This window comes from Carassius auratus, unplaced genomic scaffold, assembly GCF_003368295.1.
Source record: "Carassius auratus strain Wakin unplaced genomic scaffold, ASM336829v1 scaf_tig00013767, whole genome shotgun sequence".
In the NCBI taxonomy this organism is placed as follows: domain Eukaryota; kingdom Metazoa; phylum Chordata; class Actinopteri; order Cypriniformes; family Cyprinidae; genus Carassius; species Carassius auratus.
The window spans coordinates 444,760-588,938 of record NW_020524440.1 but is presented as its reverse complement, the minus strand read 5'-3'; the positions used below and the strand labels follow the sequence as shown (position 1 = coordinate 588,938).

The following is a 144,179-nucleotide window of genomic DNA, read 5'->3' as shown; positions in this document are numbered from 1 at the left end:
TTTGAGGCCTTGGCGTGTTTCCTTAATGCAGTTAAAGTCCTCAAATTCATGATAATTTTTCAGTTCAACTTTTCATGCATTGAAAAATGACACATAGGCCTACTACTGTTCAAAAGTTTGACAGCAATTGATTTTTTGATGTTTTGGAAGATGTTTTGTCTCTTCTGCTCACCAAAACTGCATTTATTTGCTCAATAATACAATACAAACTTTAATATTGTGAAATATTATTACAATTTAAAATAACTGTTTTCTATGTTTTTTTAAATATATATATATTTGAATATTTAATGTATACCTGTGATGTCAAAGCTGAGACCATTACTTGTTTTCACTGTCACATGATTCTTCAGAAATTCTTCTGATGCTGATTTGCTGTTCAAGAAACATTTCTTATTATCAATGTTGAAAACAGATATTATTGCTTTTTTGTGGAAAGCATTTATTTGAAATTGAAATTGAAAACATAAAACATGAAATTATTGTTGTTACTTTTTATGTGTTGTTTGTTTTGCTTTGATACTTAACAACTATTAAAAAAATGATGTTCATGAAGATTTCATGCATGCCACTTTAAATCATATTACAGAAGTATTGACTGGTGACTTGTAAAAATTGCTAACTCATGTGACACTCTTGAGTTACTGATGTTTATTCTACAGACACAGTAAAGTTTATTGACTTATTAACCGTATCAGTATCATGTGTTGTTCTTTTATCTGTTCCTACAACGTCATTTATGCTTTTCATCCTTCCTTTTTAGTCCCAACCATAAAAATGCCAACCTTTCACACAAAATGTTAAGAAGTAATCAGGATTTTAGATAACATAACTAGGTCACATTAGAACATGTGTATTGCTTTTAATACATAAGCTATGCGATATGAATGGATATTTTGTCACAATTGATTGTCTGTGCTGATAAAAGAGCATAAAATAATTCCTGCAGTCTCAATCCCCATATCTAAGGATACATTCACACTGCGATCTTTGGTGCTTAGATCGGATTTTTTTTAATTTTTTTTTTTTTTTTTATAGCTGTTCACACTGTTGTTTTAAATGTGGCCAAAATCAGATTCAGGGGCGCCCCCAAGGTGTTCTTTCACTGTACATTTTGAATTATCAATTTTTTCAAGATGTATGGATCTAGATAATTTCATATAGTGACTATCACACAAAGAGTGACGTTTTTCTCCAAAGCTCACCATAATTACAAATGTAATATTGACTTTATACAACAGTTCAATAAACAAGAAGTTAAGAGGCTTACGTTTAAGACAACATATTCCCTTTTTTTGCTACATTCCTTAAACAAAAATCATTCCAAACACAGCCACTGTTTTGCGTCTCTGAGCAACATGAAAAGAGTTTCGTTCCTGAATGAATCAACCGTTTAATTGATTCTGTTCAATCGCAGTGACTCGCTTATTAACAGTGACTCGCTGACACCTACTGGCAGTTTTAATTTCACATTTAAGGTACCCTTTCATTTTTTTTTTTTTATTAAAAACATCAGTTTTAAATTTTTTATTTTTAAAATATCAAAACATTATTTATTCATGTGTAACTGCATGGTTAATGTATTCCATGTCCCACAGAGCTGCATTAAACATATATATATATTGCAAACCCCCCTTTTTCATAATTTTTTTGTGCCACCCCAAGATTTGTGCCACACACAAGACTATAGCCTCATCTGGCCACCTCATTTCAATTTTCTGGGGGCACCGCACCACTGATTTAGATTTCCAGTGTGAACAGATCGCCATAGTGAATGCTCGATCTATAGCTTTAACTCGTTTTTGACCAATAAACATAGGGGCCCACAGGTGTCGTCTAGGTAGTCAGCTCACTAGTCAGGTTTACAGACGCCATTGGGTTTTTGAGCCACAGCCCTTGTTATCTTTTACTGTCTATGGTTATCAGTCACTACCTAGTGAATACATTGTGTTAGTGCGCCATCTACAGGACAGGTGCAGACGTCACTCACGGTGGGGGTTCTGTCAGCAAGCCAAAGAAAGCGTTTAGATGGGCTACATCGGAAAGCTGCATCTTTAGCCTTTATCTAATCAGAATGACAGTTAATTTGCTAAAACAAGGCTGACAGCAAACACAGTAATAGCAGCTAGAGAGAGTTTGTACTCTGTTAGCAGTGTTTTGCTGTAGTGAAGATGGCGCAGGCACTGTCAGAAGAGGAGTTCCACCGTATGCAGGTACAAATCTCTCTATTTGCGTTTAAGTTACATCTGATACAGGATGTGATGCACATACGAGATCGTTAACATGAATAGACATTATTTCGGTTGAGAATATGTGTAAAGGAGTTTGTTTTATTGGTGAAGATGAAGCGGATTGGGACTCTGTTAGCTGTAGCCTGCAAGCTAACTGTTATGAGGCCGAAAATTTATTTTAATGGACGATTACGATATTTTATTTAGTGTATGCTATCGTTAAGTTAACAAAATTACTATTCGTCGATATGAAATTGAATATAGTCCCTGTTCGACGCGTTTGTGACCTAATAAATATTTGTTTAGCCTGTTAGCACGCTAACCTGTATTTACCGTTAGTTTCTACACAATTAAAGGGTTTGCAACTTAGGTTATATGTGTACTTCATACATATTTTGCGTGAAAGTTAGTCTATTAAATATCAAATCGCTCTTGTTTTGCTAGACCAAACTCTAGAAGCATTTAATATTCAGTTTCATAGCAACCAGACTATTTAATTAAACGTTTCCATTACGTAAACAAACTCTTTAATACATTGTAAACCACGGTTTTAAAATGATTCATAGCATAAAAAGAGACTGTATGATGCTTTTATGATGATTTGTTGTCTAGGTGGTCGTTATTCCTGATTTACATTAATCAATAATGTATGAAATAATTCCTTACCACAAATATTACTCATATAATATGTTTTTGCTTTATGAGTTTCTCTTTTAATGTGTTTGTCGACAGGCTCAGCTTTTGGAGCTGAGAACACAGAACTACCAACTATCTGATGATCTGCGGAAAAATACAGCAGGTGAGTGGAGAATGTAAACCTAAACCTTTACTTATTCAAAACACTGACCAACGTGTTTTGTGATATTAATGCAGCAGATTGTAATTTGTTGTTGTTAAAAGTCAGATGTCTTGTTGAACCTGTTTCAACATTTGTCACATTTTTTTAATTTTATTTTCAGATATAGTATCGGTTGATTTTTAAAGATTTAATTCTGTCAAAAAGTTGTGGGAGTAACTCTTATTGGTAGCTGAGAGCATGATCACATTTATTCAATGATTTATTTAAGATCTATAAAGATAGATGTTCTTATTCTGGTTTCTGAGGGCCTGGGGCCGGTTGCACCAGTTGTGTGTAATCAGAACTTAGTCTAGTTCAAACATCAATTTATGAACTTATAAATATTGATCTTGGTGTGCAAATGTGACCTAATTTATTAAAGTAAATATTTGCAGAAGCTTAAAATACATCAAGGAGTTCATGTTTTGCTCATACACCTCAATCCTATAGAGTTAAACATTTAAAGAATACAATTTGTTTAAAACAAAACTCTACATTGTATAATTTGAAATTATAAAATATTTAAAGGCATGTCATGTGATCAGTGGACTGTGAACATGATAATGGGTTGTTCTATTATTGACATATTAACTTAAAAATAAATATTTTAGTTTAAAGGGTTTGGGAATCCTTACTTTATTTTATCTTCAGAAATAATCATTGAAATGTGATTATTTATTTATTAATATTTTGTCCCTAAATAATTTTATCTGGTTCTCATGGAAACATACTAAGTGGAATTATGGAATAAAAATATTGCAGAATTCCATAATTATGGAATAAACGAAACAGTTATAAAATGCAAAAACAAAACAGCAACTTTAAAGTGTATGGAAACTACTCATTTACAGTTTTGAAATCTCCTTATTGGTAAGTAAAGGTAGATGTTATTTTAACAGCACAGCATCTTATGAAATTATGAATGACTTGGCAGTCCTTCACATTTTTTTTTGAGAAAACTCTGATTTCAAGTATGCAGGCTATTATGTTGACTTTTATTAGTTTATATAGGCCTGCTAATTATTAACAAAATGCATTAGCAGTTTCTGCTTGTGCAGCTGTCTGTCAAAAGTGATAAATGCACATATTTGTGTTTCATTGCATGAAGTGAGTTTAGTACCTAGTTATGTTGTAACTTTATTATTCTGTGTTACAGAGCTCAACAGTGTCCGTCAGAAGACCTCGAACCTGGAGAAAGACTATGTCAAAGCACAGAAGGTAGTCATTGCCATGAGATAGAGGTCTAGCTTTATTGCAGGCCTTGTGAATTTGCTTTGTGTGCTATTTTCTTGCCTTCTCTTTTAATGGGCTGGGAGTAAATTACTTTTCTGGCCTGTTCCCGGTTGTTTTTTTCCCCCATCTTTTTTTTTTCTTACTTTCCTACAGTGAACTAGACAGTTTGCATGCATTGCAACACAACTCACTTGTCTCATCATGTTGTTAGTGTTGTAAATGTAAGGATCAAAATGTAAGACAATACATTGTGTCCATGACTCAGCATTGCCAAATCACTCATAAGTCTGTATGAATAGGCACAATGAAGCAGTTTGCTAAAAGTAGTGTTTAAATGTTTTTGTTTGGTTGTGCTAGTTTTGCACAGTTCATCTTTAAAGGAATAGTTAAAACTATTCACCCTCAGGGCGTCTAAGGTGTAGATGAGTTTTTTCATCTTAACAGATTTGGAGAGATTTATCTTTATATCACTTGCTCACTAATGGATCCTCTGCAGTGAATGGGTGCCGTCAGAATGAGAGTCCAAACAGCTGATAAAAACATCACAGTAATACACACGACTCCAGTCAATCAATTAATATCTTGAGAAGTGACAAGCTGTGTGTTTGTAAGAAACAAATCCATCATAAAGATGTTTTAAGTTTAAACTGTTGCTAATATAGATGTCCTCATCCATAATACTGCTTTCTCCACTAAAAATGTTATCTTGTCTGAATCAGGAGAGAAATATTCGCAGACCAAGCACAGTTTACAAGCAAAATAAATCCAAAACCGTACTAACCATTATCTCAATTGATTTTGATGTGAGATGGGATTGGAGCGGTATGGATTACATATGAATTATTGTGATGTTTTTATCAGCTGTTTGGATTCTTATTCTGATGGCACCCATTCGGTCCATTGGCGAGCAAGTGATGCAATGCTAAATTATTTAAAATCCATTCTTTTGAAGAAACAAAATATCTTGGTCGCATTCTAGGATTAATTCTATTTTAGTTATTAATTTTGTTTAGATAATGTTTTCTTTTTCACCCTCAGGCTTTAAATAAGAGCAAGAAAGCACAGGTGAGATTTCTTCTTATATCAGTATTTGATTTTTGACATTATTTGAATAGGAATAAAATAAAATGATACCCTGAGTTCTTTGGGAAAGCTTTTTGTCTTCTAACCATGCTGTTTTATTGTCTTATTTTCAGGAGGTAGATGCCTTACTCAATGAGAATCAAATGCTTCAGGGCAAGTTACACAGTCAGGAAGATGACTTCAGACTGCAGAACAGCACACTCATGCAAGAGCTGTCCAAGGTGCTGAGCCCACACACAGTATTTAACCCCTGTCATGACCATGAGCATTTATGCACAACTATACTAAAAAACCAATTGTTCACAGTCACAGGAACTACATCAGTAATTTATAACTAGAACAAAAATTGTCTTACACAGTAGTCACATTGCTACAATTTAGACAAAATTACATCCAAAATGGCAGACAGTATCTATGGAAGAATCAATATACATTGCTCCAGTAATCAGTGGCACATGTTCCTTCAGAAATCATTTTATTATTCTGATTTGGTGCTTAAGGAACATTTAATATCAATGCTGAAAACAGTTGTTACTTAATATTTTTGAGGTTTTTAAATAGATGAATAGAAAGTTCATAAGAACAGCTTTTGATTGAAATAGAAATCTTTTGTAACTTTACAAATGTCTTTACTGTCGCTTCTGATCAAGTTAATGCATCCTTGCTGGATAAAAATGTTTTAATTTCAAACAAAAATGATAAAATCTTACTGATCTCACACTTTTGAGCAGTAGTGTTTATATTTGATAAAAAGTGGCACATCACAGAGATGATAGTCTTCACCTTTGTACCCATTATGTGTTGAGGTTTTACATAAATTTTCTGATGGGTTGCTGTGTGTTGGTGCAGTTATGTTCTCAGATCGAGCAGTTAGAATTAGAGAATCGGAGACTGAGGGAGGGTCAAGGGCTGGAAGGACCCGCCTCTAGCCCCGCCTCCGGTCCGGTGGATGCTGAGCTCCTGCGTCTACAGGCTGAAAACTCCGCCCTGCAGAAGAAATTAAAAGGTGAAATAAACTCATGCATAAAGCCCTCATCTGCTTTTCCTCACAAAAAAATTAGGATAAGATTTAAGAAGTGGGCTTAATTATAGTATTCATAATGCATCTGTGCAGCACTTCAAGAGCATGCAGATGTTAATGATGGAAAAGCAGCACTCACAGATGGATCGGCTGGGACTAATGGGGTCCAATCAGATGCTAGCGGTCACAGTGACGACCCTTCAGCCCCAGGAAATGATCAGATTGATCAGGTAACAGATCATGGGTTTTAGTCTCACAAGGGTTGGGATGCTGTACCATGCAGAGGAGGTTTGGAGTGAAAGAACCAATAAAATGAAATGTCTACTAGGATAAGAATTAAGCCATGTGCAGAAATACCAGAACTCTCAAGATGACAATCGATGAAGCTATCTTTACCACAAATGAATTTGAGGTTCATGCATCTTCTGGTGTACTGTATATGAATAGTTTGGAACAGCTAGGTATTCTTATGCGACTCTCTAAAAATACAAGTTTCAGTCAAAGTAAACAAGTTAGTTTACTCCGAGTATCCTAACAGTAGAGTTTCAGATTAAATCAATTATTCAGCTACGCAGTGCTGCACTCTTTATCTGGAGGAGTTTGCTGGAGTTCTCAGAGATCATATTTAATGCAGGGGCTACAGATGCTGGTTGAACTGTGGCCAGACACAGCAGAGTCACCACCATCAGCTTTTTCTGTGAGATCTGCCCACTAAAGGGAATGCAAGGACAGTGAACTGGTGTTAAGTAATTGACTAGCACACACCATTCATTAGCATTACCAGATTTGATCAAATGAGGGCCGTAGCTAATCAGTTGTTCTTTATATAGTTTAATCCAGGAACATTTATTAAAGACTTGGGTCGATTTGTTTCCATATGCATAAAGTCAGCTTTCATAAAGTGCTTTCCTTTCAGCATCCACTGATTTCTATGTTTAATGGGGTTTTATTTGTGGAGCTGCTTTGTAGAAACTAAACCCTGTGATAAAGAGTTAATTTCTATATATTTATGGCCTACTTCTGTGCTCTCTAGGCCGAAGTGCAAAGCATCAAACTAGAACTGCGAGATAATGAGCTGAGCGGTGAGTACATCTTTTTGACAACTTCTTTTTAAAGTTGTGACCTTCTCAAACATACCGAGGAGTTAACGGAGTAGAACAAGGGAATGTTGTGTTCTGGATGTTCATATAGCAGCACAATGGTCTGACTTTGCATCAGTTCTTCACACTTCTCAAACTCAAGATATTTTAGGGGTCGTGTGCATTAATATCTGTTAACGTTGCGTTTCAGAAGTGGCATTAAAGCTTCAAACGGAAATGGAGGAGAAATGCTTACTGAGGGAACAACTCCAGACACTAGAGGTAATAACATCAGTTTTGCCCTCTAAATACACAGAACAGCAGGAAAAAGACAGAAAGACAAAATTTCATGAGGATTCATGGGTGTGTATTTTTACCCTCACCATGGGTGCTAATTTTGGATGCCTTCACTCTCACTTTGCTCCAGAGAATGCTTTCATTTCTATGATAAAACTTGCATTTTGTAAGTTTAAATATTGGAAATGTTTTCTAGAATGAATAGATAATTTTACAATGGAAAATTTGAGAAAGTCTCTTATTTAAAATAACTTTTACATTTTATGATCAATTTTTTGTAATCAGATGCTACTTTTAAAATAGTATTTTCAGTTAATTTATTTCATTTTGGATTCTGATTGATTCACTTTTTCAACTATCAGATTAAATATTCTGTTTCTATTATTCTGTTTATCCATATTTTAGTCCCCATACAAAATACCTTTTTTGTTGAAATGTATTTCTTGTCATTTGAAGATGTCCAAGCAGGCAGAAATCACAAAACTACAAGAAGAAAATGCTAAAGTAAGTCTAATTTGTCTATTGTATTTAGCATTTGTGCTCCATGATAAAAATGTCAGTGATTGCCTTTTTTATTTATTTATTTTTTTTTTTAGTTCTCCGATAAGTTGAAGAAAAAACAAGAAAGGTAAGTTGCTTTTTTTCAGATTATATGTTCAGCACTTTCGTATTACAGTGATGGTTAGCTTAAAAATGAAAGTTAAATAATTATTTACCTGGTGGTCAGTGTTCCATTTGAACACATTATCTTCTCAAGCACAAGATGAATGACTTTCAATCCTCCATTTAACTCGAGTCCTCCTTCTCAGAACTCTCTGTGTGATTACATCACCTTTTAGTGTTCCATTCTGGATGCCATGATAACTTGGCTGTGGCCTAGCGACAGTCTCTGTGTCAGTGTAATGAGTCTGAATGTGAACTTGTTGTGCTGGCACTGACTGTACAGTAGACTGCTGTATCAGCATGACTGCCTCTGATCCGCATCCCTCTGGTCAACACAGGGCCTGTTTTTCCTGATCAGGAGATGTTGCCTGTTATTTATCACTGCTGTGTGGTTTTTTTTTAAGGGCCAATGAGGATTCAAGTCTCTTTATGCTTCTTTTACAGCTTCCAGCGGCTACAAGTTGAGAAAGAAGCACTTTACAATGACAGCAGGTAAGAAAGACAAACTCAGCAGAGCAGTTGCTTTGCGATAAAGCTCAAAAGGGACTTTTTAGGAGCCTGGGTTATTTATTTTCTCAATGAAGTGTTACAGAATAAGGCTTGAACCTAATGATAAATTGCAGTGATTGAATCTTTCATTTGAAATGGAAAAACAAAGCAAAGTAAACACACTATGTTGGTTATGCAAGAACAAAATTAATTTAAATGTATGCATTTAGCAGACGCTTTTATCCAAAGCGACTTACAGTGCATTCAGGCTATCAATTTTTTACCTATCATGTGGTCCCAGGGATTCGAACCCCCAACAAGCGCAATGCGCTACCAATTGAGCTACAGGAACACAAAGATAAACACCCATGAATCTGATGGGTGAATTTTGAATTCGGACTGTTGATGGTATACTTATGAATTTAGTTTATGATACCTATGAATGTTGTACATTTTAAACTGATCTGCTTTGAATAAAAGCATTCGCAAAATAAATTTTATCCTGACCCTAGTTCTCTGTTATTCTGGATCATACATATTTGTATCCGTTAAAGGGGTAGTCCACCCAAAAATACCTCAGCTCACCCTCACCTTCACCCTTTGGTCATCCAAAATGTAGATGAGTTTGGTTCTTCATTGGTGAGATTTGAATAAATGTAGCATTACATCACTTGCTCACCAGTGGATCCTTTGCAGTGAATGGGTGCCGTCAGAATGAGAGTCCAAACAGCTGATAAAAACACCACATTAATCCATAAGTAATCCACACCGCTCCATCCATCACTAAATGTCTTGTGAAATGAAAATCTGAGTGTTTATAAGTAACATCTAGAGCATTTTTACTTCTGGAACCCAACTCTTTATTAAATCTTCTGTAATGGTTACCCCGCTGAATTTGCTGTTTTATTTTGGTATTCATTTTGTGATGCCTGGGTATAGACCCTAGCACACATTAGTCACACCAAACCCCTCATAGCACATGATGCATTTGTTTTCACAGGACTAAAATTGATGAGATCCAACAGAGGAAGGAGGAGGAGCTCAAATCCATAAATCTTCGTGTGCAGAAATTGCAGACAGATTTAATGTCTGCCAACCAGGTGAGATCCGCTCAGCCCCAACGTGCCAAACTCCCTAATATTAAAGCCCATTTGTTGCACATTTCAGAGGGCGATCGATGGATGGCCACAAAGGGAGTATGATGATAAACATTTGCAAACCCTTGAAAGTGCAGTCAGTGCTTCAGGATCAGACTCTGGCACTGAGGCACATCTGCAGAGATTAATGGAGCAAAGACACACTGCTGCATCCATCACTGTCATACTAAAAATGCATTGAATCTTCCTGCCTGTTGGTTTGTGTGTGTGATTTCAGAACGTCTCTGAACTGAAGGAGCAGCTGCAGAGTAAACAGAAAGAGCATGAGATGGCCATCCTAGCGCTCAAAGATCAGGTAGTGCACAAGATTGGCTAAAAATGTGAAATATTCATTTCTTAGATGACTGCTGGATGCCAGTCGCTAAATTAAACAAATTAGTGCCGTGTGGTCATGCAGCCACATTTTAAATGTTTTAATCTTGCATATTGCGTAGTATACAGTACATGCTGCAGATTATGCTAGTGTTCCATTGCAAACATCATCAGAGGCACTAATAGGAAGAGTACAGAAGATAAATAGTTGGTTAAAATGTTCATTTAGCATTTATTTTTAATGTTTATTCCGCCACAGATGGCCGTTAGTGCATCTCCAGAGAATTAATCTGCAATCTCCACATCTGCTGTTTACTAACAGGTTTATAAATGAAAGAAAGCAGGCAATTAATCTGTGTAAATTGAGTGTGATTTTAATGATAATAGGTCCTACAGATTCAATTAAATAAACCATAAAAGGCTCATGTGGGTGTTGTTGTTAGCGTGGAACACAATTAAGTTTTTATTGTTCCACTTAAAAAAATCTAATAATGGAAATTAGACTTTTTTTTTTTTTTAAAAGCAAGATGCAGTTTTACGAAGTTTTGCTTGGAAAGCCTTTTACAGTCGTATAGGTACTTATTCAGTTCAGCCAGATTCTCATTTACTCACCATCATTTTATTCCAAACATGACTTTGTCTCGACGCAGTGAAAGTGAGTGTGGACCGATGTTATTGAGCTCAAAAAAATGTAGTTCATAGGACTTTTGCACTGTATTCTAAAACTTTTTGAGAAAAACCAACTCAATTTCATGTGGTCAAATTGTTATTCATTGATAATCTTCCCCTAAGGTGTAGCTTTCAAACGTCACACATGGATTTTTGTTTTGAACTACTTTGATCTTGTAGTGCACTGCATTTTAATATTCATGAACGGCAATAAATTTGTTTTGCTGCCTTGTTTTTAACAAAACATGACTTAGTGATCAATTATGATTATATATATGCGTTTTCTTTGGAGCGTCACTTTCATTGTACTGGAGCATAAACATTCTTCAAAGTGTTTTTTGGTTCTAAGCAACATTAGGGTGAGCAAATAGTGACCGAATATTCATTTTTGGCTTAACTACCCCTTTAATATGAACCGGAAGACACAGCAGTCTTTCTGCTGATAGTAAACTCTTTGTGCTTAAGGAGAAGTTGGTGAAGTTTAGAATTACCCAGAGAGCATGCTGTTTAATTGAGCGTTTATGGATGATGGTGCTCAGGATCAGCTGAGTAATTAAGGATTAGTGGGGCTCACTGCAGGTGGCTCAGGGGCACACGCCGGGACCCCTGGGGAAGGGCTGCTCTTGTACTGCCGTTGGCCCTACTGCAGGTCCTGCCACCACAAATGTCTTCCACTTCCACCGTGAGGTGATAAATCTTAATTAAGCAGCTGTCTCTAATGAGCAGCAAGCAGATAAGGATGAAGAACTTCCCTGTTCTGTTTTTCTATTCAGAATTGCTTGACTGGGTCTCTTCTGTTTGATGTGGTTTTTCTAACTTGGCCTGTTTTCTCTCTCTTCTTTTCACTTGTTTTGGGCGTTCTTTCTTTATGATCTCTTGCTCTTGATCATCCCTTGGGCTTTTATCTGTATTCTTTTCATATTAAATTATTATTTTATTCAAAATGTTAATATTTTTAATTAATAATTTAAAAAAATCATAAAATTTTCCCCACTTTTTCTTTAATTTAATTTTTTATTTTTCTTAAATTAATTTTTTGCTTTTCTTCCTCATTTGTTCTTTATTTTCATGCTTTTGTTCCCTTTATTATTTTCTGTTTTGTATTTTTTCCTTTCATATTGTTTTTATATATTTTTTCCCTTAAATGTTTATTTTTCATGTTTTTTGGTTTTTGTCTAATTTCTATACAAACACATTCAAAAATTTCCTATTTTTTATATTTTATTTTTAATTTCATTAATTAATAATTTATTTTTTATTTTTGGTAAATTTCTTCCATTTATTTATTGCTCTTTATTCATTTCGTTCCTTCATTTGGCATTGCTTTTTTTGTTTTTGTCCTCCTTTCTCTCTCTGTCTCCTGGTCTTGTGGGGTGGTTTTTTTGGGGGCGGAGCTGCAGGTAGCGTGTCAGAGCGCGTTCAGTCAGGAGCAGGTGGAGGGCATGCTGAGTGAAAACGATGCTCTCAGGACAAACCTAGCAGCCCTAGAACAGGTACTTGACCATGATACAGCATCATGACCTTTATCAACCTCAGTTCCGGCATCATCTTCACTCGAGTAAGCGTCTGGTCTAACACACATGATCTTTGTACCATTAACTGTTAATACACGCATGCTAATGTCAATTTTTTCTCTCAGTTCACATCAATTTGTTTGATGCCATACACTTTCTTCTTTTAAAAAATTTCAATATCTAAAAGGAATTGTATGGAGGTTCCTAACACAAGAAACCTCCTGGTTTTAAAATCTATCTGTGATTTTCTAATCGCATAGTGATTGTTGTCTTCAATGCAAGTATGGCTGTGTGATATGTATGTGTTTGTATTAAATAAGAGACCAAACCTATTTTAATAACACTCTAAGGCTGTGTAGTTCATTTGCTACTGCACATTAACCCTGACTTAAGTAAAAAAAAAAAAAAAAAAAAATCAGTTTTTAAATATATTTATGAAATATTTTTTTGTATGTTCACGCATACATTTCTACATAAAAATGTGTTGCGTCATGCTTGACAGTTTATATTAAGCTTAAAAGCACTCATGTATACATATATGTTGATATTTTATTGAGCACTGTGCTGAATTGCTTTTCTCAGCTTCTTTTGTCTTCTGTTGGCATTTTCATGCATGTGCAGTACACCGAATTCAGGCTGAATAAGACTTAATTCAGTTGTCTGGGCTTCTTTGGGGTTTATCTGAAACTCAAATGTTCGTTTTTTGCAGATCCAAACAGTGAAGACTCAGGAACTGAATTTGCTGAGAGAGCAAAATCTGACGCTAAACGCAGAGCTTCAGCAGAAACGTACTGAACAGGAGAGCTTTCTGGCTCAGAGAGATGATCTCAACTCACAGCTACAGGTATTTTCGCACCTGTTAACAAAACTGAAAAGCATATGGAACATATTAAACCTTTTTTTTCTAAATAAAATGGGCATAGGAATCATATTATACTATACTATTATTTGTCTATATTATTTTTTTTATGCCAAGAGCAGAAAAATCTGATTGTTTTTGAGAAAATCCTTTGTTTTTAGTTTTAAAGCCTTCTTTTTTTAATCAAAAACATAATTCAATACTTTTATTACTTCAGCAGTTACAAATATTTGTAATGTTTTAATGTAGCTAAGTAATACATATTTTAGAATTAGTATTCAGATCAATTCTAAAAATGATTTGACGGACTTCTTGCTGATCAGGAGTCAAACCGAGCGAATGGTCGACTACTGGAGCAGCTCACTGAGCTGGGTCTGGAGAAGGACAAGCTACAGCAGGAGTTAGAGGAGGCCAGAAAGGTGACGACACACACAAACCCTCTTTTTACCTTCTGATCCTTTCACAATTCGGTCAGTTCCCACTGCAGCAGGTGAAAGTAGTTTCAAGTTTGGTGCACTCACTATCTCTGTCTTGATTTAAGCTGTTTTAGTGAGTCAGTTCACGCTGCTCATTCCTCCATCAGTTAATGCTCTGATCTTTAGACCATCATAAGGTCTTTATTAATGTAAAAGCCGCAATCGGATTCAGACAAAAATGAGTGCCGTAAGATTCACCTTTGGAGTTCTTTTGTACAAGTTTTATTATTTTAGTGATGCTAGTCAATGCTTCTTGCACCAAAACCAATTTTTACAGTTTTAAAGTGCCCCATTATGGATTTTTGAAAGTTACCTTTCATGCAGTGTGTAAGGGAATTCAATCTGAAAGTGCACCGTGTATAAAGTTATTGTCTCGTAAAAGAAAGAAGTGACTCTGAATCATTGAAACAAGTCATTTTAAAAATGAATTGTAAGCCGTTTCTCGTTGATGTCAGCATGAAACATTAGCATATTGCCTGTCCACTTGTTGGTCTTCGCATTGGTCTGAATGAAAATGCTGATTCATTCTTTGCAACTAGGTTTAGGTGCTGCTTTTGGAGCGGTAAAAATAGCAGTTTCCCTGGTAATGCTGTACACAAAGCAGCACTGCGTTTACAAACGCTGCTTTATCAGGTATGATGAAATGAAAATCAGATCAGCGCCATGTAAAGGAGGGGTTTGGAAAAGTGAATCGTTGAGGGAGATGGTGAGCAAGTAAGGTAAAAATAAATTCATATTAGACAATGAAATTGTTTTTTGCCCTTGCATGCGTGTCGACCCATTGTTGGGGACTCCCAAAACCAAAATATGAACCTTTCATAACCCATAATAGGGGCACTTTAAATGATCATTTTCCACCATTGTTGTGAACCTTTAAATTTTTGCTACAACAATGTAGATCATCCTGATATAACACACTTTTTATACATTTGAAATCTGCATTATATTCAGCACAAAATAATATAAATGAATATTTTACAGTTTAAAAAAAGTTTTTCTCCAAATTACGATGACACTTAAAATGAGCTTAATCTTGAAAATAATATCACAATAAATAAAAAGTTTGTCTATGGCATTCTTTGCTATATAAATTCAATTATGGAGAATTCTATTCATCTAAATACCTGTAATTTAAATAATTCCTTAAAAGAAGAAAAAAATGTGTGTGTGGTACAGTCTTGACAATGACTGGAGCTTTGATATTGCCACATTTTATTTAAAACTAAATTCAACACTGATAAGAATGAAGAAAGTGAACACTATCTTTAATTCTTTATTTTATATCTCAGACTGCAGATAAGCGTAAGGTCATGCTGGATGAACTGGCCATTGAGACGGCACAGGAAAAGTCTCGGCACAAAGAGGAACTCGGGGATGTGCGATTGCAGCATGAGAAGGAAGTGCTGAGCATCAGGGCCCGCTATGAAAAGGAGCTCCGCGGCCTCCATGAGGAGAAGAACCGCACGGAAGAGGAGATCCGCTCACAGCTACGAGATGAGAGAGTAAGGAGCCACGAACATTCAACTAAGCACTTAACCTCAGGTTTCTCCAGGTGGAATGTGTCTGTACAAAGTGTAATCTGGGCAAAAGCGATCTGCTAAATTTCTGTTTTTTCAGGCTCGTACCAAAGAGCTGGAGGGTCTCCAGCCGTATGTGGAGGAGTTGAAAGCTCAGGTTCAGTCTATGGAGGGGACAAAGGGCTGGTTTGAGCGCAGGCTCAAGGAAGCAGAGGTGCCGTGTGTTCACAATCATCTCTCACTGCAAAGCACTTGCAGAGATGGAAACTGTCTTTTGTTGTTTGCATCTGGCTACATCAGTATCATTCTGACCACATGATGTCAGTGTTGTTTTTGTCATTACTGTGTTGCAGACTTTAAAATGCCAAACGGTGAAGAGCCTTTATAGTGGATTTATTGTTATATTTCAATTTCTTATCAAAGTAAAATATAAAAAAGAAATTGAACCATTAACGTAAATCCACTAAAATACTTTTCTTTTCACCATTTTACAGTTTTATAGTCTGTAGCTTTAAAGTTTGAAATATAAATGTAAAATACTAATTTCAAACTTTTTTTTTTGTTAATTGTCAAATGGTAAAAATAATTTTAGTGGATTCTCTTTTATATTTCAAGCTAAAAAATATTGCATTCATCTTAATGTCACTCTTGGATATCTGGGTGATTTATACTTGATGTTGGTGTCATTTGTTTGTGTTGTGAGCAGGAGACCATGGAAAAGAACAAACTGGAGCACACAGAAGAGATCCGGCGGGTACAGAAAGATCACACACTTCAGCTGGAGGTAAACCTCTGGATGTGATCAGTGAAACACATTTGTTGTAATGAGCGGTAAAGCTATATTTAGCAGATCTTGTCTTTATGATATTTGTCTTCATAGTCTTTTGTCTTGTCTTCATAAATATTCAAGTCTCAGAAACGCATCAGAATTGGATGGATGATGGATGATGGCTTGACATAGAATTTAACTTAATGAGCTTAAAAGACAGTTTGAAATGCATGAAACATGTCTGTAGGTGCTCAAAAGTTAAGAATTTCTCATTTAATTACTTGTGTTTTCAATAATGTGGCTGGAATCCATTAGATTGCATTTAATTTGAGATTCTACTGACCTGAAACACCAATGAAGTCCTATGGCCAGTTTATTTCTGACACTGATTTGATTAGATCATACCTTTTTAATATAAGTTTTGCTCAATTTTGGGTGCAAATTTGTTCCCAAATTTGGTTGAGTGGTTATACACGCACACACACGCACAAACACACACACACAATGAAAATATTTATAAAAATAAATATCATATCCTACTTTTTAAATCTGACAAATCTGTATATTAAACAAATTAATAAATAATTAGTTCTGTCCAGAACTTCTTCATCTTGAGTGTATGAACACCCATTCCTGCTGTGTCTTAGGCTAAAGCTGCAGAGGTGGAGGCAGTCAAACAGCAAGTGGTGGAGATGCAGAAGGAGAGAGAAGAGCTCAACAACACAATCAGCAAACTCAGACAGGTGTGTGAACAGAATGTGTTCATTTGTAGTGCTCTGCTGGAGCCTTTGTCCTGCTGCGTGATGAGAACTAGGTGTTTTTAAGATGCTAAATAAGGCACGATTCAGATGGAGGATATTATGGGGGTGTGCTCACTGGAGCTCACCAGTAATTTCAAATGTGACTCAAGAACGATGCATGACTCAACAGTAGGATGACATTGTTCTTTGTGTGAGCATCTGCTGCCAGCAGCTCTTGGGGGATGTTCAGTTTTCAGAGCTTTCCTGGTATGATCTTAGAATGCTTTATTAGGACTTAACTTTGTTCTGATGTTTCTTGAGTCATGGTTCTTATTATATACTAATACTAAGATTTAAAGCATCATACACTACTCCTTTTTGTGGGTCAGTAGGGTTTATTTATTTTTTTAGATATTACTACTTTTGTTCAGCAAGTTTGCATTCAGTTGATTTATGTTACAGAATAAATGTCTATTTCAAATAAATGCTTTTCTTTTTAACTTTCAATTCATCAAATAATCTTGGAAATTTTTTTTTTCATGGTTTCCACAGAAATATTAAGCAGCACGACTATTTTCAATAATAGGAAATGTTTCTTGACTAACAAATCAGCATATTTGTATGATTTCTGAAGGATCACGGGACACTGAAGACTGGAGTGGTGATGCTGAAAATTTAGCTTTGCATCACTGGAATTAAATACATATCAATATATATTAAAATGGGAAATAGATATATAAAGTTTTAAAAGGTTTTACTGAACCTAAACTTTTGAGTGGTAGTTTATATTCATAAATAAAAAATATGAGCTAAAATAGTTAAAATAAATATGAAATATTGAAAACATGAATTGCATAATGTTATTTCTGCCATAGAAATTCCACTGTAAATGTATTTAAATGCCCTTTTTTGTTTTATATGCTGCTTCAGTTGTGTCTTTTTATTGTCTAAAATACATAAAAATGAAAGCGACTTAACTGTAGCTTAGTGAAACATTTCACACTAAACTGAAAAGTTATTTGAAAACGATAATTTGACAGTAGTTTTAAAATAAAGCTGGATTTGATCAACTCTTATGATCATCGTGTGTGTATTTCAGGAGATTAAAGATACAGTGGATGGACAGAAAATCTTGGAGAAAAAAGGTAGTTCAGCGGTAAGTAGGCAATCCAGCCAGGAGAAAGGGATGAGTCAGGGCTTTCCCTCTCTCCATTTCCCAGAAAGTGAATTAAAATAGTCCCAGGCGATGGGCAGGACACCTCTCTGCCCTACAGACCTGAAACCGGACCTCCCATTGACGAGGGTCGATCAGCTTTCATTAGCGCTGCAGCCGTTTCATCAATAGAATCTGGTTTGACAGGTCATTGATTGTCTCTGTGTGTGTTTCCAGCTCCAGAAGCTGTCCATACTTTTAGCTCAGTAAAGTTTTGGTTATAGTTTTTCTTTGGCATTGTTAATTATGCATACTGTTTATTAGGTTACAAATGCAGTCCCTCTGGGAAGTTCCTTCCTACTTGAAGCGATTTTGGTCACAAAATGGATGAAATTTCATATATCATTATCTTCCCCTTTTTCTCCTTCCAACAAAAACAAAAGGATTTTGTAGTGCTACTGCGGCAAAATTGGAGAACGGGATTTTTAGTTGATAGTGTGTGTGTGTATTTATTAATTTTGGGTTTGTGATTTTATGTAATGATATTTAGACATTTATTTTTTAAAGGGATAGTTCACCCAAAAATAAACTTCTGCCATTTATATACTCACCCTCCAGGTGTTTTTGTTGAACATGAAAGAAAATATTTAGTTATGCATTTTCTTCAAAATATTTTGTGTTTAGCAGAAAAAAGAAATGCATACAGGTTCCAAACAACTTGAGGGGAGTAAATGATGACTTTTCATTTTTGGGTGAACTGTCCCTTTAAGTGTGTTTACGTGTCCAAATACCTTTGGGGCCACTGTATATACTGGTTTATATCCTGCTAAATGTCCTTCAAACTAAATGTCCATCAGATTTCCAAATAACGGCTGTCATGTTATATCTGCAGCTGAAAGATTTGAAGAGGCAGCTCCATCTGGAGAGAAAAAGAGCCGATAAACTCCAGGAGCGGCTGCAGGAAATCCTAACCAACACTAAGACCCGCTCAGGTGAACACTCTCTCCCTTACATGTTATACTTAAGATTTTAAGACACACCCCTCCATCATTATATAAAGCATTTGTCAGTACATGGAATAGGGCTTTTTAGAGCTGTCAGTGCCCTCTCAGGTGATTTAAATTGCAATTGGCTATGCGTTCGCTATTTCATCATACTTGTGCGGCATGAATGAAAAATTTAAAGCATGTAAGTAAATATGTGGCACTGCTCATAAATAAGGCAGCAGATGAAGACTGCTCCGCCCCCACTGCAAACTGCTACAAATGAGACCAATCCCGAAGCGTGTTCTAGCCACCTGAAGAGAATTCCTTACAGCTTTGTTCTTGCATCAGTTTCCTGTGGGATGTTAAGCAGTTCACTTTCCAGCATCGGCTCATTGGATATAAATAGTTTTTCCAATAAGGCAAATTACATTAATGTAGTTGTGCTTTCATATTACTGTGGTGTTATTTCATATTGTCAAGGTTTTTGGCTCACTTTTCACAATCCGATAAATTACTTTCTCTCGCCCCATTTCTTTTCTTCAATAAACATGTTATTTTAAATACAGTAAATAACGGTTTTGAACACATTTTTTGATTATTTTAGCTGCCCTTTGACTGTTTATATGATGTCAAATCAATTTTATTTGTATAGTGATTTACACAATACACATTGAAATCACAGAAAACGTCTTTTTCTAAAATGGATTTGAAAAAAAAAAAAAATAATTAAACAAACTTCTTTGAAACTTGTAATTTTCACAGGTCAAGAATGCAAGATGATGGTGTTTATAATCACATTTTAACATTTGGACCACATAGGTGAAATCAATAAATTGTGTCCCAACTTAATAGAAACTTTTTGGGTGCATTCATGTGTTTGTTCCTTAAAAACTACTTTTTGGACAGACCCCACACACAACAAGGAGGGAGTGTGGCGGGTTCTGTAAATATTTGATGGAGCCCCTCTAAAAATGTGCTACATATCCATGCATATGTGCATTTGTGCTCTGTAAATTGTTGGCAGTGCCAGGGCACTCCTCTTTTGAGCCATTTATTATTTAAAGTATACTAAATATTTAATGGTTGCTCTACAGAAAGTTTAGAATCAGATATTTGTAAAGTAGGGAGATTTATCTTTGCAAAAGTCCAGGAGGGTCCAGAAGTCCACACACACAGATTTTGGCATCTTTTGGTTCTCTGGCCTGACATGTAGGGGGGGGGGGAGGGGGGAAGGCAACAGCTTTGCAGTATACATTGAGAGTTCATTGTTGTGTTCTATTTATAATTTTTCTTTTTTAAAAAAAGCTCTGTTCCAATGCCTAGTGAGTTTGCTACTACCTAAATAAACAATCTTCTAAGGTGGAATCATCTCAGTGGAAATGGAAAAGAGACTCGGCTTTCAGTTGATTCCATTGGAGGGTGATTTAACATGCTGCTAACAATTTCATGCTCTGAAAACATATAGCACACAAATAATGGGTAAAATAGCCAGCTTTATGCATACTTTTTGGTATTGAATAGTATAACAGTATATTTATTTATTACATATTATATTTTTTTTTCCAGTATAACCCAAGGTATCTCAGAATTTTCCATTTGAAACAGCCTTTATGTTAATACAACATTGACATCTTAAAATGCTGTCAATGTTGGCAGCTTAGTAGTTTTTGGAACAGAGCTTATATATATGCTCAACTGTTTAAATGTTTGGGGTCAGTAAGATTTTAAAAAATGTTTTGAAAAGAAGTCTCTTCTGCTCACCAAGTCTGCATAAAATACAGTTAAAACAGGAATAATGTGAAATGTTATTTCAATTTAAATAACTATTTTCTCTTGTAATATATTTAAAAAATGTGTTTTATTCCTGTGATGGTAAAGCTTTTTATTTATTTATTTTTACATAAGCATCATTATTCCAGTCACATGATCCTTTGGAAATCATTATAATATGCTGATTTGTTACTCAAGAAAAATATTATTATTATTTTTAAAGAACAGCATTTATTTGAAATAAAAATCTTTAAATTTGTAACATTATGAATGAAAGAAGTTATTCTAATATACTGATTTTCGGCTTAACAAACATTTATTTCTATTATCAGTGTTGAAAGTATTGCTGCTTAATATTTTTGTGGAAACTTAATTTATTTTTTAATAATAAAGTCAAAATCAGCATTTATTTTAAATAATGTTTTATAATTATGTCTTTGCTGTCACTTTTGATCCGTCTAATTTGTTCTTGCGGAATAAAATTATTAATCTTACTCAACCCAAACTTTTGAATAATATAGTGTATTCCGTATAATTAAATGTTCATTAAAATGGGTGGTGTCTAACTTTTGTGAATTGTTTACTTTGTAGATTCTCTGTCTGTGAGTGCAGGTATTAATGGATGATGTTTTGTTAAGTAGCCTGTATGTTAGCATGCTTAGTTCTAGTATAGATTACTCCGTAGTGATTCCTTGTTTGTTGACCCATGTACTCTCTGTGGATTGCAAATGCAGTTGTATTGTTATTTCTGCCTACTAATAGTTGCCTTGCAATAACTAGTTGTTGATCATAAAAGCGGTTACCTGTTTCTGGAAACTGCTGTATATTGGACTAGACAGCATTTCAGGAGTTGCCTAAAACATGAGACGCACTTAATATTAAGTGCTTCAAAATAACTCATTAACACATACTGTAGTTTAAAGCGGCTTGCCAAACTTTCATATACATGTGCTTTTTAGTGAATTTGTGACCAGTTTTTTTCAATGCATAACTTATTTCTTATGGTTTTATACTTGCTGGCATATGTTAGAAATTGGTGCATGTAATTCCTTTTTGCGTAAAGGCCCATCTTTACAGCTAGCTAGTATGCTTTAACATACTGAGTTGAGTTGTGCTAACCCATTGCCATTTTCTAGCTCACCTACAGCGCTTGGTGATTTATGCTTTTAAAACCTTCCTCTTTTTGCGTCATGTATATATTTGCAGGTCTTGAGGAGCTGGTGTTGTCTGATATCAGTTCGCCGAGCCGTACGCAGCAGACGGGTGACAGCAGTAGCATCTCCTCCTTCAGCTACAGAGAGATCATGAAAGAAGGGGCTTCGGCTCCCAGCACCAATAAGGTAGAGCCGCCCACTGGGGGCCAACGACCCTTGCAAATACTGTCGCCACAGTTGATGCTTCCTTTTCTCTGGCTCCCAGGAGCATTTACGAACCTCCGGATGCTTTTAATAAATTCCCAAACAGTGTAAATTCCATAAATATACTGGGCCTGTGAAGAAATGGGGGAGAAAATAATGGTTGTTGTGACATGGTGGACTATCTTGAGGGAAATGAGTGTGGTTTGGTGAAGAAAAACACAAACCTTGAGGTACATTTGACTAATAATTGCAGTTTCCTAAGGCTAAGAAGTTTTAAACTTCACCATGCAACTACCGTATTTTCCAGACTATGTCACACTTTTTTTTCATAGTTTGGCTGGTCCTGCGACTTTTAGTCAGGTGCGACTTATTTATCAAAATTAACTTGACATGAACCGAGAGAAATGAACCAAGAGAAAACATTACCGTCTCCAGCCACGAGAGGGCTGTATTTGAGTCTTAATATTTTATTTAATTTCAGCTTTATTTCAATTATTCAAATGTATTTGTATAGTTTTAGCTTACAATAACAACCCTCGTGACTTTCTGTCTATTTAACCCCATTGCTAAAACATTCATACTGGTCTAAGCCGGTCTTGTCAGCATATCTTTAAGTAAAAAAGATGTTTCAGTGAAGTTTTGTTTCTCTCCGTACAGTCCAACACCAGCAGCCCTCAGTCCCAGCGTCCTGCTGACCTCTCGGACGACGAGGTCAGTGAGCTCTTCCAGAGGCTCGCCGAGGTTCAGCAGGAGAAGTGGATGTTGGAGGAGAAGGTATGACGTTTTAACCTTCATTATAGTCTCATGTTACTAGAAGAAGTTGAACTCCCGTGGAACAGCCCAGGTTTGCAGTACTGCACCAAACCTTCACCCGGGCTGTTATGCTGTGTGCTCCATAGGGGGCTGGAAGTGCTGAACTGTGTCTTTGGATCATGAAATATGCATGCAGATATTGATGTTTCCACATTTTAATCGATTGGTCTTGGTTAGGAACTATTGAAAGATGGAAATAATAGTTAGGGCTTTGACAAGTTATATCACTCTTTCTGCTTAATAGAGACGTAATACTGTAAACGCAAACACGTCAGTACCACTCAAATGCTGTTTCATAAATCATCTAGATTTCACATAATGTCTTTTAGGAAGTTTTTTTTTCTTCAGTTTTTCAGAGAATTTAAGATAGTTTAAATTGATGTTTGATGCATTTTTAAATGAAATTAATTTAAATTATAAATGTTTTATATATATATATATGTGTATATATATATATCGTCTACCATCGAAGTTTGGGGATAGTCAGAATTTAATACTTTCTTTGACAAGGATAAATTAAATTGAGTAAAAGTTACAGTAAAAAAAAAAAAAACCAAAATTCTGTTCTTTAGAAATTTCTATTATTAATAATAATAATAAAAAATGGTTTTCACCATTGATATTTATTTATTTTTTTTTACAATTTTTTTTTTTTACATTTTCTAAAGATAAAACCCATCACATTGGCAGTGATCACAGTATCCACACCTGTGTGCTTCCGTATCAGTTTATCACACTTTTGTGTGCTTGTTGCGTGTGGCAGTTTATTGCAGATCTTATCTTTGTGCTCTCTGTTCAGGTGAAACACTTGGAGGTCAGCTGCTCCTCAATGGCCGATGACATCTGTAAAAAGAGTGCTATTATTGAGACGTACGTCATGGACAGCCGAAGAGGTGAGTGGCTTTCTCTCTCTCTCCCTCATTGTCATTCTTCACAGCCACAGACGTGCTTGTTTTCTGAAAGCACCTGATGTGGAGGTTTACAGATGAGGTCAGGTGATAGGTGATACTGATTGTGCTTTTATTCGAAGGAGTATCAAACATGTGGTTGTCTGTGCGGAAAAAGACCCTAAGCTACTTAATAGTACAGGTTTATTTAAAATAAAGGACTGCTTAGACTGATGCAGAACAATTTCATCAATTTCTTCTTTTATTGTACAGTGTGTATTTATTTATTTTTTGTTCTATTTTTACGAATGCACTCATACTTGCATAATCTCCCGGTTAATGTTTTATTGGTCCTATTTATAACGCTACTATTTTGGTGCCACTGTCTGTACAGGTCTTATGTATTCTTTGAAAAATCACTTTGCAGCTGAAAATAATAATACACTTTTTTTAATGTTTTATTTCTGTGTTGCTTTTGATGGATTGGAATCGAACAATGTCTGTCTATACTTTAAGTGAACATTGGCACCAATAAAAGATTGAGTCTTTCCATGTAGTTGCAGTAGTTTTTGCTTTAGTGATTTATAAAATCATTTGGTAAGTAAATCATTATTAGGGTGCTAGAGTGCTAACATTAATAGCAAGATGTGAGGATCTTTTCATAAATACAGTCTTTCTTATAGAGTATATTTCTTAACAACAATACCTGGATTTCGTATCAGATCCACCGAGGCAGAGCAAAAGTTTGTTTGCTACAGACACAAAAAAATTGCAATATTTTGTGTTATTTGGTTACCAAGGTATTTCTATTTAAGTTTGTTTTTTTGCTATATTTATATTTTATTTCAGCTTTGAGTTAACCGAATGTTGTTTTTCATGTTTTATTTTAGTTGTAGTTAGCAATAACATTGAGGATGGTTATACAAGTTTTTCTTTAAACAATTGAGGAACAATTTTAAATATAATTCTGTATTAATCAGTTGGTCCCCTTAAATTTGTCTTTGTCATACATGTTGCACAGGAAGTTATCTATAAACTCTTCATTCTCTAAACTCTTTTTAGCACTCTTTCTTTGTGAAATTCTGATAAAAGTCACTTTTCCAGCGGACTGAACACATTCCTGACACATCATGACCCGTTTTTACAATTTGGAACCATCCGGAGCAGCTTTTGACAGCTTGGTTTACTTGTGTGCATGAAAACAGTCAAACTCAATAATATTGGCAGGGATTTACTCATAGAAGTTTAGGCTAAAGCACTGGATTTCTGCACTCAAACTCACAGAGATCTTATAAAAAAATATATATATATATATATATATATATATATAATATAATTCCCTGTGAAAATAGTACCGGTACTTATTAACTGCTATGGAGCTTCAAACTAGAAGCCCATCAACAGAAACTATAGATTTATGTAAAAGTTATACTTTTTTATAGTTGTTTTATATTTGTATATGCGAGGTGTAGTTGTTAAATACTTTTAAAAAGTTTTTTCTCTGTAACACTTAACAATAAGTTTCAATTTGTTAACTATGCATTAGGTATCACGCGCTAACTAATGTTATTTTTTTTTTATATACACTAAAACATTTGTAACATTTCGTATAAATTAGCATTAGCCAGTGTATTATGAACAAACTTGAATTTGCAATACAAAATAATGTTTATAAATTAACATTGAGCTTGTTGTAAAGTGTTACATGTAAATTAAATCTGATTGAATGACTTGAGTTCATGTTTTTCAGCAGCATGAGCATAGTAGCTGAATATTAAATAAGCGTAAATGTAGGTGGGTCATATGTTAATGAGCTCGCGGTTTTGACATCATAGCCATGAAGACTTCTGAACTAAACAGGCAGAATCTTAATTAAGCTACTGTTCCATCTCTGTTTCTAAATAGATAAATACATAAGATTTTGCTGTACATAAAGACTGCATTTGCTCATCAGTATCCTGCAATGAGACTGAGACTTTTTTTTTGTGCCTCATTTAAAGCAAGGCTTCTCTTGTGTTTCACTCTTAACAGAGTGGAAGTGGTAATGTTGCATCTTCCGGTTTCCCCCCCGCCATGTGTTTTCCTGTTTTAATTTCATGAATGACTGATTTAACATTTAATGGCAGACTTGATTGCATTAAGGCTGGTGTTGTCTAATTGTAAATATTGTGCAATAAAAGTTTAAGATCTCTGCTCATTTGGGCTTTCGGGATAGCTCACAAAACAGGTGTGTTCATGTAAAGACCTTTTTTTGCACAATAACAAGATACAGAAAGGTGTTTGGTAACAATGTTTTGTTAGTATTAAAATCAATACAAACTTTGAAAGAATACGATGAAGGCAATGTGCCCATATTCCATTTATACTCTTCATCTCAGCACAATGTGATCTTTAATGTGGCGGCAATTCTTCTGTTTTATGTTTCCATCTGGTTCACGTCTGATCAGGATAGTCTTTCTGAATAGCATTAGAAATTAACCATTTTCTCCTACAATAATTGAGGATAGTCCCTGGGAGATGTAAAAATTAGGAGGTGGAGACTCCATAGAAAAAAGCGAAGAAAGGATGCAGAAGGTAGCAGCATTAGATGAGAGATGACATTAGCAGGATGTAAATGATTCAGAATGCTGACATGCCTCAGTGAACCCAACACTTATCCTCAATAATGCAGCAGAAAGACTGAGCACCCCTCTTGTCTCGTCTCCTCCATCCTCTCCCCTCTCTCTTGCTTTATACTTACCCAAGTGTGGCTTGCCGTAAATTCATGCCAGTGATATAACAAATGAAACAAATGCAACATTTCATCTCAGACATAGCCTTTTGAGTCAGTAGCAATGTCCGTTGTCACCAAAAATGGCAAGTCAGGAAGCACCTCAGATAAGCCAGATGCATGCCACCTTGGGGGTATTGTTCACCCTTCACTTGCCAGAATTTTCTGCAGTATTCTTCCTTTCAAAGAGGGGACTATATAGAAGATGCTGCGGATTAACATTTGGCACGCGCAACACATTGTGTAAAGTAGTCCCACAAACATGGAAAGGCTTCTGCCGTATTTCAAGGCACATGTTCCCGGTAATGCAACCCCAGGAAAATTACATATTCGTTAAGACAGTTCCTGAAAATCACAACCATTAAGCAGCAGGGGACCGATATACATGTCATTGTTGTTGCCAATTTGTTGAGGAAATGGCAAGTCAAGGATGGTTCATATGTATGCCACCTTGTGGGTATTGTTGACCCTTCATGTCCCAAAATATTCTGCCACATTCTCCCCTTCAGTGATAGGAGAAACTGCGGATTCTAAAAGGCACAACAGTTTCTGGCATTCTGGCAGAAAATACCTCTGCTTTATTCAGGCACATATTACCAGCAATGCAACCCCAGGATCATCCAGTATTCGTTAGGACAAATGCTGAAAATGTCAGCCGTTAAGCAGCGGTAGGCAATTATAAATGAATGTTACTCTGTAGAGCTTGGCATGTGTGTGATGGAAGACAGCTGTAGGATGGTTTATTTGCGCAGCCTCCACTAATCAGCCATTCAGCAACATGCCGCAGTCGCGTGTGCACAGACTTCGCTCCGCCTAAGTGCTGCTGGAAGAAGTCAGCTGGGGTGAGACACTGCTGTAGTCTGGAAACCCTCTGCCTGCCTACGTGTACCCTGTTTTAGGTCTCTACTGAAGCGTGAAGTAAGCTAACCTTTCAGTGTACTGCATCATTTAAGCAAGAAACTACCCATATCTTGTGCCCTATAGCTCCATAACCCACTGAGATAATGGGAACGAATGTGAGTCACAGCAGAATTATTTTTCTTCCCTTTACAAGTACATTTGTTTTTACAGTGAATTACCCCACCAGAACCGGTGGGTGCTAATGGACACTCTACTTGCCGAGGTTGCAACAACAAATATGAGAAGAACAGATCATCGATATCCACACCGATCCCTCGAAAGAAGAAGGGACATCTGTAACTGGGAATAACACATGGCTGCAAACCGGAAGAATTCTTGCTGTAGAGATGAAATTGCCTGTTTGCCCCCTGGCAGAGGTTTCAGTTAAGTGTTGTGTCTCCAGTGAGAGATGGCTGAAAGGTAGCAGCCACCGTACAGGATCTGCCAGTTTGATTGATTCAGGACTACTGACTCCTACACCAACCTGAGGAGATTCCCAATGAGGCTTGCTAAAAAAGTGCCCAGTGTTTCTGTGGGATTCACATGGCAATTGTATGCTTGTTGTTATCTTGAAACTTGCTTTTGTGCTTCAAAGCTTGAAGAGGACTTTTTTCAAGGCCAAGCTCTTTCTGGCGTGATATTCCACTGTAACATCACTATCTTCGTTTATTTTTTATTCTCACATGCAATAGAGCACATTTTTGCTCTTAATCCACTATTCAGTACCACAGTTGAGCAGAATTCAGAGTTGACTTCCTTCAAGTTCATCAGGTAGAATTTCAGTTAAATTACCTTTGCCCATACCCAAAGGAAGTTGCTGTTCAAATCAGTTCTATCTATTGATCTATCAGCCTGTCTGTCTGTTCTGTTTATCATTGTGTCTATCAGTCTGTCTGTTGGTCTATCTGTCATTTAGTCTAGTCTGTCGGTCATTTTAATGTCATTTTGTCTGTCCGTCTCCCTATCTATATATCATTCTATAATTGTATCTGTCTATGTTATCTATTAGTAAGGCCCCTTTAATTTCAGGACTTTTAAAAGATTTTTTTATTAACTTTTAAACATTTCTTGTCAAGTTCTTTTCCGTTTTGACTACAGTTTCCTTTAAAATTTCAGGTCATTTTCATTCTATCTCCCATGTTTTAAAGTTGCTATTCTGCAACCTGATTGGTGCCTAAATTAAAATTCATAATCCGTAACTGAATTTAAAAGGCATTTTCAATTCAGTTCTTATTGGTGCAAACCCTGTCAAGTCCCGTAGGTTGTGACATCAGTACTCTGACGTAGTTCAGCTGAGCGTGTGATCAGGGATCCCCCGAGTCGTGAGTCAGGGACGTCTCTGTGCCTTCAGTGTACTTTCCATTCTGCTTCTTTCATTTGCTTCCGTGACTTGGCTTCTTAGGTTTACATCCCCCTCTGGTCCTGCAGGAGAACTCTGTCTGCGAGATCTGGCGCCATTCCACACATTTGAAAGCCATTGGCCCAGCATTTTCCAGCCATTAGAGCAGGGAGTCCTCTCTGTAAATCTCTTTTATCAAAGTGTCTCCATAGAATGCTTTCCCTGATGCTCCAGTAAATTAGAATTAATGACACTGATCAATATGGAAGAACTACTGGTTACAGTCAGGTGTGCATTTTGTTGTTGTTGTGCATTTGCAATGTCATTAGCACAAACATTGATGTAGCCATCTAAGTATTTGCTGGTCTTGTTCCTTAAATAGTCGGATGCATTAACTTCGGCGTGAGTTATTCGTTCTGGGAGGGAATTATGCCATGGTGAAAGGAGACACTGCAACATCACAAGATGAAGCCTGTGATTTCCCTACTGTAAATGTTAATAGAATTCTGATGAAGCAATACATTGGTTGTAATGGGCAATTTGGCTTCTATGCTAAACACGGGATATTGGAAAATGACACAAGTTAAAAAAATGAAATAAAATAGGTTCAGCAGTATTACATTCATTTGCAAATTTTATGCAATCTTCTTTCCATTATAGTCGCATCAGAGTTCTTATAGTTTTATATATATATATTTTTTTTTTGGTTAAGTAATTTGTGCTTTCAATTTAGTGTAGTTTTTATTTTATCATTGTTTGTTTTTAATTGTCTAGTTTATTTAGTTTTTGTTGTAAAATGTTAAATTGTTGAGCTAAATGGTGTCATTTAAAGCGTTTAATACCATAAAATATTTCACTGCAGTCTAATGTTATTGCTATCGTGTTGCATTTTCTTGTTTTATGCAGGCGGGTTGTAACGGAACCATATTTAAAACCCTAAAATTAATTTGTTGGTTTCAGAATCATGAAAATATGTATCTTTTAAGTTAATTTCAGTTTTTCTATTTATATTATTTTTTTCATTTTATTATTTTTATTCAAAGATTTTAAGTTATATGTTTTCATTAACCATAACACGCAGCAATACTGTTTCCATTTGACGTTTTAAATCTGCAAATATTCACCGGCCATAGTGTTCATTCTATGCTTCTGTGGTAAGTTGAAAAGGTTAATTATCTTATAGACCATATAAAGAGCAAAGACTGCATTTTTCACCTTGTGGTGTTTACGGTCAGGCTTCAGGGGTGAGGCAAATGTCATTCATGGCCTTCAACGCTTGACGCCATGCATTCAAAGGTTGAACAGGCCTCGGGGGCAGGGGTTAACATCTCAGTTAGCAACGGTGCATCACGTTCTACTTCATTTTCGTAGCTCTGGGCTATGGCATCGGCTCACTGCGACCAGCAATGCTTGTGTGCTGCGCTAATGTTGAACACGCGTCAGGCTCTTCTGTTAGCCACACATACACACTACTCTTGCGCCAGTCTAATAAGGTTAAAGAGGCATGAGATCGGTTGTGCTTAGATTGATAAACTGTGATGTAACAATGCAAGTTCTTCAGCTAACTGTAACATGGTATGGTCACAGTCACTTAAGCAACTTAATGTTTTAAAAATCCAGGTTTCTGTGCTTCGCTTGATGAAACGTGTATACAATCTGTTCTTTTTCATTACTTAAGTGATTCTTTTCTATTCCCACTGTAGTCTCTACTGTAGTTGCAGTCCGAACTGCTTACTACAGCATAAATAGATTATTTTATTAAATTTTTTATCTCATAAATTTTTATTTTATTCCTACAGCATACAGCCATGATTTAAAATTATTGTCTTTTTTTATTTTTTATTTTATTTTTAAATTTGATTATGATTATAATTTTTTTCTTATACATGATTGTTTTCTAATTTATTTATTTTTGTTTTTTTATAGACTTAATATTTCTTTTGAAATTTAAGGTTAAAGTTTAAAACTACTTTTTTTGTACCTACTTAATATTTGTACTTTTGGTATTTGTACTGTTTTGAAAAGTTGATTTAGTTTTAGTATTTGTTTTAATTTTAGTAAGTTAGTGTGTTAACTGATGTCAATTATAAAGGTGTGTTAAATATCTTTACAATATTTTCTATCATACCCCAAAATTATTATTTTTTTATTTTAATTTTATGTTAGTGTTGGAGTTATACATTTTTTTTTTCAGTTATTTATTTATTTTAATAATAATAATAAAAAAATGTAATTCAACTTTTTTATTGTTCAGTTTATGTAGTACTTTGTTTAAATTAGTTTTATTTTTAAGTTAACAAAGATGTGTTCATTTAGTAACACTGACTATAGCCCAATACCTTTTTTTTTTTTTTACATAATAAAAGATCTATTTGCCTGCACAGAGATTTTATTGGAAACTGCATTTAAACACCTGCAGCAAGTGACACATTTCCCATGTGTTCCATCATCAGACCACAGGTGTAAGAGGTTATTTGACAGCAGCGTTTAGGAACACACTGCTGAGCTGACCTTGAATGTCTCTACTCACACAGATAAAGTGAAAACTGAAAAAGAAGCTTCCCGATCGAACTTATTGCTTTTGCCCTTGACACGCAGAGGCTGGCCAGCTCGATTCCCTGTCCTCCCCTTAGAGGAAAAACTCCACTAAACTATCTGACAGTTCACAAGGAACCTGACAACATCTTAGTAGCCTGGCTTTAAGCAGGCAACCCAGTATCTCAGCACTTCTGCTCTCTGGCCTCCATTAATCATCAGCTAAGCAACATCTTTCATTTTTTAACACACGACCTTGTCCAATTACAACCCAACACCGATGTCCACTGCTTACGGTCACTTCCATGGTTGCGTGTTACTGTCACGAACCCTGTCGACAGACTTTGTTGTGCTGCCTTTAATTTGACTCCATCTTTACTGTCAGTCTCTCTACCTTAACCAGGGTTTGAATTTCATTCAAGCTAGAATTCATTCTCGGCGGCTCTTGTGAATATGCAGGGTTGTTTATTTGCCAGCTTCAAGACGTGCACAGCTTTTCGTCAAAACTGCGGATGATTGCACTCGAGGTGCTCGTAAATGTTGTGGCTTGCGTTCGAAATGCTTTCCTCCAAACACAAGCACTCTGTATTCACTCAGCAGACACTAATGGCCCCCTGATAGAGATCATCTTTATTCATGGATGTTGAAGCATTACTGGAGAAAACATGGTTAAAAAGCACAGGCCGGAGTGATAGAATATTTGCCATTTCTAAAGATACACCTATTTTCTCTCTGGTTCTCTCAGATGTATCCGGAGGAGGTCTGGTGGTCCATGGTGCTCAGGGTGAACGTGGAGGTTTGAGTTCTGTGCTGAGGGACTTGGTAAAACCTGGAGACGAGAACCTGCGGGAGATGAACAAAAAGCTGCAGAACATGCTGGAAGAGCAACTGACAAAGAACATGCACCTACAGAAGGTAAAGAGAGGGAAGGCCAGCCATTTGGGGTGGGAAAGACACGCTTTTATGGTCAAGGTCAGTTAAGGTTAGCAATAAAACCTTCTTTTGAAAGACTGTTATAAACCCACATGGAATACATCCCTATAGAGCTTTAAGAAAGCTTAGGAGATATCAGAATTTGAACATCACAAAAAAAAAAAAAAAAAGCCTGAACCATTTAACATTAAATTTTTATGTGAATACATTTTTCTTTTTTAAATTAATATAGTCTGATATGCTCACCAAGGCTGCATTTATTGGATCAGAAATACAGTAATGGTAATGTTGTGAAATGTTATTGCAATTTAAACCATTTTTTTTTCAACATTGTACAATTAAATTACTCTCATTTTTTTTATTTTACATTTAGTCTTAATTGATTTTGTTTTTGTTTCACAAACTTAACATTTCTTTAAAAATGTAAGGTTAAAGTGTAAAAATATTAGTATTTTTGTGCCTGCTTGCTGTTCATACCATTTTGGAAAGCAAACGTTGTTAAAGAAAAATTTTTTTTTAATTTAAATATTTTATTGCAACACTCAATTTTAATACTCAGCCGAATTTTACTAATTGTACAAATCAGTGAAAGTGCAAAACACACTGCAGATTTCAAGTGGGTCTTGTTAGCAAAAGCCAAGTTCCTTGGCATAACTTTGATTTGAAAAAAAAGTGAGACTTGCATTTGATGCTTCATGGAGAATAAAGAGCTGAACCGTGTTGAGCAAGGAGTCATTCAGGTGAGTAAAGGTGAAGTGACCATGAGTTTTCCACTTGCTAGAGGAACAGGTGACTGCAGTGGCTTTGACTGTGTGATCACGCATTTGTGATGTGTGTATTTGTGTGTGTAGGTAGCTTGCTGTCATACGGTCCTGAGACTCCACTGAGAGGTCTTATTCATCAGCAACCAGAGGGTGGGCGTGTTGTTAATGCTAAAACGTTTCTAGGAGCAGGAATAGAAAGTGCATGTCAGGCGGCCTGCAGGGTGATGTGTTTGAAGGGATTACACCATCACACAGATTGACTAATGACAATTAACCTCTCGCACCCCTCTTGATATTTCCAGAGCCGCACATCGTTAATGGGAGATTTGTTCCTGTAGTGAAGCCATGTGTTAGGTTTGTTTGAATTATATAAAAAAAACTTTAATTATGTGCTATAATATTTATTCTTTGATGCTCGCCAAGCTGCATTTATTTGATAAAAAAAAGGTAAAATAAGTAATATTATGAAATATTATTACAACTGTTTTCTATTTGAATTTATTTTAGAACGTAATTTGTTCCTGTGATGCAAAGCTGAATTTGCAGCAGCCATTACTTCAGTCTTCGTGTCACAGTACTTCAGAAATCATTTCAAATATGACGATTTGCTGCTCCGTTATGATCCGTTATCATTGTTTATATGGAACTGGATGGATGCAAACCCAAAGCATTCATATCAAATTAATAAGTCTGGAATCAGTGCAAAAACAGAAGCTTCGTATTGTATGTCTTGAGTTAAATACAAAAGATTCATATAGTAATACATTATACATTTGATTGGATGAGTCATGTTCAGAGATGTTATACGCACATCTGCAACATCACATTTGTTACATTCTTTGTTAAAGCTCCAATGTGTGATGCATGGTGCTCTGTTTTGTAAATGCGAATAAAATCCTTACTGAGGGGCTGTTTGAGCCGATATGAAGCCCAGAGACAGCCTGGATGTTGGTGCATCTTGTGTGTGTGCTGGTGCCCAGGGGGAGTTGTAGGTTACAAAAACACCTTGCTGCAACCTTGGCAAAGAGCAACGATGCAAACGAAGACCAAGATGGGTTGACAATCCCTCTGCAAAGCTTGTCCATAACTAAGAACAGAAAGTTCCCTGCAACACAAACCTTTTTGAATTGATTCACAAATATCTTGATAAGCGTATGAAGGATTAAAGGGTTAGTTCACCTGAGAATGAAAATTCGTCCATTTTCTACACACCCTCGATGCATCCTAGGTTCTTTCATTCTCGGGTGAACTAACCATTTAAGTCTGCTCAACTTTAGCACTGGTCATGTTTGCAGTTTACAGATATTTCCAACTTTTAAATCTGTTTGATTGGGTCAATTTTTTAAGCTGTAAAATGCACCTGTAATATGCACATTCACACTCTGCTTTAGTTGGAAGAGGAATAGTTTTATTTGATTATTATCATTACTAAATGTAGTTATTTGTAGTGGTGCTTCATAACTAAAAGCCTTAACAATGTATATATTATTACGATAATTAAATTTTGAGTCCTCTTCATGCTTTGGATTACATGCACTTAAACGTGTTGAATGCTGCAGCTTGTGTTGTTGTGAATGGTGTTCAGTACAGTAACATGGTGGAAAACAATCCTGCAGGCTGCTACAGCAGTGAGCGCCCATGATGCGTCTAGCTCGTTAACAGCCGATTAAACCTTCATTTTTCCTGCAGGCGAGATGAGAAAAATCTGGATCTACAGCAGTTCAAGACATGCTCAGAAACTTACTGTATTTCTCTCTTTGATGTCCATCTCTCTGTCTCTCATGGTGATAATTGAAAATGGGCAAAGAGGCAGGAAATGGGTGGGATTGACTCCCTTTTGGAATGGCCAGTCGATAAATTGCAGTTTTAGTTGCTTCTGTGTTGGTTTCAAGAGAGAGACCAGAAGGTTTTTATAACACAAAACAGATGCTGGCAACTTAAAAAAAAAAAAGACGCCAAGTGTGAACATAGCCTAGATCATCAATGAGGCCTTAACTACACACCAAAATGGCCGCCATCTACTGTTGTGGACTTTCGACGTCTCTGTCTAATCCAGCGAGCAACTACCTCATGAATATTTACTGGCAGTTGGGGCCACCAGCCCAAAAACAAACATCCCACTTAATATTTGATGGCCTTTTTGCTTTAGAGTTGAGTAAACAGTGCGTGCAACACTGCCTCTGCTGTTGTGTGTGTGAGTGTGTGTTTGTGAGTAAATGAGAGTATAATACTATGTGAGATTGGAGCTGATCTCGGGCCTGACTTCCAAATGGGTCCTTTTGTATTTTTCTTCTTTTTGAAATCCACAAAGCTTATCAGGAGGGCGGAACTGTAAATAAACACTGTATGCATCTGCCCCACATTTTCAATAGTAAAACTGTGAACTTTATAAGAATCACATTTCATTTCTCGCTTTGTCTTGCAGGATCTGGAAGTTTTGTCTCAGGAGATCGTGCGTATGAGTAAAGACGCCACTCCTGCAGTAAACTCCAAAGCCACAGGATAAAACTGGACACAGTCCACCTGATGATTCAGTACCCTTCTCTTTCTCTTTCCCTCATCTCTTCACGGCTACCAGGAGGAAACTACATTCATCTTGTATAAAGACCTCCAGGAATCTCAGATGTACCAGGAGCACAGAAGGTCAAAAAAAGATCAACTCCATCTGTGATTTGCATACTACTGAATGTAACGTAACACTTTATATGTTTGTGTGTCTGTGATGGGAAAGTACAGTTAGAAAAGGGTCCGTTGAGCAAACCCTGGCTGCTTGACATCAGTGAACTGAGTGCACAAGACGATGGCTTGTCCTCGGTGGTCCAAACAGGACCGTTCTACCTACCACTAATTCCCCTGTTCAGGAAAGCGTATGTCTAATGTTGGCGTCCTAAAACTGCTATCACTGGTTTATTGCCTGTTTTGTATATATTTGATTTGCTAAAGACACTTAATGTGTGTGTGAATGTGTGTCTGTGAGGCGTAGAATGGGGTGTATTTATTCATGCCAGAAAATCCAAAAACCATGTCTATATCTTTACAGTATGCTGCTCGTATCTGAAAGAAAATGGCAAAAATCTCAAGTTCTGCAGTTCATTATATCAAATAATTCAGGAAGTTTTCCAGCGAGAGAGGGAAGAGCATGCATTTAATTGCTGTGATAATTATCGGAGCAGTTTTGTGGGGCTCTCGAAATGCTCCCGTGAAGGAAAGCGGCTCCCTGGACTCCCCTCGTTAAGCAGCAATCTCTCCGCAGCTTAACGACTCAGTTTGACACCTCTCTGTCTGTCTCAGAACTGATGGCGCTGTTGGGGAACGAACCAATTTCTCACAGCACGCACTTAACTCCCATGAGAAGCTAGCGGCCTGTTTTAGTGTCTAACACCAGTTTGTTTTGTGCACGTTGATGCCCTGACATTTTCTGTGAATGTTGCAAACACGATTCCGCTTTTATGCATTCAGCTTTTGTGAACATTTTAAACGGTTAATTTAATCGTTAGATAATGTGACTGATATTTTGCTGTTGGTCCTTGGACTCTGTTTTTTCTGTGCAATAGCTTGCACTGAGGCCAAGCACCATCCATTGTGTCTTGATTTTTCCAGTCATTTACCACCAAACTACAGCTCTTATTCAGACAAGACAAGATATTTCATTTAACGCAAATGAAAAGTCATCGAGTTGGCGAAATACCGGCATAATTTTCATTCATGTCAAATTAAATATGGCATATGCTTCATTGATCATTTTAGATGCAATGAATATTGACCAATTATTTGTTTAGATCCTTCTGATTGCACAGCAGGGCATAGTAGATTGAACAATTTAGTCACTTAGTCACATGAGATAATGATTTATTTATCAACGGTTCTGTAATAAGTTAGAGAAACGTATGTATATTCACTTTGGCAAAATTGTTTTATGATTCTGAGTTGTGAACGATTAGCATTCTGTTTAAAATCTTTAAGCTTTATTACGACAATGGTTTGTTCCCATGTTCTTGGGATATGAGCGTGACGTTTGTGTATGGTTTTGCCTGTCAAATACCTGTTTCTGGCAAAAGCTTTTCCATAATCCTTTCATTTGTACTATACAGAAGTAGTATAACGATATTCTTTAATTTTCCCCATTGAGGAAACTGACATATTAAGATTCACTTGGACGATTGCACCCAAAAGGTTTTTTTTTTTTTGCCTTTTACTCTTATAATATCTGCCAAGCAAGCTCTTATTTAAATAAGATCATGTTTTAATCATCACTAATTACATGTAAGCAGATTCTGTTATTAACATCCAATCTCCCACCACATCTCTGTGGCTTATATTTATTTATGTGCAGTTCATTGTCATTTTCAGACTCCCATAACTTGCAGTGATAATAAAGAATGGCTTGAAAAACAATGTCTGCGTGCCAGACTTTTTATGCTTTGTTTACAATGTACATTTTATGCATTTGACAGATGCTTTTTATTGTATACTAATTTTTTTTCATCACAGATGTGGGCTGACAATAAATACAACAACCTTGGCGTTACTATGACATGCTGTACCAACTACCAACTAAGCTAGAGGAACCACAAATCGTACATCGCAAAGGTTTTTCTTTCTTGAAATGTAGTGGTTTTGTTTGAGAAGTGCATTACATTTGACTGATAAACTCTAAAAAGTAAAGGTTCCAAAAAGGGGTTTCCACAGTTATACCATAGAAGATCGTCTGAGTGACCAATTCTTAAAAGAACCATTGTTTTCTTAGTGTCAAGAACATTGATGTAAAGTTCCTTTTTTCAAAATAATGAACCTTTTGTGTAATCAAAATGTTCATTGGATGTTAAAGGGTTCTTTGTGGAACCATTGATGTCACTAAAGAACCTTTATTTTTAAAAAGCATAATTCACAAAAAAACTGTTTACTCACTGTCATGTTGTTCCAAACCAGTGTGACTTATTTTTTTCTGTGGAACACAGATCCAAAAACTTTGGATCCCACTGACTTTCACTGTATGGACAAAGAAAACATTTTATTTAATCTTTCCACAAAAAGTCATACATGTTTGGAACTATACATGCTGGTTCCTCCCCAGATCTGTGGGATAAACACACAAGCATCTATTGCTATCTATTTTCACTGAGTCTTTGTCTAATAGATTTGTTAATTTGTCCTCTGAGTACAAAAGGTGTTTATTGCACTCAATGATGCCTGCAAGAACCGTGTAAACAAATGACATGAATCATTGAGCCGTGTTTAATTGAAGCCATTCAAATACTGCTGTCATCTTTGTTTTCGTTACTATTCAGTTAGTGTGATCTCTAATAAATACTACAAGCTAAGCGACTCCACTGCTTTGCACTGAGTTTCATTTTTAAAATGACCAAATTAAATAGACAATCCAAGAAGACTTGAAAGGTTAAGGTCCAATGGTCCAAAGCATATCAGCTGGTCACTGGGGTTCCTCAGGGATCAGTTCTTGGACCCCTCCTCTTCTCCATATACACTACATCACTGGGACACGTCATACTGGCACATGGTTTCTCCTACCATTGCTATGCTGATGACAGAGAAGTGTTTTTTTTTTTTTTTTCAACCACATGATCCAACAGTAGCTGCACAGATCTCAGGCTGCCTGGCAGATATCTTGGCATGAATGAAATAATGTCATCTACAGCTCAACTGGGCAAAGACTGAGCTTCTTGTCTTCCCTGCAACTCTGACTACAGTATGATTTAACCATCCAGCTACATTTATCAACAATTACCACATCAAGTTCAGTCAGAATTCTTGGTGTAATCTGTGATGACCAGCTGACTTTCAAAGACCACATTGCATAAACGGCAGAAAGAAAGATCAGGCCCTTCCTTAACGGAGCATGGTGCACAACTTATTGTCCAGACCCTTGTCATTTCTAGGCTGGACTACTGCAATGCTGTTCTGGACTTCCATCATTTTAATCAAACCTCTACAAACAATTCAGAATTCAGCATCACAGCTCGTCTTCTACCTCTCTTTATCTTCTTGCACTGGCTACCAGTTTCAGCTCACATCAAGTTCAAGACATTGATGCTTGCGTATAGAACAGCCACAGGCTCAGCACCCTCCTACTTCCACACACTCTTACAAATCTACATCCCCTCCATGTCTGGCTGCTGGAATGATCTTCCCACTCCTATCTGCAATTCTGAAGCGACAGCTGAAAACTCATCTATTTCATCAACATTTTACTGCAACGTTTGAGCCGCATTTATTTATACAGTTACGTATTTATGAGATCATACAATGCATAATACGGTTCATTACAAGGTGTAACTAATGCATTAAGAATACTTTTATAATGCATTATATCTAAATGCAAAATATAAAGTTAACTGGCATTTAAATAATCCACTTTACGCTGGGTTGTATTTGCTTCCATTTAGTGCCTTGAAATAATTTAATTAGATTATCCTTTACAAAATCTATGCAAATATGATACAGTTCATCCTCTGCCATGTTTTTTAACTCAATTATGAAGTGTTTCATTTTATTTAATAGTTCAAAATGTGATGTCCATGTCATGGAAACTCAGATTAAGGTTTAACACTCGTGTTCTAAACAGGGCATTAGTTGAATGATTGATATTAAATCAATACCTAATAAAGAGAGGAATTATTCGGCGCATAAAAATATAGGACTGAATTATTTCAATGGATGCTCATTAGTTGCAGATTTAATGTGTCCGAGGGGCTCTTCAGCGTCTTAAGTGAAACGATTAAAGCATTGATTTGTAATCAACACACCTACACCTGAGAATAAAACACTATATCATGATTAAAGCTCTCATGTGAGCTCCAGCTTCTTGTGTAGGACTACATTTTGACTGGTTTATCATTACAGGTGACTAGGGATATTCTGCATCGATTGGAGCTGCTTTAAGGTAATTGTCTTTGTTTCTGGTTATTGTTTGTAACTATGGAGGGTCGGGCAGCTGTATATTGGAAGCCTTAGAAAGATTGAAATCACTGTTGTATCTGGATTCTGCTTTTGTGTCTTCTGCGGCAATAATTTAGACGTGAACCTTTGTATTGACATCGGAATTGTAGAAATTGAATGCAGGGACTGTCAAGATGGAAAAGGTTTGAAAATTACTTTCAAGGGTGTTGGAAATAACACCCATTCTGATGCTCCCATGATGCATTTGGTAAGTGATTTTCAAAGTCAACGAAACACTTCTTCTCTCTTCCTTAAGGGTCAGTTTGATTTTTAAATGACTTGAAAGCAGTGTGGGGGGAACACATTACAGGTAATGCGAGTTATGTAATCAGATTACCTTTTAATAGTAACTAGTGAAGTAATGCATTATTTACAAGAAAATATCTTAGTTACTTTTTAGAATATGTAATGCCAGTTACCGTTTACCAATTTACTGACTGACAGCTCTCCTGCTCCCATGTTAAGAGAAATCAGTAGTAAGTGTAAAGGCAACTTTTTTAACTTTTGGTGTGAAAGAGCTTTTACATTTGACGAAAATTAAAATGCAAGCAAGCCCAGCCCAGATTAGAAAAAGTAAGTTACTTTTTTAGGGAGTAAAGTGACATTGTAATGCATTACTTTCAATAGTAAGTTTCCCCAACACTGCTTGAAACACTGGTTAGAAATTTTTTATATTCTTAAATTTTTTTTCTTTGCTTAATCTAGGGTTAAAAAATAAATAAATAACGTAACCTAAAGTTAATAAAGACATACACCCAAGGCGAGCATTTCAAATCTGAAATGAGACTCACAGAAATCGTCTTGCTTTGCTTGCAAGCTTTTATTTCCATATTTGCATTTGAGGATATTGATCAGAGCATTCAGTCGGTCCAGAAAGAGAGTGTTCTCAAAATATTTTGCCTGCTCATTTCCATAGTTAGAAAGCAAGTAGATCTCATTGACTCTGTTCTCTGGGAAGGTTCTAGGTGTCGTATTGCTCTGATGTATTTAAAACCCAGATGATATGACCCTGGACTGGGACTCAGGTTGATACACAGAAAAAATGTACTCAGACTGAAATAGGACAGACCATCAAGGATAAACTCACGGGGAGGTGTATGAAATATTGTGAGCACCAAACGGGCTAGTTAAATGCGTTATGTAAATATTGTGAAACGCTGCAGAATCCAGATTTGTTGTAAGGGAACAGTTGGCTAGGAAAATGTCAAAAAAATGTCAAAATGTGTCAAAAAATGCAGGACACTTTTCACAGATATGCACACTTCACTGATCCATGTTGTTTTTTTATTTTTATTTTTATTTTTTTTATATATATATATAAAGCTTTAGAGGTTCAAATTCAGTGTTTTTTTCTAATAACTATTAGATATATTATGAACTATTATCATGTAGCATAAAATTAATCTAGCATGAAAATTAGCTAGTTTGAAACCGATCAAATGCATCTTTAAACTCAATAATCTGTTCAATTGACATATGTTTGTTTGGTGCGAAACGTAAAATCACAGGTTTATTAAAGTTATCTAAAAATAAAATTAATACATTTTCATAGCATGAAATGAATGTTAACTTTTTTCAGATAGTTGCTCAAGTAACATTTCACATTTTAATTCAATTTAACTTGACATGAACATCCCCGAATTAACTGAAATAAAATTAATTAAAATATGTAAAATACAAAAAATTAAATACACACCAAAATGACTAAAACTTTAGATAAGATAAAATGAAATACCGATAACATAAAATTAAAAACAGTTCTCTGTTGCTAAAATAACACTGAATTAGACCATTTTCAGTGTTGCAAACCTCATATTATATAAATAGAAAATAAAACCACTCATGCTAAATTCTATTGTACCTCCCAGACTTGACATTTTAGCACTTCCTTTTATCAACCCATTGTTAAGAGTTTCAGGCGCAATTTTAAACTTTTATGGAAAGTACAGTAATTTTTTTGTGCTCTTTTGAATATGAACAACATCATTTATAAATTATTGTCCCTCAAGAAAATAATCATTGTGATAGGAATAACACATCAGTTTTCCCTAGTGTTCAAAAGACCTTTAGTGGACTCATTAAATTACTTTTCCTAATGATAAGGTTATGAATATGATGTAAACATAATTAGTGTAATCTGGTAATGAAAATTTGACTTTTTTTTAAAAAGATGAGTTCTTACATCTATTTGGTGTGTGTGTGTGTTTTCCCTCTTTCCTTTTTTCCACCCCTGAGGATGAAAGTGTGTTAAGGTGAACTCAAGTTTCAACAGAGTTCAGCTGGTGAAAGAAATGGACAAATTCAGATGTTAAGGCTAATTGAACTGACACTCCTGCAACCTTTGAAATCAGTTTTTAATTAAAGGCAGTGTGCTGAGGTGCCTGCTCTTAAACTTTCATAATTACACTCCCGTAGACACCGTCTCCATGTAAGAGTTAGACAGCGGCCTTCAATGCACCATCAGCTGACTGCATCTCATTTCTCAGTCCTTCACTGCTGCTTCACTCAGTCAAAAACTCAGTGAGTACATATTGATATTACTTGTTTTGATATGCTAACTCTTAAAAAAAAAAAAAGATAATTTTTTTTCTGAAAGCCACTTATAATCTCAGTCAAGGTTTTTGCAACAAAAACAGTAGTACTTTTTTTTTTACATGATGATTTTCCTCCCACTCTGACCCTTAAAGTCAGCTTTCTCAACCACATTTAACTTGCATAATCTGATGTATTTCTGAACTGGATATTCAATGAAGCAGATTTTTTTTCTACTCTAACTTTAATAATAAATAAATGAACTATTTTTTTTACACTTTTACACATTAGCATAAATTCATAATATTCAACCTATAGTTTAGAAAAATGATAATAATAATAAAATATGACAACAAACTGAGAGTTAAACTGTCTGATAAAGTCACACATAACACATAAGCAAAACTTGGTCAGGTCAAGTGTCTAATTAAATTTTGGTCCCAAATTTGTATCAGTTTTACTGGTAGTCCACTGTATAAAGAAGTTTTTTAGTTTAATATGTCAGAGTTTATTTTGCTATCCTCAATTACATAGTGTCCTGCATCCACTTGGAAAGACACATGCACAGGTGTGACAGACCCGGGTTCGAATCCACTGTGTGACACAGTGTGTCTCTGAGCAAGACACTTAACCCCTAGTTGCTCCAGAGGCGTGCGACCTCTGACATATATAGCAATTGTAAGTCACCTTGGATAAAAGCGTCAGCTAAATGAATAAATGTAAATGTATATGGCCCTTTAAAATAACCCGTGACTGTGTACCTGCTTTAAAAATAGCAGACTGACATATGGAATGACTTTCTGACTAACACAAGTAAAAAAAAAAAAAAGCCTTTTTCATCCATATTTGACGACAAGCAGCAGCAGAGAACTGTAGTGTAGTGCTGGGTGTTTGGAGAGAATGAATAAGATGGCCTGCAGCGTATGTGATTCCCCTCGTGTCGTGCAGGACTGATGTGCTTCAGATTGTGCTGCATAAGCTCAAATGTCCCTGACCGTCTCGCCCTCACACATGCTGTGCTGTTGCCCATGTGGCCACTCTAGGGTTAATATTTCATGACTGAAGGATTATTTTTAGATTTCTGCTGCTGAGTACATTTCAGCATATTAGCTAGATTGATTACAGTTTTGACATATTATGTAATTGAATGCTGATGCTGATTGGAAAGTGTTACGTCTGTGCTATATTGTCAATTTAGTCATAAAAATGCATTTTTGTTGCTTATTTCATTTTAATCTATTAGTCTGATAATGCATAACATGCAATAATTTAAACGTGCAAAATAAGTTTATTGAATCCATTTCTACATTAATAATTGTAATTGTATTCAATCTATGTACAAAAAAAATACAGATCCAGAGTGACTCAAACTTATTGGAAATTGATGCAAGTACATTTATTTTATAGTATATTAGCATATAGTATTTTAGAAATTTTTATTCTGGATGAACTGGACCACTGGACTGGATATTATTATTATTTATATTATTATAAATCAATAAATCTTTGTTGTTGTTGTTGTTTTCTTATGTTTTAAGAAAGTTTATGTTATGTCATGGTATGGTATGGTTAGGTTTACGTTATGTTATGTGTTATATGTGATTTGTAATTAGCTATATATATATATATATATATATATATATATATATATATATATATATATATATATATATATATATATATATATATATATATATATATATGGAGCTGACTGAAGGTCTCAGATGAATTCAGCACTTGTTGGCCATGAGCAGATGTGTAATACAATGCAAACAGACGGTATTAATGGATTGAATTGATGAAGAAAAATGGTTCTCAATCATTCACTTGTCCTCAGCCTGTCAAAACTAAATATAACTCAATTATTTCTTGTCAACAGATGAGAAATGTTAAACGTGACATCAGAGTGGAACGGAGCCCGACTTACACATTGAATGCTCAAAAAATAAGAATGTGTGTTGTGCCAGCTAAGATCTGCTGGTGCGTGGACTGATCTGTCACAAGCTGTTGCTGAAGAAAGTGGCAGCAGAACGGCCGAATATGACAAAATGTCACTTGATTCAGCAGTTGTTTCTGGCATCTACCTCATGATGGTAATGTTACACAGCCTGGTGATTTCTGATTTCTAACCCCGGTATTCCCCTCACATTGAGCACTGATTTTTTTTTACAGTCTATGGTGACTACATATGTAACTACACTGTAACATGAAGACTGTAACGCTAGTTGTGACCTAATACCCTTCACCTAATACTGAGCTTGTACAGGACTTGATTTTATTAAAAGGTCAGTTCATGCCAAAAATAAATTCCTATTGTTTCAAACATCTTTTATTATTAATATTATTATAATTTTTTTTTGAAAATATGTTTATACTACACTACCGTTCAATAATTTGGGGTTGGTATGATTTTTTATTTTTTTTTGACTCATTTATTCCTGTCAAGGTTGCATTTTTCTGATCAAAAATACAATAAAAACAAAATATTGTGAAATATTATTACAAGTTAAAACACTGTTTTTCTATTTGAATATATTTTAAAATGCAATTTATTCCTGTGATGCAAAGCAGCATTTTCAGTATCATCACCAGTTTCAGTGTCACATGATACTTCAGAAATAATTCTAATTTTTGGTGCTCAAGAAACATTTCTTCTTCTTTTTTTTTTTTTTATCTGTATTGAAAATATTTAAGCTAGGTGTAATATTTTTGTAGAAACCATGATACATTTTATTCTTTGCCTAATAAAAAGTTCAAAAGAGCAGCATTTGTTTGAAATTGTTTTTTTTTAATATATATAATAATGATGCAAAAGTCATTGCTGTCACTTTTGATCAGTTTAAATAAATAAAAAAATCTTACCAACCCCAAATTTTGCATAGTGCATATTATTAAGATTCTGTTTTAATGTATTTATTTTAATGCATTAAATTTAATTGTTTCTATAGTGTATATAAACCATTTTTTTATGAAGCAGCAGTTGAATTGAATTTTTCATGTTCTAAATTTCAGTCATTTTAATTTCATTTTATTAGATTTTTCTATGCTTGGAATTTTGGTCGTCTTAATTTAAATTGAATTTATTTTTTATGTTTTGAATTTGTCTTTTTTTATTTTATTTTAATTTAATTTAATTTCTTTTATTTTAATTTTTAAATATTTTTTTTATGCTTTGATTTTTATTTTTACACTTCAGAGTAAGTTATATTACATTTTTGCTTTTATGAAATAGTGCCTGGTTTCTTCATTTAATGAAGCAATATTCAGCAGTTCATAGAGCATTTCTGTCAAGCTCAAAAAGACCAAACAATTCTAAACAAAAGAAAGAAAGAATAATCTGTTAAAAAATAAAAAATAACCCATACATGCTTGACTTAAGTGAATGATGATTTGAACTGTGCCCTAACCATTTACACTTTCAGAAATTCCGAACACTTTAAGCGGTGATGTTCTCCACCATGTGGACATGACGTAACCCTGATGCTATTTTAAAACACGTCTGATTCAAAGCTTTGAACAGACACAACAGAGATGGGAGAGGAAGAGCAGAGGCAAAGCAAGGTGACGGAGCCTGAGAGATTGGAGTATAAAGTCACTCATTTTAAAAATGTACTTGTTTCTGGATTCCTTTTTGCTACTATAAATAGCCTTTTCTCTCAGCTTAACAAAGAAAGCTAACAACATAGGACATCTGGACCTGTATCTCATCTCTGCACTCCTATTAAACTACAGTCTTTTCCCGGATGAACTGAGATCAGCTTCCTTCCAGACGTTTATTATCTACTGTAGTTCATTTCCCTCTTTGAGTTGTGCTAAACATTTTAATTTAAACATTTAAATTAAATTAAATTTTTATGCTTTGAATTTCAATTTAACGTAATCAATTTTTTGTGCTAGGATTTCAGGTTTTTATTGTTTTAGAAATCTTGAAATATGGTGCCTGAGTCCTACAGACTATAAGCATGGTGCTTTTTTATCGACATACTCAGTACCCATTTACTTTGTATGATAGGCAGCATGAATTAAAATGCTTTTTTTGTGTTTCACATAAGGAAACAAGGCGTGCATGTTTGAAGCAATGTTAGGGTAAGTAAATGATGAGATCAAATAAAAAGTGTAAAAGAATAATACATTTTTTTGGGTGAACTCTGCATACATTTCAGTGTAAACCTCCACAAGCGATGTCCTACAAATGAGTTGTGGTTCAGCAGTGATTTTGTTTGCTGTGCTCTTCTCCTTTGTCTCTGTGCTCTAGCAGGTGTAGTGTAAAGCTGTAAAAGGATGTATTGATTCTCCTCATCTGGACGTCAGTGTGTAAGAAGATCTGCCGGATGGAACACACAGCGTGTCATTGCAGCAGTGGGATAGGACACAGGAAAAGGAAGATCCTCTTAATTGAGATTGGATGAATCGAGGTACTGTAGGTTTAAATCTGTTCCTGGAGATCCATGTATCTGAGTTTAAACTGAGAATGAAGGCTAAATCTATCCTGAAACAGCCCAATATTTGTGCAACTGATCCTATACGTCAGTCCAGAAGACATAGCGGGAGGCTTTTTCTCTGAGATTTGATATGAAGACGGTCTTTACAGTCACACATAGACGGTGGGAATGAATGAAACCTTTGGCTGTGCATAAAAGCCAATAAGATAAGAGTTCAAAGTTCATTTCATATAATTCAAAGGCACATTATCTCATTCTGCTTTCCATTCAAAGCCAGATGTGGGTTTTTCCTACTTGACTTCCAACCATTTGGGTAAATCCAGGGGGGCAGCGTTTTATATTTTATTGAAGCATCCCTGCTCGCCACCATTTGCTAGCGGACCCCCACCTGCTGTTAGCATTCCATTGACTCCCATTCATTTTGGCGTCACTTTGAAAGCGAATAACTTTACATCTGAGGCGTTTAAAGACTCCATTTGTCCATTCATTATTTCTAAAGAAACATGAAAATGTATAGAAGGCTCCATTACCTTCTATCTTAAGTTATGGGCCCGTAGAATCAGTTTTTGTAAAAATAGGCTAACGATTGCATCCTAATTTATGACTCCCTGTCGGACAGTAGAGAAATTACCGTATGGACAGGAAGAGAAGCTCGCAGACAATCTTTTACTGTCTATGAGGCAATCGGGGTGACGTGGAGGCATGAAGTAAAGGGAGAAGCCCATACAGAGTGCATAAAAGCAACGGGACAAAATTATTCAACAGCGTCTGCAAGATTCAGTGGGTGATTCAGATTTCTCTTGTCACAGCGATTAGAAGACTTACAGGTTGCTCACGTCACGTGACATCTACGTCATCAAGCTGAGTTTGAGTCTGCGCAGTACGCTCGACCCCCAGGAAGTGCACGCTTCTAATTGACTTCACTTGTCTCCGTTGATTCCAATGGGGTCGCTTTATCCATTTCTTTTACTGTCTATGGGTAAATCTCATAAACTCTGGGTCATATTTCAGCAAAATCATTATATGTATACATTGTATTACACTGCATTATATTTCACCACCCCCCATAAATAAATTCCAGGTTATTGATTATGAAACTAATAATTTAAATATCATCTTACTAAGATATATTATTGGGAGCTATAGAGTGACGATTGATATTTATATGCATTTGATATTAGTTTGCTGTACTGTTTTAAAGATCTCATTGATTTATATCGAATTGAATTTCATCTCACTTTTTGTTTATATAAAAACCAGCATCTGCGTCAAATTGCATATTTCTGCTCAGTTTGGGACTCTGAATACATTTTATACTTTAAAAGCTTGATGTATCAAATATGATTCCATAGGTTCCGATAAACTGTTCTATTTTTAAACGTTAGGTTTTTCTATTATGTGTCAGGCTTTACAGTGTCAAAACATTGCTTTGACTACAGCTTTAAAATAATGTTTATATAACGTTATATATAAACATCTCGCACAGCCTATTCAGTTGACATACAATACGTTTTCCTGTTTCCTCCATGATCCAGATGTTGTTTTGTGTGTGGCTGTTGTGTGAATTTTGAACCAGGCCGGGGAGACAAAAGGCTGCCCGCACACTCATCGTCCAAAATGAATACAGACAATCTGATTCGGCTTAATCTCCGAAGCCCAAACCTACACGCTCCATCAGCAGCTCTGGAGGTGTCAGTCTTTGCAACATCTCCTAATCCTCGCTTTTCTGCACCAGAATCACAGCCGCCTGCGGTTAGCTGGCTTGTAGATGCCACTGTAAGGATGCAGCTGAATGTATTTCTTTCTCTTTCCAGTCCTTTGTGAAGGAAGGAGGGCCTCATCGCGGGATGGAATTTCAGCTCTTGGCTCATCATCTCTGTAGTGGTCAGAGATTATCTGTTTGTTTGGGGTATGGATCCGTCACTTGAGCCTGCTTGTTGGAACCATATACACGTTCAGAAGGGACTTTCACCGGGGTTAAATTCCGATCTCGGAGGCCCTGAGGCTTAGCGACAGCATTTATAACGTAATGACAAGTGTCTTAGAGTTCGTATGGAATGACTAATTTAACTCGATGGTCAATTTTAACTCACAGAAGTGCCCTCTTCACTTCCCTTCTCCATGTGAGCTGTCCAATTCATTAGCCACTCTGGGTTCTCGTAAAACCGTGACCCATGATGCACTGATGCACTGGTGCAGAGCTTCTATTGATGGTGACACTCCATTAAATTCTCCATCAAGAGCCAGTTCGATGCCCAGAAGTCCTCAGTTAAACATAGCACTGTCAGGCCAGAGCAACAGGCTCTGTTTACCTTTAAACCAAACAGTGTTTTGTGAGGGTGCAGAGCGATACTGTGCATTAACTGTAGCTATTTCACAAGTGCCAGTTGCATTGCAAACTTAGCTTCTTAATGCATTTTCAATTAGGCTTTTTCAACTTTTTGACTTTTTTGATATATTTATATCTTGAATGAGCTCTTATTTTTATTCTTTCAGTAATTATTATTATTATTTAAAGTAATTAAACATTTTTTAGATTTAATTTCCAAGGCAACATTTATATATATTTTTAAGTTTTATAAAATAAATACAAATATTATGTTAGTACAGCTTTTTCTGCTATTTCAGTTAACAAAAATGTTTTTAATAGTTTCAGCTAGAGTTTTAGTTAACACTATTGTTATTATTGTCCACTTAAACTAAAACTAAAACCATTCAAAAATAACTTGAAAAAAATGTCAACTAAAATAAAAATAATATTTAATCTATATATTTTTTAAATATCACATTTAAATATTTTACCTGGAAATGCCCTTTAAGAGTGGGATTTTTTAAATGTAGCTTCTTCGTAGACATGTTGCTGTTATTGTAGTGCAAGACCTAATCTGTAGGCCTAGTCAGATTCCTATTTTGAAGCAAAAAGTGAATTAACACTTCGTTTTATTATGTTTTCTTTGTACCCAAGTTACATGTTCAAATAAGTAGCCATTTACTTTTCTCATTATTTAATATAAAGGGTTAGTTCACTTCAAAATGCTAATTCTGTCTTTTTTTACTCACTATCATGCTGTTCTAATTTGGTTTGCCATACGTATCCATTGCTCTTGACATGTAGTCAGAGTTTATCGTGACTGTGGCTTCAAAAAAACAAAAAAAGAATAACACTATAAAAGTTGTCGATATGACATGTTCCAAGTCTCTGTCATAAAATGGCTTTTGTTACTTGTAGTAGGAATACTGCATGTCTTTTCTCTTCTCTTCTCTTTGGGCTCACACTGTGTGTCCCGGTTCAATGGTACAGTGAAGATCCCTTTGACCAGATTCAACAAAACCTAAATTTGGGAAATTAAATTGTGTTGTGGCATTGGTGGAAAACTCAGTCCATGACTCCATCCATTATCTATCATCTACTTGAAGCTTTAGAAAGGCTGACATACCACAGCCAGACATGATAATGAAAGTGATACAGGATCAGTGCTGATAATGTGAACTGTGAACTGAATGGGGTTCATATTGATTTCACAACCAGATCTGCCATTTCATGCTACATCGTGCTGTCCTGATAAAGTTAATGCTGCATTTAGACAAAATGTCCAGTGCAAACAAATAAAGCTCAAGATTCCCATTTCAGTCAGATGGATGGATGGATCAGGTCATGCCAATGATGCGCAATTGGATGCTACAACCCCACGGACATTCATATAATAGGCATGTCTAAGACATTATTCCAAAACAAATCATGGCTTGACCAGAAACCGCTCTCAGATTACTAAGCCGTTTATACAATCAAAGAAGCTGATATGTGAGCTACTATAATACTTGACCCAGTTTCCAATGGCAGTATGAATACGTGCACAGATTTTTCTGCATGCATTGTTGTGTCTGATTGCATCAATTAAAGGTTCTGCCTGATCCAAAAGGACTGTGACCTGTTTAAAGGATTGCCATCTTTTTAAGAATGTTTAAAGAAGAGTATATCAAGAGCTTTTGGTAAACATTTGTCAGAATCAATCAAGTAATTGGCCCTGAAACTTCCTGACTGGCTGATGTCATGGGGTTGAATTAGTTTTATCGTCTGAGGGACCCTTAGAGTGGTTCATCTTGCAGATAGAAGTGGCTGTTTTTATCTATTGCCCACTAACAGCCTAAAAAGCTGGCTTTCTCAAACAGAAGGTTTTTCTGTAGATTTCAAAATGATTATTTTTCAATTAATGACTTCAGAATGTGGGTACATTCTTACTCCATTTGGCAAAGCCTTGTTTAACTCTTTATGGTTCGATGTTTCCATATGTTTTCATTCTCTCTCTCACACACACACACACACACACACACACACACATGTTTGTTTTTGTGAAAAGTGGGGACATCCCATAGGCGTAATGGTTTTTATAATGTAGAAACTGTATATTCTATCGCCCTTCACCAACCCTACCCCTAAACCTAACCCTCACGGGAAACTTTGTGCATTTTTACTTTCTCAAAAAAACCTCATTCTGTATGATTTATAAGCATTTTGAAAAATGGGGACATGGGTTATGTCCTCATAAGTCACCCTCTCCTTGTAATACCTGTGTCATACCCATGTCATTATACAGAGTTGGGTCCTGATATGTCACAAAAACAAGCACCCCCCCCCCACCCACACAGAGACATTGTTTCTGCATCATTGATAGATTCAATTATTTTTTCACAGAGCAACTGCTTAAAGTTTTAAATTGGGAAAATATGAATGTTTTAAAACTTCAGTAATGCATTTCTTGTTTGTAATTTTTTATAGACGTTGACATTGATTATATTACTGCAGTATTTATCTGGAACTGCTTATAAAATGATTGTATTTATGCACAAATGATTTCTGATTTATGTTTCATGCCATTAGAAAAGGCCAGACAAGTTGCACAATGGATTTGAACAATGTGGATGAGTCAGACTTTTCAGACCATTAATTAAAGATAATTGATAATGATGAACTCAGTCTGAGTTTGTAGGAGTTCCGAACTCCAAGAGTTTTAAATATGTAAGTTGATAAACAAGTGTGAATTTACATGAGAGGAGAAAATAATCTATATATCATCCATCCATCCATCCATCCGTGCCAGATTTACCCAATCCCAAAGATAGAAGTAGAAGTGTTCTTGGTCACTTTACATCCCACTTTCTGTCTAATTGGGCATGTCATGGCCAGAAAAAGTGGCAATATGTATATATGATCTCATGATACTAGTCCTCAAACAGCACTGCACTCTCAAACTCTATACCACCACCCGCTGGTGCCGCATTGATGTTTTGCTTTAGTGAATAAAAATGACGGAGGAGAATTATAGAGAGGGTAAACGAGAGTGGCCATTAAAAGAAGGAAGTCTATGGGGTAATAGGAATCATTATGGAGTCATCATGAATAAATAATATTTCCTGTTTCTTTCCTTTATATTCAGCTATCTTTGTCTCTCTCTATCTCTCAGTCGATAATTGACTCAGCGGGGTGTTTTCTCGCTAGCTTTCGGTCCATCCTGGAAAGGGTAGCAAGGGTGGTGTAATTGAAATCCAATCAAGTTGATGAGTCAAGAGAGGACTTGAATGAGGGAAACACTCCTTCGCAGGAGAAAGAGATGGGGTTGATGGGAAATCGGAGTGATTTTCCACTGGAGTCAGTCTAGAGGAGTGTGTGTGTGTTTGTGTGTGCGTTTTGAACCTGCTAATGTACATCATTATAAAACATCTGAATCACTGGAGAAGAAATAACCCTTGTTATCTTAGAAAGATCTGAACCATGGCAACTAGAACCAACATCTTAAGCAACTTAGTCTGTATACTAAGAATAAATGCGAAGGACGGTAATGTCTATTTTTTCTGCATTCTGTCTGAAGATAATGTGCACTTAGGTGAAGGAATGGAGCTAAAGTTTATAGAGTTTTACTTTCCTAAGTTTTGTTTAAATTCTCTCTGGTTCTTGGTTTTTTTCTTAATCATCTTGTTGAGTTGAACTCAAAGCACTTTCCATTGCTTTATCATTAACAACAGAAATATTGCCATCAAATGTTATTAGGCAGGGAGCTTATATTTTTGTCATATTATGAGGTATTGTACAAAAATCACTATTGGTTTTTTGACAGCATATAAATTAATGATAGCCATTTTGTTCAGATCCTCTGATCATACAAAGTTCAGTACTGAATTTTGCGTGCATTGCATCACACCTTTTGATTCAAAGTTTAGATACCAACGATTTGTTTAATGTTTTTGAAAGACATCTCTTATACTCAACAAGGCTGCATTTATTTGATCCAAAACATAGTAAAACAGTAACATTGTGAACATTTGTTACAACAAAGTGACAGTTTTCTATTCAAATATATTTGAAAATGTCATTTATTTCTGTGATACAAAGCTGGATTTTTAGCATCATTATTCCAGTCTTCAGTGTCACGTGATCCTTCAGAAATCATGTATACATGAAAACCCCACCACAAATTATGCATCTTGTAAATATTTCTATTTTAAAGGATTATAACTGTTGGATTACAGATGATAAAATCTGATTTAAATCTGAAGGACATGAAGACCAGAAAAAGTAGCAATTTGGAGAATTGTCTTTTGACGTGAATATGAAAATAACTGCATGGCAACTTGCTAAAAACCACTTAGAACACATTAGCTGCCACATGGCAACCACAAAGAACATGCTAGCATTGTGGTGAATTTTGAACAGGCAAACACAATGAATCACATTTTTCACTAACAGAAAATCTAGTTCAAATCTAGTAAAATTAGTATTAGCTGGTAATGTCATCAAAATGTAAAATAAAATTATAGGAAAAATTGTGAAGGAATTAAGAGGCACATAATATTTATTATGCTGTGAAGTACATTTACTGTATTTACATTTATACATTTAGCAGATACAGAAGTAGTAAGGGAATTATTTAAAAAGCATGTCTTTTCAATCATTTACTATAATTTAAAAAGTGTATCTAAAAAGAAAATATTGATTATTGGTATTATTAATAATTATTTTTATCAACAACAACTATAACAATAATGTATTATTAAAAATTAGATTAGATAAATGATAAATATACATAATAAAATACATTTTTAACAATCACATAATAAAAAAAAAAAGTAAATTATAATTTTATAGAGAGGGAGATTCTGAAAGCTTCTGTATATGCTTTATTGATGATTTTTTATAGAATCTGTGGTTGCAATGTTAGATTTTGAAGGGGTTAATATATGATGAAAAAAGTGAAGTGAAAGTGTATATTAATGGTACATGGTCTATAATAATGATGAAAAGCATTTTATACAAAGTAAATTGTATATATGTGTGTGTATGCTAATTGAGATATATATATATATTCACATAGATTCTGAAAGCTTCAGTACGTCATTATTTTTATGGAAACTGGTTATTATGGTAAATGTTTTTTGCCGTATATAATAATAATAATATAAAAACAGTGCTTGTGTAAAGAGCCGGCCCTTGAATAAAGAGTCCCTTCAGGGAGGTAAAAATGTGACATGCAAGCAAAAGTTTATGTGTTCCCCTGTTCCCAGAGTCCTCCGTTCCGCCCATCGCTCATTCACAGCACACGATAACAGTCCCTGTAATAACATCAGCAGCAGGCCTGCTGCTTTTTATCTGCATAAAAGTGTGGACTACACACATCCATCAATTAGATGCTTTTAGAGGGCAGAGAGAAACTCTCCAGCAGCATTGCAGCAGAGATTAAACTTTTATTCAAGATGCACATTCATTATATTTGTGTCTAGATTTACACTGCCGGTCAAACTCAGATCTGTATCTCTGTTTTAGTGTACAGACCATCATTACTAATTCTATTTACCTAATATTGTATGTGGTATAATAGTTAGTTAGTTTAGCTCTAAATCGTATAATACAGCAGCTTTCTAATTTCACATCTGATGATACAAAAGAAATTCAGTTGAGTTTAGCAGTAACCAAGCAGGTATTTAATGACTTATAACTTAGAAGAGTTTTAAGTTAAAAGCAAATTACATTTATACATACGTTTACTGCTTTTAACCACTCTATGACATTTATTCTTTTAGTCTAAATAATTGTTAAAAATAAATAACGAAAACAAAGATAACATTGTATCATAATAAAATATTATAAATGTTCGTCATACTGACCCATCTAAGATATGTTTATATGCTATAAATATATTAGATATTTTTGAGTCATAAGTTGAAAACGTATATTTATACAAAGGTTTATTGCTTTCAACCGCTCAATCACCTGGCATTTTATTGTCACATTTTAATTGATTTTAATTAGTTTATATAAATTTAATTTTATAAATATAATTTAAATTGAATAATTATCATAAAAAACACATGCATAAAAATATATAAATGTTTGTCTCATTGACTTAAATATTTCTAGGCTATAAATATATTAAATATTTTTGAGACATACATTGAAAACAATTGACATTTATAAGTTTACTGATTATATATATATATATATATATATATATATATATATATATATATATATATATATATGTATGTATATATGTATGTATATATGTATGTATGTATGAATATATATATATATTTACTGTATGTATAGTCAAGTACGACTGTACCTTGTTTTAAAACACATTCCACTAACCAACACACTTCACTTGCATTCTTTAAGCTGTGTTTTGTACTGGCGTTCTTCTTGTCTCTGTTACTAATATTTATCTTGGCGACGGTGAGGACAGTCTGACTTTATAGGGTGAGTGTTGAATGTGTATTAGTGTTTGACTTCTGCAGTCGTCACATAAATGGACCCAGTGTTGTGCTGGTTGTCTTCCCAGAGGACTAGTAGATTTAGAAGGCAGTGCTCTGAATTTTAAACGTGCTGTCAAATGCTATCTTGACCACATTCCCACCCCATATTCAGGGCTTTTAACTGGTAAGTTGGCAGAATTTTTACCCTTTCTGAGTTGCGAGCTTTCACATTTCATTTCTCAATAGTATCTGCACTGATGCTGGGACCGCCACACACATATATTCTGCACAGTAATCTGGATTGGAGAAATGGAGCAGAGTATTTGCTTCCCAAAGTGCAATATAGCTCAACCCTATAAACCTACCTGTGTAATATGTCAAACTCGTGCACATCCATTAGTGATATGGATGATATCTAAATTCTAATGCCCCTGAACTATTCCTGCACTTCAGTGACATCCTATAAGGTATAAAAAAAAAAAAGCACATTTACATCAAAGTAGCACCAGACCTCTATAAAAGCTTTCCATGTTCATTTCAGAGCAGCCCGTATCTGTTATGATAGATTTTAGAGTGTGAGCTGCTGTTATATGTATAGTTATTGAAAAATGTGTGTTACCTAATTGCTTTAAAAAATATTTTGCTTTGCAGCGGGTCTCATAGAGATATATAAAAATAGCTGTATACTCAGTCACATTTATAGGTTTGATTTCAGTTGCATTCAGGTAAATTTAGAGCACATTTTTTAGCATCTTACAGTATTTTGGCCTCCATTGTGGAGTGAGGTATTGCAGTAAAGTGCAGAGACCTGCAGGAAAGCTTTTCCCCATCTTCTTCAATCATTTATAGAAAGACTCCAGAACGGCTCTCACTGTAATTCCAGCCTCTCCAACAATAATGCATTTCTCTATGTGTGGGGCAAGTAGCTCAGTGTTGTGTTTTTGTTGTTTCTCTTATAAAGAAGAATGATTGTGGATTGAATTGATATATTTGATGGCTTTCTGTCTTCTGTGGAACATGTAAGAAGAAATTTCAAAGTAAGTTGCAGTGAACCCAGCCTGTCAAGCTTCAAGAAGGACTAAAAGTGCATTTACATTTAGTTTGTAATACATTCAAGACACATTTTCAATGAATGAAGACATAAATGTTGTTCTTATTTACCCACAGAGCAATCAAATGAGTTCAGATAACTTGAACTTCAGTGCAAGAGTCAATTTGGACCACTTTTTGGTTTTGATGGAGTCCTTTTTTTTTTACTTAGATAAACATTTCTACCTGAAATGTTCTAGACAGAAAGTAGAAGAGATAATTTTTTGGGTAAACTATTCATCCAACAAACTGTGACTGTAAGTGCAGAGTAAATGGGTGATTAGACATGGAAAAATACACAAAACAAGCCCAGTCAATATAACATTGTCATTCATTAATATGACAGTGTGTTGAAGGCAGTAATACAGGTCAGTGAACGCATGAACAGTCTGTTTCCTTTAGTTAATGCAAACTTGTGACTGTTTCAGAGACATACTATGAGACTGACAGGAATTGGAAACTTGAGGAACTGGAAAATTAAATCTACTCTTCAAAATACAAATGACCCTGAGGTCCTGTTCATTTTATTTTCTTTATTTGTCCTCATATCCCTTAAATATTCTTTAAATAAGCCTGCATGCAGCTAGATGCATGAGAACACTAACACAGCTCTGTTCTCTTTATTTTTAAACAAACCTCTTGCATTCTTGACCTGTCTTGCTCTCAGGGTTCCTTTGACGACTCCAGCTGTAACACATCCATTGATCTGAGCATCCGGGAATCAATTCGGCCGTCATCTTGGCTTACTTCACTCTATTCCAGTTTGCTGGAGTTCCTCTTATGTGAGACTGCCTGAAATTGCAATATTCCCACAGAATCAATCATCAAGCCCTGAGAACTCCTTTAGTTCAATCCTCATAACGAATGCTATCACTGGGAATTACAGTAGCAACTGTTTATTTGCTCAAGTAGGCCAATAGAGTGTTTTAATGTAAGGGAGTTGAAAGAGAGTTTCAAAGAGAGTTGTCATTTTAAAGTAAGGCTTGATCGAAAGGATTGACATGCCAGCGGAATCTGTGCAACTAGTGGCTACAAATGGAATTTCACATGCCGTCAATCTGCCCCTAACGTGACAGTTCGCTAAGAAATGTAATGCCTGCTCTATAACTGAAACCAGACAATGTTTACGTGCATGTGTGAACAGTGTGCCATTACATTAAATGGTTAATTCCACAGGGTAAACAGATATAAATATAAATACCAACGTAATCAAATCCCTCTATTTTAGGTAGAGCACAACAAGCCCTCAGAGACCCCAGTTGCATGTGTGTTGCATTCACAAGACAGCAGTGGAAAGCACAGTTGTTATAAATGCTACATGAATGAGTGTCAGGCTGCTGAATTCGCCCTTTGTCCTCATGAATAATACAGTATGTAGACTAAAGAGCAGTTTGTGAATGTAAACTAGTGGTTGGCAGATATGGGTTATGCCGATAATGATATCTAGTGATCAATATGGCTAAGTGGTTTTCAACCATTTTTGACAAGACGTTGACGCATTGAAAACATATATATACAGTATATATATATATATATATATATATATATATATATATATATATATATATATATATATATATATATATATATATACACATAGACATAGTACAGACCAAAAGTTTGGAAACATTACTAATTTTAGTTTTTTTGAAAGAAGTTTCTTCTGCTCATCAAGCCTGCATTTATTTGATCAAAAATACAGAAAAAACAGTAATATTGTGAAATATTATTACAACTTAAAATAATAGTTTTCTATTTGGATATACTTAAAAAAAAATTATTCCTGTGATACAAAGCTGAATTTTCAGCATCATTACTCCAGCCTTCAATGTCACATGTAACATCCAGTCGATCACATGATCATTTAGAAATCATTCTAATATTCTGATTTATTATGAGTGTTGGAAACAGTTCTGCTGTCTAATATATTTGATGAATAAAAGGTTCAAAAGAACTGCATTTATTCACCAAAAAAGTCTAATAATATATATTCTAATAATATATTTTCTTTACTGTCACTTTTTTATCAATTTAACACATCCTTGCTGAATAAAAGTATTGATTTTATTTAAAAAAAAGACAGAAAAAAAATTACTGACCCCAAATTACTGGCAAGTAGTGTATATTGTTATTACAAAATATTAATATTTTATAAACATAGGTTTTTTTTTTTTTTTTTTTTACTTTTTATTCATCAAAGTATCCTAAAAAAGTTTCACATGTTCTGAAAAAATATTAAGCAGCAGAACTGTTTCCAACTTTGATCATATTAGAATGATTTCTAAAGGATCATGTGATAAGAATTGATGTTGATAGTGTTGAAATTATTCAGCCAAGTGATGATATCTCAGATCATTATTTACTTTTAGAAGAAAACAAACATAACCCCAGGTATTTATTCAATACAGTGGCTAAATTAACGAAAAATAAAGCCTCAACAAGTGTTGACATTTCCCAACACCACAACAGTAATGACTTTATGAACTACTTTACTTCTAAAATCGATACTATTAGAGATAAAATTGCAACCATTCAGCCGTCAGCTACAGTATCACATCAGACAGTGCACTATAGACCCCCTGAGGAACAGTTCCACTCATTCTCTACTATAGGAGAGGAAGAATTGTATAAACTTGTTAAATCATCTAAACCAACAACATGTATGTTAGACCCTATACCATCTAAGCTCCTAAAAGAGGTGCTTCCAGAAGTCATAGGTCCTCTTCTGACTATTATTAATTCCTCATTGTCATTAGGATATGTCCCCAAAACCTTCAAACTGGCTGTTATTAAGCCTCTCATAAAAAAGCCACAACTTGACCCCAGAGAACTTGTTAATTATAGACCAATCTCGAATCTCCCTTTTCTGTCCAAGATACTAGAAAAGGTGGTATCCTCACAATTATATTCCTTCTTAGAGAATAATGGTATATGTGAGGATTTCCAGTCAGGATTTAGACCGTATCATAGTACTGAGACTGCTCTCCTTAGAGTTACAAATGATCTGCTCTTATCATCTGATCGTGGGTGTATCTCTCTATTAGTTTTATTGGATCTTAGTGCTGCGTTTGACACAATTGACCACAACATTCTTTTGCATAGACTTGAACACTTTGTTGGCATCAGTGGAAGTGCATTAGCATGGTTTAAATCGTACTTATATGACCGCCATCAGTTCGTAGCAGTGAATGAAGATGTATCATATCGATCACAAGTGCAGTATGGAGTACCTCAAGGCTCAGTACTAGGGCCGCTACTCTTCACGCTTTATATGTTACCCTTGGGAGATATCATCAGGAAACATGGTGTTAGTTTTCACTGTTATGCTGATGATACGCAGCTCTATATTTCCTCGCAGCCTGGTGAAACACACCAATTTGAAAAACTAATGGAATGCATAGTCGATATAAAAAATTGGATGACGAGTAATTTCTTACTGCTAAATTCAGAAAAAACAGAGGTGTTAATCATAGGGCCTAAAAACTCTGCTTATAATAAACTAGAACACTGTCTAAGACTTGATGGTTGCTCTGTCAATTCTTCGTCATCAGTTAGGAACCTAGGTGTGCTACTTGATCGCAATCTTTCCTTAGAAAGCCACGTTTCTAGCATTTGTAAAACTGCATTTTTCCATCTCAAAAATATATCTAAATTACGGCCTATGCTCTCAATGTCAAATGCAGAAATGTTGATCCATGCATTTATGACTTCAAGGTTAGACTATTGTAATGCTTTATTGGGTGGTTGTTCTGCACGCTTGGTAAACAAACTACAGCTAGTCCAAAATGCAGCAGCAAGAGTTCTTACTAGAACCAGGAAGTATGACCATATTAGCCCGGTCCTGTCCACACTGCACTGGCTCCCTATCAAACATCGTATAGATTTTAAAATATTGCTTATTACTTATAAAGCCCTGAATGGTTTAGCACCTCAGTATTTGAATGAGCTCCTTTTACATTATACTCCTCTACGTCCGCTACGTTCTCAAAACTCAGGCAATTTGATAATACCTAGAATATCAAAATCAACTGCGGGCGGCAGATCCTTTTCCTATTTGGCGCCTAAACTCTGGAATAACCTACCTAACATTGTTCGGGAGACAGACACACTCTTGCAGTTTAAATCTAGATTAAAGACCCATCTCTTTAACCTGGCATACACATAACATACTAATATGCTTTTAATATCCAAATCCGTTAAAGGATTTTTAGGCTGCATTAATTAGGTAAACCGGAACCGGAAACACTTCACATAACACCGTACTTTCTACATCATTAGAAGAATGGCATCTACGCTAATATTTGTCTGTTTCTCTCTTGTTCCGAGGTCACCGTGGCCACGAGATCCAGTCTGTGTCCAGATCAGAGGGTCACTGCAGTCACCCGAATCCAGTACGTATCCAGACCAGATGGTGGATCAGCACCTAGAAAGGACCTCTACTGCCCTGAAAGACAGCGGAGACCAGGACAACTAGAGCCCCAGATACAGAACCCCTGTAAAGACCTTGTCTCAGACGACCACCGGGACAAGACCACAGGAAACGGATGATTCTTCTGCACAATCTGACTTTGCTGCAGCCTGGAATTGAACTACTGGTTTTCGTCTGGTCAGAGGAGAACTGACCCCCCAACTGAGCCTGGTTTCTCCCAAGGTTTTTTTCTCCATTCTGTCACCGATGGAGTTTCGGTTCCTTGCCGCTGTCGCCTCTGGCTTGCTTAGTTGGGGTCACTTCATCTACAGCGATATCATTGACTTGATTGCAAATAAAAACAGACACTATTTCAACTGAACAGAGATGACATAACTGAATTCAATGATGAACTGCCTTTAACTATCATTTTGCATTATTGAGACACTGTTTTCCAAATGAATGTTGTTCAGTGCTTTGACGCAATGTATTTTGTTTAAAGCACTATATAAATAAAGGTGATTGATTGATTGATAATGATCCCAAAAATTCAGCTTTGCATCACAAAAATAAATGATAATTTAAAGTATAATACATTTAAAAATAATTATTTTAAATTGTAATAATATATCACAATATTAATTTTTTTTCTGTATTTTTGATCAAATAAATGCAGGCTTGATGAGCAGAAGAAACTTCTTTCAAAAACATTAAAAATAGTAATGTTTCCAAACTTTTGGTCTGTACTGTGTATATATATATATATATTGTTGCAGAGTGATTTAAGAGCTTGAGTTATAGTTGTTTTAGCTTATTTCAATACTTGCTTTGTCTTATTTTGATTTTTAATTCATCTTAAGGCCCCTTTGAAATTTATTGAAGCACCCTGGTGAGCCCGGGCCTCATAGTTGAGAACCACTGTTTTATTGTCTCTGAAAGATGTAACATAAATTCAGTCAAGTGTGTCCAAACTTTTGACTCATAAGCTACTGTATATAACACAATTTTATGATACCAAACAAGACATACACAATGTTGCGGAAATTAAATCGGATGATGTTGTGCTATATATCATTAATGTAAACCCCACAAAGCATCTCTTTTTTTTACCTTCTTCAATGATTTTAATAAATTCTCCATCAATTCTCCTTATAGACTGCTTTCAGAAGTGTAATGGCAGCAGTTGAGGAAACTGAAATAAGAATGAAGTTGTAGTGCTACTCCCACTGCCGAGCGAGGTGGAGCAACATGAAACGAACTGTTGAAAGAGGAGAGGATGCGATGTGTCTGAATGCAGTAAACTGCAATAAAGGGCACAAGTAGATTGTGTGATCTAGTATTGTCAGGTTGTTTGAAACCTGAGCTATTGCCTCGTTCTCTACGACCCATTGTAGGGCAGGATGCATTTGCAAGAGGTATTAAGCTTTAAATGGATGTGTATAAGTGTAGAGAGAGAGGGTGAGAGAGAGGAATTGGGTGGGGAGGTTGAGCAAGCAAATGGGAGAGAGTGAAAGAGAGAGAGAGAGAGGCAGCGCACGAATGCAACAGAGCAGTGGAGGAGAGGAGAGAGAGACAAGGAGGACTAGGCGTTACGGTCGCTCCTTCACAAGCTGCATGCGAGATGCCAGGACTGATGCAGAGAGATTGCTGTTTCTTTCCTTTTTCTTTCTTTCATCAGCTTTCTGTCAAATTGAACTCTTCCTCCTCTCATCTGTCTCAGAGGTAACCAGTCTTTAAAGATAAATCATTACTTATCGTTACTGCTGGCAACTTGCTTGACTTTTCTATGTCATTTTATTTACAGCTCTCATTAATTTTGGGAGTCACTTTAGGGATACCTAAATTTAAGAGCACCTACATTTGTGTTTGCACCCCTGTCTGATGTGTTTGAGTAAAAAAAAGAAAGAATAAGTTGGTTTATGGGCTGTGATGTAGTCAGAGCTGCATTAGTGCTAAAGTAAACCCAAAGTAAACCCATAATTTACTTTTCATCTTCTATGTGCATGGTCTTACGCATGGTGCAGAAGGTGTAGAGTAATGCATTATTGATACTTGATGGTGGGAGCATGTTGTATGCATTATGTTGGGACTGGGCTGGGTCACCAGTCCTCCAACAACACCCTTAAGGGCAGCTGTGTGGTTATGTGATGATACCTTAAAAAGTTTGTTTAGGTTTTAAATCCGATTCTGGATTAGGGAGGTTCTTCATACTGAGACATTTAGATGCAACAGGAAGTTGCATTAGCTTAGAGGTGGGAAAACACATTTTTGATTGACTTTATGCATTGCATATTGATTGTTAATAACCTGAACACATATATATATATATATATATATATTTATATGCAATTTATGAATGTATTTCTGTGTATATATATGTTTTATATATTTAAACTGTTATGGCACGTTTTCTTTGTAGTGCAAAGTGTGGATGACTTTAGCGTGCGAGAGCTCTCATAAACAGACTGTGAAGCTTGTTTATTTTAACAGTCTCTGACGTAAAACAAGCTAGTGAAAGTAGCTACTGTATCCCATGTTGCTCTCAGACGTCATCTAAGGATTTGTTGTTGTTTCATGACAGGTGGATGAAGGAATGTCCATACGTGGAGTCCAGGTGGCTGTGGTTTTGAGATCTCCGTTTGAAAATCTTCTCAGCCTCTTGTGAGATTGAGTAGCCACTTGAAGCCTGAAGAAAGGAAAGAACAATAAGGGCAAGAGTCTTGAAATTGCATAAAAAGGGAGGGAGAAGGCCTTCAAACGGAAGAATGGATGCAGTAGAGGACAAATAGTTTTCTTGATAACTTCAGAAAAGCCTCATCACAGACTAATACAAATTTAAAACGGTACAGCACAGCAACAAAGCAGTATTCTCCGGCAGAGCCTGCAAGAAATGGACAAGAGGGTTAACCATTTAAATGGCTGAACTGATTCTTTGAACAGCCACATTCTGCAAACTAAAGACTTGAGCCGATTAATTTTTAATGGGTCATTTCAGAATCTTCTTTGATATATGGAGAACCTGAGATTCAAATGGCTTTGACACTTTGACAACCTCACTTATTTGTAGCAGATAATGAAAACATTTGCCTACTTCAATTTACCTCACAGGATTCCTTCCTAGCGTATTAGATGTGCAGACAAATCCAGGAACTAGTCTGAGATCCTCAGCTCGGATGATTAGGTTGGAAAGACTCTTTCTGGTCCAAAAAGGTTCAGAAAAACTTCTCAGGACTGACAGGCATTCCCCCATACTGGTGTTTTTGATTCGTTAACAACGTTTAGCCACCAAATTAAACATGGCTGCTGGAGTGGCAACATGGCTACCGTTTGCCAGGGCAGCGGCCGTTGGCTGGCTTCCTCTGGCCAAGAAAATCATGCCCAAACCACCTGTGGACAAAAAAAGCCGCAACGACGAGATCCTGTACGTAAACGTGAGCGGGCTCCGCTTCCAGACATGGAAGAACACGCTGGACCGCTATCCCGACACTCTGCTGGGCAGCTCGGAAAAGGAGTTTTTCTACAACGAGGACACTCAGGAGTATTTCTTCGACAGGGACCCGGAAATGTTCCGGCACATTTTGAACTTCTACCGCACCGGCAAGCTTCACTACCCGAGGCAGGAGTGCGTTCAGGCCTTCGATGAGGAGCTGGCGTTTTACGGCATCGTGCCAGATATTATCGGTGACTGCTGCATGGAAGAGTACAGGGATCGCAAGAAAGAGAACCAGGAACGTTTGGCCGAGGACACGGAGGCCGAGATGGGGACGGACACCCCTTTGCCACCAAACAGCACACATCGGGAACGTTTGTGGCGTGCCTTTGAAAACCCCCACACGAGCACCATGGCTCTCGTTTTCTACTATGTCACTGGCTTCTTCATTGCCGTCTCGGTTATAGCAAACGTGGTGGAAACTGTCCCCTGCCGACCCCTCAAAGGCAGCAAGAAAGACTTGCCATGTGGCGAGAAGTACTCGCTGGCGTTTTTCTGCATGGACACGGCCTGCGTCCTCATCTTTACGTTCGAGTACCTCATGAGGCTTTTCGCCGCGCCCAGCCGCTGCAAGTTCATGCGCTCGGTCATGAGTGTAATCGACGTTGTTGCCATCATGCCATACTACATCGGCCTGGTCATGCCTGAGAATGAGGACGTGAGCGGAGCGTTCGTCACGTTAAGAGTGTTCCGCGTCTTCCGGATCTTCAAGTTCTCGCGTCATTCTCAGGGCCTGCGGATCCTGGGTTATACTCTGAAGAGCTGTGCTTCCGAGTTGGGCTTCCTCCTGTTTTCCCTCACCATGGCCATCATCATATTTGCCACCGTCATGTTTTACGCGGAGAAAGGCACTAAGGGAACCAATTTCACCAGCATCCCAGCCTCCTTCTGGTACACCATAGTCACCATGACAACACTTGGGTAAGTCCATTCCGTTTTTATCTGCAGCTTGTGATGTTTTGAATATGTGACAGATCTGGCTTCTCTACGCAGAGAGGTTTTCTATGACCGTCGACTGGCATTTGTTCGGACTGCAGTGAAACTAGTTCCATGGTAGTATTAAAAAAGTAGAGTAGATGAGGTCCATTAAAAACTTTCTGGAAAATTCCCATGTGATCCAAACCACTTAGTGCTTCATTGCTCATTTATAATGCTGACAGTGTGCTTATATATACAGTAAGTACAAACAAAACTTTTGCAATGAAGAATGAACAGGGTTATGTCGTAATTTTTTTTAAAAGATTGATTAAATTGAACATTGATTTGCTTACCAGCATTCAAGTTTAGTTTTGCAGCAGTTTTTTTTAAGATGTTGTCTTACGAAAAGCGTTATTATTTTTATATATCTTAAGCAAAATTATAAATATATTAGAGCCAAGGGTGATTTAGGTTTCACTAACTTTGAAAATGAGCATATTTTTATATATAGGCAAGGTGTCTTACCTAAATGGAAAATTGAGAAGAAAAAAAAACTCAGTTTAATATATATATATATATATATATATATATATATATATATATATATATATATATATATATATATATTATTAGTATATATATATATATATATATATATATATATATATATATATATATATATATATATATATAATTATTATTTATTATAATTAGTATCTTTATAATTATTTTTATGTATAAAAAATATATAGTTTTTGAAACAGGGTTAGTTTTTTTTTCTTCTCGCTTCCATTTAGGCAAGTCAACTGCTGATATGTCAAAAAAAAAATGCTAATTTACAAAGTTAGTTAAACCTACAGTAAATCACCCTTTGCTCTAAAGCCAGTATATGTACCTTTGATTCCTCCAGTTATGCCATGAAACCTCTCTTACAGTTCTCTGTAGTGAGTCATTCGCTCATGAACTGAGCTGTGAATGACTTATGTGCTTTTTCTACACAATTGTATTCAGCCACATCTCTGGCCATTTTTTTTGCTGTCAGGCTTGAAGGCAGCAGAAACGACAGAGTCCAGTTTTCCCTTGTTCATTGATACAGTTTAATCCCTCAGAGTGATGGATGAAGAGTAGAACGCTGTGTCACTGTGCTCCAGAGCAGAGGATGAGGAGGATAGATGAAACATTCATCATTTTATGTATATACTGTATGTATGTGTTTCCCCAACTTTGTCCTGAAGCATTTGGTTGCTTTGCAAAATATCTCAATATGGTTTCTTTTTTTCCATCTTGATGTTGGGTAGAAAACACCCACGCAGATGCAATGAGAATAATTCAGATGTTGCACAGTATTGTGATGCAGATTATAGCACATGTAGGCTGTTTTCCCAATGTCCTATTGCTATTTTTTCAGTATGTTCAGTAAACTGCACAAAGTATGCCCGTCTATCTATCAATATATCTTGTTAGTCACAGTTTGGATCATAGTGACTTGGGGGTTATGCTCCAAACTCATATTTGTAATGTATATTATGGTTTCACATACTATTTTTAGTTGCAGCCAGTATACGTTGGATACTTTGATGCACGGTATTGTTGTGTTTGTATTTGGTGCAACCGCATTTCTGTTGCTCTTGGGTAGGGGGGCGAATGATGATGGTCTGTAACAATAGTGGACAGGTTTAGCTATCACATTCACATTAGTGTTAATGACTTCATCCCATGCATTATGTAAATGTAGGAAATAGCACCATATTATTCATAATATCTGAGCTTATCGTGAAAATGTCAGGAGCTGCGTATTAACACTCCCAAGCAATACATCATCCTGCTTACATGATCATCGCACACACGTATATTACCTGCTATCATGTTTCAGCAGTTTTTCGTCAAATGACATACACACCATACATGACTCTTTCTGCAGGGATGTTGATCATAGTAATATGGTGATAACTGTATCTGAGCATAGTTGTGGCTATCTAGAAGTCTACATATTTTATGTAAAATTGTGTACATATTGAACTGTCTATAATAGGATCTCTTCCACCTATTATAGACAGCTAAATATATAATCTGCATTATATTATTAGATTTGCCCATTTCTTTTAGAGCAGCTCCCAAACAGATGGTTCTCATTAATGTTAGAGGTTCAGCTGTTTGATCTATTATGGTTTCAGTCTATCATGTATATGCAGTGATGCGGACTTTTATGTCATCTACAGTATAATATGCTTATGAGTAGTAATCTAGTAGTAGTTGCTATTGCTAGTTAGAGCTGATTTGAACAAAGTATTTAACCTTTGTCACACATCTTTCATGAAGAATATATATATATTTTTTTTGCATTTCAATTGCTTTTATTTTTTTAACTAACAAAACAAAGAACAAAAATACTTATATTAATAATTTTTCATCCTTGTGTTGTTCTAAAACCTGTTTGATTTTTGTCAAATCACTGTAGCCAGCATGTTTGAATATGTGGAGATGCAAATGAGATTTGAGAGCGAATAATGATGTAAAGCAAGTTTGTGTCTTGAGAATAAGCCTGTGATGCCATCCAGCAACTTTAAAACCAGTGACATTTCACCTTCAAACTAATTACTTTTACATAGACCTGGCTATGTGACCATTCTATAGTCTCCAAAGAAAATCTAATCTGGAAGCAGTCACGTTGGAACCGCAAAAGTAATGTTCGGTTTTAAAAATCAGTACTTTCTGTTTGCATTTATATGTTAATATGAAAAACAGAGTGACAAGAAGTATGGCATTATAAACCCTATAATCATATTTTCCAAATATAATTATGCACTTCTGTGGTTTAGAAATCCCGGGCAATGAAAAGGCAAATAACTTCATCAGGTTGCATGCTTCAGCGTGCATATTAATGAATGTCTGAATTGAATAAATTAATATATTTGTGGGTGTTCCTGAAGATACAGCACAGAGATCACCTGATGCATTAATGGTTTATCCTGGGTTGACTGGCCATGTTCCCTCTGGAGATAGCTGGATAAACACTCAGCTTTAGCCTTACTGTGCAGAAAGAAATGCATATGTGCAGATCAAAGGAGCGAGCAAAGACTCTTTAGAGACTTTCAGTGAGTGCAAGATTTGATTGGTCAGTCTGTGGCGGCAGCCGAGTGGAATTTACATTACCAGGACTTAATATGAAACTTTGTGCTTCCTCTCCTTTGACCTTGACAGGGCAGCGTTTGGATGTCTGCTTTGTTCCAGTTGGATACTGTGTTAAATGTTTAATGCACCCTTTAAGTTATTATTTAATACAACCTGGGAAAAAGCAGGATACAGAAGCACAGTGTAAAAAATTACAAAACTGCTCGTAAAAGAGGTGATCTTGGCAGAAGCAGTTCATGCTTTGAGTTTTAAAAAATATGCAGAAAATAAGAAAAAATTTAATTAGATCCCCAACAGAATGCAGAATTTAAATTTACATTTGATAATATGTGAGAAGTAGAATTAAAATTAATTAAAATGAATGAACACATGTACGACAGTTAGCAGAAGTGAAGTGAAGTGATGTATGGTGAACCACGCTCAGAATTTGTGCTCTGCATTTAACCCATCCCAGTGCAAGCACACAGTACTGAACACACACACACACACACACACGCACGGACGCACGCACGCACGCACACACACACACACACCTTGTAGCAACTCATTATGTAATACCTGCACATAATGTAAAAACTGCACAAAATGTAATAAGCATTACATTATTATTTTAAAATGTTTATAATGTAATAATTTTTCTCAAAACATAATAAAATTGTGAGCTCATAATGTAATACTAATTCTTAAATGTAATAAAAAAAATCACATAATGTAACAGGTTATTGTATGAGAAATTTATTACATTATGAACACATTGTGGAAACTTATAATGTAATAACAGTTCAAAGGATAATACCAGAACATAATTTAAAATAATTATCTATCAATATAGACTAAGCCAGGATTAGGCCATAGTACAATTAGGACATTTAAATATATTTTTTTATACGTACCTGTACGTATGTACCTTAAAAAAAAACAAAAAAAAAACCTTATTGTTGTGCATTTTGAGACAAAATAAAGGCATTGATTTCTTAAGATCAGTCAGAGCAAGTTTCTTTTAGTTAAAACACCTCAGACTTAGATTTTAGTCTGTGAAAGCGGGGGATAGTCATTTAAATGGTTGTTATAAAAGCTTGTTTATACTGTACACAAATGAATAGGCCTATGTGTTTATAGTTTTGGCGATATGATTAGACAGTTTTATCTTCCTGAGGTACATTTCTTGTAACTGACACATTCTTCACAAGCTGTTATACTGATGATTTACCTGGTTATAACTGCTTATAGGCACAGAAATGATGCGTGATTTTAAGTTGTACTTTATTTTTCAACATACCCTCTGATGTACATTCACATTATAACTTGTATTACAGTAAAGAATTGTTCATTTGACTTGTGCTCTGTGCTGCCGTTGTCTGAGGCAGATAACACAATTTATCCCAGACTACATTAGACTTTGGAAACTTTTATTAGTTTTTTTCCAAATTTGTTCATAAAAAATACTTTCAATTCAAGGACATAGAATTTAGTAGGGGCACAACTCAGTTGTTCCTAGAAATAATTTTGATCAATTAAAATATATTTATATATAAACACTGTCATTGTCATTATACCAGTCCACATGAAATCAAAATTTACTATATTTATTTTGTTAGTGCACATTGCTAGTCTTAAAGTCAACAATTAACTGTGCAAGTTAACCCTCTGAAAAAAAAGTGTTTGTTTTGGTAATCTTTAATCAAAATATGATCATTTACTTTCGCTCTGGAATGGCATGCCTTTCTGATGACGTTAGTTTGACGGCTTGGGCGTGGTTGCTTAACCACGCCCCTCCGACATTAGTCTGTTGTGAGTGAGAGATGAGAGGAGGAGCACAAAAATAAAACCCCGCCCTCTACTCAATATTCAATTTCAGTTGGAAATACGCCACCGCACTGAAATCCAGTCGACAGCAACTTAAGGTTCACTCAGACTTTAAAGTAAATATGTCAGCAAACTACACTCTTTCAAGGATGTGCATTTAATGCATGTCCAAAGTAAGAACATAATCTAAGTGTTTAAAACATGCAAAGAATGATTGCCAACTGTTCCTGTATTTAAGCAACATTCCACATTAAAACCATACAGAAAGCAGTTCACGCCTTGTCACACCTTGTTTAGTTTGCTAATCACCCCCCCAAAACAAAACAAAACAAAACCCAGAGCTTTTAGTTGAAACTGTAATATTAACATATAAACTCTTCTGTGCATATTTACATTAGCACTCTGGAGACCATCAGATGTTTCTATTTACAAGGTTTGCAGTGTTGACCAGTGTACATTATGAATATTTTATTTCCATAATAATTAAATACTTATTATTATGTGCAGTTATTACATTATGAGTTGCTACACACCTGGAGCAGTGGGCAGCCATATTGCTGCGGTGTCCGGGGAGCAGTTGAGGGTCCGGTGCCTTGCTCAAGGGTCTCACCTCAGTCTTGGTGAGAGCTCCCCCCACCTACAATCCCTGCTGGACTTGAGACTCAAACCCACATTGACCCAAATTTTTGGGGTTACAAGTTCGACTCTCTAACCATTAGGCCATGACTGTGTCCGAGCAAGAGATTATGTAAATATGGTTGTAAAATTGGATATTTTTCTTACACAAACATATTGATTCGCTTCAGGAGGCCTTTATTAACCCCCTGGAGCCACGTGGAACATTTTTATGATGGATGGACGCAGTTTATTAGACGACTGAATATCACCACCCTTTCACTGCAATTATAAAGCTTTGAAGAGCCAGGACATTTTTTTATATAACTCCAATTATATTATATTTTAATTTTTTGGTGAATTATCCCTTTAACTATAATAACCCCGAATGATTGATTAATTAAAATACTGTAGTGTAGATGCATTACCTGTGTTCAATTTCTTTGTGTAGCAGTTCCAATTCATGTAATTCTAATGCAACTCTTATTTGTATTATTTATAGTCTTAGTATTATTATTTTTATTTACTTATTTATTTATTAGTTTTTTTATTTAGATAAATAACTAAACAATATTTTATAATTTATTATTATTTTTTTGGGGGGGGGCCTTTCAGTCTATTTCCCTTTCATTTTAAGGAAAGTAGAGTGTAGACAAAATAGGAAAAAAGGGTGAGAGAAGGTGAATGGGACTGGGACTTGACCCAGGTCAAACTAAAACTTGGGTCCCTGTGGGCGAGCAGCTCTTATGTCCTAACATGTGCACAGTGCACTGCACTGCAGCGCTGACACTAACACAGAATATTTAATACATCTAAACATTCTTATAGTTTCCAAAGTGCACATTAGGGAAGATATAGAATTGCATGTTTTTTTCAATCAAATATAGGAAATAAACTCTGTGTAATCCAAAACAATATTTACAGATTAATTGGTTTGATGAGCTTCAGTCACTGTAACATGGCACAACCACAGTGTGTTAAATGTTAGTCTTTGCTTGTTTCATCATTTATCATTAACAGATGTGATGGGTTGTTCAAAATCTCTCCAATTTGAGAATAATGTTAATCTGTTCCTTTATAAGAGGACTAAACTTGTTGTCCCAAGGTGTTAGCTTCCCTCTCTAGAGTCCACATTCGCCATCTGCTTTTGGCTTATATAAGTGTCTTGTGGGAAAACCGTCGTCCTTGAGCAATGCAAGACCCAAGAGACCCCACAGCAGCCTCGCTAAGCGCTAATGTCTGTGACAGAAACCACTCAACTTATCACTTCATTGAAGCTGTCAGGCTGCGTAATGGGATTGGGCCTCTTATTTTATTATTACATTTTTTTCTCCCCAGACTGATGACCTGTCAGAATAATGTATTAGTGATGTAATATGTTTCTGGTCTTGGTTCAGTTCACATAGTTCATCTCGTGCTGGAGTCAGCAGGAACCATGTGTTTTTATAATTTTTTTGCTTTTGTTTTTAATATGTTTAAAGGGAAACCATATGCAAATTCGTCTGTCAACACCATTGCCATATATTTTCTCCTTTAAACTGCAGTTTACCAAAGACAGTCTAAAAAATGTGATTTGAAACTGCCCTCGTTTTCTGTTTGTAACCAGTCACATCAACATGCAGGGTGGGGCTTTCCATATCTGGTCAAAGGTTTCTATTTACAAAGTGGTTTTGCGATGTTGAGTACTATAGTCAATCATGTCAGTTGATTTTTTTTTTTTTTTTTTTACAATTGACAAACAGAGGAATTTAAAGTCATTGTAAAGACAATTCAAATTATTATTTCTAAACACATTGTAAATGTTAGAAATATTTTGCTGAAAACATGTTTCAAAGACTGTGAACTATGTTGTGTTGAATTGTGGAGTTACATTCACACTATAATAACTAGAGCGCATTAGCATCAGTGCTCAGCTGCTCAGCCGCATTACCATTACTACACCCCACAGTTTGCTTGCTAGCTATACGTTTGTCACCTAAATTCATATAACCAAACATGTACCATTACATGGGTATGTGTAAATCCAATTAAGCTGCTAGAGGGAGCATCCATTCAGGTTGTATTAGGCCTTGTCCACACTAATATGTTTTAGTTTGAGAAAGCATCTTTTTCTCTCTGTTTTGTCCTTCTGTCCACACTGAGATGTCATTTTTAAACAGAGCTTTTTGAAAACGCTCTCCAAAATGGATACATTTTAAAACAGTTTTAAAACACAGGCTTTTGAAAAAGATGACCCAATTTTAGTCATGTGACGCATATTATACCAATAGATATCTGTGTTTATACTGGTATTGTGCACGTTATGTGCTATGGTCTTTCACATTATTGCTATAGACGTGTTACTTTGTACACTCTTCATATCACAGTCCTGCAAAGGTGAAAGCAAATTTACTCACGATCTATCTATCAAAATACTCCAACTTCAGAATCCAATATGGCTGCTCTGTGCATCTATTGTTTATTATGTTTGTTTGTCTGTCTCTCAATAAACTCAGTGCACGCAGTGCCATCCAACCTGTATTTGTGGGCATGCTAGTATGGTTCTATCTGTGCAAAATACAGCCTTTTAGTTTTTAGTTTTTCTAAACTTTATTTAAAGTAGTTCTAAGTAGTTGTTCTACTTTTTTCCCGTCTCATTAGCTTTTGTTTATTCTTAAAGATTTGAATATTTAATCAACAAATAAAGAACATCAGTGATCCCAAACTGCACAGATTTCCACATGTTGTGCATTGAATATACGGAAATGCAAATGAGATTTGAGAGGTTCATCGGAAGGAAAGATTTGAAGCGAATAATGACTTTTGGGTTCCTTCACACAAATATGGCTTCAGAATGCTTGGAACATACTACTTTGGAAATAATTTAATGTTGCTTTTTTTTGTCTTTTTTGACGGTATTCTTCCGCCTTTACTTTTGTGGTTTGCAGAAAAAAGAAAGTGTTTGGATCGATGTGAGAATGAGTAAATGATGACACAATTAAAATTTTCGTTTGAACTCTACCTTTAACGTAATTCCTCCAGAGATAATTCTGTTGACCTTATTTTTGATAACTGTGTGTTTTTGACATTCTGTTTTATAATTTAGCGGGATGTCACATTCTGATGGATGTTTGGATCTCAGATGGATCTCGGACTCAGAGATTGCTCTTAAAAGCACAAGCAGTGTCTGAAATGTTCTTCCAATTCCACCACACTTCCAGCTTCTGCTGAAGAAGTGATCTAGGTTAGATACTGTCAGCTTTTGATGGCACAGTTTTTGTGTGATGTGTGTGGTTTCTGGTTAAAACTGTATGACTACAGTTTACAAAAAATGTGTAAATATTATACAATTTGTATATTTGCAAAAGCTAACAAATGCACAATTGAGTAAGTCACCAAGTCCATCTGTTTTTCAGCCAATCATCTTGACATATTTTTGCCATTTCTTGTGTCTTTTTATGCTGTTTGTCTGTGATTCATAAACTCTAATGCTTTATTTCATACTGCCAATACAATTTAGTCATCAAGTCTGATCTTTGTGCGGTAAATTAAAATAAGTGTAGTAAATAGTTTTTCTTATATAAATTATTTTTGTTTTATATTTTTCATTTTCTTCTTTACACGCACACACACACACACACGCACGCATATACAGTATATACATGTATACAGTAACTATATATTTTTGACTAATTGGAGTCAGATATTCAAAGTCAGATTTTTTAAAGGTAAAGTAGTATTTATTCATGTTTTATCTTAAGACTAATAAGATTTGATAAAGAAAATCCAAAAGTCTGAACTTTTTTATTTCTCTCTCTCTCTCTCGCTCTCTTTAGACTAATCAGATTTGGATTAAGTTTTTTTCTTCTTCTTCCTGTCTAAACAAAGCTTAAAGGACTTGTAACGAACCCTGTAGTTCTCATTCATGCTGGCTCCCTGACAGCTCTCAGGGTCCAGACAATAACAGGCAATTCATAATTTTACAGGGAAAAGAGATCATACCTGGATTGGCTGCAGATAAAAGGATTTGTTGAGGTCTAGAGAGACATATGGTGCCATATGATGGATTAGAGTGAAAATGCCTCTCAGCTGTATCCCATGGTAATTATCTGTCATTTCATTCAGATGTTTGAAATGATTAACAACTTAACAGCATAAGAAATAACGATTCAGTGAAATTTCAGAGGTCTAATTTTACCTTGCCTATGAGGTTGCAGGTTATCACATACATGAGAACAGAATATTAAATGTCAAAAGGTCACGTGTAAATATCGTATTTATTGTGCGGAGACAGCAGAGGTGATGACACAAGTCCAAATATCCTTGGCGTAAAGGTGCTGAGCATGTATTATCCTTGTAGTTTAATAAATCTTAGGATAAGGGTCAGTGGTCAGGAAGAGGGAGATATTTTAAATCAATTTGACAGTAATAATAATAGCGGGCCCAGGACAGAGCCATGAGACACTCCCATCAGAACTAGCTTTGTGTCACAATACTGGGATTGAACGAAAGCTCAAATAGAGGTTCCCATTGCCTTTCACATGTTTTATGAAGGACAAGGGATGTTGGAGAACTTTCTGAGTAATAGATTTATAGCGAACACATCATTTAGAAAGTCAACTCATGGTCAAAAAATCCAACTCTTAGAAGTTACAAGATGATTATATTTTTTCCCATGCATGTAATTCTCATCAGACACATCTATGAATGTGAAGGTTGGTTATGGTTACAGTGACCCAGATTAATCATCACAAGTATATAAACCATTCAAACTGTGATACGGAGAGGCATTGCTTAAACAGTGTTTGTAAGAAATGATTTACAAAGTAAGCACTTTACAAAATTTGTCTCCATGGTGCGGTTGCTAAAATGCTCCCTCCTATTCTTCAGGGTTCCTGACATGATTTAGCCAACTTACACCTCACTCCTATCCAAAAATAATCGTAGCTGCTCAGTCAGGTGGCCCCTGGCTGTGGTCCTTCTGTGTGCATGAGCCTGACCCATTTACCGCCTTTGTGGAGAAAAATTACAAAACTAACATAATTTCCTCTCCTGCTTGTGCTTGTGGCGAGGTCCACACCTTTCCCATAGGAGCTTCACTAGACTGAAGTGCAGGCACTATGAAAGTGGTGTGTACAGAATACTGTTGCTTTAAAGGAACACTCAACTATTTTTTTTTTTAATTGTGATATTACGCAGCTGCTGGGGACTATTTTCAGGCACTGCTTAATACCAATATCAATATCAATATCAATATCACTCATTGTATGGCATCAAATTCCTTGATTATGACACCGTAATGAGTTTAATTCCTAGCCATATCAGCCTAGAAAATCACAACTTTAAATTTTTCCATCAGTCTTAGTACACAGAAGAGTGGAGTTTTTTAATAGGAAAAATATTGAAACTCTTTGGAAATTTTTGAGCGAGATGCTAACAGTCTAATCTAATTCAATGATCTATGCTAAGCTAAGCTAAAAAGGCTACCACCAGACCCGGAAATCGTCTGAATGGATTCGAAAACTGTAAAACTCAACAGTTTAACTCTAGGGAAGTTGGAAAATGAGCCTATTTTCAAAAATAGTCCCCCGTGCCACAAGGATGCGCTGTTTTCTTTCAAATCAAAGCTAAATACATATAGAAACAGCACATCCTTTTGGCGTGGATGACACAGAAGAGCATACGCAGTACGGTGATATGGAGTGACACAGAGAGGACCGTTGACAAATAAATTATTGAATACCTTTAATGTACCATGACACTGTTGTTTACTTGGCAGTCTATGGGACAGTCTAAAGCCTTTAGGTTTTCATCCAAAACATCTTAAATTGTGTTCTGAAGACGAACAGAGCTTGGGGGTACATGGGGGTAAGTGATTAATGACAACATTTTAATTTTGTGGTGGAGCAATCCTTTAATGTGTCATTGTACTGACAGATAAGAATTAATAATTACAAACATTCACTTAGCCAGGGTTAGATGAAGAATAATTAAATTTACATACTTATTTAAATTTACATTTAATTATTTTAAGATGAAGTAAATATGATAAAAAAACACATGACCCATTTAGAAAAAAAAACAAACAGGAATTGTTACTCATTGTATGCTTATGATCTGCGATGATTACAAGATAATAAGGGCCATATAATTAATATGTATAGTAATTAGAATGTAGATGTTTATGAATTAGATTTTATGTTTTTTTTTAATGATTTGTTGGTGAGGTCAGGAGTCTATAGATCTTCAGACTGGGATTGTTCATAAGGTCTTTTCTTTGAATCACTGAGCATATTTGCATGAAGAAACGCTCTTATGCTCAGGTGTGCTGGAAGAGAATCAATTGTCCTTGGACCGTGCCGCACACGAACCTGTGGGAACCTGAAAGTACAAATCCATTTATACACTGAGAGCTGCATGTGTGCTGTGTGAAGGTGTGTATCCGTTGTGTGTAGGTTTGAAAATGTGGTATTACAGTTTCCCAACCATAAGGCTAAAGTAAGAGCACATGACAGAATATATGATGGATAATTGTCTCACTGAGAGATGCAGATGACTTCCTGTGTAGAAAATTGTTTTTGTCACACTTCATGAATACGAGCGACACGAGCGAATCACTCTATTCTAAATCAGAATAAAAAATAGAAAATTTAATGCAAACTAAGATTTTAAACTCTTAAAGGGATAGGGCCTAGTTCACCCCCCCCCAAAATGTAATTATATTTTTCTCACTCTCCTTTTGTGTTTCTCAGAAGAAAGTGAGTCATAGAGGTTTGGAATGACATGAAGGTAAATGATGACAGGATTTTCATTTTTGTGTGAACGATCCCTTTAATTTGTCATCACTTTGCCCAAAATCCTACACATTTCATGGTTAAAGGTGATCAATCCTTGAGAGCAAGAAACGACCCATGAATTATCACTATTTTGCCCTTTAGGAAGTCAGTTAACCCCAGGTTACTCCAGGGGGACTGTCTCTTTTTTAGGTGGATGTTAAATTCATTTAAGGTGAAGAGCTGGATTGAAAAAAAAATAACACTTTATGTGAGCCAATGTTTTTGGACTAAGAAAAATCACAGTTTAGAAGACAAGACCCTGGTTGTCTGGCAACATTCTATTCTATTCTATTCTATTCCAGTCCAGTCCAGTCCAGTCCAGTCTAGTCCAGTTCTTTCTGGTTTATTAGCAAACCCAGTGTTCATCTGCTGCTCCCATCTCTGTTCCTTCTTTTCCTCTCATTATTAACTAGTTAGCGTTTATACACAGAGTCATTAATTTTCTCTCTGATAGTTAATCACATTAATCATCTAGAGAACTGTTCATTGTTCATTGTGCTTTTGATTTATAGCCCACTAAACATGTCCAGTTCTGGAGGGAAAATCAGAGCTCAATGTCACCTGTGAGAGAGCCACCTTTATAGTGACTTTAATATGGTTTGTAATGTACATTCAGGCATTTCAATAACATGTGCAGTAATGTCAGAAAACAGTATCATTTTGTAAGAAGTCAAAAGATATTTGAGATTTTTTTTAATTTATACAGTACAGGACTAGTTGTCACACGAGCAGTTTCTCAGGAAAGTTTTGACTCAAAATATGTACAAAAAAAAAAAAAAAAAAGATATGTGGCAAGTGGCCACATATCTTGTATGTATTGTAATATGAAGACTAATACATTAGTCTTAATTTCTGCTGACCAAAAGAGTTTTAATATTAAAATATTTTAATAAATTTAACATTTTGCCACATTCACTGTAATAAATAAACTAAAATAAATAAATGAAAAAAAAAATACATTTTGTATAACTTGAATTATGAAATTGAAATCGTTTTAATTGATTTTATGAGCTAAAGTAATGGAAAAACATGTTGACGACTTATTGTTCATAAGTTTTGTTTTTACATTTATTTTATTGTTTAATTTTTCTGAAGACTTTACAAGAGCATGTTTAATGACAAATCACCCCATGAGTGAAGAAAAAAATCTGTGGATTTAATGAGCCGTAATCTAACTGTAAATTGAACTGAAATGGCTTTTTAAGATAATTATTTATGCATAAAAAAAGACATTGAAAAATAAACCCCACCCGGAGAAATATTCACTAGAGGAAAAAGTGTGATAACCAGACCTGGTCTCCTCTATATTATATAATCAACAGCCATCATTTTGTGAACAAAATTATTAGTGTTGACCTGATTATGCAACAATGTGTCATGAATTAAATATACTTTGAGAAATGGATATATTTGCTATATTTAGGGTGCACTTTATCATTTTAGCCCAAGAGCTCTCATTTTGTTCCAGAAAGAGCAGACATCATGACTTTTTCCATGTTCCATAGCAACATGGATTATCTGAGTTTAAACTGTTCATCAGAGGTCTGACATGCTAAAAATGCTTAAGAGTTGAGTCTAACGGTCACGTTGAGTGCTGGTCACATGTGTGTAGTACACAGATCTTTAATTAGATGTTTCTACAGCTTCCAATGTGGAGTCAAATTAAGTCCCTGCCAGTTCCCCTCATCCCTAAGACAATTATCACCTTTCTGCATGATTGGAAAATACTTTTATTTATCTGACAGTAATCATGATGAATGTCAGCTGTGCAGCCTTTCTTATTTTGAGCACTTGTACGACTGGGCTGGACTATGTTCCTGTGTTCCTAGTTATATTGTAATTTTTTGTAGCATTTCAGGCCTCTTTTTCCGCACTTTTAAATGTTACGATTTAATTTTCTTTTTATTTACTGCCTCTAAACCTCAAGGGAGTGGTTCACACAATAATGAAAATATGCTGTAAATTTACTCTTCCCTCAAGCTGTCCAGGATTTGGGTTTGTAGTTAAAAAGTCTTTATGATGGATTTGTTTATTATGAACAACATTTAGATTACTTGTATTACTTATGGATTATTTATATTTTTGTATCAGCTGTTTGTACTCGCATCCTGATGGCACCCATTCACTGCAAATGGTTTAGTTCCACTAACTTTTAGTAGGTAAATTATGCTTTTTATGTTTTTGGCGATTTATATTTTTTCTTTTTAAAACGTTATAAAAAAAAATTCCCTTGGGCAAAAAAAGCTGGAACATTTCAATAGCTTTGGGTAAACAAGACTTTAAGGTGTGTGCATGTACTAAAATTGGATTAATTAAATCAATTCAATTTGTACATCCCTGGACTGCTCTTTTGCACAAACACACACTGAGGTGTGAAACAGGTCCTAGAAGTTTTTTGCTACTGCACTATTAAGACTTTTATGTGTTTACACTTTTCATATGACCCTTTGCATGTAACAAATTATTATAAGTTCCTGATTGATGAACATGGGCAGTGACATAATTTTTTATGTGGTTTCAAATGTAACAAATGTAAAGTTTGTTCACATCTATATATATTTATATATATCTTATTATTTATATATATTTAGCCTGATAAAAATGCTAATTTTAGATTAGAATTTCAGATGGTAATTAGAGGCTTTTGCATTTGAACTCTTCATATGTATGTAGCCTAATATATATGTGATCACATCATGTTCTGTTCTGTCTAAATGAAGGTCATATAAATTAAATTTCATCATAATCATGCTCTTTTTGACCTTTACTTCTGGCCTTCTCTTTGCACACCAGTATATCAGAATTGGAAACAGATTTCCGGAAATTAAACTTTGGATATAAAACTCTTCCTGTTTGCGCACTTGGCTCATAAACTGAAGCACGGGGATTAGACTCAAGTGCAGCATATGGGTCATACAGATGCAGTTATTAGCTGATGTTGGGTTTGTGCAGCTTTTTAATGGGGCAGGTGGTGTAAACAATCAACTATTGGGGGGTGAAGGAAGAACATAATTCCCAATCCATTCTCTTGTCATTTTAATGTACTTCCCATTAATAAGTCATCACAAAATATTGCACATACTTGATGAGGTAAAGCTAATAGCCAAGAGGTAGCTTTGTATTTGCTGAGTTTCTGTGAAACCACTGTTCACGTTTCTGAACTTGTTAATCATTTTCTTATTTCAAAACAATGTTTTCTGTACTTAATATGTAAAATACTAGTAGTGGGATGAGTTGATTTGTATGTATAACCAATGACAGACAGTTGATATTTTCAGATCTTGTATTCTTTGGTTCATAAAAATGTTAAAAGAAAATAAAAGCTTTTATCTTTAAATATCTTTCATCTTTTAACATCTTTTATCTTTATTTTTTTTTTAAATTTTTTGTAACAATACACACAATATACAATATAAAAGTTTGGGATCAGTAAAAGGATTATTCTTTCTTTTTTGAAAAAAGTCAATAGTCGTATTCAGCATGGATGTGCTAAATTCATAACAAAGCGATATTAAAGACTTTAATAAATGCTGTTCATTTAACTTTTTATTCATCAAAGCATCCTGAAAAAGTTTCAAAGGTTCCAAAAAAAAAAAAAAAAAAAAAAAAAAAAATATTAAGCAGGACACCAGTTTCCAACATTGATAAAAATTCAGCATATTAGAATGATTTCTGAAGGATCATGTGACACTGAAGACTGGAGTAATGATGCTGAAACTTTAGCTTTGCATCACATGAATAAATTATATTTTAAAGTATGTTGAACTAGAAAATCATTATTTTAAATTGTAATAATATTTCACAATATTACAGTTTTTTCTGTATTTTTGTTTTAAAAAATAGAGCCTTGATGAGCATAAAAATCTTATTTTTAAAAAAAGAAACAAAAAATCTTACTGGTAAGAAACAGTCTTTTCACAGAATTTCTTCAAATGCTTGTTTGCTTTGGTTTTTGTCTCTCTTTAAGGGTTCAAGCTCCTTTTAGTTCAGCATTTCTCTGGTCAGATCTTCAATAAAAGGACACTTTTTTCACTCAATTAAATTTATGTCCATTCCTATATTACAGATGGATGGAGGTCTGATGGTCTGATGACAGAATAGGGAATGAATTTTCATCTGTTAAACTGAAACTGCAGGGTATGGAGTCTTTTCAGCTTGGCTGGCTTTGATATATCTTGGAAGAATTGTTCAATACTTCATCTGTCTTTTCTCAACATTAAATCAGAATGGACCCTATTTACTTTCCAAATTTATTCCAAAGAACTCTCAGATTCTCAGTACATGATGTTGCTTGTCTAAAGGCACAATAGCACACATAGTTGGATAAAGTACTAATTTTATGCTTTTCTCTAATGACATATAAGTTTCTTTTTTATAAATACATCCTACTTTGTCTACCATATTGGCTTTGTTTTTTACGCTGAGCCCGTTGCAATGCATTTTGGGATGTCATACTGCCTTAGAATTGAATTAAAACAGGGTCTGTGTCCGAAATCACATACTCTCTTGAGTTGGTACTTATTGTAAGAACGTATGTTCTGTATGAATGTGTGTACAGTAGTATATGGATATAATCTAGACTGTAATCTATAATCTCACTGGAAGCAGTAGGTCATCTGGGGACATACTAGTCTTTCCATGTACTGTTTTTCACCTACTCTGTAGTTGGTACATATGTGATTTCAGATGGTGTCAGAAGAGACAGGATTATTAATATTTGAAATATTGTTTATGTCAGGAACACTCCCATTAATCCTACAGGCTACAGTGTTTTTAATGGTAAAATGCAGGCAGATGTTGTCATTTAGATTTTCACTATATCATTTATTCTGAGACTCCTTATTCCCATATCTCATAACCTAGTAGTTTTAAATCACACATTTGGTATTTGTAGATTGCATAATAAAATCCTGGTGTTATTGAAGAGCTCCTCTCTCCTGTTTCTGAGGCCCGCTTTTCATACGGGAATAAACCACAGCTTTTTACTCTCTTTAGTTTTCTACACTGATGATGTTTGTGAACAGGTGGTCCATTTAACCTGTGAATGCCGCATATACTGTATGTCTCACGGACGAAGCATTTCAGCACACTCACAGCATCAGTGTTGGCTTTCCATTTATGGAGATCTGCTGGAAGTCAGGCCTATGATTAGTTCTGTTTGTTTAGCTTCAAAGCTTTGATAAAAAAGGAAAGAATGTGAAACAGCAGATGGATCCTAATTGGTGCTCTGTCAAATGTCACAATAGGTGGAATGCCAGCAGAGATCAGAAACAGGAGACTGAATCTGGCCCAAAAGCTTTTATAGGAAGTTACTATTTAATGCACACAGAATCCAAAAATAATGACATGGGTGATTCTCCAGTCGTTTTCTGCTGACATGACTTATTCTCTGATGGTGTATTGATGTTGTGGGCCCAGGAGCTGCTAAATAAACCCTTTTGTCTTTAAATAGCTTTAATTTCTGTTGTTCTCCCTGTGAAGAGATTAGGTTTCTGAGCAGAACTATCATTTCTCACTTTCTCAGGTCTCTCTCTGTTGCAGTCGTCTCAGCCGGGGTCTAATCTGCCTGATCACATGATGTGTGACGACCAGTCAAAAACCTGTTTTTCAGATTCTGACATCTCCATATAACTGTATTCCCATCTGAAGCTCTCTGGTGAAACAGTGCAGCTGTAATTTGTTGCTATCTGGAGTTTATTACGAATCCAAAGTGTACGTTTTTCCAGGTGCATTGTCTGTGAGTATGTTGTTCTGTTTGTAACCTCGCTGTCATTGTCGTATTGACTTTTTAACTCAGTGTCTTTATAACAAATGAACTTCACAGTTCATTTGACCCTCCTTGTTTCTGAAAATATGGGCAGAAAAAGAACAGCAGCACACTGGCATATTCACTACATATGAAAATTTTGCCAAACTGGCAAACAAATTTACTGGCCAAAAAGATTTATTACTGGTTTTGAAACTAGTTTTTATTTTATTTTATTTTATTTTCTGAGTGAAAAGCTGAGATTTTCAAAACTGCATTTTACCCCACTGTAAATATGACATATTTCTGTTGGTGCATTTCATATATGCTTTTCAGCACAATTGCAGTAACATGATCTGCTTTAATGAATATAAGCATAAGATTTTGTTGCAAAGCTTATTAAGTCCTATTAAAGATATATGGATTAATTTCATTATATGTGACCCTGGACCACAAAACCAATATTAAGTCACTGGGGTATATTTTTAGTAATAGCCATAAAAACAAAAAATACCATATTGTTCAAAATTATCAGTTTTTCTTTTATGCCAAAATTCATTAGGATATCAAGTATGGATAATGTTCCATGAAGATGTTTTGTAAATTTCCTACCGTAAATATATAAAAACATAATTTTTGATTGGTAATTTGCATTGCTAAGAACTTAAGAACTTAGGACAAATTTAAAGGTGATTTTCTCAATATTTAGATTTTTTTTCCAACCTCAGATTCTGTATGATTATCATTTTTATATACCATGGAACTACCTAGGTTGTTTTGAAGAATATCCTGTTATTCCCTTCATCACAGTGCGCAAAAGCCAAGATATTACCATTGTATCATGTCCAGTAAATTGATGGTGGTCTTTGGTAATTTTGTGCAGGTGTAGGAGAACACTTTCCTCTGAAGTAGTGAAGTGTGAGGCTGCTTTGTTCCGATCACGTGTGCTTCACCCAGAGGACTAGAGATACATCAGACAGGCAGCTGTGTACTGGCACCTCTGACGTTCTCTCTACTAGCCTATTCTTCCTATTAGCACGATCACAGAAGCACTTTTGAACATCAGCTTATTTTCCACTCTTCCTTCCTCTGATCCACAATCTCTCTCATCTGATCCTTCCAGGCCCATTAGCTCATTCATCAGGGAAAACTTTGAGAAGATTGTCTTTTTCTGCTTAATGCCAGCTAAGTAGTGGTCATTATGATCCTTTCTCAAACTTTCTCAAACTTAAGTATTAAACTTTAGTGCATGACTCACCCTACACTTCTTTCCTCCATTTATTTAACTGTCTTAATCTGTATTAGTGTCTTGTTTCCCAGTAAAACATATCTGGATATCAAAGATTTGTTTACTTTAAAAGCAGAAGCGTGAAATACTTGTTTAGCATAAATAAAATTGTGATGATTTTTGGTAGGTCAGCACTAAAAACAATTAGCCACACTTCTGAAAATTGTACAAAATAATGCCCATGTACTTAAAATGATGTCCTGATATTTTTATTAGAATACCACGCACAAATATTGATTAGGAGAAGTCTAATAGTCCACATTTTCATACAGACCATGTAAAATAAAATAAAAATGCTAATAATAATAAAAAATTTGTAGTTACCATTGTAATGCCATTCCTCCTCGGGATTTATTTTCTTGCATCTTTTGCACCACCTTTGTTTCTAGCCATAGTAGTTGATCATTTCTCTCTGTCGTTTCTCTTTCTCTGGTTTCCTCTATGGTGTGATGGCTTCTGGGCCTGATTGAGCCTCAGATAATGACTTCAGCTCTCGTCTCCAAAGACTGCCCTTTAACTGTCTCTTATCGACAGGGAGAGGTCAGTCACAGCCAGGGGAGACTTCCAAGACCATCGGAGAGACAGAAAGTGGACAGAAATGTTCAGGGCAAACACCCCTGACCACTGAATAATCACAGTCTCAGGGATGGACTGAATTTGCTCAGTTCTGTAGAGGTCCAAGGGATGACAAATAGACTGACTTTAACCCTGTAAAGCCTGACATATGAAATAACAGCAGTCTGAAAAAACTTTATATTATACTTTTTATTTGATAAAAAGTATAAACCATCAATCAGACTACAAAGACATGCAGAAGATTATGTACGACATATTTTTTCAGCAAAGTTTTGATTGTATCGATCATTTAGATACATTAAAAATTGATCAAATATGATACCATATATGACTTTATAGGGTTAAATTGCTGTTGTCTTGACCATAAGAACAGGTGTGTTCTAGGTAAATTTCCAAGACTAGAATGCCTGAACTTTAAGGATGTAGATGGAATTCTGAGGATTTTTAGAATTCTGCTCAGATCCGGTAATCTGTATATCTTTCAAAGTGTGTTTTGCTCTAACTGATGGATTCCAAGGTTTGTCCTGATGGCTGATTGTTGGCCATTATGGGCACTAGCGCATTTTTGACATTGATGTATAGTTTTGTCCTGTCTGAACTCTTTACACCCTGAAGGGAGTTTTAAAGAGTTCCCACCTCAGTGATGTACATAATGACTTATAGTGCTAAAAATAATGAAGATGCTAATTTCCATGGCTAAGTTTTAAAGAAAACATTTATGGGTTTGAGAAAAAAAAATATGAAGCATCAATGTTATTTTAGTATCATACCAATATACTATTTATTTTTATATATTTTGAATTATTTTTTATTTTTATATATTCTGTTTTCATATGAATTAAAAGTTTTAGTAGTTTTGTAGTGTGTTTTTGATGTTGTGATTATTATTATATATATATTTTTTTAAATATGCCTTTATAAATGTATTTAAGTCGTTTTAGTAGTATTTTAGTCAAGTTTAAGTAAAACATAGGAAATGTTGCATTGGCAATTAGCTGAAATAAAATACATACATATTATATATTAGTGCTGTTAAAATTAAACAATATTTAATGAAAACAGAGGGGCGGAGCTAGGGTCAGCCACCCCACTCACAACTGCTGCTTATGTCTCTTTTTTTCTTGATAAGAATTACATCTAAGTGTTTCTTATATATGAGTCCGCTTTAAGAACATGTTTCTGAAATGCAGTGGTTTTTTAAAACGGTCCTGGAGCAGCCCAGAACTGTCTCACTAGATCATCTTACACACCCGATTCAGCTCCTCAGCTCATTAGTAGAGACTTTAAAGCTGAAGTGGGTCAGGAAAGATAAAGAGTTGTGAGAAAATATGATGCGTTTCATGTAATGCAATGTCCCAAAAGTGTTCAAAGCACCTCCATGCTGGTGTGTTTAACTGAACATTAACATTGCTTGTAAATGCAAACATCGCAATAAATCACAAAAGTACAAAAAAAAAAAAAAAAAAACCTGCATGATTTTCTTCTCTGCAACATTAAGTTATTTTGAGACTTTTTTCCTAGCATTCCTCAAAATATCATCTTATGTGTTTTGCAGTAGAAAAAAGTCAGATAGGTTTGATGTAGATACAGGGATTAGTAAATGTCACCCTCGAAAGATGATTTTAAACACGAAAAGCAATCTAAACCGAACGTGATTTCAACTGAGAGGCACCCCTCAGATCTGATTTGTGTCACCTCAGATTCAATTTGACCCTCAGAAACCCCCAAAACTCCTGGATTTAAACCATTCGATGCAGAATATCACCGGTGTATTTAGAACATTCACTGCTAAAATCAAATGCTTTGTCTGGCGCAAATGTTTTCAACCACACAAAATGTATTGTAGGTTTCAGACATTTAAATTAATTACTACAAAAAGTAATTAATTAAATAAATACACACTAATGTTTGTGAGTTTGTTAAATACATTGGGAAAGCATCAATAATAATCCTTTCGATTCAAACCTGAAGATGTGTTTTATCTATATAGGAACACGTTGTGTAGGTAACTATAAAGTTAACTCTGCTCTTCTCTTAGTTTAACAGAGAATTACTTTTATGCATTTCGGGAGAAATGGGTCAATTTATGTAATGTTAAACTGAAGATCCAACACCCCCCGTGGATCCAACCCCATAACACCCCCCTGTGACTGTGGCTAAACATCTAACATAACGTGTAAATGCACATGGTGTGTTTTTCTTCGCAATATATGTAAATTGACCTTTGCTCCAAATAGCTTGTGGGAGGGGTCAGACAATGGCGCTGCAGTTTCTCCAGCCTTCTGCTCCGGGCTGTTAGCCAAGCAGTCGGCATCATCTTGGGTTGCATTTTCCCCTCCTGAAACAGGGGAAGGGCAAGGCTAAAAGCCACACAAATACGGTTCAGCATTCTGCATCCTGTAATCCATTATTCATGGTTAGTGGCACACAAAGAAAATTCATCAGAGCTGTTATGAAGTGGAAGGGATTTTTGTGAAGTGGAGTGATTACTGGTGAAGCACAGGTAGAGATTCCATTATGCCTTGTCATCTACACGGCTTTCTGCTTCAAGACAGCTGGACAAGGCAGGCTAGATTTAATGAACGCCGCTGCCTGTTTATGTCTGATTTATTTTCCTGTGAGGATAGACGTCACTTTATTCAGTTAATTATTAGTAAAATAATTTAGAAAATGAGAAAGCATTCTGAAACGGTTTAGATAAATGTGCACCTAAAAAAAAACATTTATAGTGCCTTTGACAAATTTAAAAAGGTAGTTGAGTGTAGTCCATTGAATTATTGAAAATGAATGTGCACTCAAGATACTAATGTGGCCATGATGCAAAATGGATTGGGCGTTACAGCTCTGGTGTGCATTCATTCTCAATAATTCAGTAGCACAGAGTCAGTTGTTCTGGTTGCCTCATATACATGTCTATATAATGGGTTTATCTCAAGACATTTTTTCAGGTTTACATGCCTAACCTGCTGTTCTGTGTAGTTTAAAACAGCTTTATTATTGCAGACCAGAATATCACAGAGAGGCTCTTTTAACTTTGGCACTTTGGAAATCTTTTATTTATAATTTTTTGCGTGTTTATGATTTTATTTAGCTTCTGCAACCAAGTTTTCAAGTTTTAATACAAGATGCACTTACTTGAAACACTTTTCACTTGCTTTAATTATAAACAAGTTTAAAACAAGTGAACAAAAAACCTGCCATCGATGTGAGACAAAGTACACTTATCTATGAAAAACAAAAGTTGAATAAGACGTAGTTCAAAACTTTATTGCCGTGCATTAGCTGTTTAGGAAGATGAATAAGTGAAACATGAACAAAAATATTAGTGCACCTTTAATTGCAGCTAAAAGATAAATAAGTGAGACAACATATGTTTCTGCACCACAAACATACCCAATTCTAGAGTTCTAGAGTAAAATAATTTGTTTTTGTGAACTGTCTATAATGTAAAGTAAGCTGGCATTCACTAAGAGATACTTCAACTCTGTCACTGAATGCCAATTAGCTCTTCCCATGCACTCACAAAAGTCTTGAATGACGGTTTTGGAGGCCCAACCGCCAACATATTCTTTAAATAGATGTCTATGAATCACTAACGTCTTCCAGCATTTTCCTGTTACCTCATTTTAAGTTTCTTTAGCTCTGCTCACGCAAAAAACATCACCAGTAATATGTCAAAGTTCTTCCTTGCCTATTTTGCGTTCGATTAAAGTGGGATTTCAACAATCCCCTTCAATCTCAAGACCATGGAGAGCTTTCTCCTTCTGCTTATCATTTGGCTCAGGGGCGTATCGTTTCACCTCACACAGTTCCGGCAATAATACGTATCTCTAGCGCATATCACTTTCTTCTTATTAGATAAGGGAGCTTCATATTCCTCCTCCTGCCAGTATCTCTAAGCAGAGCGAGTTCTTCCCAGATGTCAGTAGTCCTACAGGTAACATATGCTAGCAAAACTCACAGAACTCTGTATTTACTCATCCATTCCCCTCTGTAAAGATAGCCAGTGGTTGCATGTAATTTTACAGTATGCCTTTAGAAATAAAACACTATAATAGTGTATGCTAGTGCTCATTTGCACAGTTTCCGCTGCTTGCACATTTATCAGAAATGATAAACTATATGCAAATGATAAACATTCTTACATAAATTATATTTTTAAGCAAGTTAAAGTATAAAACCTGTTATTTGAAATTGTAATACTATCACAATATTATTGTTTTTACTGTATTTTGTTATCAAATATGCAGCCATGAGCATAAGAAACTTAAAAAAAAACATAAAAAATCTTACTGATCTAACACTTATGGAACGGTAGTGTTTATGTAATTCTTCATAATTTATTTTTGTATATATATTTTTTAATATTTCATTTTTATGTTTAATATTTTTTAGCAGCATTTTTATTATGTTGGAAACAGTGCTTAATTTTTTTTGTGAATTCTTTTTAGAATTCTTTGTTTACTAGAAAGTTTTCAAAAAGTATTCAAATAGAAATCTTTTTTTAACATTATAAATATCTTCACTGTGACTTTTGTTCAATTTAATGCATCCTTGCTGAATAAAAATATTAATTTCATTTAAATTAATTAATCATACAGACTTTTGAACAGCATAAACTATCAAGTATGGGTTCTGAAACCAGTTGCAAACCACTCACCACTCACTCAAACCACTTTAGCAAATTATCATATGTTCGATTAGGGATCATCTTACAAATCAGAAAATATGGATTTGCAAATGCCACTGAGATATTACTGTTTATCAAAGCTAGATATATTGCATGTTTCTCTACAAAAAAATTTTGTATCTCCATGTATTGAAGATATTCTGAAATGGTTCATTTGTGATTTGTGCGGTAGACAAGGAACATGAGGCTTGGTTGCCAAGGCTGCGTGGTCTAGGAGGGTGGATGATAAATATAGCTCTCAGTCCAATAGGGATGACATCTGACCCCAAACTCCTGGCTCATCATGCTTAGCCTTGCCGAACAGCACTGCGTAGCTGGCTAATTGAATGGTAACAGTGGCTTTTCACACCAGTAAGGCAAGAGATCTAAACCTGAAGCATGCAGAGAAAAACGGATTGGTTTAATGTAATCTCCTGGAGGGGGTTTTTCCTGTCACACTTGACTGGTGTAATCTAGGGTTTGGTTTCCTTTCTTCCAGAGCCAAAATTGCAAATGAAAGTGTTATACACCAGTGATGCTGCCTTTAGATATCTGCAGCATTTTTTTTCTTCTTGTATGCTGCACATATTGTGCATTCACACTTTTGGTGTTAAAGTAAACGTGGGTGTTTTTACCAGATGGATTTAATCTGGTGCTACACATTGTATTTTGGTGTTCGATCAACAAATGTAGGATGCACAAAATGCGAATTCAGGCATCACTAAACGTGAACGAAGCACTGAACCTGAGAATTTAACTCCATTTGTACCATTTGTGCTGCAGACATGAATGATACATTACAATCAAATGACAGAAAGAAGAATTTGTCTGTTTAATTTATCTATCATTCTATCTATTGTCCTGTCATTCTATCGTTCCTTCAATTTTTGAATTTTAGAATCCAGAGCATCATAGTCTTGTTGGTTGGCTCTGTTGACTTCTTTTAGGCATTTCTTTTTTTGACTGTCTTGACATTTTTAATCCGCTTGAAGTTATTCTAGTCCTGTCAATAAGTTGCTTTAGATCCCTCGCTGAATTTCTATTAGATGCCCATGTTCTCTGCCGATAGGAGCTCTTTTTTTGTTCTAGTTGGTCATATCATGCCCCTGCCAGTCAAGTAAAGACAGACACTGTTTCACTTTGAATGCTTTTGTTTGTCATTATCTGAGGATCTCTTCTTCAAGAATTATTTGACTTTTTCTTCAGATACAAATGCAAATGTCTTCTTCTTGCACAGAGCAAAATACACCCTACAACTGCAGAAAAGAGCGGTGATATTTGTCCAGGTTTTGCTGCTGTTGAGCTGGTGTATTTGGAAAGGTTAGTTGTCTCTCAGAAGAGATATGGTTGCTTTTAAAGCTGTAGAATGAGAGTGAGCACTAAATGATGGGCCTTTTTTTGTTGTTGGGGTCAAGGTTTTATTGTCTGCAGCTTTGGTGAACCAGGTACACTGTACAAAGTGAAAATGTGCAGTTGAAAGTATTAAAATCTGCATAAGAGTTTTGTAGATTTTTATAGGCTATCTATATGCTAATGTACTTGTAAGCATTGACAAAATTAGGTTTTACAGATAAATTCATCCAGGAAAACTGATTTAAAATAAAAATGATATTTGTAAAATATATCTTAATACAGAGTTTATATATATATCAGTAAGTATCGGGATCAGTACGATTTTTTAATGATTTTTAAAGAAGTGTTTTATGCTCATCAAGGCTGTAATTATTTCATCAAAAGTACATTAAAATTTAAAAATTTAAAAATTTAAAATAATGGTTTTCTATTTTAACAAACTTTAAATATAATCTATTCCTGCGGTGGCAAAGCTACATTTCCAGCTTCAGTGTCACATGAGCCTTCAGAAATTATTCTGATATGCAGATTTATTATCAATGTGAACTGTGCTGCTTAATATGAATGAATAAAAGGTTAAAAAGAGCAACATATAAATATTTTGTAACAATATAATTCATTACTATCACCTTTTATCAATTGAACACATCCTTGCTGAAAAAAATGATGAACAAAAAGTAAATAATCCCAAACGGACAGTCACAATTCAAGAGCTATGCCTAGAGGCATGCAGTTTATTATTAAGAAGTGGAAGGTATTTTTAAGGGTTATAAGAAAGGGTTATAAGAAAAAGCCACTCCTCAAGAAAGGCAACAAACAGTCAGACTGAGCTTTGCCAAGACGCATCTTGAAGAGTCTGGGGCAGATGATACTAAAACGAATTATTTGGCCTCAACACTAAACGATATGTCTGCTGGAAATCCAATACAGCTCACCATCCAAATAACAGCATTCCTACAGTAAAGCATGGAGGTGGTAATATCCTATTATGGGGTGTTTTTCTGCAGAAGGTCATGGAACACTTGTCAGGACAGAAGGAAAAGGGATAGGACAAAATACTGTCAAATTCTTGCAAGAAATCTCAAGCCAGAACCTCTGCCAGACAGTTGTCAATGGGAAGAAGGTTTACCTTCCGGCAGGACAATGATCCAAAGCACACAGCAAAACTGAGCACACAGTGAATGAAGGAGAAACGGGTCATTCGTTTCATGGCCTTCTTCAGAGCCCAGACTTTAAACCCCATTGAAAATCTGTGGAATGATTTGAAGACTGCAGTTCACAAACGCTCAGCTGAACTGAACTTGAGCAGTTCTGCTAAGAAGAGTGGATAAATATTGCAAAGTCTAAAGTTATTAGAGACAGAGACATAACCCAACAGACTAAAGGCTGTCATTAAAGCAAAACGGGGTTCCCAAAATATAATTTATTTTCGCTGAAATATATGTACTGATGCGGTTACACTGCTTAAATAATCATTCAGACAATAGCTACATGATATAGCTCAGAACACTCAATCATCTCTGGTTTATCCATTGGGTAATGACGATCTGTCCCAATGGTGAATGATACAGGCTTTATGAGTTTTTAACATGCTAATGGTGACCAGGTGTTGCTAAGCAGAGATGATTAATGACATTAGCACACTGTGTGGAAACTTCAACACCTCATTTAATTTTCAGCGCACACTGACAGTTGTCCATTTATAATTGAATCAGTAATAGCTCAAATGTGATTAAATCTGACTTGGAAGGACTTGAGAGATCGGCTTTTGAACTGGAACGTTTGGCATGTCAAGTGGCAATTTTGGACACGTCAGTTGCTTAAAGATAGTGTGTCAGCTGTGGAAGACTTGTGCTTGATATTCGGGACTGTCAGGCGTAATCATTGGCAGAGTCAAAACACATTCGTTTCTGTTTTGCTTGGGTTAGCTGTTAGACCCTACAGCTGATGTTTTCAGTCGTGAAGTCAACTAAATGAAGTGTTATGTTTAATCAGAGAGTGTTACAGAGTTTACGGTACACACGCATCCTGTGAGCGCTAAGTTTGTAATTGTAGGCGGACTCCTCATGAATTTTTGATGTACATTTAAAGAGTCTGCGTCAGGCTTACATGCTGTGCTTTGTCAACATGGACGTTATCTTCCTGAGCAAAACTTGTTGTGTGGTTGCCATCATATTCATTACTTGATGATTATGTATTGCCTACGGTATCAAAACGTCAGAGATGTGTGACGGTTGACTTGTGGTTGTAAGATTTAACTGAAATCTGGTTCAGGGGAAAGTCATGGATTTTTGTTTAAAGTAACGTTTTTTTTATAGCACATATTCAATATGGTTAAATGTTTTTCTTTTTGAAATAAATTCATAGGCTACTTTTATTCAGCAAAGATGCATTAAATTGATCAAGGACAGTAAAGACATTTACATTGCTACAGAAGATTTCTATTTTGAATTAATGCGGGGGTTCTCCAACCCTGGCCCTCAATATCCACATTCCTGCAGAGTTTATCTCCAACACTAAACAATAACATATTCCTGAACAAGCTAATCAAGGCCTTAAGGATTGCTAGAAATGTACAGGCAGGTAAACTCTGCAGAGGGTCAGGGTTGAGAGAGTCCTAAAATGATGAAATGCACTCTTGTGCATTGTGCAATGACAGCAGAATTTCAGATCATATATTTGCATATATTCTGACATGCTGTCAGAATGTAGATACCATTGGTAGCACAGCTGTAAATGCAATCAGACATGTGTATTTGTATTGAGATGTGTGTTTGGACAAACACTAGCTACGGAGGGAATATGAAGACTGTGCTAGATGAAGGTTGTAAATAATAAGATAGACATTGATGGCTAGTGCAATGTAAAAAAATAAAAAAATAAAATAAAAAAATGGCACACCTGAAATCCATGAAGCAGTGTTTCCACATGATACTGTATCTGTGCTTAAGCCTTCATGATGAAAACCACTCATTCACCGGTCAACCCTTGACCTCCCACTGCTGGCTAGGTAAATGATTGTGCATGTTTAGAGAAGCATACTACCATTCTGCTATGTAATACAGTGTTTTGTGTTTTGTTTGCCTGAAATGCATACAACAATTGGCACGTATACAACAGAGCACCCTGCACAGAATATTGTATCCCACAATGCAGTGCACTTGACCTTCTGTTTTAGGATGTGATAAATAGAGTCTGAAAAGGTTATATATTTTTGTAGGCCAAAACCCAGAAATGAGTTAGCAATTTAGCAATATACAGTTCCATCATCCTGAAGTCAATGGGTGTTGTTGTGGACATTAAACATCATCACACTGAACTCATCCACTCACTAGTCCACTTTTACAGCCTCACTGTGTTTAGAATTGTAACCTTCCAAACTACTCTAACTCAATAGGTTTTTTGTTGAGGAAATCGGGATGTGGTGAACTTCCTGGTTGGCCTACAGAAATACATCACTACTCCAGCACTCTATAAACCAAGACTAATATGTCTAGCATCTTTTCCAACCTCAGATTATATCATCTTTTTATGCAAAAAGGATAACTGGATGCCATTTGTTAGTCATTTTAATTTTCCGGTGTCCAATAGCAAAAATGTATCTTTTACATGCTGCATATCCTACATATCATATGATTTTACAGGAGCTACAGTATTCATTTCTTTGTAAAACCTTTTTAATTAAGTTGCACCTTCAACACCTCCGATGAGATAAACTCTTAAAAATAATAAAAATAAAGCTGATAGGTTTTTTTGTTGTTGTCTGTTTGTTATTGCAGTGATGCCATTGAAGAAGTATTTTTATTTCAGTGAACAGTTTTTAAAATAACTAATTTTTCTTAGTGTAAAGAACATTTCAATAGGCTAAATACATTTCGTTTGCTCTAAACCTTTTGCCCAATTGAGAATTTCATGGATGTTAAAGTTTCTTCATGGAATCTTTGATGCCAATAAAGAACCTTCATTTTTAAGTGTACTGTTTTTTTAAATAGCATACATGCATGTAGTATACAGTATATACTGTGCTGCAAGCAGTCATTTCTGCACATTGCCCTCGTGTTTCCATGATGGTGTACTCGTCATTCAGTGGAGTAATTTAAGATGATGTGCTCCTAATTGTGAAAGTGACGTGACATTCAGCCAAGTACGGTGACCCATTCTCAGAATTGGTGCTCTGCATTTAACCCATCTAAAGTACACACACACACACACAATCAGTGCGGGGAAACAGGATTGTATCAGATTTGCAGGGCAAAAATGGACAGGTTTGAGGAAGCTGTATTTTGGGCTCTCTAATTTCCGTCCTCCTGTACCTTATCATGCTTTATATCTCCAGCAAGATTTCCACAAGAGAGAGAGAGAAAGTGTAAGTGGTGATGTCCCAGTGTTGGAGCCTCAGGAGGGGAGGAAAAACTCAGCATCAGCAGTCATGAAAACAACTGTTTGCTGTTTTCCCTCTGATCGTTTCCATGCTGTTGCTGTTTAATCTTTCATCCCGTTTCTGCTCGATGTTCCTTGTGAACTTCTGGCAAACCTCCTTGACCCCTTTCCAGACCGTCATCTAGGCCAGGCAGCCTCGTTCTTGCCCAGGAGACATCTGTCTAAGACTTTCTATTATGGGAAAATTAAAGGAATAGTGAGCTCTCCTGGATAATGCCTAAACGATATGCATGAATTTATGCTGCGTAGTGAAAAAAAGGAAAGATGCTGTCTTGTTAAAATTTTCTGTCCTTTTCGACGCAACTTTTACTGTTTATGTAGAAGTTTTTCAGTTTCATGTTTCAAACCAAACATATCAGAATCGTCCCCATGTAGATATTGAGGCTTTTGCTCTTGCAAGTGTTTTTTCTTTCTGTCTCGCTAACTTCTGATCACTGCTTTATAACTGAATAACAATAATAAGCAACAGAATGAACAAGAGATCAAGAAAACTAAGAACCTTTGGAGAGATAATAGGTATTGTCATCAAATGAATGTGCTTCCTGTCCTCCTTATGCACCTGGGGCCATCTGCCAGTGCCAAAATGTGGAGATTTACCTGTTGGAAACAAGATTAGGGGGCCGGGCCGATGTGGATTAGTCCAGGGAGAACGGTGTGACCTGAGGGGCTGACAAATGAGGGATGATGGAAAGGGTTTGTGTGTAGGGTGTGTGTTTGAGTCTTTCATTTGATCCGTCTGATGTGTCAATAAAACGCTGTAGAGAGTAATAATAGACATAATAGACATAATGTATAATGTTATGAACTGTAACATGACACATGAGAACTGATGAGTTTTGGCTATTTTTGAATTTAACACAAGCAAAATTGAGAAAAAAGTTTTTTTATGTAATAAATTAACATAATTAGTAAAATATAATAACATTTTATAATGATTAAATTAAAATTAATAATTAAGGTTCTATATTATAATTTTAATTGCAATTTATTTATTTTTTGGCATATTTATATAGAGCCCCTAATGAGACTATAATATTTATAAAATATTACAAGGGAGGAAAAACATCTATTTCAGTGCTTTTGTACTCTCTGTGTTTTGCATTGCTTCAAGAAACTTCACAAAACCTTTATTATCCTTCTTCTGTGAAACACTAAAGGGGCTCCATACTTTTACAATACTGTAAATTATTTGTTTTACTGACAAACTTGCATTAGAGAAATAAAATCAGTTCTTAAATTCATAATTTTACCTGATTCTGCTAATCACAGCTCTTAATTGTGGTCAAATTTCTATAACACACAGCCTTGAGTGGCTTATAGCATTCCTGTAGCTCAACAGTGAATCATGGTGCTAGCAACACCATGGGTTAGACTGCCAGGGAATACATGAACTACTAAAATGCATAGTTTAAATACTATAGTGCAAGTCACTTTGGTTAACAATCATATTTATTTCCCTACTCTAGGAAAATGTATCCAAGTTTTGATTTGCATACTGTCCATATTATTGAAAGAAATGTTCATACAGTTTCAGTCTGGTGAGACTGTAGACAGGTACAGGATATAAGTGCAGAACATCAACACTGCTGTAAAAACAAAAATTGGTTTAATTTACACCACCGGCAGATCAGTCTCCTGTAAAGGTATTGCACATGATGTGAATTTGAATGTGCCGTATGGTGACTGCATTCTCTCTCTCTCTTTTGTTGTGTTATCCTTGGCTAATTCAAAATGCAGAGTGCACCTCTGAGAAATGTTTATTGCACCAGGAACTTTTCAAAAACCTCAGAGAATGACATTTCAAAAGTGTTGCTGTCTGCATGTAAAGCTGTGAATAATTGTACGTTGGCTGTTTCATGCTTCACCATCTAAAAGCAATATTCCGCTATGTGTGTTATTGGTGTAGTGGGCTGCACTTTATGCAATTTTTATTTTTTTAGAATTATAAAAAAGTTTTATGTACCTGCTATACAAAATATACAGTATCTTTCAGAACTGAGATCTTCCTTTCTAGTGCAGAATGAGCATTTATTGAATCTAAATGGCAAAAATAAATAAATAAATTCTTTCTCTCTCTGTTTTCTTTTCTATCAAGAATGATTTGATTAGACTTTTCCAATTTTAACCAAACTTAGAACAGCCTGAAAATGCCCCCCACCCCCATTTTTTCTGTCAAAGAAATTTTATTATTATTATTATTATATGACATATATTATCAAGTCAAAATAAGTCATTAGTAAAATGTTTGCCTCACATTTATTTCAGAAAGTAATGAACAATTTATTTGAATACAATATATTTATATTCATATTTTCTTAATACAATATTTTACATGCATTTTTTAAATGTATAAAAACATTTTTAAGTAAATCCTAAAAATAACTCCTACTGTTTCACATACATTCATTTTACACATTCGCACACACACACACACACACACACACACACACACACACACACACACACGTTTGTTTTTGTGAAAAGTGGGGACATCCCATAGGCGTAATGGTTTTTATACTGTACAAACTGTATATTCTATGGCCCTTCACCAACCGTACACCTAACCCTAACCCTCACAGGAAACTTTGTGCATTTTTACAAAAAATTAATTCTGTATGATTTATAAGCGTTTCGAAAAATAGGGACATGGGTAATGTCCTCATAAGTCACCCTCTCCTTGTAATACCTGTTTCATACCCATGTCATTATACAGAGTTGTGTCCTGATATGTCACAAAAACAAGAGCACACACACACACACACACACACACACACACACACACATAATTTTGACACTATTCTCAAAATATTTTTACTTTAATCACTTAATTTTGTCTTTATTGTCAAAATATTAAACGTTATTCTCATAATGTCTCAAGATATTACGACTTTAATCTTGTAATCTTAGCTGTAATTATGTATTTATTTCACGTGGCACTAAAACGCCATAGTAAATATGAGTTGTATGAGAAAATCACTGTTGTTGGAAATGCAAAATCAAACTGAGTGCGATGCATTACGAGAAACTGTACACTTTCAGTAATGTTACCCAGGAATTGCATGCATATAGAAAATGTGCACATGATTGTGCACATTATGCATACTGTAAAAAATAATATGAGTTATATCATACTATACCATTCCAAACATACCTATAGTGTTTCCACTCAGACATTTATGAGTTACATCTTAGCCATGACAACCCTTGTAAATGAGTTAACCTCATGCAGTGTGTAGGAGGACAGCGGTGATTATGGCTGCTGCAGTACTGCAGTGTGTATGAAGGTTTATGAGAAGCATGTCACCTTAATAGCATTCTACAATTTTATGACAGTATATTCTGTTATTAAACATGGGTAATGGGTTGTATTAGGGGTCTTTTTGAGCCCCAAGGTCATCAGAGATGAGCTTTGAAGCCTTGCCAATTGATATACACATGCACTTTTCCAAACTAATTTACACAGTTACATTAAATGTGACTGCAAAATAGACTCTGAGCCAGTACTGGTTATTAAATCAGTGTAATCATATTCACACAAACTGCCATTCCCTTTCTCACACACACGTATAGAATTTTTAATTTACTGACTGAGATTGGTGTTTGTTGCAGGTATGGAGACATGGTTCCAAACACCATCGCCGGAAAGATCTTCGGCTCTATCTGCTCTCTCAGTGGCGTGCTGGTTATCGCCCTTCCTGTACCTGTCATCGTGTCCAACTTCAGCCGAATCTACCATCAGAACCAAAGAGCTGACAAGATGCGAGCCCAGCAGGTACTAAAGAACCTCTTCATCTCAATCTAGATTTGTTTAGGGTATTCTTCTGGTTTTAGTTCATCCCCAAATAACTCTAAGAAATATGTCAAAGAGTTGGATGTCATGGCAAATCTAGAGTCAAGTAACCTTTATTTATATAGCACTTTATGCAATCCAGATTGTGTCAAAGCAGCTTTACAGTGTCCAGTGGTGGACAGTAACGGAGTAGCTTTACTTCGTTACTGTACTTAAGTACATTTTTCAAGTATCTGTACTTTACTGGAGTAGTTTTATTTTGAGTAACTTTTACTTTTACTTCACTACATTCCAAAGCATAAGATCGTACTTTTAACTTCACTACATTTCATAAAACATATCGTTACTCCCTGTAATATATCACGTGCTCCGACACGCAGAAGCGGTGTCTGATTCATCATGAACGAACTGAGTCTTTTCAAAATAAACCTTTAAATCGGATCGCGAATCGCACCAAACTATTTGTTTACGAATTAGAATGAACCGATTGCAGCTGTTCTGGAGTCGACCACTCACTGATTCAAATGAACCGTTTAGTGTGAGTCTACAGAAGTAAGAACCGTGAGATCTTGTGAGCGCGTGCGTCTGATGTTGCTAAAAGTAAGTTATTAATGTCGGAATTTAGGATTAATTATTGTAACTGAAAATCATATTTAGGTCAAAATTGTCAGTTGTTTGGGAACTAAATCCGCTTTAAAGAGTGATCTGTTTAAGCCCACTGAAATGCTGACATGACACATCAATCAGCGTCTCTGTGTTTTAGGTTAAAAAATAAAATAAAATAACCTTAAACTAACACAGATTAAATAAAATAACTCATGCATATCCAAATTCCCCGCTACCGTAATATTAACAGTTTTATTAAAATGCTACCATGACATCTGTTTTTATATTGTGTATCAACAGTAACGTTATACATGTGTATATTGTTTGGATTAACTAGACGAGTAACGTTAGACAGACATGAATGTTTATTCAAAACAGTACTGAAAATAAGTAAATATTGTAGCTGATGCTAAATGTCTAGCTAACAAGCTGGTGCTAACTTGAGGTAATTTTTATAAATAATGTCCAAATATTTTTATTCAACCACCTATATATATATATATGTATATAGATTACATCTAGGGACAAAAGAAAGGATGTGATGTTCAGAACATGGTAACTACAGTAATTATCAAAGAGGGGAAGAGATGCACCCCGTTTGGCCAGGGGTGTTTTTACACCACAGACAAGGTTTGAGAAGGAAAAAATCATTATGAAAATATAATTATATTTTCCTTAAAATGTTCTTCCTAACTTCAGGCCTTATTATCATGTCATATATAACTGTGATGTTCTGTAAAACCACAAACTTTAAAACACTTTCACAGATCACAGATTCCAAAATAATATTTGGTAGCACAACTATTAATAGTTCTAATAATAAATCATCATATTTTCATGATTTCTAAAGATCATGTGACACTGAATAACTGAAGGAATGATGCTGAAAATACAGCTGCACATCACAGAAATAGATTATATTTTAAAGGATATTAAAATAGAAACCATTATTTTATATATTTTATTTTGATAATTTAGAATTATTACTGAAATACAACCTTTTTTTGTTTCAAACAGTTCAATGAACAATAATAGATGAAGTAGTACCTGGAGTTGACAATGAAGTAAATGTATAATAATTAGCAAAGATGATTAATTTAGCGCTGTAAACGCGCGTGTGAGGGGCGGAGACGCGCCGCGGAGCGTCAGACGCGCTTGAGGACCAAACAGCAGAACGGTAGGAAACTTCACTCCTCTTATTATTTCTCTTTTACTATAGCGATTTATTTTTAGACACGTGATCTGAGTCTTTCATAGATTTGTAGAGTTATTAGAGTATAGAGTTATTAGAGAAATTGAGTTATTTACTTTTTTTTTACATTCTTTGGTCGAAGTTTTCAGATCGGCACTTCGGAGCCTGTTCGCGACTCGGTTGATTCAGAACGGCACTTCGGAGCCTGTTCGCGACTCGGTTGATTCAGATCGGGAGTTCGGAGCCTGTTCGCGACTCGGTTGATTCAGATCGGGACTTCGGAGCCTGTTCGCGACTCGGTTGATTCAGATCGGGACTTCGGATCATGTTCGCGACTCGGTTGATTCAGATCGGCACTTCGGAGCCTGTTCGCGACTCGGTTGATTAAGACCGGCACTTCGGATCATGTTCGCGACTCGGTTGATTCAGATCGGCACTTCGGAACCCGTTCGCGACTCGGTTGATTCAGATCGGCACTTCGGAGCCTGTTCGCGACTCGGTTGATTCAGATCGGCACTTCGGAGCCTGTTCGCGACTCGGTTGATTCAGATCGGCACTTCGGAGCCTGTTCGTGACTCGGTAGATTCAGATCGCCACTTCGGAGCCTGGTCGCGACTCGGTTGATTCAGATCGGGACATCGGAGCATGTTTGAGATTTTTTTAAATTCAGATCTGGACATCGAAGCAGGAAGTGTTTGTCAAACAGTTAATTGGTGATAAATTAATATTTGGATTTGAGGCTTTTTTTTACTTGTCGATTCAGCATGTACATGGACCCACACACAAAGGTGGACACACTCTAGACTTAATCATCAGTAGAGCTCTAAACTTTTCATCCATTGTTATTAAGGACGTTATTCAAACATCTATCTTTCAGTACTTTTTTTACTTAAGTACATAAAAAATTTAGTACTTTTGTACTTTCACTTGAGTAAAATTGAAAAAGGAGTACTTTTACTTTTACTGGAGTAATATTTTATTATACGTATCTGTACTTTTACTCAAGTACTTGATTTGTGTACTTCGTCCACCACTGACAGTGTCAAACAGGAAAACAGTTTGTCAATAATGCAAGAGGACAATAACAAAAAAGTATTTTTTTTTCAGTTAAAGTCAGTTAATTGATGATTCATTGAACTCTAGCTGTTGCATTCTGGACCAGCTGGAGTTTGCTTACTAATTACTAAATTCTATCATTTTTTTAATGGAAAAAATCGGTTTCACAAATGCTAGAAACATGGTTTTCAAAGGAAATATTGCTGTCAAATAGAACACCTAGTTTCCTAATTGATGATAAAGAATTGACAGAGCAGCCATCAAGTGTTAGACAGTGTTCTAGGTTATATCATGCAGAGGTTTTTGGTCCAATAATTAACAACACTGTTTTGTTTTGTCTCTTCAGAATTTAGCATTAGAAAATTACTAGTCATCCAGTTTTTATATCAACAATGCATTCCATTAGTTTTGCGAACTGGTATGTATCAGTGGGCTACGAAGAAACAGAGCTGAGTATCATCGGCATAACAGTGAAAGCTAACATCATGTTTCCTGATGATATCTTCCAAGGGTAACATGTAAAGTGTGAAAAGTAGTGGTCCTAGTACTGAGCCTTATGGTATTCCATACTGTGCTTGTTATTGATATGACACCTCTTCATTCACTGCTACAAATTGATGATGGTCAGATAAGTAAGATTTGAACCGTCACTGCTAACATAGCTTTGAAGTCTAGTCAAAAGAATGTTGTGGTCAATAGTGTCAAACACAACACTAGGATACAGTAACACACTGATAGAGAAATACACCCACAATCGTATTATAAGAGCAGGTCATTTGTAACTCTAATGAGAGCAGTATTAGTACTATGATATGGTATAAATCTGACTGGAAATCCTCACAGATACCATTTCTCTCTTAGAAGGAACATATCTGATAGGATACCGCCTTTTCTAATATTTTTGACAAGATTTGAGATTGGTCTGTAATTAACAAATTTTCCAAGATCAAGTTGTGATTGTTTTTTTTTTTTAATGAGAGGCATAATAACAGCCAGTTTTTGAAGGATTTTGGGACATATCATTATAACATTGAAAAATTTATAATATTCAGAAGAGCATCTATGACTTCTTGAAGCACCTCTTTTAGTAGCTTAGATGGAAAAGGGTCTAACATACAAGTTGTTGGATTTGATGATTTGCTTGTTATACCACAGTGTCACACTGTTTTCCATAATCTTCTTTTAGCGTAAAGGAGGAACCATATCTGAAGTGCTAGAAAAGAGAGAGTCAATAATTTCTGTTACACCAAGTTTTTCTGAGCTATTGGGTTTGCTGAGGAATTGAGACAAGTCAGGAAGTTTATTTACAAAGCAGTCTTTTTTTGTAGATGTGATGGTTCTACCATATTTCTAACAAGCAGTTGAGTTTGCAGCTTTAGCAATATGGAGTATACACGAGACTAGATAATGATCCGACATATCATCCCTCTGCTGCAGAATTTCAATGTCCTTAGCATCAATTCCATGTGACAGTATTAAATCTAAAGTATCATAAAGACAATGAGTAGGTCCTGACACATGTTGTCTAACCCCATTAGAGTTTAGAATATCTTTAAATGCTAATCCCAATGCATCTTTTTCATTATCAACATGGATATTACAATCACAATAAAAAAAATTAAAAAAGAAACGCTCTAAAATTCTTTTATACGTTTTTTTTTGGCCAGTACAAGTTCACTGGTGTCACTGGAGATTTATCATTAACACTTATTTCTTTAAATAATTTTCTATGCACCAACATGACTTCAAACGACAAGAATGTCTTGATTAGATGCTTTGTTTTACCCTATCAACTTTTTATATTTTATGGTTAAGGTTTTTAATTTTAAGCACAGCCTGAAAATTAGACACATTGTGAAATATTTTTGCCTAAGAAAGAATGTAGTAATTTAGTTTAATCACTAAATTTTTCAGTCATTAAGTGAAATGGGTCAGATTAAACATGTTAATATTTTCAAAATAATAAAATGTTGTAAAACAAATGTAATCTTTTTATTTTATTTTATTGTTTCTGTGTGTGTGTGTGTGTAAATATATATATATATATATATATATATATATATATATATATATATATATATATATATATATATCTAACAAATATAAAAATCTAAAGAAAATATATAATTAGAAAATACCAACAAAAAAAAATATGAGTTTAAAAAAAAAGATATTTTATGCATATATTTTTAAATGTTTATTTTTTACTAATTTATTTATATTTGTGTGTTGGTGTATGCGTGTGTGTGTGTGTGTGTGTGTGTATGCAGAAAAATAATTTTTACAAAAGCCTAGAAACGCTACTAATCTGACTATGTTCTACTTTAGTTCTAGTATGAAAAAAAACAACAACACACATTTGATTGTTATACTTCCATTTGTCATTGATTATCAATGTTGGGTTGTCTTCTAAAAAAAAGAAGAAAAAAAAAGAAAAAAAGCCTGGGTTTTTGGGTTACCAAATAAGTATCCCTTTTCTCTGTTTTCTTTGCAATAATATCCAAAAGGCCAAAAATAGCATTAAACAAACCTTGATGTAATTAAACAGCATCACTGGTATCATTACTCGCATTACTCAGAGTCGCTGATAGGATCGATTCAAATAAATTCTCTTTTGTTTTTCAGAAAGTCCGTCTTGCCAGGATTCGCTTGGCCAAGAAGGGAACCACCAACGCCTTCCTACAATACAAAGATGAAGGAGGATTTCATGTGAGTCTTTTTCATGAGTAGTTTTGTTTTTCATTAAAGACATGTGTTTCTATTAAAAATTGAGTCTAAAAAGGTTATGACTGTGTAGTTTACTCGCCCTCATGTTGCCCCAGACACATATGACTTTCTTGCTTCAAAACAAAATGGTAAGGACAGGAGTGATTATGGTCTTTCATGCTCCAAAGACGCCAAAACACCATACAAGTAGTCAATGCAACCTGTGGCTTTATGATCACACAAGGCTGCATGTATTTGATAAAAATTATACTGTTGTGAAAAAAAAATCAATTTAAAATAAGTTTGATGCTCAATAAAAATTTCTAATATTATCAATGTTAAAAGCAGTTGTAAAGTTGAATATTTTTGCTAAAACAGATTTTTTTATTATTCTTTAATGAATATAATAAGAAACGTAAAAAGAACACCATTTATTTGAAACTGAAATTTTTATTTTGTAACATTATAAATGTCAGTAATTTAATTTATCGCGTTCTTGCTGAATAAAATGATTTATTTATTTTTAATGCATCTTTCTGACTCTAAACTTTTGAACCACAGGATACTGTACATGCACAAAATCTAAATCTGCCTGTTGTGCATCATTAAAGCAAATTTGTATATAAATAGACAGACTAAAGTAAAATAAAATTTCAGTCTGTTTCAAAACAAAAAGCTATCATATAACTTATATATCAGTGCACAAATCATATGCTTTTATGATACTTTTATGCTTTTAAAAAAAAAAATCATATAAGTTTGGTACAATGTAAGGATGAGTAAATGACTTTCATTTTGGTGTAAAATATATTTTTAACTATAGTTAATTAACTATATATTTAAATGAACTGTAGAACTGATGTCTTTATCAGTCTCCTAGGCTGCTCCACAGGATTTGACGAAATTTGCCTGACATCAAATCTCTAAAAAGATACACAGAGTTTTGTAACATAAGTGGAATCTTTCAGCACAGACATTAAACATCTGACTATGTGAGTGTAGAGAAAATTAGACAGTAATGTTTGTGTGTATTCTGGGAAGTCGCACTGTATTGTTGAGAAGGAATCGTTAAGTGTTCTCTCAACTAGCGTTAGTACGGTGTCTGCGTACACAGAGTGTAATAGATGCTGCAATAATTCTCCAGCAGAAATGATTGAAATTGGATCTGCCATAATAAGATGGTTTTCTGTTTAAAGGCTAACATGAGCATCTCGCTTGACGTAAGCAAATTTAAGAATGAAAACCATCAAAACATGCACGTTTCTGGCCAAGTTGGTGAAGCTGTTGAAACTTCCCCCAAGTTTTTTACTGTGCGTGTTCCACAGAAAGAAAAGAAAGAAAGAAAAAATCCTATAGGTTTTGAAAAACATGCGGGTAAATTAATTTGAATTCTTTATAAAAAAATTGCCAAAGTCTGCCATCTTTAAAATATTAATCAAAATGTCTTTGTCCATTACAAACGCATAACTTTCCCAGCTCAGAACTACAACAAAAATCTAATTCTTCAGATTTAAAAAGCATTAAACTCTAAAAGTTTAACACAACACATTAAATCACAGTCAAACCCAGCAACGAGAATCTCAGCTCCAGCTCCAGCATGGAAGTATTCATATTCACAGCATGACATGAAGGGTCATTAAAGCACAGCACACCAGCTCATAAAGAGTACAGTATATTATTCGGCTGCCAGCCTGCTGCTGAACACAGAACAGATTTCTGAGATATGAGATAGTCTTTTCAATCTCATCAAACAGTTTTACTGTATGTGTAAAGGTCAGTCATTTGGTCTCTGAGAATGCATCAGTCCTTCAAGTGCCTTGTAATAACAGCTCTTTCATATGGCTGCTGACATTCCGAGTCAGCTTAATGCAGTTTCAGGGCCATGGCTGGGGCGCCGCATCCTTGCTGTGAGGAAAGCGCAATTAACAACACTGGGAATGTAGGGCAGGTGATGCTGGACAGGTGGGATGCGCAACAGTAATTACAACGACCCTTTAAGGCTAGTCGGTTCACTTGATGCTCACCTTGATAAAACCCCCAGGAAGCTTTTGTTTTTCAAGGGGTCAGGTTCGGGTTAGCATGGTTCGGTTAGCCTCCTGCTGGTAGATGCCATAACTACACCATCTAAGAACTGGTGATCTAGGAAAATGTAGCTTTGTCCTGGTTCTCCTTCCTGGGTGGTTTCATGATGTGCTTTACCTCATGTAATTTATCACAGTATGATTCAGTTGTTATTTCAACAGATTTTTTTTTCTCTTTCCAGCATGCGGGTATGCTGAAAGAAAAGCATTTACGCACCCTCATGTCATTGAGGAAACTTTATGACTTACTTCCTTTTGCTGAACACAACAATTTATTTATTTTTTTATTTTTTTTGAAGAATGTTGATAACCGTTTCGGTTCCCATCGACTTCCAGTATTTTTGGTCCATATAGTTGAAGTCAGTGGGAAACAAAACTATAACCAACCTTCTGCTAAATATCTTCTTTTATCTTCATGTATACATTTATTTTCTTCTGCTGAACAAAAATAAAGAGGATATTTTGAAGAATGTCTGTAGCCAAGCAATTTTGGTTTTGTATTTTTTTTTTTTTTTTTTACCAATATTCTTCAGAATATCTTATTTTGTGCTCCTGTATGCATTTTTTTTCCTGCTAAACAAAAAAGACAATATTTGGAAGAATTCTGGTAACCAAATAATTTTGGTTCCCATTTCTAGTATTGTTTGTCCAGACAGTGGAAGTAAATGCTATCTGAAACTGTGGAGTTAGCAACATTCTTTAAAATTACTTATTTTATGTTCCACAAAAGGAAGAAAGTCTTATGGGTTTGGAATGATCTGTGTGTGAGTAAATGATGTTTATTTTATTTTATTATTTTTTTGGGGGGGTTGGTGAAGTATCTCTTAAACAAATAGCATTTACTCTGCTGCATTAAGTGATATTAAGTACAATGATTGTTCCAATGGAAACAATCTCTTGCCCTTTTCCAGTCACTGCCTTTCTAAGGAAGCCCTGGTTATCATTATTCTGTGGTAATTGCCTTCCCAGGGAAATGTCTGTTTCTATCTGTGGTTTTATGTAATTATTGCACTCGTTGCAGTTCCTCTAGCTCCAGGGTGTGTTTACTGCGCTTGTCGTTTATTCTGTTGCTCTTGTAATACATTCTGAATATAGAGTCTACCTCACGTTTAAAGGCGGAAAATGAACCTAAGTTAACTGCGTATGGATTTTCCCATTTGTTTAACACAAATTCAAAGTTGCTGAAAGACTAAGAAAGAATCAAAACAAGTATATATCATATATATCAAATATCTGAACATTCTTAAATCCAGATAAAGATATAACATATTCATATAACAAGAAAAAAATATTTGCAATGAGGAGCAATGTTTGTAGCCTATACATAAATGCATAAAAAGTTTAATATGCATTTGTTGGGGATTGTTCAAGTATGCACATTGCACAGTAGTGGTGTTGTCTTAATGAGAACGTCTAATAAAACCAAATAAAACAAGTTTAACCTTAAAAGTAGTATTTACTTACAGGTATTCATAATCCATTTATTTAAAGCTATGTATAAGTTTAAAGGGATAAAAGGGTTTAAAGGGAAGTTCTGTTTAAAAAAGGGTTTAAAGGTGTATGCTTGTATTTCATGTGTGACCGTCCTAGCTGTTTGCCATAAAATCTAAGTGAATAATGACCACTTCTGTCAGATAACTAATCTAGATACCCTTTTTCTGTTTCTTGAAAGCAGGATTTACACCTTGCAGGATTTTTTTGAAGTGTGTTGGTCTTAAAATCCTATCTGTCGCTGACTCATGGCCTGTTAGTTTATCAGATCATAACTGCAGGGATTAAAGCAGATCATCAACACACCTTTCCCCACTGCTGAAATCCATCTTCACCATGCAGGAAAAACAGCTGTATTCAAAGCAGGTGCAAAAAATAAAATAAAATAAATAAATATGGCTGTATTTCTGCTGTTCCTCAAGTGCCACCTCCTGTCAAAGAATGAACTTGCAGTTCAGCATCACAAATCAAAGAGAAAATCTGATGAACTTTTACATGGCAAATACGCAGTGTTGTAAAACACTGAACTGGTCAATGGAAAATAAGCTAATGTGAGCTCAGAAATCAAAAACATTCAGATAATGAGATGTCTATAATTATAGAAATATAATATTATATATATATATATATATATATATATATATATATTGTGACGAGTCAGCTGCCTCCTCCCTGATTATCACCGGCACCCCGTCCTAAATCGCCGCCCTTCACCAGGCTCCCGACTGGAGTGGGTGTGTGAGAGGAGGGGCGCTGGACGAGTCAGGGCTGGCGGCGTGTGATGGGGCACACCTGAAGGAAGTGGAGCCTCATTACCGCCGCTGTTTAAAAGCCCAACGCGCCTCTCCTCAGGAGACCGGTCTCTTCCCCGTGCATGCACACTGGTGTCCTCGTGGGTCCAGGAAGGGTGCGTTGAGGGACTCCCGCGCCACCAAGACGTGAGCTGCCGGACCCGCGGTCCGGATGGGAACCGCACCCGTATACACGGCCGACGGGCCAGGATGCCGGGCCGTCCATCCCCTACCAGCGCCGCGGCCAACGAGAGAGACGCGGCCGCTAGGAGAAGCCGCCGCCCCTCGCGCCCCGGACCAAGGAGGGGAGCGCGTGCGGCCGCCGGACTCCGCCCCTTGCCTGGACCCTTCCTTGATGAACACTGCCCGACCTACACAAATCCCGCAGCACAACGAGGACACCAGATTCCCTGTTATTTTGGACACTTTCCCCCTTTTGGCCACTTTTATTCCCTTTGTTTTATGATTTCTGTTAATAAAAGCCTCTCCGAGGCCTGACGCCACGCCCACTGTGTCTGTCTTGTGCTCCTCCCGTGACAATATATATATATATATATATATATATATATATATATATATATATATATATATATATATATATATATATAAGTGCTTATGTTCATAATTGTTGTTACACTGGCACAGCGCATCTTCAAAGAGCTTGCAAAATGTGGAATTAAACAGTTAAAATATAATCCAGCAACCGCCATTTCAGTTTTCAAAATGCACCCTTATCTTGCTCACTTTCTTTTATCTTTTTTCACTTCTCAGCTCCAGTTGTATAGTGCCACCTCTTCATTATAAAACACACATGACTGATAAATGGAAACTTCATCAAAGTTATTATTACCAAGCATTACTGTGTGAACCCTGACATGAGGCCCTCTGGTAGCCACGGGCCCTATGCAACATCTTATACCACTTATTAGGAAGGGTGGCAGAGTTTCAAAGCGAGAGAGAGAGAGAGAGAGAGAGAGATCCAATCTGCGTCTTTACTAATGCATCAGGTAGAGTTCTCCGGAATCTTCTCAGGTAGTGAAACCCACAATAATCCAATATTTACAATCCCCGAGTGAGGGGGTATTTTTTTCAGCGTGGATCTATAAACCCATTACTAACAGGCCTGCAGTGCTATTTATAAGCCAGGCGGAGTCCTATTCTAGGCTTTGAATTTCTACTTAGGTCTTACTTTTGTGTCTGCACACTGTCATCAGCATTAAAGAGTCGATGCGAGTCTTGACCTTTGAAGAAAGGTCATTAGCAAATGTTTATGTGATGTACAGTATGTATGATTTACCTGTTATAAATGAACTTGTATTTGCCCAAGTACATGCCACTGAAATAGTTTTAATAGTAAATTTTCAATAATAATATAAAAAATAATAATAACAATAATAATTATGTATGGTCTGAAATGTTCAAAATTATAGATCAAAATAACCCTTTATGCGAAATACTGTATTTTATTTAGTTGTGCTTAACACGTTTTATTATTATTATTATTATTATTATTATTTACAATAATTAATATAAAGTCAATAAAAATTATAATAATTACAATTTATTATGAGTATTATTAGTATTATTATTAATCATAATTATGCTTGCATTAGTAAGGACCACTAAATATAGGATTATTTTTTTCTTTATTAATAATACTTAACCATTTTAAATACTGTAGCATTATTAAACTTAATCCTGTATTTATGTAACTCATCATGCACCATTTGACTTTAACCAGTAAGCAACCACTCATCAACAACCAAGCAACTATCCTGAACATTCCAGCATCGCCATCATCATTAAAAAATATGTTTTTAGAAGTTATGATTTTTGTTATGATTTACAAAAGACAGTGGCCTAGATTTCTTGATTCTATCTAACCCTGGAGCTTTTAAAATAATGCATTTTAGTTTCACACCAGTACAGCCTGCACAGATGCTAATCACAGGTAGTTTTCATCCAATGGCTGTATCTCCACTCGTCTCCACTGAGATAATTGTGTCTTTAATGTGACGTCCCTATCAGCACTTTTTTTTTTTTTTACCAATGGAACTGTCAGTGATTGATGGTTTAATACCCTCTGAAGTTCCTCCGCAGGGAGGCAAATCTCTTTTCCTGATGGAGTGTTCGGGAAGAGAGTATTGCTGCCTGTGGATTTGACTGAAATGTATTTATTTGGAATTTATAGCTGGCATACCTGTGATCGGGTGGCAGAGAAATTCACTTTGGGTTCCTCAGTCAAACAGGACATAGGTTAAGACAAATTGAGATTCTTTCATTTTCTCATTTCACGCTGCACCGAACGATGTATCGCATTCGGCATGTTGCTCTCTTGTTGTTGTGAGTCAAGATAACGTAGTGGATCCTTTATTGAAACAGCTCTCTAGAATTTGTTTGCTCAGACACTTGTGCTTCGGGGCATTTTTAAATGTAGTTCCTGTGTTGGATTATATGGGAGTGAAATACTTTATATTATGTTGTCTCCGTTCCAGATCCGTCCTGTTGGGCCACAAAAGCATTGAGACGTTTTAGTTTTTCCAGCTAAGAAGTGGAATTGCTTTTCGCTCCCACATGCATCCTACATGATCAAACTTTCTCAAATGTTTTCGGCGGTGTAGCTGCATCATGCCATTCTGCTTGGGACTTTTAGTTTAGCAAAAACAAAACTTATAGTGTTTAAGTCCAGTTATTGGTGATCTTATCTGTCCCGGCTCCCTCAGTCATCCTTGGTTTCGGCTGATGGGGCATTTCTGTCCTTGCTCCTTCCTGGGTGTCAGATGCACTCCGAACGACCGTCCTCTATTTTCTCGATAAGATCGGCTGCTTTTTAAAGGCCTCCGATGGGCTGCTTCTAGATGGTGGCCAGAATAGCGATAAACCACCTTGACTTGAGCTACAAAGTGCTCGGAGGCCAGATGATATCAGGAAACATAAAAGGGAGACTCTGGGACTGTTTCTTTAGAGGCTTGTTCTTTGGGACATGACATCATTGCCTGTGATCGTTTTACAACGAGAGGTTAAAGAGGTTACCGGATACGTGCGCGAGACATCGCGGTCTGTCTCGAGAGGTAGTTGCGTGGTGAAGCAAGGTCAAATCACAGGTGACATTAGGGCAATGATGCTTTTAACCCTCAGTGAGCCAGTGTAATGTTGAAAGTAGTTAAATTATGTATTTGATCTAGTAATTCTGGGATAAAACTACTCAAACAGCAGCTCACATTCTGAAATGTATCATAGTGTATCAAACAAGTTAGGCAGGAACACAATTTGAATCTCCCAGCACACCAAAGTCACACAACATGGTCACTGCCTACTCGCTTCTTTGCTGACTGTTTTTGATCATTTTTAGCCGTCTTTAATGTGCATATTTTATCTGTATTTATTTAACAACAAAAAAAATGTATGTACTGTAGAAAAATGGCGAGAGAGAGAGAGAGAGAGAGAGAGAAATTACAGAAATTATCAATATGATACACACACACATACACCATTCAATTTTATAGCCAAACATTTTCTTTAAGAAATTAATGTTTATTCAGCAAGGAGCAAGGATGCATTCAGTTGATACAAATTATAAAAAAACACAATAATTAAATACACTTAGAATATTACAAAGTTTTTTATTTCAAATAAATGTTGTTCTTTTGAACTATATATATATATATATATATATTTGAAAACAGAATACAGTTTAAACAGTTTTTGTAACTTGTAATAATAAAAACATATGTTATATATATGTAATAACAACATTAATATTAATAGTCATTTTAATTATAATACATTATTAATATTCTTATGTTTAGTGACACTTACTAGGGCAAGTATAATTAATAATAATTATAGGTTATAATTTTTATATAATTGATGTAATATAATTATATCTATCTATCCATCCATCCATCCATCCAGTAAAAATAAACCTGAAATCATTCTTATGCTCTGAAGACTGTAAATAGTCATGGTCTCTTTAAATAGATTTGTGTTCACTTTAGGTTGTTGTTTTAAGGTGAGTTGCTAAAGACCTGAGCTTAATGATCATCCTAAATAAACTCTTGTGGTGTTTTTATCTTTCAGGATCGGGACAGTGACAACGCTTTGTGTCTGAAGAACAAATCTTCCTTTGAGCACCAACACCATCACCTGCTGCATTGTCTGGAAAAGACAACAGTAAGTACAACTCAAATTATGATACATTTTGAGTTCAGAATACCCTACGTGCTCCTTCAAGTGCATGATCCAGAAAGTTTCATGAAGCATTCCTCCTGTGATGTCCAACAGAATCACGAGTTCACAGACGAGCTGACGTTCAGTGAGATGTGTATGACTGAGTCAATGGGTTATCGCACCAGTCGCAGCACTTCCATCTCCAGCCAGCAGGGGATGTCGACATCCTGCTGCCCCCGCAGGGCCAAGAGAAGAGCCATCCGCCTCGCCAACTCCACCGTATCCGTCAGCCGGGGCAGCGTCCAGGAGCTGGACACTCTGCAAGTGCACAAATCCTCTTCTGGACTCCAAAGGTCTGATCATAGATTTCAATATTCACTCTAAAAATCATTTTGCATAAAGAAAAGAAAATGTATTATGAGAGACATTATACATTTTTGCATTATTTTTATTACAATTCAATTATTATAAAAAGTTCTCATTACTGTAATAGAACATAGAACATGAACCAGTCTAGCCTGAATTCTATTTTTACTAATGCTATACTTCCAATCATTTATAGTGATTTATCCTTTATGTAGATATATAATTTAGAATTATATAAATATATAATTATGAAATAAATACATAATCATTTAGATTATGAAATAATTAATATGTGATTTTATATATATATATATATATATATATATATATATATATATATATATATATATATATATATATATATATATATATATATATATATACATCAAATTGAAACCTCATTTATCAAACAATCAACAATTTTTTTACTAATATTGTCATAACGTTTACCTACAATTGTTACTTTACATTTAATTAATATGTAATTAAATACTATATAAATTAATATATATTATATAAATTAATTTATAATTATAAATATATAATTATTTCATAAATGTATTATGTACACACAATTGTGGAGCAGTTGCATAAAAATTTATATTGATTTATCATTTATATACAATATAATATTAGATAAATACATTATTATTATCATAATCATTTGAAATTAAATATTTAATTTTCACAATCATTCATACAGTAATAAATAAATAAATAAATATGAAATTTGTTTGGAATTCATGTTTTATGCAAATTTTTCAATTCCTTTACTGTTCTGACATTAGAAATATTTCTTTACATTTTTCATCAGATTTCTAACACTTGTTATAAAGATGATAAATAACCCCCCCCCCCCCCCGCCCCCCACACACACCTTTTTTGTCATAGAAAATAATTTATATAATAATGAAGTTGGCAATATTAATACAACATTTATAATAAATAAAATCTACACTGGTGACTAGTATCACTGCTTAGTTAAAATGTTTCTGCAATTTTTATATCAATGACAAAAAAAAAAAATTGTGGTTGAAAAATAACTTCTGTATCAATTGTGTGTGTGTGTGTTTGTGTGCGCATCCAAACAGCCGCTCCAGTCTCAACGCCCGGACTGAAGACCTGAAGCTAAACTGTGAAGATAGGGATTTCACCGCGGCTATAATCAGTATACCCACCCCACCCGCCAACACCCCTGACGAGAGTCTGCCGCCCTCTCCTGCCTTTCCCGGAATCCTACGCAACTCTCGCACTAATTTCTACACCCATGAGACGGTGAAGATTTCTTCCTTATAACCACCACAAGCACACAAGCATCCCCAAATTGCACAACAGAAAGAAAGAGATGGGGGCTTCTCCCAGGAAAGATCGCAAATGCCACAGAAAAGACAAAGTGCATCTTGTAACGAATCTGCTTCATTCCAAAATCCACAATTCGACGTGGACTCGCATGAGCTGACGTGTTTTTGTGACCCCGGACAGTTCACACAGAAACTGATCTTCCGAGCTTGGGGGAGACTGAAAAGATGAACTCAATAGCATTTTATGATAAATCAGCAGTTATAGTGGCACAGAAGGCCTTTTACTTTTAAGATATGCAATGTTTCAACAACCAGGAATTATGCCTATACGTCCACTGCGTAATACAGTTGCAGGAAATATTACAAATGTGGAAATTATCATAAAGTACATCGATATATTGAACCCGTAGATCTTTGCAGGGAAAAATACAATTACAGAAACAATGGCCGTTATAAAGGAGGTGGTGTATATGTATCAATATTTGTATCATACGTCTTTAGCTCACATGCATCTTCAAAACCCCACCAAAAAGACAAGATTTCTGACCCAAACATGCATGATGTTGTATAGTAGATACCATGGCAGAGAATGGAGCCGCCAACATGCTACTCTCACATACTTTTGCATGGTACTTCTTTTACCTCCGCTTCGTTTGTCCTGTTTTCTTTCTTGACATTGATGAAAAAAGATGATATTTACTGAGTATTAATGATCAAACGTGCTGCACCAGACGTGCACATAAAAAAATTATTAAATAAAAACATTCAGGCATGTTCTTTGCAAAAGTCTGAGGTCGGACTAGTGCGGCGATGTGTGTGTGTGATGGGTGACTGGGAATGACTTGTGTTATTTGATCACAGATATGCATGGATACCGTTGTAGGTATTTTTATGTGCTTTCTCCCATGGGAAAATGAAAGGTTTCTATAGCATTTTAAAGCAAATGGAGGGCGTTTACCACTGTCATTGAGTTTTACTGCGGTAATTAGAGTCACTTCAACTTATTTTTCATTTGGCTTAGTAATTAAGTGTAACCTTTAAATCCTAGCTATTTTTATACAATATAGCTTATGCATCGAACACAGCTATGTAAGGGTCCAGTGAACCACTTCTCTAATATGATTTAAAGCTCATCTGTTAAATATCATAAGCAACAATGAGACAGGCAATAATAGTGTAATTATTTTTTACTACAGAACAGAAGTGAAAGATACAATTATATATGGAAATGAGTACAAAAAAGGAGGAATGCGAATGTGCACTTGATTGTGCTGAAAAATATATTTGTTACTGTTTACAAGCATTGTTCCTAAGTTATTTTTACGTTCGTTTTGGTTCTCTCTCTCTCTCTCTCTCTCTCTCTCTCTCTCTCTCTCTCTAGTAGTGTGAAGTGGTAAATGTAGTAGTTGGTCAGGTACCTGCTCATTTTAAGGAGGGGTTGTTGGATGAAACGGTTCCCTGTAGGAGATTAAAGAGTTAAATATCAAAAGCACAGAGGTGTAAAGTCTATTCCACAAATAAAGTGAACAGAACTCAGAAAACATGGTGTCTGTCGGCTCTCTATCACACCTAAAGATATGATTCAGTTCTTTTGTTTGATATGTGTCATCATTTAATATCAACAGTGGCCCCAAAAATGTCTGAATGTCATCCGTATATGGTCTTTTCATCAAATGTGCTGACACCATCTGATATTTTATAGTGCTAATCTTTAAAAGTAACTGTTTTCTTGTTTTCTCCCGAGGGAGCACTGTGTAATTGGCTATCAATTTGCATAATGTTAGAAATTGCTATTAAATCATAAGAATTTTGCAGAGCGTAATTACCCAGACTGCAGCCGATGATTTACTGTTGAGTCAACATGAAATGGCCATTTAACTTCTAAAATATGACATTTCAGAGAGGAACAGAATATTCCAGTGCTAAAAATAAGCAGGGTGAGGCTTGATTCTATCTTCTGTTGACTTTAGAGTTGCGATAAAATGTAAGTATCAAAAGATCTTTTCTTCTGTATTGCGTTGTACATCTGATTATTAGTGGAAAAGAAAAATGAAGGTTGGGGATTTACTTCTTTGCATCTGTTGTGGATTTTGAGATGTAGGCGTTGCACTCAAAAATAGAGGCAGATGAACAGGACCTTACAGGTGCTGGATTTAAACTGACCAAATGATTGAGGCCCCCCACCACCCCATAATGGACCCTTTTCACAGGCTGTGATAATGCGTTTCAACAGTCATCATCATTGTTAATTGTGCAAAGTTTTTTTTACATTTTTTTTATTTAAGTATTATACATAAACATTATACTTTAGTATTATATTGCCTTTGCATCAAATTAACAAAAAACAAGCAAAAAAAAAAATTCTTGTTTCTTTGACAATTTCTATGACAATTTCTGATTCTGAAAAACCTGGAAATGTGAAAGGGGTCCATTAGACATGGCAAAATCATCCCTCCCAATATTTGAAATTCTTGCACCGCTCTGCTGAACCCCATCATTCACCGTGGCTCTGTTTGTTGTTAGGGAGATAAAAAGGTTTAAGGGTTACATTTTTAAGCTGGTCTGCTTCAGCAGTCTAATGCAGTGTTCAAGATGAGGTTGGAAGAGTGAACATCCGAATTGAAATGTTGATCTATTCTGACATACATTTCTAATGAGGCATCTCATTAGAAATTGAATGTCTGGAGAAAGTGTGTCTGCCACATGTCTCAAGCTTTTTCTTCTTCTTTTTTTTTTTTTTTCACTATAATGTGTTTTAAGTTGGCATTCTGCATATCATAATGTTAGTTTGGTCTATTTTTTTGGATTGATGTGATGTGGCAAAGGCTGAGTTCACTGGGACCGCATAAGCAGGCCAACTTTGGAAGGCTTTAATTTGTCTGAGATGTATATGTGTGTGTTTACGTTCAAGGTTTCTGTTCTTCAAGTATGTCATGCTCTCTCCATATTTGCAAATAAAACTTCAACACAAAATCATTGGCTTTTCATTAAAAATTAAACTGCAATCATGACTCATTTTTCATGGTCTTATTTTGGCTCCTAAAGAATTTTCATAAAAATTTACCTATTTAGAGTTAGAGTAAGCTTCTAGATTAGAATATGTATTTCATGTTGAGTGTACAGCAGGTTTGCTTATTTGGCCAAGTACCATTTAAAGCTGGTGGGACTAAACCATTATGAAACTACTGCAGGGTTTACCATCTGACCTTGATTTATACATTTTGTTTTTAAATATATAAAATTAATACTTTCCTATATTCATGTATGCATGTTAAAAAATATATAGGTATACATTTAATTATGTGATTTAATAATAATGTCTGCTTGAAGTTATGCAGGCTGCAATAAAAGGAATTGCACAAATTCGCTAACAGATCTCAGTTGGAAATTCATTATCTGTTAACACACACACACACACACATGATATGGCTGTTATTTGTAGTTTGTTAATTTAAGCTTAGGCACTTCATTGGTTATAGCCTGAAATTCACATGAACTATTAAACTCTTCTGTAAACTCCTCAAATCTAATTTAATGCTTCTCCAGGATAAAAAAAAAAAAAATGAATGTCGATTCAGGAATGTTGTACTTGATGAAATCATGTTCACCCATTTACTATATCCCTTTGCAAATATACTGTTTGCCCTTACTCAAACTTGGGACAGCTGAAGGTGAACGTCACTATTTGCAGGTCATTTTTAACCCAGTTCACAGTTAACTGTGGGGCAGTCGTGGCCAAATGGTTAGAGAATTGGACTTGTAACTTGAAGGAATTGCTGGTGGTGGGAGTGAACGGCCAGTATTCAGAGACCCTTGAGCAAGGCACCAAACCCCCAACTACTCCCGGGTGCCGCAGCATAAATAGCTGCTCACTGCTCCATGTGTGTGTTGATGGTGTGTGTCTGCTCACTACTGTGTGTGCTCTTGGATGGGTTAAATACAGAACACAAATTCTGAGTATGGGTCACCATATGGCCACACTTCAATTTGCTAATGGTCTTTCTTGTATAATTATTAAAGGTCATTAAGACAGAATTTCAATTTTGTTGAGCACACCCCGAAAGTATTCCAATCTTATCAAAATTTAATTGTTTAAGGTTTTCATGAAGGTGAGTTGAATGGAAGCTAGGTTATGAAGTTACTCAAAATGAGTGTTGTGGCCTAGTGGTTAGAGAGTTTGACTCCTAACCCTAGGGTTGTGGGTTTGAATCTCAGGCAGGCAATACCACGACTGAAGTGCCCTTGAGCTGCTCCCCGGGCGCTGCAGCATAAATGGCTGCCCACTGCTCTGGGTGTGTGTTCATGGTGTGTGTGTGTGTGTGTTCACTGCTCTGTGTGTGTGCACTTTGGATGGGTTAAATGCAGAGCACGAATTCTGAGTATTGGTCACCATATTTGGCTGAAAGTCACGTCACACAATGACATGCTGCTGTTCGTTTAAAAAAAGCTGATGAAAGCAGTGACGTCAAATGACGTGTCTCGCTGAAGTCGGGGTTGATCGATCTGTCTTGAGTTTTGTGTGTGTGTGTGTGTGTTTTATTTTGTTTTGTTCGGTTTTCTCAGACGTGGCCATTTTAAATTTAATGTATTATATTGTATTAACATTATATTAATAAAATGAAAAGACATTATCTGAAACATTTTCAAAACATCTTCCACAGACAGAAGTCGTGCAGGTTTGGACCGACATCTAAAATGACGTAAGAATTTTCATTTTGGGGTTAACTATAACTTGAAGTTTCTTGCCATCAAATTATCTTTTTCTTTTTCCCTCTACATTTTGAGAATCGCTTGAGATAACTAATTATCATTTCATCTTCAGCTCTAAAATGTACAACCCACAGATCACCATCTACAGAGAGAAGCCACAGCAGGGTCTCTCGGTCTATTCCTCACATTCTTGCATCTTATTTTCTCTCAAAACTGTCTGCAAAAACACTAAAGAGTAAGGACCTGAAATGTTTAGGCCTACGCAACCCTGACGTCCAGCCGCAGATGCAGTAAAGGCAGGTCGAGCGCAAGAGAACAAGATCCGTCTTGATGTTTAACAGTTAAAGGAAATGTTCAGTTCACCCAAAAGTTTAACATTTGTCATTACATATAAACACATACAGTATGTAAACTGGTACACATGAGAACCAGTGCCAATTATTCATTTTTGAAGGTAAGACACCCCATGTGAAAATAAGTAGCTTATAAATATCCCCATTCACATTCAGAATTGCAAACATTTCTTTATTTAAAAAAAAAAAAAAATACTAATAATGTTATGTTTTATGAAATGTATGTTTAAATATGCAAATGAGCTTTATATAATTAAATATGTGCTATAACATTATATAGCACCATTTATTTTTTGTGCACTATATTCCAAGTGTATTCTGAAGCCATTTACTGTGAGTTTAGTGAATATTTAAGTTCTTTAAGGAACACTCCACTTAAAAAAAAAAAAAAAAATAGGCTCATTTTTCAACTCCCCTATTAAATAGTTGAGTTTTACCATTTTTCGAATCCATTCAGCCGATCTCCGGGTCCAGCGGAAGCACTTTAGCTGTAGCTTAGCCTAGATCATTAAATCTGATTAGACCGTTAGCATCTCGTTTAAAAATGATGATATTATGCAGCAGGCGTAGCAATATTATGCAGAGTCTAAAAATAGTCCCCAGCTAACTTCCAATGGTAACCTATTTTCAGGCACTGCGTAATTTCACTGTGCCTGCTGCACCCATGGTACGGCAGCAAAGTTCCTTGATTATTACACCGTAATGAGAAAATAGTTCCCAGCCATATCGGTCTAGAAAATCGTAATCTTAGTAAACAATGTTACTACAGAAGTCTCGAGTTTTAAATGGGTATTGAAACAAAAAATGTTGGTCATTTTTGAGTGAGATGCTAACGGTCTAATCAGATTCAATGATCTAGGCTAAGCTACAGCTAAAGTGCTACCGCCAGACATGGATATCGGCTGAATGGATTTGAAAACTGTAAAAAACAACTGTTTAACTCTAGCGGAGTTGGAAAAAAAGCCTATTTTCAAAACTAGTGGAGTGTTCCTTTAAATTTAAGTTATATTAACTTTTCTCTCCACTGCAGCTGTCTGTCATCTTCCATCGCATTGGGTTAAGACAAGATGATAAAACTGTTTTCAAGATGATTCAATGTTCCTATTATTATCCTACTATTATATTATCAATGGTTTTGCATAAAATTACTTTATCTTGCAGGAGTTGCGTGCTGTTTCTAAATCATGTTACTTTCTATTGGATGTCTGTTAGATAACAAAACACTGGAGTAGAGAGCATTGTGAATTGTTCTTAAGGCGCAGTTGCTGAAATGTAAAACTTTAAAAATAAACAGTTAAATAAACTGTTGCAGAGATTTAATAAACTACATATCAATATCTCTTCCCTTTGTGCTTTGAACTTTTCAATGTGGAGCACTGCACACTGAGTGTGATGCATGTTGCTTCAAGCACATCATTCTGGGCACAGTGTGTGCATAAGTGCTTTGTGACGCTCTTTATTGGAGCCTTGCATATTGTAATACTTTAGCACAATGAAAGATTAATAGCCTTTCATGCTCTATCCTATCTGTCATATGTTTGTGCCTCATTACTGTGCTATACGTTTAAAAGAAATCTCTTTTAATTTTATTGCATATATTTTTATATGTAATGTATTTTACAACAATCCAAAGATCGATAGGCCTATGTAACATTTGACCAGATATAGTCATTCCATTGATGTATGTTTTGTTAGGATAGGACAATATTTGGCCGAGATAAATCTATTCGAAAGTCTAGAATCTGAGGGTGCAAAAAAAAAAAAAAAAAAAAAAATATCGAAATACTGAGGAAAATCACCTTTAAAGTTCTTAGCTATGCATATTACTAATCAAAAATTAAGTATTGATATATTTACGGTAGGGAATTTACAAGATATCTTCATGGAACATGATCTTTACTTATTATCCTAATTATTATTTTTTTGCATAAAAGAAAAATATGTCATCTTGACACGTATAAAGTTTTTTTTTTTTTTTTGGCTATTGCTGAAAATATACCCCAGCGACTTGAGACTGGTTTCGTGGTCCAGAGTCACATTTGTTTGCACTTGTTATTTTTCTTTAAAATCAAGTTGTCTATAGTTAGTAGATTGTGTTTAACAGCCAAAAGAATGACGATCAGGTCAACACACAGATGTACTGAAATTCTGCATTGATAAAAAAAAAAGAAAGAAAGAAAAAAAAAGAAAATGTGTTATCGGATCAGTTCTAAAAAAAAAAAAAAATGGTATCATGTATTTATAATTAAAATCCAAACAATGGATAAACCCAGGTTCAAAATTCTTGATTCATTTTTTTAACATTTGGTTTTTACTGAGAGGACTTTTGATATCTCTTTTTATCACTCAATAAATCAAAAAATACTGTCAAAAGTCAGTAAATATATTTTCAAAAAATAATTTATGAATAACATTTTTAAAATTTATAAAAATATGTTATGGATTGGAATAAACTGCAATGTTTGGTGTATGTAAATGCTGCTGAAGTATATTATTGGCTCCGTGCAGGAGAAAAATCTCAAAATTGAGAGAAAAACAAACAAAACAAGTGTCTCACCTTAAATCTGGATGTGAATGAGATTGTAGAGAGGACAAGATTATCAATAAATAATGGCCGAAATCAAATACAAAGCATATTTTATCAAATGAAAAGCGAATGAATGTCTCAGGTGAAAAAAAATGAACAGCATGTTGAAAAAAAAATAACGATGTGACATCACAGAGCCCTTAAAAGTAGTGCGAGATTTAGCTTGTCCCTTTCTTCTGTCCTCCTTTCTGCCATCATGTGGTTCCTGCTCCTGTATTTGCAAATATCAGCTATTCAAGGCAAGTGAATCTGTATTTAATAATTAAAACAAAATCCATATTCTGACCCTGTTTACATGCATTGTGCTCCATTCTGCTGTTAATGAGGCATTTAACAGCTGGAATTACTTTTTAACGGCACATGTGTTTAATATGGGACCAAAAGTAGTCAAAAACTGAATTGCTTTATTTTGTAATTCAGTGCAATATTTTCATTATGTATCATTAATTAATTTACATTGTGTGTGTTTGTGTGTGTGTGTGTCTGTGTGTATGTATGTATGTATGTATGTGTATATATATATATATATATATATATATATATATATATATATATATATATATATATATATATACAGGGGCATCTTGCACTCATTATTTTTGAGGGGGCATGAGTGGGTGGTGGGGGGGTCATCATGTAACACACAGCATCCACAAGAGCATATTGGCAAATTATTATTAATCATTATTTATTTTCATTTTTATTAGACACATTCCCAGACGCATGAACTATTGTATATTTCGTGTAATATCTTGATTCTCACCTTCACAGATAATGTAAGATAGCATGCGATGGTCAAAGTAACCTAATAATGCAATCTGTTAACTATGCATATAAAAACCTGCCTGTTTACTTAAATAACAGATCATATGGCTGTCATGCCATAATTTTTTTTAACACGACTGTCTTTATATTAAATGTTCATTTAACACTGAAAGTTAATGTGATATAAAATCGGCTAGCTAATCTTTATATTGCACAGAAAGACAGAAAAGAACATTTACATTATCTAAGATAATTTTCACTGACAGTCCAGAGTTCAATCACTCTCAAAATCTCCCATTAAAATCACTGAAACCATTTACACTATGAAATTAATATCTTTTATTTTAGCGATGACTCATCGGAACACCTCTGATTGGCCATTGTATTCATAAGCTCAACTGAATCTTGTGTGATTGGTTATAATGCACAGCGCTGTAAAAATGCATCTGTCTCTGGCTCAGCGGCAGCCATCGAACGCAGATCTGAATTTAGCAGCTCATGATATGACTCGAGGAATGTTTTCACGCCGGTGTGATTGTATCAAATATAGAAAATATGAATCGGCTATTTTTTGTCTTTTGGAAGCTGCATTCAAAATCCACTTGGCTCAAAAATCCCCCTCACTTTAAAAGGGCATGACGGCTCTGTTTTATATGTTATATAATATATATATATATATATATATATATATATATATATATATATATATATATATATATATATATATATATATATATATATATATATATATATATATATATTAAGTTACTTTTAAACTTTTCATTAAAAAAAAAAAAAAAATATATATATATATATATATATATATATATATATATATATATATATATATATATATATATATATATATTTTTTATGAAAAGGGGAAAAGTAACTTAATGTGTGAAGGCTGCTGAAGCTGACATTAATAAAACAAGATGATGAAGATTTTGACGATATTCTCCAGCTTGATTTCAGATGTTCAAACGAGTTTTATGAATCAACATCTTGTGTATCAAAGGAACTTAAAAAAAAAAAAAAAGATAATCTATGGCATAATCAATGTGATAAAATGGCCAATACTCACCTAGAAATAATATAACTATTCCTTGTTTTAACATTTTGAAAAAAACTGTTACTTTTTTTTTTTAAGGAAATTAACTTTAATTTAAATAAATATATACAATTTTAATATTATTCATCTGTAGCTAGTAAATCTTGCCAAAGATCATAATGATATTACTGACCAGTATATTTTTTATTTTAATTTTTTATTTATTTTTACAACTAGACTACCTTAAAAAAAACTACCTTAAAAAGATGTATATTGCATACAGAAAAAAATACTATATATATATCTGTATGTAATAAAGCAATTTTATATTTATAACATTAAATATATATATATATAATTAAATACATGTGTGTATGACAATGCACATTTATTTATTGAGCTATTTGATTACTACAGCAGAGCTAGAGTGCTTCTACTGTCAGGCACTTGAGAACAATTTGAATGTGTTAAATTCAAAATAAATGTGAAATGAATTAACAATTAATTAATGAATAAATTAGTAAAACGTATCTTGATATATGTCTCCATCTTAATTTTTACTTAATTTGAAACTGGACAAAACGAACTAGTTTCGGCTATTTGGTATTACCACGTTTATTATAGCATACTATACTATAACTTTCATAATTTATTATTTCCCCTTGTCTTCTGTTGGTATATAAATTAACTGATTTAATACTGCAAAATTTTAATGAAAACTGCTACAGTGATTAATATATATTAGTTCATGAAAATGCATCTGTGTGATATAAAATATATGACTTATTAAATAATTGATATATTTAATGTACTTAGTATATTTAATGTACTGGAATGAAAATGGTAGGCTTACATTATTATGTATGCATATTAAAACGCATGACATTAGTTTTGAGTCCATTTTCAGATGTAGATGATCGGTTTAATTTTACTTAATGTTTTAGATAAAGAGTCCAAAACTAAGATCACGCTGCGGTTTGTGTGCCAAGCATATGTTCTTCACAACCCTGTTTTATCTCAAAATCTGCATAAACATGCAACTCGTCAGAATTTCAGTGCTGAAAACCACAGGCAGATAAGAAACCGCAGAGATTTCTGCAGAATATCTGGCTCATCTGTTCTCAGAACTCAGCCACATTTTTCCAATGACCATATAAGGTTAAAAGAGACACCTTCTGCCTGATAATATTTTATTATTTATTTTAATTTAGAAATATAACTTCTGTACTCTTTATATGTCACTGGATGATTGTTTTGTTTTTATTTATGAAAGGGTAAATTCAAGGTCTGGTAATGATGTAAAAAGTAATGATGTGCTGTGCTCCTTATATTGCATTCAAAAGATGCATAGCTGTTGTAAAAAAGATGGTTAATTATTAGTCACATTTAATTGAATGTCATTTTTTGCAGGTCTCAATGTGACTTTACGTGGATCTGATAGCCCTTGTATAGGCCGGCTGGAAGTGTACAACAATAAGCAGTGGGGCTTAGTGTGTCATCACGGGTGGATAAAAGAGAATGGAGAAGTTGTGTGTAGGACACTAGGGTGTGGAAATCATAACCGCTCTGATAAAGAAATGACCCTCTACAGAGGTCCACCTCTACCCCAACAATATTTGATGGATCACGTGCAATGCACATCTAATGAAACAAGCCTTTGGAAATGCCCTATTGTTGAGACACATGAAACAGCCTGCACAAATGATTTTGTTGCTGTTGAATGCTCTGGTAGGAAATATTCTTTTAATAAATAAATCGTATTTGTATTTAGGTCATCTTTAGTGCAGATGTGAATCGATACACATTGTTGATGCCAGGCTTTTCACGGCAGGAAAAGTTGAACTGAGGTTGAATCTGAATGAACAGCATGATAAATGTGCTGGCGTGGTGGAGTTCTCAACGAACGACGGCATCATCGGGGTCTGTAATGATAAATGGGGTGAGTGGACAAAAACAAGTATTCGTTTATTAACTATTTCTAAATCAGCATTGATCAAAATATGAGAAAAAAAGAGAAATTTTTTGCAATGACTTTTAATCAAATGATCGGTTTTCCCAGAGTTTCTCCAAAGCAATATTTTTTAAACCCAATAAAAGTTTTTGAAATAAATGAATATATATATATATATATATATATATATATATACGTGTGTGTGTGTGTGTGTGTGTGTGTGTAGTAAAATCTGTCATTATTAATTAGTAAATGCTACATTAATACAAATGCCGAAATACCCAGACTGATAAGGTCGTATGTTTTCTATATAGTATTCTATTAGAAATTATGTGGTTAATGTTAATAGACCGTATGTGCATTTTAAGCAGTGTGTATATTGTCTTCGTCGTTATGTTTTTTTTTTTTTTTTTATCTTGGCCAGATGAAAGCATAGCACAAAGGATATGTGAGGAGATTGGTTGTGGTGATCTTTTTTACATCCCTAAGCCTGGAATATTCAAAGTACAACAGAGAAAACGAAATGTAAAGCTTAATTGTCTTGGTAATGAGATCTACCCTTGGCAATGTATGGAGTGGTCAGACTGCAAGGAGCGAGCCAGTGTGATCTGCACCAGTAAGTGTATACTATTACTAAACAGCTTATATAAGTACTCCACTCTGATTGGTCAGTTATATACCAGTCCATAAATGTATGTTTGTGGTGTAAATGTAAAGCCTCTCCAAGTCATACAATAGTTCTGTAAATGGTAAAATTCACATTTACACAGAAATGCTTGTATTGCACAGAGCACAAGAGGTTACGTCTACGAGATGGCAGCCATTTTTGCTCTGGCTTGGTGGAAGAGTACAGTGTTGAAAAAAAGGCATGGGTTCTTCATCAGACAAATGAGAGGCCTGAAGTCATCTGTCCACAACTGAACTGTGGTTCCACTGGACATTTCACAAAGAATAATGGAACTAACAGACTGACATGCTCAGGTGATGCTGAGTTTCTTGCTTTGAATAATACAACATTGATAATTATAAATAGTAATCATTCTTTATAGATTCCGTATATTAACAAATCTGTTATTATTATCATTATATATTTATTATATTTATATACGTATATTGTGGTATAGACCATAATAGACTATTTAACAGATCTTATTAAAGAATATGTTATGTTTTTAGAAATATCACATCAAAGTTTTTACATAGATAATAATGACAAACACTCAACTTTATTTTTAAATTATGATTATAAATTGTATTTATTTATTGTTTTCAAAAAAGGTACATTCTGATTAATAGAATAAAAAAAAATAATATATATATATATATATATATATATATATATATATATATATATATATATATATATATATATATATATATATATATATATACATAATAAAGTCACTAAAATTTTTGGAAGATTTTTGTTACGTACATTTTAACACAATGAAAATGTCAGCATCACATATTTATTCTTATCTTACAAAAGTTGTATTAATAATTTAGTCCTTTATTTATTTGTTTGTTTAGTTGGATATGTAACAATTACATTTGCTGTGTTCACAGACACCGTTAAACTCCGCAACTTCACCAAAAAGTGTTTTGGAGACGTTTCCATTGATCTGAATGGCACTAACTATGGAGTGTGCTTCAATGATCCGGCTCTGTCCCTTAAAATGGGGACGGTGGTCTGTCGAGAGCTTGGCTGTGGCAAGGTGCTTCACATGCAAGAGAACTCTGTGTTAAATGATTTGACAATTAATGTTGAGTGCCTGGGCAACGAGATGTCACTGTGGCATTGTCTAGTAAATCGTGAGACAAAACAATGCAAGGGAACCAAAGTTATATGTTCAGGTAACACAGACGGCTTTGCAACTACTTATAATTAACTCAGAACAACCAGGAATATAAGCATCACTCATAACTGATACAATCTATGTAATAAAATATGATGATTTATATATATATGTGTGTTTTTGTGTGTGTGTACTGTATTTGACAGAAAGCTTGGATGTCCGTCTGAGCGATGGTCTGGGTCGCTGTTCTGGACGTGTAGAGGTGCAGTGGGAGGGCTCATGGTGGTCCATTGGCTCTGGCAGGACCACTGGCTCTGTCTGGCCCACTGTGAATTCAGACGTGGTGTGTCAACATCTCAATTGTGGTACAGCTAATAAAACAACTACAGAACTTTTCATCCAAGGAAAACAGCAGCAACTGGAAACGTGGAAAACGTGTGAAAGCTCTTCAGCAAAGCTCCATGACTGTTTTGTTGGAACTTTCCCTGAGCCTCCTCCTTTCAGGCAATCAATCAGAAAACAGAAAAACATAGATATCATTTGCACAAGTAAGATCTTAATATAATATAATATAATATAATATAATATAATATAATATAATATAATATAATATAATATAATATAATATAATATAATATAATTTGCACTAAAAGTTTGTAGTAAGTGACGTTTTTAATGCTTTTAAAAAGAAGTGTCTCATGTTCACAGAGATTATGTTTATGTGATCAAAAATACAGCAAAACCATAATATTGTGAAATATTGCAATTGAAAATAGTTTTCTATTTGATTACATTTTAAAATGTAATTTATTCCAGTGATCTAAAGCATAATTTTCAGCATCATTACTCCAGTCTTCAGAGTCACATGGTGCTCAAGAAACATTTGCTATTATTATCAATGTTTAAAACAGTTGTGCAGTCTATTTTGCCGTCAATACTGTTGACGGTGTCCTTTATCAGTAGGCTTTATATTTATGCTAAACATAAAGTATAGATATTGATGTCATGAAGACAAGAGCCTGTTCTGTCAGCGGTCTCCCTCTGTCACCTACAGCAGCAGGCACCGCACTGTTCTGGTGAAGCAGGCCTACAAGCTTGGATTGGTAATGCTGCACTGTAATCATAGTTATTTATTTATATTTTTCATTTTATTTTATTATATGATATTGTTTTGAGACTTAGAGTATTTTATTTAGTGGAGAACTTTGCAGCAGTATTTTATTTCTTATTCTTTTTTATTTTATACATATTTTATTCAAAAGTATATATAAAAAAAGTGTAAAGTAATAAACAACCTGCAGTTTAATGTTTCCATTTCTTTCCCTTACTGTACCGAAAATGAACCGAACCGTGACTTTAAAACCGAGGTACGTACCGAACCGTGATTTTTGCGTACCGTTACACCCCTAATATATATATACATCATGTGATCCACTACCATAACACACACACACAAAAGAAAAAAAAAGAATGCTTATATCCATCAAGGGCACATTAAACTGATCAAATGTGATGAAAAAATAAATAAAAGTAAACATTTTATGTCATATGATCATATGATTTCTGTAGGATCATGTGACACTGAAGACTGGAGTAATGGCTGCTTTGCATCACAGGAAAAAATACATTATGTTCAAATAGAAAAAAAAAGTTGTTTTAAATTTCTTTAAAAACATATTTCATATTTTTACTGTTTTACAGTATTTTTTTATTTATTTTTTTATTTCTGGAAATAAGGTGAGCATAAGAAACTTCTTTCTAAAATATCTTAACTATTCCAATTAACCGGTAATGTAATATAATACCAAGATTGTTTTATTGTAACATTAAACCTTTTTTTATTTTCATAATTTTAAACATGCTCTGCAAGATCCCAGTAGTTTTTAGTTTTGTTTATTGAGTAAATACGTCTAAGGTGTCACTCTGATTCCTCTGCACAGTCAGTAACCACAAGTCCTTTATATATCTTCTCAGAGGAAGAACTTATGTCCTTTGAAGGTGATGTTCCCTGTAAGGGAAGAGTACGCATCGAGTCATTTGGTGGTGGGACCCGCTGGCTGGTAATGGGGGAAAACAACACAAACGCCAGCAACATATGCGACACAATGCAGTGTGGACCTCCGAATTTGCCACAAAACAACACACATGCCAATGTCACATGTTCAGGTACAGGACCACACCACACCACAATGATTCATCATTGTTTTTAATGTATCTAAGGTATCTAACTGGAATTTCCTGCAAACTTGTTATTATCTTCTGCAATACATAATGTAGCTTTGACAGTGCTGTGTGTAAAATGCATGTATTCTTTTTGATTCCTCTTGTAGGATCAGTAAATGTGTCGCTTTCAGAAAAATGCTGGGGAACGGTCGAGGTCTGCAGAAATGGCACGTGTGGAGCGATTTGCTCTTGGAAAACAAAAGAGGACTCCAATATGATCTGTGGGAACCTGGGCTGTGGAGAACCAATTCAATACACATTTCAACATCAGATAAATAATCAGTCTGTGAGGTACCATAGTGTGTACTGCTCAGAATCTGTGCAAAATATGAGCATGTGCAAATTTCTTCCCAAAAAAGACTCTACCTGCAGCATCCCAGCCCAAGTGATATGCAAAGGTAATGTACACAGTTGCTTTCTTCACAGACAGAAGTTTATGTTAACTCGTGTATGTTAACCTTAAAATGTGTATAAAAATGTAGATTTGAGCTTTTAAAAAAAAAATTTACTCGCCCTGACGCCATTTATGATGAAGATGAGTTTGTTTTTTTCATGGGAACAATTTTGGAGAAATTTAGCATTACATCACTTGCTCACGTTGGATCCTCTGCAGTGAATGGGTGCCATCAGAATGAGAGTCCAAGCAACTGATAAAAACATCACAATAATCAACAAGTAGTCCTAATCACTCCGGTCCATTAATTAACATCTTGTGACTCAAAAAGCTGCATGTTTTTAAAGAAAACAAATCCTTAATGCAAGATGTTTTCCCTTCTAACCATTGCTACTGTCCTCTGTCCAATAATATTGATTTCTATAGTGAAAAAGTTGTCTTTTCTGAATCAGGAGAGAAATATGCACCATCAAGCCAAAAACTGTAAAAAAAAAAAAAAAAAAAAAAAAAATAATAATAATAATAATTTGGAATCTGAGAGGACTACATGACCAAACAAACTCATCGACCCATTAGATGACCAGAGGATGATTAATTTCTCAGCAAATAAAATTTTTGGGTGAACCAATCCTTTAAGCACAATGTAAACTGCCATTTAATACCTATTTATTTGATGCACTCTTCATAGACAGCGTCAAAGCTAGACTGGAGGATCCCAGAGACAAATGCGCTGGAAATGTGTCACTGTTTTACGCTGGGCAGTGGATACCTGTCTGCCAAGAGAGTAATCAGGAAAAACTTCAAACTGCAATCTGCAGGCAACTGAATTGTGGGGACAGACAGCAGGGAAATCTTAATTTGAATATGCTTGAGTCCCAAATCAAAGGACTATCAGGAATTACGTGTCAGGATAGTCCCGACTCTGTTTCCAAATGTGACTTCAGTAAGGTTTCATTTAAAGAAAAATGTCCTGTAATGTATCTGAAATGCACAGGTATTTATCATTTTTGATACTTCTTACTGAAAAAAAGTGCAGACATTTGTTTCTAGGTCAAGGGTATAGTTTCCGACCTTTGACCTTGACCTTGACATTTGACAGATTGGGAACGATTGCTCCTCTATAAGAAGGAAGGTGAATGCAGTGGTCCAGTATATGGTTTTAAAAAGGAAGAAACACATCTCGTCAGAGAACAGGGTTGGGGCACAAAGGAAAAACAAAAGCTGTGCGAGTATCTGCAGTGTGGAAACCACAGAACACACTTTCCACACAAAGAATACGAAAAATACGGGGACTGGTGGAATAAGACCTATAACTGCTCAGGGAAGGAGAACTTGTTGGAGTGCGAGAGCCGCGATGAGCCCGTCCAGGGTCAGCACCTGTTAAACATCCAATGTGACCGTAGGTTATAATTTCAGTAATAATCTGTTACTTGTTGAGATGAGTGTTTTCTTAGAATCAAGAAACTTAGTTTTCTTAGAATCAATTGGTAGAGCATTGCGGTATGAAGCGCAAGGTTGGGAGTTTGATTCCCTGGGAACACATGATAGGTAGAAATTGATAGCCTGAATGCACTGCAAGTGACTTTGGATAAAAGCGTCTGCTAAATGCATAAATGTAATTTTAATTTAATTGATATATATATATATATATATATATATATATATATTGATATATATATATATATATATATATATATACACACGTGTGTGTGTGTGTGGGTGTGTGGGTGTGTGTGGGTGTGGGTGTGTACATGTAATTTCCCAGAATCCTCCAATTTACCCCAAAGTGTTTAAAACAGAGCAGAGCAGTTTACTCATTCCAATTCAAGATCCTGTAGGCAGGTCAAATAACTCAAACAAATAAGAATCGGTTCTTAAATTCTTTTGATTTTACCAATCCTGCTATAAAAAATATTACACAAAGGACAACACTTGACTTACAGAATAATACATATTTGATTGTCCGTTTTCACTCCTTTCCAGGTATACCTCCAGCCATTACGCTCTCAAAAAATTGCACAGGCAATGTGCTCATAAATAAGGAGCATGTTAGTGCATTTCAGTGGAATGATAAGATGTCCGAGAATTTATGTGACTACCTCCGCTGTGGTAATGCCATCAAACACTGGAGCGTTAAAACAGAAATACAAAAATGCTGGCATTTCAGCTGCACAGGATTGGAGGCATCGTTGTGGCAGTGTGGCTCTAAGGAAGGCAACTGTGATAACATCATCTCTGTGGCCTGTAAAAGTGAGTCATGCACATAACACCGGGCTGTATTAAGACTGTTACTGTGGGTGAATATTGAATTGATGCTGAAATATAGATCAGTTCCTCAATTTAAACACCCCATGCAATTAAAATGGGAGTTTTGTGGCTGTTAGTCAATTTCTGTTTGCTCATCTACACTGGTGGTCTGACGTTTGGATTTATTATGATTTTTTTCATGTGTATATGCTAGTGTAGTACTTCACGTTTTGCAGATATATGCAAGTTTTTAAACATTACAAATATGATTTTATTTTTTACGTTTGTATTGCAGATGGTATTGAATTCGGATCAACCGAGAAGTGTGGCGGTAAGCTTGGGATCAAGTATGAAAATGAATGGGAATATGTCTGTGGAAATCTGAGTGATGCTGATGCTAAGAAGGTTTGTGAAGTGCTCCAGTGCAACAATAATCAAGAACTGCTGAATGAACAGGTTAAAGCCAAGGAACCAAAGGTGAAAATAAGTTGTCCAAAAAGCTACCACAACATTGTTCAGTGTGTGAACCTTCTCACAACACCTAAATGCAGTTCTGGATATGCTGAGATCAAATGTGAAGGTAAAAAACACAGATACCATACACTTTAATATAGGAAAATCATTTTTTGTTGTTTTGAGATTTGTTTAGCCACTGCTTGCTTTCTTACATAATGTTACATAGCTGTGGGTTTGCTTGATTAAAGGTTAATAATCTAACCTGTCAAACTGTGCCATTAAAATTGCAGGTTATATTCCGAAAACAGAAAATTCTTTATGGAAACTGATATTGGGTCTATTAGGAGGCATGCTGGCGTTGCTGATTTTGTTTTTGATGATCAAAAATCGGAAACGCCTACTTTTAGCTTGTGAGTATTACTTGCACTATTCAGAAAGACATCACTCTGATTTTTTTTTTTTTATATGATAGAGTTACATAGTGATATTTGAAGGGCCTTCATCTTTTTAACCTGTTGAGGGCAGTGTTTCCAACTCCTCGTCTCACTACAGATCAAACAATAGCAAATAAAAGCGATAGAAAGCATACTTTTCTACCGGTTTCTCTTTTTGCAGTAAGTCATTACAGAAATAAGAATGGCAAAGACATCAATGCTGATATGAATGAAATGGATAAGGTGGATACAGAGAATGAAGGTACAGATATGCAGTATCATTTTATAGTTATTACTTTTAACATTGTGAATATTGAGACACAAGCTAATGCTTTCATTAATTGCAAATTATGAATATATATATATATATATATATATATATATATATATATATATATATATATATATATATATATATATATAGTTACACATATAGTTTATTGATTTTTGTGCATCCATACGGGTGCATCTAGTATATGTACATCCTATATGGGAAGATGCACAAAAAACAATAAACTATATGTGTAAATAACGTTTTGAAATTATTAATATATTAGTTATAAAATATTTATTTAAACAAAGATATTGATTATTTTTCAGATCTGTCTGAACAAAATGCATTGTTTTTAGATAAAGATGAGTATGAGGATGTGGATTCTCTCATGGACAAGTCAGGTGAGATATTCCAAAATTAGTCTTGTTATAGCAGGTCATTTTTAATTGTCAGTTTTATTCATTTCAACACATAATGTGTCAATCAATCAATCAATCATTTTATGTATTTATTAGTTTATTGCCTACCTGTCTGCTTACACATCATTTGTCCATCCAGAAGTTCTTTAATATATAAATAACTATACTATACTATACTATACTATACTATACTATACTATACTACTAACTGACTAAATACAAAAGGAACATTTAGACTCTTAAAGAAAGAAAAAAATAATATATAATGTATAAATAAATGAATATATGCAAATGTATATTTATTTATATGTGTAAGATTAAATGTGGTTTCTCCAACAGGAGAGGAGGATGAAGATGGCAGAAAGAGAGATTCTTCTGGTACAGAATATGATGACATTGAGGGACAAGCCAATGGAATCTCTCCTTCTCAAACCCACCATGACGACGATCTAAACCTCCCTCTCCTTCCCAAGAGACCCGAAAACATTCTTGGTACAGCACTCAGATTCACACCACACTGTGTGTGCATGCACCCTTGTAAAAACGGTGCTGACCTTTTCCTTTGTGTCCTCATCAGATCAGGACACCTATGAAGTGGAGAAAGAGAAAGAGGAGGACTACGATGATGTCATACCTATCGAGGCTGCAGCCAATGAAAATACAGGGACGACAGGGACACAAGCACATGTCGATGTAGACGTGGATGAAGGTGCAGGTGCAGGTGCAGGTGCAGATTCAGAAGCAGGTCCAGGTGCCGAGGCTGTACTGGTGACCACAGAGGTAGAAGTTCACGCTCAACGAGAGCAATGAAGCAGCCACGTGACCAAATTGTGCTTTTAAGTTAATGGTAATAAGAGATAAGATTCTTTTTCAAATAAGTAGAACATTTGGAAGATTAGACGGATAATAAATGCTGATGCTAACTCTCAAGATTTATCTCAAGATGTATAATATAAAAGAACGGACATACAGGCAAAACTGATTTGGAATAATGAAATCTTTAATTGATTATCTTTACAGCAGAGTATGATCAAAAGAGCCAGTCAAATTGTATGTAATTATTTAGGTTTTAATATGTAGTTGTTTTGTAATTGTCTTGATCTGTTTTAATTTTTTTTTCTGTTTTGCTTCATTTGTTTTTAATCTGGTAAAGCTCATGAGCAGGCCCACATGAACTCGGCAGAAAACCGTGAAATTAAAATTTAATATAGGCTATCCTGTTCATTTGATTTGGTAATATCTTTCAAAATTCTACAAGATCAATGCTTTTAAATTATTTAAGACCGGAAGTTCACTGTCACCCAGAAACAAAAATTAGCTGAAAATGTCCAATTTATTGAAAAGTACAGATCTGGAGACATTTTGCATTACATCATTTGCTCAAAAGTGGATCCTCTGCAAGTGAGATTCATTGGTGAGCAAGTGAGTGCTAAACTTCTCCAGATCTGTTCCCATGAAGAAACTATTCCTATATAACACCGTGTAAGAACAGTGGGATATCCATTTAGTTTCCATCCATTTTTCTGGGTCAATAACAAGGCAAACATTATCATGTAAAAATACATTTAGTTAAGGAAAAGGAACAAATTAATTACAGTTTCCTTAATGCTCCATTATAGTACTCAATAAATACATTTAAAAAAAAAATGCTCTCAAAGTCACAAAAAGTGAAAATCTAGAGTAGGTGCTATTTTGGCAAAAAAATATACACAGTATATTTTATTTGGGCCGACTCATGAGCATGTGTATTCATTTTACTACATCCTCACACTTTTTAAAGAGATGTTACATATTTTAAAATTAATTCTAGTTTTATACAATTTTACAATATAACCTCATTTTCTGTTTTGTATATATTGTGAAAGATTAAACTATAAACTCAAATAACGCATTGTTTAGAAGTTTTGCAGCCATTTTGTTCGATCTGCCTTTTTTTTCTTCTTGTTTTGAAAATTGCTTTTATAGATTTTCCATATTAAAATTGATTTCACATTACAGTAACTGATACTTGTGACTCTTTTGTACACTATTATGAAATGGAATGATGTGAGTTTCATGCATCTCAGTAAATCTCAGAGGAGCTGGAGGTGAAACGGTGTCAGTGGAGGCATGCTCTGGTGCTGTGTGTTAAACTGTATCGTTCTATAACACCTATAGTTTGATTCACAGCACAAGAGTTTGCTTTCTATGCTTCATCAGTCATTCTTCTTCTAATAGCAAATATGTCTGATTACATTTGACATCTACTCACACATGCCCATATTTAAACTCAGTAACAGCTGCTGTGTGCTATAACTAGTGTTACTGTATTTTGGTGACGTCTTCCTGTGACCGGTGAAGTTCACACGTCATCTGCTTTACCCTGAGGGACTCGTTTGTAAGTGGTTTGTATAAACAGAACATGGTTCTTTTGAAGAGAGTTGACCATGTGTCTTTAGGGGCCGGAATCTCTGAACAGAACATTCCAAAATTCAAATGAGGATCATCCAGGATTTATTAAACATTCTCTACGGTTCCAAGAAGAGCTTTTTTAACACAGTCTGTTTAAAAAGATTAATCCGGCCAGTGCTGATTTTAACTAAGGAATATGATGCCTCTTTGCCCTAGTTAAATCATCGTTAAATCACATTTTTGTCATGTGTTTATATTGTTGTTTTGACCATGCATAATAATAATTATAAAAAAAAAAAAAAAATGCGGCTGGTTTGCTGAAGTAAAAATCTAGTTTTGTGGACGATGTATCTCAGTCTAGTGCAATATTTTGTGCCCTGTCTGATTACTATTATTATTATTATTTATTTATTCATATATGGTCTAACTTTTTACAGTGTGTTTTTCTGGAGAGTTATATAATGGGCATCATTTGCATGTTCTGTTGGAAAGCATGACAGCGAATGAAGGGCACTTCAGCATTAAAAAAAAAATATTACTTATTACAGAAATATGTGATAAGTGTGAATGTAAAGTTTTTTGCATACTTAATTGCATATATATAATTTATAATTGCATATATATATATATATATATATATATATATATATATATATATATATATATTAATTGCACATATATAATTGCATATATATATATATATATATATATATATATATATATATATATATATATATATATATATATGTATGTATATATATATATATAAAAGCAAATACAATTAAAATGAATTATAGTTCAAAATGCAGATATTTTAGCTTCAAAAGTGCTTTTGTGAAACTCGTAAGTAGGTTTAAGTGCATCTTTATATGTCATTTCATAATTAGGTCCATGAAATTTGAGTGTACTGGCAAGCATTTTTAGTAAACTAAAATATAGTGCTGGGTATTGACACAAATTTTCACAATTCAAATCCGATTTGATTCGATTGTTTAGGATATACATCAGGAATAGTACATGGTAAATTTTCTCAAGGAATAAAAAAAAAAAATCACAAATAATGATGTAAAATCAATGAGAGTCTGTTGGTACTACATTACTATAACATTGAAGATTAAAATTAACCGGTTTCGTATACAAACACTTCAATTACACTCATTATAACCTAATTATATTTGTACTCCAATTCATCATCATGATCATCATCATCATCATCATTATTATTATTATTATTATTATTATTATTATTATTATTATTATTATAAACATTTAAATTGTGTCATAAAAACTTAAGAATGCATTCAAACATAAAGTAAATATTTAAGAACAGTATATAGAGGTCTTTTTCTAGCTGATAAACTTAACGAGTTTATGGTCACCAAATATATATATATTTTTTTTTTGTGATGTAAATGTGACATTGTTTACAAGATGTTACCACTTTTCATGGTTGAAACTACTGAGAGATAATCTGAGGCAGCTTCAGGATATGGATTTCGCTAAATTGTACTCTTTCTTTTAACATACCTTCATTCATGTTTATTTAATGCTAACTGCTATTTAAGCGGAGGATAGGATCAGTTTGTGCTATTCACTTCCCGCTTCTCTTGATCTGAGGTTTTTAGTTTATTATTATTATTACAGTTTATTGGGATTTATTGGATGGGAGGTGCACTACAATGTTTGTTCAGGAATTGTTTTTTGTTTGTTTGTTTTTTTCACCACCATGTCTCTTAGGGGCTCCGTAATATTTTACCCGGCCAGCCCTACTAAAATATACTTCAATGTCACTTCTGTTGATACCTGAATGTCACATATTTAAATAAAAAACAGTAAAACAGTATATTTGCAAATATACATACTTGTAATTATGAATTTGCAATTTTTGCACATTTAAACATTAACACCAAATCTCTCTGCCAGTTATAAATGATAATCTTTATAATGCTGTAAAGATTTCAATTTAGCTCTTTATTAATTGTTTATAAATTATAAGCATATAAGAAGTATTTTCTCAGCATCATAAACAGCCTACATGGATCAAATTGAGTGAGTGACCCTCAGAAATGTAACAACCTAATCAAGCTGTCTTCTCCTATGATGCTTTGCTCAGTGTTTCCATGAGTCTAGGCACACAACTGTGCTGTACTGTGAGAGCAGAAATAACCTGCACAAACATGCCTGTGGATTTCTGATATAAGTTGGCTGTGAGACTCTGATTTTTCCATAACAGCAAAGATTTATTAGCAGTATGCTGCATGAGCTGCTGACAGGAACACGGGACCCGTCGGTTCCTCAGCTCTCCATTCATGACATCTGTTCCTCAAAGCCTTATGGGATACTGGACAGAGTGATGTCATGTGGAGGGGTTACACGTCATAATCAGTTTATATTTTTCCATATTATATGACAAATTATGATTTGCTGGACCTCTTGAATGTGACAGCAAATATGTTGTGAGATGCCGAATATACAATTTTTATTTAAAAAATTAAATTCAACATATAAATAATTGTACAAATATCTACTTCATATATAAATGCTACGACATATATAAATGCAGTAGAAAATGTTTTTGAACTCATGAAATATGACCATTTTTAACAACTGTCTATTCTAATTTGTTTTCTATTTTAATCTATTTTAAAATGTAATTTATGATGCAAAGCTGAATTTTCAGCATCTTCAGTGTCACACGATCCTTCAGAAATCATGTCGATTTGATGCTCACGAAACATTTATAATTATTATCAATGTTAAAAACACTTAAAAACACAAGTTTAAAACTAAATTTATTTAAAATTTAAATATATTATGAATGTCTTTATTGTCTTCATTTACCGCGCCCTTGCTAAATAAAAATATTATTTAAAAAAATAAGTTTAAAATAACATTTATTTAAAATTTGTATATATTATAAATGTATTTATTGTCTTCATTTAGTGTCTCTCTCTCTCTCTCTCTCTCTCTCTCTTACATTTGCATTAAAACTTTAGAAACGTTGTTAATTGCCTACAGCAATATTACAGCAGTAATATATCATTTACTTTCTGTTGCATTTATGGGAGAAAAATATAGCTGTGAAACATAGTTGTGACTGGTTTTACCGTAGCCACTGTGGTGTATTTTAAGGTCATCGTAAAACACATAAAAGAAAAGTTGTCTAGTCTGTCAACAATGTCCGGGAGCTCAAAATGGAATTTTCTACATATGTTGCATGACAGTTAGTTTAAGGAACTGAAACAGGTTCACCTGTGCTTGTGTGAGCTGCATTACTTATAATCTGAGAGGTATTTATTGGATATATCAGGCAATTAGAGCCTCATGTTTATGTAGTGCAGTGTGATGACTTCATTTCCATTCTAGCAGGTGTCAGAGTTCCAGGAACGGACACTGTAGCTAACAGATTGTTTACTAGCCTTGTAGATTCAATGCCCCCCCAAAAATGTGATTGCATTATTTGAGAATATGAAACCAAGTATTGTCTTGACTAATTTTTGCCCAATGTTTTGGATGTATGAAGTCAGTTCACCTTGAGTTCACACAAGTGTAGTTCTTTACATAAAGTATCCCATTTCCACAAATTGACCAGTTAAAGGGCTGATATTGTTGTACACTCTGTAAGAAGAACCTGGCTTAAAGTAACAACCGAAACAGATTATGAGTCATTGCTTGGGAGTCAAGCTTCAGTGAAAGCTGTTAAACCCTTTACCCCATGATGAGCTTTTGGCTGCCTTAGAGGATTTAGTAATGAGGCCTTTGATTGGAGCAGCTCATAGGGACTGCTGTAACATTATCCCAGTTAGAGTAATGCTCTAAATATGCTGCAAAGCAAAGGAAGCTGCTAGGCTCAGAACTGCTGTCAAATCACCAGCGTGACGACACCCCACTGGGACGGTTTCTCTAGAGCTGGGCCTAAACAAACACCATCCCAGAATCCATCAATACCACACCAGCTGCACCAGATGCCAGGAGATCTCTGAATGTTCAACAGAGAAGTGTTGTATAGTGTTTGTCTGTAATCAATTACTGGGGTTACAAGCAAAGGCCACCAGTGACTTGGAAGTGATTTCAAAGCACATTTGGACATGATAATATCTATATATTTGTCTAAAAGAACAGGATATTTACTGTATGTAGTAAAGTTTTGAAGGAACGTTTGGGGGGAGCTTTTTTGTTTGATCCTGTCAATTATATTTTAAGGATATATACCGTCAGTGGTGGACAGTAACGGAGTAGCTTTACTTCGTTACTGTACTTAAGTACATTGTTCAAGTATCTGTACTTTACTTATTTTGAATTTATTTTACTTATTTTTTATTTATTTTGAGTAACTTTTACTTTTACTTCACTACATTCCAAAGCATAAGATCGTACTTTTAACTTCACTACATTTCATAAAACATATCGTTACTCACGTGCTCCGACACGCAAAAGCGGTGTCTGATTCATCATGAACGAACTGAGTCTTTTCAAAATAAACCTTTAAATCGGATCGCGAATCGCACCAAACGATTCGTTTACGAATTAGAATGATCCGATTGCAGCTGTTCTGGAGTCGACCACTCACTGATTCAAATGAACCGTTTAGTGTGAGTCTACAGAAGTAAGAACCGTGAGATATTTTGAGCGCGTGCGTCTGATATTGCTAAAAGTAAGTTATTAATGTCGGAATTTAGGATTAATTATTGTAACTGAAAATCATATTTTTTATTATTTATTTTATATATTTTATTTTGATAATTTAGAATTATTACTGAAATACAACCTTTTTTTGTTTCAAACAGTTCATTGAACAATAATAAATGAAGTACCTGAATCTGACAATGAAGTAAATGTATAATAATTAGCAAAGATGATTAATTTAGCGCTGTAAACGCGCGTGTGAGGGGCGGAGACACGCCGCAGAGCGTCAGACGCGCTTGAGGACCAAACACAGCAGAGCGGTAGGAAACTTCACTCCTCTCTCTTTTACTATAGCGATTTATTTTTAGATACGTGATCTGAGTCTTTCATAGAGTTGTAGAGTTAGAGTTATTAGAGAAATAGAATTAGCCTATTTTATACATTCTTTGGTCGAAGTTTTCAGATCGGCAATTCGGAGCCTGTTCGCGACTCTGTTGATTCAGATCGGCACTTCGGAGCATGTTCGCGACTCGGTTGATTCAGATTGGGACTTCGGAGCCTGTTCGCGACTCGGTTGATTCAGATCGGGACTTCGGAGCATGTTCGCGACTCGGTTGATACCGATCGGCACTTCGGAGCATGTTCGCGACTCGGTTGATACCAGGGCTGGACTGGGACAAAAAATCAGCCCTGGACTTCATCCAGACCGGCCCACCATGCATGTAAACATGAGCGCACACACACACACACACACGCACACACGCACAATACATGTCTATACATACATTAATCTGGATGTAAAATTACTGATTAGAATGTATTACTATCAAAACCAAGAAAAAAACTATTAAAATAATGAACAAAGAAAATGTAAATTATTTTTATCAGGCTTTATTTTAAATATCTAAAAGTCTTAATTTATGTGCTTCTTATTATTCTAATAGAAATATTAATGCTTAGGGTACACAATTTCTGCTGTAACTATATTTCATGTGCTGCAACATAACACTTTTTTTTATATATATTAATTCACACAAATTACCTCTGACCTGTTGGCTGCTTATAGTAGGCTAGTATTAAGACCACTGAACTATAGTAAGCATTATTTATAAAGACCACTGATCTACAATAAAATAAAAGAGTAATTAAGACAAAGAACGTTGTGTAGTGATTTATTTTACATTTTTCATAACATAATCAAAGGCCTTTAAAAAGCCACAGCATAAATGGCTGCCCACTGCTTTGGGTGTGTGTTCACAGTGTGTTTGTGTGTGTTCACTGCTCTCTGTGTGTGTGCACTTCGGATGGGTTAAATGCAGAGCACGAATTCTGAGTGTGGGTCACCATACTTGGCTGAATGTCACGTCACTTTATTCAAATGCAGAGCTCAATGCTAGGGTTCAGAACTTTTCTTGCCCTGCCAAAAATAAATACATAAACAAAGATAAAAATAAAATTGCTATTGTTTTCTTTGCAAATAAGCTGCAATCTCATTTCACAATTGTAATTTCAATACCACAATAAACACTAACTATTAAGTTCAAACATTAATGAAGACAAGTAAACAGTCAGTAATAAAAATGTTAAAAAAAACTATCATAAACAGCACCGTTTTCAGGTACAGATATTGCATAATCAAATGTAAAATACTTTAGGTGAAAATATAATAAATATGTTCTGTAGTGCACATATTTAGCTAAATACTCCTTTCTTATGGCTATTTTTCTTAGGTCTTTAAAGGGCTTTCTTGAGGTAAATGTAACATTCTGTGAAATA

The 144,179-nt window shown here is 35.1% G+C and overlaps 3 protein-coding genes across 7 annotated transcripts; all 3 read left to right on the top strand.

Annotated features, from left to right (window-relative positions):
• Positions 1-1,959: 1,959 nt before the first annotated feature.
• LOC113074144 (GRIP1-associated protein 1-like) lies at positions 1,960-37,550 on the top strand. Of its 5 annotated transcripts, none has more exons than XM_026246886.1 (29): positions 1,960-2,213; positions 2,964-3,030; positions 4,226-4,287; positions 5,341-5,367; positions 5,499-5,606; positions 6,235-6,391; positions 6,500-6,636; positions 7,440-7,488; positions 7,697-7,767; positions 8,239-8,286; positions 8,379-8,410; positions 8,890-8,937; positions 9,935-10,034; positions 10,309-10,386; positions 12,473-12,565; positions 13,296-13,430; positions 13,769-13,864; positions 15,211-15,423; positions 15,539-15,652; positions 16,145-16,222; positions 16,855-16,950; positions 18,047-18,103; positions 18,993-19,092; positions 21,448-21,468; positions 22,063-22,196; positions 22,872-22,988; positions 23,827-23,920; positions 32,204-32,373; positions 35,581-37,550. In XM_026246886.1, the coding sequence occupies exons 1-29, from the start codon at positions 2,172-2,174 to the stop codon at positions 35,659-35,661; spliced, it is 2,625 nt and encodes an 874-aa protein (XP_026102671.1). In that variant the 5' UTR covers positions 1,960-2,171; the 3' UTR covers positions 35,662-37,550. The 5 variants fall into 5 exon arrangements, with proteins under 5 accessions (XP_026102671.1, XP_026102670.1, XP_026102674.1 ...); XM_026246885.1 differs by having other exon boundaries at positions 12,467-12,565; XM_026246889.1 differs by lacking the exon at positions 12,473-12,565.
• A 25,307-nt stretch (positions 37,551-62,857) lies between these two features.
• On the top strand, positions 62,858-118,694 carry LOC113074143 (potassium voltage-gated channel subfamily D member 1-like). Its single transcript, XM_026246883.1, has 7 exons — positions 62,858-63,050; positions 63,910-65,739; positions 99,786-99,948; positions 105,446-105,529; positions 113,970-114,062; positions 114,174-114,412; positions 115,517-118,694. Exons 2-7 carry the CDS (start codon positions 64,625-64,627, stop codon positions 115,719-115,721), a joined length of 1,899 nt encoding a protein of 632 aa, XP_026102668.1. The 5' UTR covers positions 62,858-63,050; positions 63,910-64,624; the 3' UTR covers positions 115,722-118,694.
• Positions 118,695-123,562: 4,868 nt separating this feature from the next.
• LOC113074142 (scavenger receptor cysteine-rich type 1 protein M160) lies at positions 123,563-137,305 on the top strand. The gene is made up of 18 exons (XM_026246882.1): positions 123,563-123,615; positions 126,603-126,920; positions 127,024-127,131; positions 127,568-127,759; positions 127,933-128,124; positions 128,710-128,997; positions 129,146-129,487; positions 130,914-131,105; positions 131,270-131,560; positions 132,245-132,550; positions 132,656-132,955; positions 133,540-133,806; positions 134,099-134,383; positions 134,550-134,669; positions 134,875-134,955; positions 135,294-135,368; positions 135,726-135,878; positions 135,964-137,305. The coding sequence occupies exons 1-18, from the start codon at positions 123,573-123,575 to the stop codon at positions 136,194-136,196; spliced, it is 3,786 nt and encodes a 1,261-aa protein (XP_026102667.1). The 5' UTR covers positions 123,563-123,572; the 3' UTR covers positions 136,197-137,305.
• The last annotated feature ends 6,874 nt before the right edge of the window (positions 137,306-144,179 follow it).

Coding starts and splice junctions, on each gene's coding strand:
- LOC113074144 (XM_026246885.1), top strand. CDS start 2,172: ATGGCGCAGGCACTGTCAGAAGAGGAGTTCCACCGTATGCAG. Junction 7,768..8,238: donor AACAACTCCAGACACTAGAG/GTAATAACATCA, acceptor TGTCATTTGAAG/ATGTCCAAGCAGGCAGAAAT. Junction 21,469..22,062: donor TTCTCTGTCTGTGAGTGCAG/GTATTAATGGAT, acceptor ATATATTTGCAG/GTCTTGAGGAGCTGGTGTTG.
- LOC113074143 (XM_026246883.1), top strand. CDS start 64,625: ATGGCTGCTGGAGTGGCAACATGGCTACCGTTTGCCAGGGCAGCGGCC. Junction 114,063..114,173: donor ATTGTCTGGAAAAGACAACA/GTAAGTACAACT, acceptor GATGTCCAACAG/AATCACGAGTTCACAGACGA. Junction 114,413..115,516: donor TCCTCTTCTGGACTCCAAAG/GTCTGATCATAG, acceptor GCATCCAAACAG/CCGCTCCAGTCTCAACGCCC.
- LOC113074142 (XM_026246882.1), top strand. CDS start 123,573: ATGTGGTTCCTGCTCCTGTATTTGCAAATATCAGCTATTCAAG. Junction 133,807..134,098: donor CATCTCTGTGGCCTGTAAAA/GTGAGTCATGCA, acceptor TTTGTATTGCAG/ATGGTATTGAATTCGGATCA. Junction 135,879..135,963: donor GAGACCCGAAAACATTCTTG/GTACAGCACTCA, acceptor TGTCCTCATCAG/ATCAGGACACCTATGAAGTG.